We start from the raw sequence: 144,179 nt of genomic DNA, 5'->3' as shown, positions 1-144,179 counted from the left end.
AGTTGTTATCTTTCAGTTACAGTAACACCAGTATCATAATATATTAACTGGCTTTGCATTATCTAATTAAATTACAATTAATAGGTCTCTTAATCAAAGTAGTTGTACTTATGGTCTTTCTGTGCACAATATTTATTCTGTGTCACTTATTTAAAAACCATACCCCTCCACTGTCAGGAACGAGAGGAATAAAGAGAATTGATTTTACATGTTTTACGTAGCTGCAAAAAAGAAGTGTGAATGAGGCTTTAGGAATCAATATTCCTTATTTTCCACTCAAAAACCCTTTAAAACACCAAAAAACTCTTTAGTGAGTTCTGTGTTTCGCAATTCTGAAATCTCCCGTGAAAGGGAGAGTCTGATTTGGGAAATTGTATGCAAATTCAAATTTACCTTGCTAATCACTAATTTAAAGTGATCCAATATTTTTCCAAGAATAAGCTTTTTTCTGATTTCAATGAAGTTCATTCTGTGTAGCCAAACTCATTCAAACCCTTTATTAAAACTGGAAAAACATTTTGCTCGGTCACCACAAATGCTTTCAGTCTGTTATCTGTGAAAAGCCATCAAGGAAAACAGACCGTTTTTTAATACTTGAAGTGACTATATAAGCATTCGTCTCTGCACACAGTTTTTGCCAGTATTGTTTATGTACTACTTAGGTTTGAACTTTCTCCATTACCAGAGTCATGTAAAGTCAGAAAAATTATCTCCTCAACTTGGTAGGCAGGGACCACACAGAATTAAAGCTCTGAGTTTGAAAGTTGTCAATGTTTTGTTTTGGAAATGATACAGATCTGTTGGATTTGGCTCTAAATATCTGAGGTTTTGGTTGAAATCACGGATATGTTAGCTTGTTTGTTACTGAGTTCATTCTCATATGTGGAAAATATGGATGCTCCCTACTGAGAGGTGGGTGAGTTTTTGTCATCTGTGGCCATTCCATGCTGAGGGGTAGACAAGTTTTCATTGTTGTAGTGTTGCGCTGATCTTTGCCCACGTTTGCATCGGTTATTAGCCTTGTCGGAATCTACTCCAGATGAAGTGGGTTTGAAAGATGGAAGGATGAATGGAATCTGCTTGCTTAAGCTCAACTTTGCCCTCATTGTTTAACTGGGTTTGATGTGACAAAGCCACTTTGTAGCAGGTTCTCCATTTTCTTCGTCTCTCCTTGCTTGTATTTTGCAGAGCCTGATTTGGAATATTTGCTCATTTTTCACTAGACAAAATTATAAGTAGTTCTAACACACTGAGGGAGAGTCCATTTGAGAGAGAGAGAATGGGGGAGGTTGAAACAATGCTACAGTATAATGGAAGCAATGAAATATTGGGAATCAAGGAATTTACACAGAAAATGTCTACAGTGGTGTGAAAAACTATTTGCCCCCTTCCTGATTTCTTATTCTTTTGCATGTTTGTCACACAAAATGTTTCTGATCATCAAACACATTTAACCATTAGTCAAATATAACACAAGTAAACACAAAATGCAGTTTGTAAATGGTGGTTTTTATTATTTAGGGAGAAAAAAAATCCAAACCTACATGGCCCTGTGTGAAAAAGTAATTGCCCCCTTGTTAAAAAATAACCTAACTGTGGTGTATCACACCTGAGTTCAATTTCCGTAGCCACCCCCAGGCCTGATTACTGCCACACCTGTTTCAATCAAGAAATCACTTAAATAGGAGCTGCCTGACACAGAGAAGTAGACCAAAAGCACCTCAAAAGCTAGACATCATGCCAAGATCCAAAGAAATTCAGGAACAAATGAGAACAGAAGTAATTGAGATCTATCAGTCTGGTTAAGGTTATAAAGCCATTTCTAAAGCTTTGGGACTCCAGCGAACCACAGTGAGAGCCATTATCCACAAATGGCAAAAACATGGAACAGTGGTGAACCTTCCCAGGAGTGGCCGGCCGACCAAAATTACCCCAAGAGCGCAGAGACAACTCATCCGAGAGGTCACAAAAGACCCCAGGACAACGTCTAAAGAACTGCAGGCCTCACTTGCCTCAATTAAGGTCAGTGTTCATGACTCCACCATAAGAAAGAGACTGGGCAAAAACGGCCTGCATGGCAGATTTCCAAGACGCAAACCACTGTTAAGCAAAAAGAACATTAGGGCTCGTCTCAATTTTGCTAAGAAACATCTCAATGATTGCCAAGACTTTTGGGAAAATACCTTGTAGACTGATGAGACAAAAGTTGAACTTTTTGGAAGGCAAATGTCCCGTTACATCTGGCGTAAAAGGAACACAGCATTTCAGAAAAAGAACATCATACCAACAGTAAAATATGGTGGTGGTAGTGTGATGGTCTGGGGTTGTTTTGCTGCTTCAGGACCTGGAAGGCTTGCTGTGATAGATGGAACCATGAATTCTACTGTCTACCAAAAAATCCTGAAGGAGAATGTCCGGCCATCTGTTCGTCAACTCAAGCTGAAGCGATCTTGGGTGCTGCAACAGGACAATGACCCAAAACACACCAGCAAATCCACCTCTGAATGGCTGAAGAAAAACAAAATGAAGACTTTGGAGTGGCCTAGTCAAAGTCCTGACCTGAATCCAATTGAGATGCTATGGCATGACCTTAAAAAGGCAGTTCATGCTAGAAAACCCTCAAATAAAGCTGAATTACAACAATTTTGCAAAGATGAGTGGGCCAAAATTCCTCCAGAGCGCTGTAAAAGACTCATTGCAAGTTATCGCAAACGCTTGATTGCAGTTATTGCTGCTAAGGGTGGCCCAACCAGTTATTAGGTTCAGGGGGCAATTACTTTTTCACACAGGGCCATGTAGGTTTGGATTTTTTTTTCTCCCTAAATAATAAAAACCACCATTTACAAACTGCATTTTGTGTTTACTTGTGTTATATTTGACTAATGGTTAAATGTGTTTGATGATCAGAAACATTTTGTGTGACAAACATGCAAAAGAATAAGAAATCAGGAAGGGGGCAAATAGTTTTTCACACCACTGTATACTAAGTTGAAATTTCTGTTATCATTTATCACTTTTTTTGTTTCATTTATTTTTATGAAAATAGGTATTCTCCTCATTGTAAATTTTCAAATGTGGGTCTTAAAACCCATTCCTCTAGAGCATTTTATGTTACTAGACTGGATGAATGATTGTTGCAGTTTTTAATTAAACAGCTAAATTACAATGAAGAGCTTGTTCAAGGAGATCATCTTGTGTGAGGAACTTTGGTGTTGCTTTAAAAATTGAAAATGTAACAATTTTGATAGATAAATTGAAGGGACCTTTTGTTTAACAGTTATAAGCAAGCATGTGTGTGTCTCCTTGAAATTTTGAATGCAACCACTATATTGTTTACCATTTATTCATTAAGAAAATCAAATATTATGACTTTGCTGGTGAAATTACCTAGTAACCCTTGGCAATCTTCATGGATGACCCACAGGCCTACAGCTTTGATCAAAGATGTCAAGTAATTGAGTTAAATTACTGCAACATCAACCTTCCAAGTTCCAATGAGTATAATTAGTGATCTTGGCATTAATAAAGCAAAATGCAAAAAAAAGGAAAGTTGCCCTTTAATCTTGGTACTTTAGTTTCTTGACATGTTGAGCCAAAAGAGGCACACTGTCTGCATTGAACGGTTTCTGTAATGTAGATTACTCTGCTTTAAAAAGTAAAGTTTTTCCAGTGATATGTGGTAAACGTAATTGAGCACAATATATGAATTGCTGTTAAAAATGTAAAAAGAACAAGGCTAATCTGATTTCTGCAAAGCAGAGCACTTTGAAAAAATTATAATAAATGTGTTGCACACGAAAGGCCACCTGCAACAAAATAAGAAACGATAAAATCTACAGCAGTTGCCCAGTTGATGCAATCTTCTTGGATATCATCCAGTGCCAAAAACAATGGACTGCAGTCTGACCACATGAGGAGTGTTGTTGTAGAGGGAAAAACTAAAAAAAAATTATAAAAATAAAAATGTATGTTAAAGTTTTTGACTGGATATTTAGATAAACGACTAATGAGGGAGGCTTTTGCAGTTCACATTTTCTGACATGCATGACACATTATGACACATTTTCATCTTTTCAAAGTATGTATTTTATTTTCATCCCCATGATCCTAAATTGAAATAAGCAGATTTTATAAAGTTGCACTATAGATGGTATGTCAGAAGGCAGTCATTGGTCATATTTGTAAGTTTATTTGTAATATTCAAATCCCAAATTTTAATTACTAGTGAATATATTTAGTGGCCATTTCCTCAGTATTGTAAAATCCTCAATGATATCTGCTGTGTAAGTACAGTTTTCTTTTTTGAGCAGGTGATTAAAAGAACTTTTTTATATTTTCAAGATGAAGACGATAGGATTGGAGAGATTTTTTATGCAATTATTTTGGACAAGGAAATTCAAATAGGAAGAACCTGTGATTGAGTCAAGTAGAGGGTTTAGCACCCATACAGGACATTTGTGGTAAAATGTTCTACAGTCTCAGATAGCCACATCCCAGAGTCAAACTGTCTGTCTGCCACTAGGAAATAATTTGATAAACTCAGTGCCATAATGGCTGCCTCTAAAACAGATTTTACTTCTGGGCCATTAAGATGTTAGCCCACGTGATGTTGCTGTTTTACCAAGTGAAGAAGACTCCACTGTGTAAGCACTTAAAATACCAATAAGTCTGCATGATTGATTCAGTCTGTAGCTCAGGTACTTATGTTACCTCATTGTTACTTATTCTTTCAAATTTTTGTACAGTAATTCTCTGTTTGGTCCTACATATTTGTAAGTCTTACCTATTAATATTGCTTTTTTAGTCATTTGTGTTTGCTACACAATGTCATTGTAACACAACTACCTGTTCCATTGGGATTACCATAAAATACTTTTCATTGTGCTAGTTCTTACTCAAGTTTATTTCCATGTATATACAGTGTGATTTGCATATCTCCTACAAACTAGTGACAGTAGTATAAATATATGAAATATATATAGTTTATAAATACAGTATACACAATATGTTGCAAGGCAATAAAAAAGAAAGAGGACAATTGAGAATGTGGGCTAAAAAGATGGAATATTCTTACAAATTTTTAAAAACCTGTTGCGCCAGAGTGTCCCTCTGAGTGTTAGTTGGTCAAATGTTGACCACTTCCTGTTGCGGCCCTGCTTTTATAGTTCGTCACCAGAAAGGGTTGGGTTAGAAGTAGGGCAGAACTTGACTGTGTGAAAGAAAACTTAATTGCTTGCAAGCTACTAAGGATTAAAAGCTGTTTTATTATAATGGCAGGTTATTCATACAGGCGTCTGTCATAAGACAAGGTGAAGTAAGCTGAACTTTGGTAACTTCCTTTTTTAGGAACCCATCTGTTAGACACAGGAAAGATGACCTTTCCTTCATTGGGGCCCCTCTTGACACGTACACAAAAAAGAAACAGTTGGCCGAATTGATGAAATGCTTAGATGCTGTTTTATAAGTAAGGGGGTGGGAAGAAAATGAATGTTAAAAGCCGATTGAAACCGGAAAACTTGGCTCTTCTGCTTTGCAAAGCATGAATCCATGTACTCATCTGTGACTGAATAAAGCCTGATTGATTGAACTATTCCTGTCTTCCTCGGGGGTTACTTCCACAACCATCAGCTGAACAGCACCAGGTGGTAAAGAACTTTCCTCAGTGGAGTCCCTCAGAGGTCTGTTCTGGGGCCATTATCTTTTCTAATTTATATTAGTAACATTGATTCTGGTGTAGTTAGTAATCTTGTGATGATACCAAAATCGGAGGAATGGCAGACACTGAGGATGAATGAAAACTATTCAAAAAGACCTGGAGAAGCTTCAGAATTAGGCAAACACTTGGAAAATGCAGTTTTAATGTAGAAAGTATTACAATTGGGCAAAAAGTACACCAGTTATAAATAGAAGTGGGAATACACAGTCCTACTGGAAGCAACCTCTGAAAAGGATTTAAGGATTTGTGTTAACATGACATTTTCATCATCTAAGTAATGTGCAGAAACGAAAAGGCAAAATAATGTCCAATTATATCACAAAGATTGTTGAATGTATATCAAGTGACATTGTTCTTAGACTATATAATGCATTCATGAGACCACATCTGGAATATTGTGTGCAGTTTTGGTTTCCACCAAACAAGAAGGACATAGCAGCACTTGAAGCGGAGAGCAACCAGGCGTATCTCAGGATCTATGGGCACTCTGAGAGACCTGTTTAGTCTTGAGGAGAGGAGACTGTGTGGGGACCTAATCCAGGTTATCAAAATTACCAAAGGAATTGATAAAGTAGATTCAGCAGAATTCTTTGCATCAAATCTGCCCCCTGATTCACAGTATTTCCTTTTCTTTCATTATGGCTGTACTTGCCTCTCTTCTTAAATGACCAAGTATCTTTGCACCTGAAATGAAATCGACCAGTTCTGAATATCCTGTTTTTATTTGCAATTGTCCATCATTCTAGAATATATCTCTACTTGCAGGTGGTATAACTCAAACCATTAACAATAAGGATGCTTCCTCAATTTCTGATTCATATTCCAAACAAGCAATTAATTTACCACATATGTGCTTGATAGATAGATAGATAGATAGATAGATAGATAGATAGATAGATAGATAGATAGATAGATAGATAGATAGATAGATAGATAGATAGATAGATAGATAGATAGATAGATAGATAGATAGATACTTTATTAATCCCCAAGGGGAAATTCACATACTCCAGCAGCAGCATAATGATAAAAACAATATTAATTAAAGAGCAATAAAAGCACAGTGCAAGTTAAAAAGTTGGAGAGTGTGAGGCAGGTATAACAGTCAATAATCTTGTATAGTGTTACCGTTTTAACCCCATCCCCCCCCCCCCCCCCCCCCACCTGGTGGAATTGAAGAGTCACATAGTGTGGGGGAGGAGCAATCTCCTCAGTCTGTCAGTGGAGCAGGACATTGACAGCAGTCTGTCGCTGAAGCTGCTCCTCTGTCTGGAGATGACACTGTTCAGTGGATACAGTGGATTCTTCCTTAATTGACAGGAGCCTGCTCAGCGCCCGTCACTCTGCCACAGATGTCAAACTGTCCAGCTCCGTGCCTACAATAGAGCCTGCCTTCCTCACCAGTTTGTCCAGGCGTGAGGCATCCCTCTTCTTTGTGCTGCCTCCCCAGCACACCACCGCGTAGAAGAGGGCACTCGCCACAACCGTCTGATAGAACATCTGCAGCATCTTATTGCAGATGTTGAAAGACGCCAGCCTTCTAAGGAAGTATAGTCGGCTCTGTCCTCTCTTGCACAGAGCATCAGTATTGGCAGTCCAGTCCAGTTTTTCATCCAGCTGCACTCCCAGGTATTTATAGGTCTGTACCCTCTGCACACAGTCACCTCTGAAAATCACGGGGTCCGTGAGGGGCCTGGGGCTCCTAAAATCCACCACTAGCTCTTTGGTTTGTAAAAATATTTATAACCAATTGTAATTGTAATAATCTTGAGAGCCTCCTTACATAAAGATGTCTGAAAAATACTATATAAATCATATTGCATCTTATAAGGATTTTGAAGAACTTTTTCATTTTGGATTAGGAGCAGCTCATTATACAGTACAAGGACCAGAGAGTTGCAGTGGTTAACAAACGTTAAGAGAGTAAGTGTGATTGAGAGAGAGACACTACAAAAGTTTTGACAAACTCATGTAGGTCTGACCAGAGGAGCGTCCTTAAAGCTTTCAGAAAACGTCAGCTACTGCTATTAATTGATTGAGTGCCTTTGTTTAATCTTTTATAGTCTGTAACTCTGAAAAACATCAAGAGTAGTGTGCTTATGCATACAATTCATACAGACTGTCACAATGTGACAACATTACAACACTCCAAATTATCATACAGTCTATTATAAAGAATTTATATCAATGATCTACAGTGCAGTGTTCAGCAATTCCAGGATATTTGACAGTGTATGTGATACATCTTCTGAGATCTCTTTTATCTAATTAGGCAAATGTCTTCCTGTCATCTATTCCAGAGCAGTATGATTATTGGTTTTGCATTTATTTTCTTAATATATCTTATTTTCATAATATATCTAAATAAATATTTATAGATTTTCTTAATATATCTATATATATTAAGGCATTTTCTAAATATGAAATTAAATCATACATTTATTCCTAGTAGGATTGACTACTGCAATGCGGTTTTAGCTGGCTGTTCAAATCATTCATTTAGATAGATAGATAGATAGATAGATAGATAGATAGATAGATAGATAGATAGATAGATAGATAGATAGATAGATAGATAGATAGATAGATAGATAGATACTTTATTAATCCCAATGGGAAATTCACATTCTCCAGCAGCAGATATACTGATACAATAAACAATATTAAATTAAAGAATGATAATAATGCAGGTAAAAAACAGACAATAACTTTGTATAATGTTAAATGTTAACGTTTACCCCCCGGGTGGAATTGAAGAGTCGCATAGTTTGGGGGAGGAACGATCTCCTCAATCTGTCAGTGGAGCAGGACAGTGACAGCAGTCTGTCGCTGAAGCTGCTCTTCTGTCTGGAGATGATACTATTTAGTGGATGCAGTGGATTCTCCATAATTGATAGGAGCCTACTGAGCGCCCTTCGCTCCGCCACAGATGTTAAACTGTTCAGCTCCATGCCAACAATAATTTACAGCTTCTAGTTAATCCAAAATGCTGCTGCAAGAATTATTACAAGAACAAAAAAATACAAGCACATAACTCCAGTTCTTAAATCCTTACACTGACTCCCGGTAAAGTTTAGGGCAGATTTCAAAATCCTACTTTTAAAATATAAAGCCTTAAATGTTCAAGATCCGGCTTACTTGTCTCAACTTATCATTACTCACAAACCAGAGCGCACATGATAAGATCTCAAGATGCTGGTCTGTTTATGATTCCAAGGGTTAATAAAATATGTGGGAGGTCGTGTTTTTACTTACAGGGTCCCTAAACTGTGGAATGGTCTGCCTGCTACTGTAAGAGGTGCCACTTCGGTCTCAGCTTCCAAATCCCAACTGAAGACTCACTACTTCAGTTTAGCACACCCTGACTAGAGCTTCTGATTAACTGTACAGACTGCATCTCTGTTGTTAGTCATTAGCACATAAGTAATATGATTGTTATAAGTTGTTACTAACCCTCACCTGTTCTGTTTCTCTCCTCGGTACCCAAATGTGGCACTTAGTGCCACTGATCTACTGCCAAGTTGTCTGCCTGCCTAAGAAAAAGTCATCTCTGACATAGGAGCACTGGAATCCTTGGGTAGAAAGGTCCTTTCATCATATTGGCCAGTCCACCACTGACTCAGCAATGGAAAGGCCAGTGGGCAGCTTGATGGCCAAGGTCTCCAGAACTCTGAACAAATCTGAATTGTATTATGTGATATTATCTGTTAAGGCTCTTGTGGCACTCCTTGTGTGATTTAAGGCTATGCAAAAATAAATTGTATTGTATTGTATTGTATATTTGAGTATATTTGTTTCATTATGACACTGATGTTGTCTCCCACTATTTTTTACAGTTTTTATAAATATGGTCATATTGTTTATAACATCTGCGTTCATTACCAGGCATTTATTTAAGAGAAGCGTATGCCACACTTGACATCTTTGCACTGGAATATCCTTTTTTAAAAATACATCTTCATTAGTGTTAATTAGGGCATTTTAAAACAAATGATGTGTAAGGACTATTTAGTATTGTTACTTTGATTTTGTTTCTGGTTTCTAGTATCGATATTTCTGCAAGTCAAAGTAAGGCTTGTTGCTCAAATGGTACAATTTTTGTACAGGAATGAGCAAACACTGCAACACAAAAATGTGTCTCTGGGCAATCGTGTTTCTGAGTGTGCCTAAAATTTACCTGGCTCTGAACAAATTTTGTAGGCCTCATGTAAGCAATGCTGCAACAAATTTCTGCTCTGTTCCATGGAATTAAATCATTGACATACTGGTGACCACATATTTCTTGATGTATTCCCCACCACAAGAACCTAAAGGGATCTTGCAAATTTTTTTTCTTCAACAAATAGCTAACATCAGGTTGAATGAGGGGCAATTTCGCTCAAATTTATATAGCGGCCCCTTGCCTCCCTTGGCTTTTACTGAGGGTGCAGACTTGAGTTCCTTTGAATATACTTAGTGTAACTAGTTCTCAGCACTTTATTTTAATCCTTCTTTCCCTTAGACTTGATATACAAAGACTTTGTAATCTAAATACATTTGCTGACACCTTAGAAAAACACTACATGCCCTATTCATCTTTATATCTATATCCAATGTAGAAGGAGAACAGCAAGGAGGATGGTTTCTTACCTGGGTTGGAGGACAAAGTGGAATGACAGATGGCGGTGGGATGGAAATTTAACTTTGTGACCGGCAAGTATAATATATTAGATTGACCAGTGGAAGCCGAGAGTTGGGAGGTGTTCAATCCCCCATACGCCAGGCGACAGTGGTCCTCATATGGCAGCATAGTTGGGACACCCGCAGGGGTGCTTGGGAGTTGAAGTCTGGAAATGCAGCCCTTAAGGGGTGCCTGGGTGCCGATAGAGGGTGCTGTTGTCGGAGGACCTCTCTACTTTCTTGATGGCTCTGAAGTGCTTCCAGGGAGACACGGCATAGCACCGGAAGCATCCCTAGGTTTGGCTTTAAAGGCGGCCCGTTGCCTCACATTAGTGAGTCAGAGTCAAGAGCCAGCAAGCAACACTCAACAGGAGAACGAGAGGAGGAAGAATTGGTTTATTTTGTGTATTTCATGAATCGTCTTTGGAAAAGTGAGTTGGAATGTCAAAGGATAAATAAATATCTGTTATTTTATCCTAAAAGTGTGTTGGGTATTACTTTGTCTTGGGTTTGGGGCTCAGTGGCGCCCCTGGTGGTTACATCAGTTAATATCAAAAACTCACAATAGCTCAGAACTATTATTCACAAATGTATAAACATATATCAATAATACCTACATTAAATATATATATATATATATACATACAGTATACACACACACCCCCACACACATACAGTATATATATTGTCACATACATGCACATAGGAGGCAGCTAAAGGGCTCGAATAATGACAATTCCATGTCTAACCAGTGGGTGGCGAGGTGCACTGAGTTTTTCTCTCAAATATCTGCAGACCATTCACAGGAAATTCCACAGGGTTCCAGCACCCGTGATGAAGTCTCTTCCTGCCCAGATGACGTAATTTCTGACTCCGGTGCCCGTGATGATATCACTTCCTGTCCAGACCTTTAAAGCCACCATCTTTGCTACATGTCATCAGTTCTGTTTTGCACTTTGAACCAGACACAACTCCACAAAATCCAACCCTTTTCCAGCCAGGGTATAATATGGGTGGATGCCCCAAACCTTTTTATGTCTCCTGTCCATTCTTGTGACAATATTTATATATTTATGTATCACCTAAGATAAAATAGTTTTTTATTCCAATGCTTTCGACAACCTACCAGGTGTCATCATCAGAGGAAAATAATTAGACATACAGGAATCAAAGGCAATATATAGCAAATAAGGAAGGAGGAGGGATAGGTGGGTGTAAGGGGGGAGTGGATTAAAAAGGTAGGGTTTCAGGTGTCCCAGTTAAACGTTTGAGCATGAACCCAGCATTTTTCCACGAGAATGTGGGAGCAGTCTCTGATGAACACAGGAAGATGATTTTCCAGGATATGACTGAAACTGAGAGACAGTATAGTAGAAAGTGGAGTGAGTCTATGTTAACAGACATTTGTAGATCATTACACAATGAGTCACATTCAAAGGATTATAATAGGAAAAAACCTAAAAAGTCAGTAATAATTATATTTAAAACAATTCTGTTTGTTATTTACAATCTTTTCAAGTCTAAATAATATATTTTAAAAATATATTAATTTTTTTCTCGAAAATAGCATTCTTTCAGTTTAAACCTTCATCTATCAAAAAATGGACATGATAAAGCAATTCTGTCACCAGGTTTGGATTCATCACCCTCAAAAGAACACTGAAAATTTCTTAAGGTGTTTTTTTTTATTAATATTTCTCCCTGCATGAAATTTGCATGTTCCCCCCCTTTCCAGTTTCCTCCCACTGTTTAAAGACTTGCAGGTTAGGTTAACAAGTGATGTGTTTGGTGTGTGTGTGTATTGGCTCTGTGATGGACTGCCACCCCATCACAGTTTTGTTCCTGCCTTGCACCCTGTGCTAGCTGGAATAGGCTGCAGCCCCTCCACAACTGTGGACTGGATTAAGTGGGTTGGAAAATCGTTTGACATGACAGGCTATTAATGATGCACTGTATAATCCCTCAGATCTATTGTATGTATAATTATTTGCATCGTAAATCATCTTCCAAATTAACAATAATAATCCCAGAGACACAGCAATAAACATTCCTTGTTTCTCACGCTGGTGAAAATTCTATCCTGGGTGGCTAATTGGAGAAGCTTTATAGAGACAGATGAAATGAATAATTGCCAACTGTGAGGCACGAAAGGCTTATCTGCAACCAGGAGATTAGGCGAAGAAGGAGAAAACAGTAATATTGTCAACAAATTTAAGGCACGTGCACATAGAATTTTCTTTCTAATTAAAGCATTTGATCCACCTGATTGACTGTCAGGTGAAACAAAAAACTTCTGAGATGACAAGGGGGATCTAATGACAAGTTTTATTTAGTTTTGGAAGCCCTAAATGGAAGTCAGTTGACATTATTAATACTGTTTTTCTTGGGATCCGTTAAGCCATCATCTGTATGCCGTAAGAGAAGTAGATGTAGGGAGCATGGGCTTTCCTCTTGTTAGTGAGTGCTTAAGAACAGACATCAGTGCGGCTGATGCAGCCATTCAAGTGTACAGTGTAAATCTATATATATTTATAGTGTAAATCCCTAGATCTCAAAGCACTTTACAAAAAATCAAGATTAGCTCTCAGCATCAGCAGTGTGGCAGTAAAAAGCCTCGACTCTTTAGACATGCATACCACCACAAGGATGAGAGATTTGCTGAAGGTCACATTCTGAGATAAGGCCGGAGTGTCAGCTGAGATTTGACTGACTTCAAGCTCTGTTAGACTTAGTGAAGTGCCTCTTGGCTTTCATTTTCCTTCCAATACAGGGCATGCCTGTGCTTGGCATATGATTGTAATGTTTTCTCAATTCAAAGAAGGAAGGCGTCCATTATTGGTCTTAGTGCAAGCAGTTTTGCCAGAGACATTTTCCTAACATAGTATTTTCTAACTTGCTGAATCCAGTTCAGGTTTGAGGGTTTGGGAAGACTGTGTGCTGGAACTTATCAGATCTAAGGGAGAAACCATCCTGAACAGGGCCCCAATACACCCAGTACTCAGACTGCACCAAATTAGAATAGGCCATCTTAGAAAATCGGCAATGTGGGAGAGAAACATGATTACCGAGCAAAGAGCAATGCAGACATAGAGAAAATATACAAAGTCCACACAGTCAGTCCGCATCACAAGATTCAAGCCCAAGATGCTAAATCCATAGGGCAGCAGTGCTCTAATGTGCCATGCTACTTTCCTGGTGTTATTAATTTGAACATACAGTAACATTTTCTGCCTTATATGAACTGAGAGGGAAGTTTCGGGTTGAGGGATTTTTGTGAAGTGTAACTACAGCCTGACGGCATTACTGTGTTTTTACAGAAGAATGTAAACCTCAGTAAACTGATGGGCAAAATGTACCTACTATATATGGAAGCCACCCCTATGGTTTACCTTTGAAGCATTAGCTGGGAACATGCGAGTGGGTTAATGGAGCTGATAAGTGGAAAGAAGGACAATCATCATAGGAGCAACTCCAAAAGATCATTCTTTTGAATGAAGTATTCAAGGATATGACTACTGACCATTGGAAAAAAAGGTGACTGAGATAAAGAATGTCCGCTCTGCACAAGAGATCTTTGGGTGTTAGGTGGGAGGACAAGGATACATCTAATGACAGTTTACAGAGAGTCGTGAGTAAGGATGAGAGAAAGAAACAAGCAGAAGTGGGAAGGAGAGATTTATAAAGAAATTAGGCAATCCCATTCCCTGTGGTGAGGCTTAAAGTCTGTGGGAGTTGCTTTTCACTCAAATATCCCAACAATTCTTTGTGGTCTGGTGGCTTTCTCCACCCAGTCCAGGTGGCACCAAACAGTGCACCTATCATAACAGCTTTTTAAATATTACCTGTACATTCTTGACATTAATGCAAAATGAAAGATGAAAACAAACAAAAAACATCTCCATTAAAAAGGGAAAACACAGAAATTAATTTCCACAAAAGTGCTTTATGAAGTATTTGTGGTAACATTAGCACATCATTGTCCATATCTGAGAGGGAAATTCGTCTTCACTAATGCATCTAACTTCCTAATTGAATGAAGCAACATACAAGCACCAGCGTGAATAGCATGAAAACTGTTTTGGGTTTTACATATGTGTACAACAATTTACATCAGACTACTACAACTAATGAATGATAATCTGCCCATCTCTATATGTTTGGTATATTTGTGTACCGGGTTGGGAGAGCCAAAGCCCATCCTCACAACATCAGACTGATGGAACTGAACAAACCCTCGGAGAGACTGCAGTCCATCACATGACAGACTTTACCATTTTACCTAAATGTTGCATCTTTAGGATGTGGGTGGACACTAGTGTGACTAGAGAAACCTCATATAAATAATAAGTCATCTTACTAAATATACTCCATACTGACTGTGATCAGTGCACAACCAACCACTGCTAGTGTACTCCACGATTATTAATACAGGTGCCTGTAAAAAAAGTGTTCTGTGTTAACATTGACAGTAAAGAGTCTTTTACTGCTGATCAATATCAAAAAAGACAAATTAAAACCACCGTGTGCTATGCTGGACTGGTAACATCACTTCAAGAAAGGTCCGCTGAATTAACAAGCTATTTTAAAGGGCAGGCTCAGTTGTAGGATGCACTCTAGACCCCCTGGAGGTCGTAGCAAAGGAAATAATTAAAACAAAACTGAGTGCCATTATGGCCGATGCTGTACATCCTCTCTGTGACACACTAACACTGAGGACTTTCAGTCAACAAATTATTCAGCAGAAGTGTGAAAAGAAACACTACAGGGGCTCCAATAAGCCAACAGCAATACGCCTGTATAGTGCATCACTGCACTTTTAAAGTTTTCTTCCTTTTTTGCTATTTTGGTGTGTGTTTTGTCACAAAACGAGTCTGAGACAGAAAAAGGTTTGGGGCAGCCACCCATATAATCTCAAAATCCTCGGCTGCAAAGTCGTTGAAAGCCAATGAATAGCACTGATGTGCATACAATTGAGTCCAGGATAAGACTGAGGAATTAGGAAAGAGGGCAGGGTTTTAAAGTGGAAGACAGGAAGTGAGGTCATAAGGATCAGGGATGTGTTCGTTCTCCATTAGGCCGAGTCCGGACATGACGTCAGAGGGGCCGGAGCCAGTCAGGTCTCCTTCCATTGGCTCGGTCCTGGAAATGATGTCACGAGAGCCAGGTGGAATCCCCCGGGAATGGTCTGCAGGCAAGAGAGAAAAAGGGTCAGTGCACTCTGCCACCTCCCGGCATGTATCAGAACTGCCGTCCCTCAAGCCCTTTAGCTGCCTCCCATGCGCACGTGTGTGACAGTTTGTATATATATATGTATTCATCTATCTATCTATCTATTTATGTATGTATTTATTTATTTATTTAAACAGCTTCTCTGAAAAGACCTGGTAATAAATAAAGTTCATTCTATCTATGTGAAAACTACCCGGTGGGTAAATACTTTGCACAGGCACTGCATACAGCACAATATTACTTAGATCTTGAGGCAGCATGGTGCTTGAGTGTTGTCTCATGGATCCAGTATCCTGAGATGAATCCAGTGCCTGCTTATCGTCTGTGTGGAGTTTCTCATAATGTTTGTGTCTTTGGCTGCTTCTGTTGTCTTCCCACATTCCCAGAGACATTCATGTTAGGAAGAATAGCAATTCAAACTTGGATCCAGGTAGGCTTGTTTGTGGGGTAGGATTTGTAATAGACTTGCACTTTGGCCAATTTTAGTCCCTGCCTTGTGCCCGCCAGAATGGGATCCTTTCTGACTCTGAATAGGGTTAAGTAGGTTGACAAATGAATGGATTAGCCTTTAGAATTTATATGCTGTCATTTCTAAGTTGCATACTTAGCTGGGGAATGTTTGGAAAATACCTTACAGTTAATAAAAACAACACATAAAAAAAGAGACACAACCTTTAATTATTATTTTGTTCTCCTAGTATAAAGGTAACAAAAGTAACAGAGTGCAAGTAAGTAAAAAAAAATCACATTCCTCTTAACATTTGCTTAACCCGATGAACCTTTTATTCTGCCCCTTCAGGCAAAATGATGTGTTTCCAAATATTCACCCCCCTTCTCCAGCCTCCATTCTGAATAAAGTTTTCAACTCTGCCCTGGCTAAGGCCCATTTCCCCCTCTGGTTTAAATTCTTGCCTTAGATCTAAATATAGAACATCAGAAATGATCTTAATTTGTGAAAGCCATAAAGTCCAAAAACTACAAATTATCGAATGCTCCCAGGACGGGTGCATCATTAAGCTCTGATTAGTCAGCATCTCCCTCCGGCATCTTCAGGAATGTTTAATGAAAGGGGTGCTACTAACACAGTAAAGTATTCCAACAATTTTTTTAGTCTCATTTAGCAAAGTTAAGTGTCAAAGTAAGAGAAACGAAATAAAGTATTTCTTGGAAATCATAAAAAACTATTTAATGGCCATTCACTTTCTGTTTCAATTAATCATGCAATCATTCTTTTTTTACTTAAAATCCCAAATCATTTAACATTATAGTATCGGTAAAACCACATCTCATTTGTGTAAAATTGGCAATATATTTAGGAAGAAAGGTACTGAAGGGAAAAATTGAGTTAGAACTTAATATAGAACCAACCTTGTCTGAATGTGTGCAAGTGTAATATGATTTTACGTATATATTATACATATACCTTATATTTGTATATAAAATGACACACGTGCACATGGGAGGCAGTCAATGGGCTTGACTAAATGTGTTGTTATGCCAGATCAAGGGCTGAAGCCATCATACCCTTTGTATTCCTTTCAGTCCCATTACAGAGTCCATTGTGTTTGTCTACTGTATTTTCCAAGTACACGGGGTGGATCCCCCAAAGTTTTTCTTGCCTTTGTTCTTATCTTTTTATATAACACTAGCTGTGTAAGCCTGTGCTGTAAAAAGCACAGGGTCCTAGAAACTATTGAAATCATCAGAAAACAAATTGAAATTTAGAGATGTCAGGTAATTGAAAAGAACTATTCTGGGCGTCTCTCTCTCCTAGGAGATTTTGTTTTAGATAGATAGATAGATAGATAGATAGATAGATAGATAGATAGATAGATAGATAGATAGATAGATAGATAGATAGATAGATAGATAGATAGATAGATAGATAGATAGATAGATAGATAGATAGATAGATAGATAGATAGATACTTTATTAATCCCAATGGGAAATTCACATTTGCCAACGTGTTTGCATTGTTTGTGCATTAGTGGCAAAGCGACTGTCTTTCTTCAGAGGTTTTGTTTTGCCGACGTGCTCGCCTCGCTTGTGTATTAGCGGCGGGAGGAAAAGTAAAAGGGATACTGTTTTGCCGATGTGCTCACCTCGCTTCTGTATTAGCAGTTAAGTAAGTTACTCTTTCTTCGGAGGTTTCGCTTTGCCAACGTGTATCCTCAGAGGTGGAGCCCTTACCCCAACTCCACCACTCACTTCCGGGCCAGACAGACACACACATTTACACACGTAGACATTTCTTATACTCTCCATGTGTGGCACCAGGTTGAAAAACATTTGGCATATCTTTGAAGTGGCATCGTCCATTATTTCACAAAACTGTTTTTAATATAGAAGGCCATCCAATCTCATTTCCTCCATGGGCTTTGCAGGATATTCACACACTCTGTGATGTGTTCAGTGATTTAGGAATCGAGACATGGTAATCCCACAAGTACAGATATTTGATTTCTTCCAATTCCTTCTTCTTTCTCCCCCAGCTACTACAAGCAGAGTTTCTGGACATGTGGGTGCCCTTAATCTTACCTCTTTCCACCCACCACCTTTTCTCTTTTGCTTTGTTCCTCTTGTTTAAATCCAAACCAGATATCCTTCCATATGCACTTATTATTAAAGCTTTTCTCAATGAAAATAAAAAAAAAAAAAAAAAAACATTATGTGAGCACACTCACACAAAAACACACTCTTGGGTCAATTTAGCATTGCTAGTCCACCTAAACCTGCATGTATTTGGACTGTGGGAGTAAACCTGAACATCTGAGGGAAACCTATGAAGACACAGGGAGAACATGCAAACTCCACATAGGGAGGACTCAAGATGTGAACCCTGGACACTTTACTGCAAGGCAGCAGCACCCAAGATCAGAAGTAATATAGAAATAAAAACCAATATTATAAATTAAAACTAGAGTAACCACTGTGTGTACTTCTGTCTGAGGTACTCTATTTATTTATTTTTCATAAATACTTTGGTGTTTATTTCATTAGCTACTGTCTTCTAATTTTCAGTGTGGAGGAATACAAGAAAAAAATGTTTGCTGTTTGTTACTTGTTGGCTTTGCCTTTTTTCAGTTTCTCTTTTGACCTTTTGAATCCATTTTAGGATCCTTTGCTGTACTTTTTGGTGTTCCTCTAAGTCTTCATTATCTGGCTGTTTTCAATTTGCTTCAGTGTGTTTTTTTTCAGTGTTATCTATTAATGATGTATTTATGTATCCATTTCCAACTTTTCTTTAGTGCTTTTTGTTATAATTGGTTTTTGGAATGTATTTATTTTGAGTCTCTGAAGTGACACCATCTATTATTTTTAGTTGTAGTGTTTTGATTTTCTCATTCTGTATTTTCTGGATGTTTCTTAATCCCTATAAGGTCGATTTTCTGCAAGTTATAAGTCTTTGTTTTAGCACGCATGCTTGTGTTTCCAAAGATGATTTCAAATGTGACTGTGTTGTGATCACTGCTACTTAAAGTACCAATAATTTTGTTTTTTATTTTATCTTAATTGTGTATGTAGTGAGAATTCAAGCAGAATGGCACCTTGTATTGGCTAACTAAACAGATTACAATCTTTTGAGGCAACTCAGGCCTCTTCTTCAGGCAAGATGCAATCATCATGATTATATGTCTTGTGTGCTCAGCTCATTTCAAACCCCCCCCCCCCCCCCCCACCCCCCAGATCATCTCAAAGGGATTCAGATCCAGGCTTTGACTCAGCAATCACTGAACCCTCTACTTCTTCCTTTTCGACCATTCCTTGGTGGATTTAAGGGTATGTTTAGGGTGCCATGCTGCAAAGTCGGTTGGCCTTCAATGTTCTGACAGATGATCTCACATTATCCTTAAGTATCCTCTGTAACAATGAAGAAGTCATAGTGGGTTCTATGATGGTGAGTTTCCGAAGCCCTGAAGGAACAACACAACCCAAACCATAACATTTCCACCACCATGATTTACAGTTAGTATCAAGTTCTTATGGTCAAAGGCTGTCTGTTTGGTTTTTACCAAACATGTCTTCTGGTATTGTGGTGAAATAACTCTATCTTTGCCACATCTGTCCAGAGCGTATTGTTTCAGAAGTACTGGTCTTTGCCTAGTTATTCAAGGACAAATTTAGCCTTGCCTTGATGTTCTTTCTGGACAAAAAATGTTTTCTTCTAGTACACCCACCATGTAACTCTAGTATGTGCAGCCTCTGTCTAACAATAGACTTGTGCACTTTCATGTGAATGGTTACAAGGCTACCTGTACGTCCTGTGATGAACTTCTGGGGTTCTTAGAGACTTCTTTCAGCATCTTGCATTCTGCTCTCAGGCTGAACTTGCTGAGGCGGCCTGGCCTGGACAAGTTGGCAGTTCTTCTGGACAGTGAAATGGCTGATTTCTATTTGTTTGGAGATCTCTTTAAATCCCTTCCAAGACTCACAAGCATCTATAACCTTTTCTCTGAGGGTGACAAAGAGCTGTTTCAATGTCAGCATGGTGATAAGAGACACTTCACCAACCAAGAGCAAACCAAACTAACTGTCTGAGGTTTAAATAAGAGCGGTTCTTTAATGACACTGTTTTCACAAGCACTTGATTCTAATTGTAGGTATTTGTGGTGGCAATAATTGTAGGGGCGTACTTACTTTTTCCATATTTATTTAAGTTATAGAATGGACTACAAAATGTACATTTGGCATGATGTTTGTAATCGCACCTTTATCTATAGACACTGTTTAAATGAAAATCAAATCATGATATGTGCATATATGTTAAAAAAAGAAAATAACATTAATTTGGTGTACTTACTTTTTCATATGAATGTAAATTATTTCAATGCTGATATTATTTTTATTATTGATATTATATAATTATTATTATTAGTTCCATTTCTACACATTTCAATATGTTTAGCCATTTTTTTCTGTCATTTTTGTGGCTTTGATATTACCCTCCTAATTAAGAACATTTTCTAGAATACTTATTTTATAAAAATACCAATTTCTAGTATTTTCAAGATTTAACAACACTGTTAAAGTCAATATTTTTCAATTATCACTCCTGTTATCTCATCTGTTCCCGTCTGGCAACTGAGACTACCATTCATCAGAATCAGAATTCACTTTATTGGACAAGTACACTAATGTGTTCTAGGAATTTGTCTCGATAGTATTGGTGCAACAAACAAGGACAACACAGAATACAAAAGATAAATATAAGAAGATAAACTATTAAATGATATAACATGATGTGACACACAAGGGCAATACAAAAAATAAATAGAATTAAGATGTCCAAGCAGTCTAGTGTGCAGGTATACATAGATACTGAGTAGATACCGATTAGTAAGAATAACTGCACATGGAAAAAACTATTTAGGTGACTTGTTGTTTTATCTTTCACTGTATGAAGACATTTGCTGGAGGGTAGCCTTTGGAACAGGTGATGCTCTGGGTGAGTCGGATAAGCAATGATCTTTGTGGCTCTCTTCCTTACCCTGGACTTGTATAGAACTTCAAAAGTGCGGCAAGTTACAGCGTATGATCCTTTCACAGGCTTTCATGATGTGCCACAGACTGGCCTTAGTCTGAACAGACGCAGCACCAAACCAGACAGTTATAGAAGAGGTCAGAATGGACTTGATGATGGCTGTGTAGAACTGGACTGATATTACTTGACGGAGATTGAATTTCCTCAGCTGATGCAAAAAGAACATTTTCTGTTGGTCTTCCTTAATAATAAATGTGATGTTATGTGATGTCATGAAGTAGGCCAAGATATGGGACTTCTGTCCTTATATCAAATTAGATCTAAATTTGATCAATTTTATCAAGTGCTAATTACAAACACATTTCCGAGAAGCAATATTCAGAGTATTTTTAATTCATTAGCATATGTGCATTGTTACAATTAAATTTCATTTACAGTATGTGCAGCTTTAGTTGAGCCAAAGTGAGTTTTCCATAGGCAGATGATGTAGCAATAAAGATGTGCATATTTTTGTGAACATCTGATGGCTAAAGCATAAAAAAATGTAGCCTTCCATGAAGTTTAAAAAAGGAAAAGGTGCAGTCTAATAAGCGATTACTATAAATGTCATTTTGCCTTTACTAGCTATTAATTTTGGGACCCTTTTTAATTTACAAATGTGGAGGGCAAACGGAATAATATGATGATGACATATTCTTTCTACATTTGGAAGAATTAGATTATCTAACTACTCTGGTGGCGTCTCTTACATTAAAAATACTTCTTATGTGAACATCCGCCAAGAATATGCCACACAATATGCCAAACAGTAATTGCTTGGATTGTATTGAAATGAAGCAAATCTACACAAATTATTAAGGCTTTCTAACTTGAGTGAACCTAAAATTTAGGAAAATACCAGGAAATTTTGCTCCCTTTTCTTTACATGATGCTTCAAAATCAAACTGCTATATCATATACATAAATTACACTAAATTATCTAAACAGTTCCCAAATACTATAGATAAAATCTGCTGCTATTTTAAAGGAAAACTCTTTGAACTCTTTGAAAAGCTCTCTCCCTCAACAGTCAATTCAGCAGCTTTATCCCGTGTGAATGTGCTTCACTTTAATGCACTGCTCTGATTTAAGATATTTTAACAATATCACATCAGTGAGCATATGAAGGGATAACTGACATGTGACACAATTATGTGACACAAGTAACTTAAGCTTTTTTTATGGGCATTTTCATATTATTTGCTGCTCTTCAATATTGGTTCCCCGCTGGCCCCTTTCAAGCAACATTAAACATTTGTGATCTTAGTTCTCCATGAAAACACAAGATTGAAAATTTTCTCAGCCTATATTAGATTGGACACCTTCCCTTTTATTATTGCAGATCAGTTGAAATACCTAGGGGTAAATATCACAAGTAAACAAAACAAAATTTCGCCGTCTATATGGAAAAAATTAAGCAAGATTCAAGGTTGCATAGATGGTCAACCCTTCATCTCACTCTAGCTGGAAGAATTAACGTTGTTAAGATGAGTAGCTTCTCTTTTTATTTCAAAACATTCCAATATACATCAATAAATCATTCTTTAAGCAATTAGATTCAACCATAACCTCATTTATTTGGAACTTAAAACATCCACGTATCCAAAGAGCGACTCTACGAAGACCTAAGACAGAAGGTGGCATGGCTCTACCTAACTTTCAGTTTTGCTACTGGGCAGCAAACATACAAGCTATAAAAACCTGGACACAAATAGATGAACATACACAGGCTTGGTCCACAATAGAAATAAAATCCTGCAGTACTTCTTTATATTCCCTGCTTTGTGCCCCAATAAATGCAAGTTATCGCCAATATACTAATAACACAATTGTACTTCACTCACTCAGAATTTGGAACCAATGTAGAAAGCATTTTAAGATGGAGAATCTTTTATCTGTGGCACCTCTGCATGAGAACCACCTTTTTCAACCCTCGCAAACATATGCAGTCTATAATATCTGGAAAACATTTGGGATTAAATTATTTAGAGATCTTTATATAGACAACATCTTTGCATCCTACTAACAATTACATTCCAAATTTAATTTTCCAGCAACACATTTCTTTCACTATCTTCAAATTAAAAAACTTTGTTAAACAGAACCTGCCCGATTTTCCCCATCTCCCACCTTCCTCTATGCTGGAAAAAATATTGCTCAGTTTCGAGGACTTAGACAGCATTTCTGCAATATATAAAATTATTTTACAGTCCCTCCCTTTCAAAGATCCAAGAGGACAATGGGAGAAGGATCTCTCACTCAACATATCAGAAAAGGAGTGGAAGGGAGCAATGCAGAGAATTCATTTGAATGAATATTTGCATATCTGGACGCTGCAGTTTTTCTTGATTCTTCATTGCAAAACTGCTCAAGCTCCGCTGGGTCACATGGGAATCGTAAACAGGGCCAATACTCACAGGTACTCTATACTTGTACTTCTCACATGGCAAACCCTGCTACCAAAACATATGTAGTGTGGATGCTAGAGGCACTGTTGCCCTGCTAAACCCACCAGACAGACATCCAGGACACACGTGTAAAAGCACCAAGAAGATTTCTTTAATAAATTCTTCAATACAGTGCACAAAGCACCACACACTCCATAATTCTCCAATACTTATAATAATAAACAATAATCGATACAATAATCAATCCTCCACTCCTCCCATCAGCTCCGTCACTCTACCACCCAACTCCGGCTCTCTTTGCTGGGATTCCCAAAGTCATTTAAATAGTCCATGACCCGGAAGTTTTCCTTCTCCGGGTCAAACACCACATCATCGTTTTCAAGTACTGCGGGCTTCCGTCCTCGTGACTCCAAAGTACTTCCGGTTGTTGTAAGAGTAATAGTACCCAGGTTCTTTATGAGCTCCCCCTGGCGGCACCCAACAGGGCTGAGGAAACGGACTCCACGTCTCAGGATGCTTTGAGGGAATCCGGGGAACCGTTGCCGTCCAGGGGAGCTGCCACCTAGCGTGCAGTATCCTGAAAAGGCTGCTTTCCTCCACTCTTTTCTTTCAGGGACATCCTGGCTGGACTGAACCGCCGGCTGTCCATCACAGTAGACTAGTAGATGTAGAATATCTTTCCTTTATGTGAGATTTTGGACATCCAAGAGAGAAGGTCCACTGAAGATCTGTAAAATCAGCATTTGCGTCTTGAACATTATATATGTAGGAGGAGAATGAAGAAGATGAAATGACAGGGAATACCACCAGTTCTTTCATTCCACTTCAGCCACTGATTGTGAGTGAACAGCCTTCTTCAAGTGCTGCCACAAATTCTTTATTGGAGTGGAATCTGGACTCTGACTTGGCCATTCCAGGACAGTGACATTGTTGTTTTGAAGCCATTCCTGTACAGCTTTAGCTTCTATGCTTGTAGTCTTTCTCTTGAAGGAGAACAAATCTTCTACCAAGGTTCCACTTTCTTGTAGGCAACATCAGGATCCCCTCTAGGATTTCCCTGTATTTTTCAGTATTCATTTTTCCCCTACCCTCACGATTCTTGCAGAGCCTGCTGTAGAGAAGCTTTCCTACAGTATGGTTCTGCCACCACAATACTGCAGTGTGGAAAATGTGTGTTTTTGATAATATGCAGTGTTCAAACAAGGCAATTTAGTCTGATGTCCAAAAATTAGAACCTTCTTCCAGCTGACCTCAGGGTAGTCTCCCATGTGTCTCCTGGCAAACTCTAGTAGCTAATTTGTCACATGCTTTTCTTCTCTTTGCCCCTCACCTATAAAGCTGTGACTGGTGAAACATACTGGTGTCTGCACAGCCTCCCCAATTCCCAGTCAGTGTAGCATTTAACCCTTTTCAGAGTTCTCATAGGTATCTTGGTGACCTCCCTCACTAGTCTTCTTCTTCTTTGACAATCAGTTTGTGTGGACCACCTTCTCTAGGCAAATTTACAACTGTGCCATACAGTTTCCATTTCTTAATGAATGATTTAACTGGACTCCAAGGGATATTCAGTAACTTGGATATTTTCTTGTTTCCATCTTTTGACTTGTGTTTTTCTGTCACCTTTTCATGGAGTTGCTTGGAGTGTTCCTTTGTCTTCATTGTGTAGATTAGGCCACCATACTGACTCACCGCAAGTTGGACCTTCTTATACTACAATCAATGGAAACCCCAGACAAATGATCACCATTGCACTAATTCCAAAACCAACTGATTGAACCAGTGATGATTTAAGAGCATCATATTAAAGGAGGTGAACACTTATGTTACAAGTTATTTTGAGTTTTATATTTGTAATTATTTTAGACCACTTTGCACAGATCTGGATTCACTTTGACATCAAAGAGTCTTGTTCTGTTGACTACTGTCGAAAAAGCCAAATTAAATTCATTGTGATATAATGTTGCATAACAATAAACTGTGAAAACTTCCAAGTGGGTGAATACTTTTCATAATCACTGCATCTAGTATGATTTTTGAAAGAAGTAATTGAATTAACTGAACAAGTATGGTATTTTAAAACTATAAACCTACCAACGAAGAATCAAAGACAAAGGAACTTTACCAGCTATTACATATACTGTATTTTGAAAATGGATAGTACAGTGGCGCAGTAGTCAGCAGTGCTGCCTCATAGATCTAGAAGACTGAATTGGAATCTTCACCCATTTTGTATCTGTGCGAAGATTTATGTTCTCGCCATGCCTGCATACTTTGGCATTCCTTACATGTGTCTTGGATTTAAACTGGTCCCAGTATAACTGAACATACTAATAGTTGTATTGATGTGTGTATAGAGTATAGTGAAATCCTTATGGCACACTCCAGCTCCATACAAATCAAGAATGTGTAAAGGTGGGTATGTGCATGAGAACACCATGTGATGGGCTGGTTCTTAACTTGAACGGTCACTCCACAACCTGGAAATGGATTACTTTAATAGGCTCAAAGGGATGTGTGGGTATATAGAAGCCATTATAAAATACCCTGTAAAGCAATTAAGCCTAAGGCTGTATTTAAAAAGATTGTCACACACAAGCGCTTAAGAGGCAGTCAACAAGTCCTGAGGTGAATGAAATATCACAAGACGAAGGGTTGATATCAAGCATTAAGGCCTCTCTCCTTCTTTTACCAGAGTTACAGAAGAAAAATAATGAATTAGCTCACTCACCTCCATCATTTCCGGCTTCCCAAAATGGCATTTCGACCACAACATCAGTTCCGCTTCCGACTCCCGAAGATGACGTCACTTTCTGGACCTATCCTGATGACATTACTTTCTGGTCCCATTCTGATGACATCACTTCTGGGTCCATCCTGATGACATTACTTTCTGGTCCCATTCTGATGACATCACTTCTGGGTCCATCCTGATGACATTACTTCCGGTCCCGTCCTGATGATGTCACTTCCGTCTTTCCGTTATAACGTCACTTCTATACTTCCTCCCGGTCGCCATTTTGTATAAAAAGCCACAACCAGCCTCTGTATTTTGTCAAATGCATGTGTTTTTAATCAGATTTCAACATTTATTTTTTCGCAAGTCCACTGGACATTATAAAGGGACAATTTCCCAATTCTTCTTGAGTTTCTTTGTTGATTCCTTTTACCATAAGATATATTTTTCTTGTTCTTGTATGGCAATTGTGGGAGAGTGGGTGATTGTGTGAGTGTACCCAGTGATGAACTGGCACTTCGTTCCAGCTCAGCCTTGCACCCAGTACTGCTGGGACAGGCTCAAAGACCGTGAAATTTCTGACTGTAATACACTTTTCTGAAAATAAAAGTCATGTGAGGAAATCTCAGGGATTTCATACATTTTACTCTGGCTGTGACGTCTTCTGGCATGCTTACCAAGATACACAAGTGAACTGAGAGCCTGTGCAAACATCTTTAATTTCTTTTTAAGTTTTTGTTTGTATTTTTGTTAAATAAAATGTGTGAAAGTTCCTTATACAATGTAACCTTTATACATGAGAACAACCAAAAATCAAATTCAACCTCAACTATTTCAACCTGGCAAATCCTTCTCCACAGCCATTTGCATTTCCTGAAATGCCTGTTCCAGACCCATCAGTGATTCTGTAGCAGCCACTTGGACACAGTCGGGGTCCGAGAACCTTGGCCAATAGGTTTTTCTGCCAAAAGACTGAACCACCCCTTCCACATTAAACAGCACAGTAAGAGGGTTGTCTGAACTACTGAAATTCATATGGCTTGTGATGAAAATGCAGTAAGAATATTAACTTTCTTTCACATTACAGACAATGAAGCAAAGCGTTTCTCTGTACTGCTGGTTTTATTCATAGAACTTGCTTCCTCTGTTATTTTAATTCATTGACTTTTCTCAACCTGTTCAGGCAACATTTTGTGCAAGAGAGAAACCAAACCTAGAGGGGCTGCCGGCCCATTATTGGACACCCCCATGCACACACTTACTCATTCCTGGCTGCTTTAAAGAAATACCAGGTAATTTAACATGCATGTCTTTCTGAAGAAACCTTAGATGAACCCCATACACACCCAATGAGAACCTGTAAAGTATGACTGCACAAACCAATGTATTCTTAATCTGATGTCACCCCGCTGACTGACTTTGACTTGTTAAGATTATGTAAGTGAAGTCAATGAAGTCAATGAAGTAAAAAGTCATCTAATGTGACACGACATTTATATAAATTACAATAAACTCCTGCAGAGTTTGAAGGAACACTGAAGCCAAAATATGTTACAGAAGGTCTTGACCTGATAATAACTAACATTCGGTTCCAGCTTTTCTGCTAATTCACCTAAGGTGTGGCTCAGTCAAAAAGAAGGGCTAAATTCCATCCTCTAAGTTTCATAGTTCATTTACTAAAATAATATTCTCCAAAACTAGGACTAAGCAGTGCTGTAAACTGAAAATACTTCTGAAAACACAAAGATATTAACATATCTGTCCACATGCTGAAATGGCTACAATAGCATCTTATACTAGGCAATGAGTGCCTTGATCATAGATTCGACAAATAGAAGAATCATATTCTATTGTAGTTAATAAAAACGTTTTACCATGTTCATCCTCTTTGACTTCTTGTTGCTCTGCCTGCAGCTTCTGTGGAAAATTTGAACACCATTAGTTGTCAGCCACAGTTTGAAATGGTCCATCATCTTGATACATTTAGATAAAAGCACACAGCTTGGTTTTTATTCATTCTCATTCATTCATTTCATGTGTTTAGTAAGTTCAGCATTGTTTGGTCTGTTTATGTTACATGTCATTTTGCATTTAAACTGTACTATGGCTGTATTCCTAAAAATGTCCAGTGTACCAGAATTAAATGTGGAAATGCGGTTTTGTAATAAATTAAGTTGAAGCTCCTCTGCATCGAGAGGAGTCAGATGAGGTGGCTCGGGCATCTGATCAGGATGCCTCCTGGACGCCTCCCTGGTGAGGTGTTCCGGGCACGTCTAAACGGAAGGAGGCCCCTGGGAAGATCCAGGACACGCTGGAGGGACTAAGTCTCTCGGCTGACCTGGGAACGCCTTGGGATTCTCCCAGAAGAGCTAGAAGAAGTGGCTGGGGAGAGGGAAGTCTCTGCTCAAGCTGCTACCCCCCGACCCGACCTCGGATAAGCGGAAGAGGATGGATGGATGGATGGATGGATGGAAGTTGAATTGAATTATTCATTCATTCAGTAGTGATCTGGGGACCTGGGTTCGCTTCCCGGGTCCTCCCTGCGTGGAGTTTGTATGTTCTCCCCGTGTCTGCGTGGGTTTCCTCCGGGTGCTCCGGTTTCCTCCCACAGTCCAAAGACATGCAGGTTAGGTGGATTGGCGTTTCTAAATTGGCCCTAGTGTGTGCTTGGTGTGTGGGTGTGTTTGTGTGTGTCCTGCGGTGGGTTGGCACCCTGCCCAGGATTGTTTCCTGCCTTGTGCCCTGTGTTGGCTGGGATTGGCTCCAGCAGACCCCCGTGACCCTGTGTTCGGATTCAGCGGGTTGGAGAATGGATGGATGGATTCATTCAGTAATTCACTTTCTGAATCCACGCCTCAGGCAGACGGTAGGGGTGAGCATGACCTAGAAAGTAGTTCATTGCACAACATAGTCAGAATCAAAAGTTAAAAGTGATTATACAAAATAAGCACTACATGTTATGCCATTCATTCATCCCTTATCAAACCTACTTGATCCTAGTCAAATTCAGGAAAGCTACCCCAGCTAGCACAGGACACAAGACAGAGGTATATTTGGATGGGACTCTAGTTAATGGCAGTTCTATTTAGAGTCGCCAGTTAAGGTAACAATGCCTGTCTTTAGGATGTAAGTGGGGAATTAGAGTACCTGGTAAAAAAACTTGCAGGGGCAAGGAGAATGTGTAAATTTCACACAGATGGCCACTAGGCCCAGGTCCACTTGTGAGCTAGATTAAGGGTGAAAATCAATTAAGTGAAATGATAATCATTTTTTGTTTGATTACAGAGTCAAGCAAAAACTTGACAGTACCTTGTGATGGTGCGGGTCCTGCTCCACACTTCCTCTTCTAGATTTGGGAGCCCTTGAACCCAACACCATCGGTAATGTAACTGGATGAACTGGCAAAAGGAGAGAAACCAAACTGAGCAAGGGGAGGTGCAAGTGCTTTTATCAAAAACTAAAACAAATTCAAAAGTGTCCAAATACATAGTGCAGTGACTCAAAAACAGTACATAAATAAATAATCCATAAAAATGATGAAAGGTGGAGGTTGAAATCCCAAATAAATAATTCCTTTAAAACTATGTTAAAAACAACAGGCTAGATGCAGTCTCTTTTAAAAGCCCAGGGCCTTCACTTTTCATCTGACGGCTCCTCTGTTTATCCCTTTCTGGCCTGGCAGTAGAGGAGTCGCCCCTTTCAGCAGGTGCAGCTGCCTTAAAAACTGGTCCGGTAGCCTTCCATCCCCTGGCTGCGTACAGCTGTAACACTGGACCGAGACTCAGGTTCCCCCCCAACAGCCAGGGAGCTCACATTGGGGCTCACTCTTCCAAGCCTTCCTGACTGCCGCTTCCTTCCACGGCGAGTTGTCCACTCTGCCAGCCACTCCAGCTCCTTAAAACTGCTAAGCTGAAGCGACCGCTTCTTTCTGCACTCGAGTGTCGGCCAAACGCTCCTTCCGGGCTCTCCTACTAACTGCCTGCATCCACCAGCTAGCCTGCTCTTTCTCTTGCTTGCTCCCACACTGACTCTTGTGGCTTCCAGCCTTCCTCTTCTCTCCACTAACCTCCGTTCCCTTTCCTTTCTTTTTTTCCCTTCTGCATTCACGCTTCTCCTATTTATAATGGGGACGTGGCACAAGTGTGGCGATTAGCAGCCCCGGCATCAATTATGGACACGGGCGATCATGTACCTGTGCACTTCACTGCGGAAATGCCCAAGCCCACATCGCACCCATTTGTTTAAAATGGCAAACAGCCTTGGACCTCAGTTACCACATACCTGTAGAGAACTATTGTGATAAATTAGTTGTTAGCTAAGAAAATGAGCACAACAGACTTAATGGTCTCCTTCCATTTGTCAGACTTCTTATGTTCTTAAATATCCACATTGTCTTTGCATGTAAAGTACTTGAAAACACAAAATTCATGGTGAAAAATTGTTAAAATGGTCTAGGATTTTTCAAGTACTTTTGAATATTGTGTCACATATGTATGCTTAGGGGACACCTTCAGGCTCTTGATAGGTAAGCAGTTCCATCGCAGGATGAAAGAAGGGGCTATAGTGAACTTTTTTTCCTTTTTCATCCAGAGCTCCAAGGAGCAAAGCCAAGATGGCTCCTGACCTCCCTTTCCAAGCAGATACTCCTGGGAGAATCTTTATATATTTAGACTACTCACAGGAGGTGGCCATTCATTCTGGGACCTGTATCTGAGAGAGACAGAGCTACTGTACTCTAGTGAATGAGGCAGGACTCTCTAGACAACACAAATGGCCGTTTATTTGTGTTCACTTTGACATTTTGAACTTCCATCCTTCCAGTCAATTAGAATTGTTACAAATGAATAGATAATAGGATAAATATATAAGAAAATAGCCCAATATAGCTCATTAATAACTATTATTAGCAGTCTGGCAAAATATGGTCAAGTTGAGATTAGAAGGTTCCCAAAGTAGTTTGATCTACTGTACTACACTACTTGGTAACGTTCATGTATCCATATGTATCTAAGTGAAAGTGAATACTTGCTAACGTTTTTGTAAAGTAACAGCTGGAATCTACCACGTCATAATGGTAAACACTTCCTTGATGTCACTTTTATTTGGTTAGATTGAAACGACTTCTCCTTGTAGTTCACACCTTGGAGGCCAAGCAGTTAGTCTCTGGACTTTTCATTAGTACTGCTATGTAATTTTTGTAATAAAGTGATGTAGCGTGAGGCAGGAGCCCTTGCCCGGCTGGGACACCACCACGCTTGGAGGACTGGGGGAGCAGGCATGGCCACAGCGTTACCTCCCCTGGAACACTAGATGGCAACCCCACACACCCAGAAGTGCTGCCGGAAATGAGTCATCAAGCACCTGGAGCACTTCCGGGTGTCTTATAAAAGGAGCCAGCAGCCACTACTCAGTGAGTCAGAGTCAGGAGGAGGAGGACGAAGCTTGACCCGAAGAGTAGAAAGAAGAAGAGAGAGAGGAAAAGAAAGTTTTGTGTATGTGCTGTGCCTGTGGGAAACAGGGAAGGTGTTTTCCATGACGAAAAAGAGAAAAAATGAAATGTGTGTGCCTTGAACTTGTGTCCCATGCTAATATATGTCGGGTTCAGCTGGCAGTGCAAGCCTGGGTGGTCCACAGTGACCAAAACTGCACACAATATTCTAGATAAATCCTCATAATTAAAGTGCAAGGATTTTCCCCCTTTACTTGAACTGAGCATGGTATGTTATGTAGCCCAGAATCTTGTTAGCCTACTGTACACTGCATGGTTGTAAATAGTGGCAAGTTCACCAGAACTCTTAAGGCCTTCTCATAAAATGACTTCTAGGAATTCCCCATTCTTTCTTATAATGGCAAAGAAGAGCAAAGAGTAATGGTTGGCACACAATCTCCTGGTGGCACACATGTGTGAGAGAGCTCATGTAATGATTAAACTGCACAAGATATGCTTAACACTGAAGAGGAATTATGCCATTGTATTGTACAAATTACCTTTTCTTAGCCTGCTGCTGTTGAGCCTGGCCATCACTTACCCTCCATTTGTCTTCTGTATCTTTGTATCTGGTTCTAGATTCTGTGACGAGTAAGTCACAAGAACAACTTCAAAGAGTTGAGGATTGGCCCCGTATATTGCTTTGGAGCAATGAAGAATGGTCAATGTGCAAAATAATTCAGGCATTTGACAAAATACAGAGGGTTGAGGGTTGCTTTTATACAGAAAATGGCTGCCGGAATTGATGTCATCAGTGGAGGACCGGAAGTGACGGCATCATTGGAAGCCGGAAGTGACATCATCATTGGAAGCCTGACGTGACGAGGAGGATGAGGAAGTGGATGGAACGCCATTTTCTGGAATACGGACTGTTGTCGGTGAGTGATTATTTGTTTTCTTTGGTTCTGGAAAATTAGAGAGAGAGGCATCAATACCATCAAACAACCCCTCATCTGTTATTAAATCGCTCACCTCTGGGCTTGTTGACTGTCTCCTAAGCGCTCGTGTGCGACAATTGATATCACATTCATTGCTATAAGTGACAATATAAGTTGTTGGATGATCGCATTTTTAGTTTGTTACATCGATCTAATATTTTTTATAGATTTAACAGTTTACAAAAAGCTGTAATTATGTTGACTAGCAACACTAAAGTGACGGGAAAAAATTAATATAATTTTAAATTATTTGAACATGACACTTATTTCTTTTAATTTACTGTATATACTCGCGTATAAGTTGGGTCTTGAAACCTGAAAAATCGATCATAAAATCAGACCCCGACTTATACGCCTGTTCAAAAATACGACACTTACATTTTTTTTTACATCTTTTTGCCTCCTCCAATCTGGCACCAGTTTCTCAGACACATCGAATTTTGTTGCAGCAGTGCAGTTACCAATTTCTTTCACCACTTCAACAACTTTTAATTCAAAACCAGCTTCATATTTTCTCCATTGTAGATAAGGGATGATCTTACAATAAAGGTTATGAGGGTGCAAGATACAAAAAACACAAAAAAGTGCAAATGTTGTTTCGGAATAGTTTCTGTAATAATGTGTGGTCACGTAGGTACAATACACAGTAAAAAAGGCCTTGTGCTCTGTGGTTACTCTCTCAGGTGGGCGTTAGCATATCATAATCTCTTGGACCAATAACGTTGAGTTTTCCGCATTTGACTTATATGACCAACATTATAAAATACCGGAAATTATATGGTAAAATACAGTTATACGGTACATGAAACTACCCACTAATCAGCTTTTGCCTATGACACTACTAAATAATAGAAGGTGCACAGAAAATTACTCTACAAATCATGATGTACACACTGGACGTAACGTTCAGGACAAACCAGACTATTGTGATAATCGCTATGTCAACTTATGAGGACTTCTTTCCATTTCATCTGCAATGTCAGGGACAATGTTCGGTGTAGAAGTGCAAGGGTCTCTTGGTTTTGGTGCTTTGCACCATTTTTTCACCATTTGTGTCTTTTGCAATAACACTCACAACATGGAGTAGTTCCATTAATCCCTCACAGTGTCACCTTGAAAAAGACTGTATGAACAAACAACTCCACAATCAAAATATGCTTTTGCAATGAACACAACATGGCATGTCTTCGGTCCAGCACAAACAAAGGTAACAGAACTAACTAAGTGAAACCAAACGTACAGATGGACTTCCTGCTACCCTCACATAAGTAAGTTTGCTGTTCCCACTGTCAGAGATGGTCCAAGTTAAGACCTCTGCAGCTCTGTGATTCAGTACCTCTGCCTGACAGCCAATTGGACTGCAGGTTTTTGTCACTTGGTTTACTTGACATGAGTCAGAAAACCTTCTCCCAACCCTAATCTTAACCATAGTGTAACTAGGTGTTACCACTGACGTATAATGTGAAGCGACAACTTCCTCAAAGCAATGGAGCGCTGGAGGCCTGCAGCTAGAGTCTGTTGGCTGCTATTACCAGGACAGAGTTTCTTTCCATTTAAGGGGTGACTTTTTCTTGTGCTACCTTGTCCCTTCATTCATTCATTCATTCTTAGTCCTGGCTAATCCAGCTCATTATTACAGGGGGTCGATGCCTATCTTAGCAGCATCAGCCATGGACAGCAACCATCAATGGGAAGCACACTTGTGCATCTCATGGCCCTCTGTACTAAATGTAATATTGTATAATGTATTCTCACTGTAAGTAACTTTAGGACTATGTCCTTAGATAACCTCCATAGTGCATTCAGCTAAATCACAGCAGAGAACACAGGCTTGTTTTCAAAGTGATCTTTTGAAATTGGCAGCAAAGAACTGCCTGATGATAAATTCCGATATAAGATTTAAAACAGCAAACAAGTAAAAGACAGAAGCTGGCCTCCGTCACTCGCCAATAGCTGCAGACTATTGAAAACAAATAAAAAATAAATACCTACTGCAGGATGCTTTCTTTAGTCACATTTTTTTTGTTTGCCTTAGTTCTGGCTAGATCTGTAACTCTGCTCACAAAGATTGTTCCTTTAATTTTTTGATGAAAACAAAATTGAAAAACCTTTACGACAGTTCACCATCTACATTGGTTATCAAAATTAGATATGTGAGTAAACAGTAAGGCAGCCTTTGTAGCCTTTAAATGTGTCATACAGTTTGTCCACAGATTGCCTCCACCTCTCAGAGAACCTAACTAAGTTAAGCTGTTAAAAAAATAATCACATTAAAATACTATATTGAGGATAACTTTAAAAATACATGTATCCGAGTAAATAAATGAATAATAAGATGAATAAAGACAATGTAGTCCATGCATAAGTGTCTAAATACAACTTAAAAGTTTGACTCTCAATTAGCCCAGTGCACAGTAAGTAGGGTATGTGCACCCCATCAAGTGTTTGGTTCTTGTGGCATAACCAGAAATTAATTTCGGGTTGAGAAAGTATATAATAATAATTCCAATTTGTGTGTTCAATTGAACTGTCATAGGATATATTTTGGGGGAATGAGGGGAACTCAGACTAGAATTGCCTGTGATTCCTGCCAAGCACACAGTGCTGCCCGTATAGGCTCTGGCTCCCCTGTGACCATATAACTGGTTTAAAATAACTAGACAAGAAGGTGCAAATTAAAGGTTGGGGGAGGCTGACACCCTGTTTAATGCAAAAGAAAAAAGAAAAAGTTCCGACAGTATATTATTAAGATGTTTCTTCTTAGGGTAGGTGATTTTCTTCTTCACATTGGAGCTCTGTACTCTTTGGTCTCAGGTGCAGTCTGAATGCTGACTTTTGTCAGTCCTGTTCTTTAAATACCCCATGGGGCAGAAGAGGAGGCAGCTTTGGGATCAAAATGGAAGTGACATCATAGGGTCGTGTCCTTCAGACTGCAGACAAAAGAAACAAATTTGTTAGAGACCGTGTTTCCCCAGACGCTGATGTCAGTGTTCTATCTGCAACAGTGTCATGGGGATGCTCCCAATTCAAAAGTGTGCAACACTGTGATGAAAACTGAATGAAAGAATGAGTTTAGGATAAGGATTAGTGGTTAGTGTCTTGTTTTATAGCTCTAGAGTTTAAATTCAGCCCAGTTGTTTCAATTATGGCAATTCTACATTCTTACAAGGTGTGCATAGGCTCATCCCCAATCACACTAATTTTGCACATATTTACCAAACATGGGCACCTTAAGTTGATTAGTATCGTCAAAATTGGCTCAGGGTGAGTGAGTGTGGGTGTTTGCATGAGTGTGCCCTGAACTGACTCCCACCCTCGCTCTTAAAAATATTGGTACTTTAATAGCACTTTACTAGGTTGTGCGGTTCCTAGTAGAACCATTGCTTGAGAAAGCAATTTTATTCTAGGAAGAAATAGAAATCTTTAATGTTAGGTTACCTAACAGATTTGAAAAACCAGGTCTTAGCCTATGGTATTGTATGCAGTGAGTTTTTGAGTGCATTCACATATAATGTGCGCATTACCTATTGCAACTGCCATGTCTGTCGGTCAGTCTGTCTGTCTGTCTGCATGAAATAACTTGGCCTCTCGTGGGCCATTTTTGTTAAAATGTGTCACACTTATTCTTTAATGAAAGTTGTTGAGAACAATCCAGCTCTAGACACCAAAAAGTTAGCAATATCAGAAAGTCAAATTCACTGCAGTGATCCGTTTATTTTTATTTTTTGTTCAGACTCACTGCCAAAATGGAAGATTAAGACTTTTAAAACTAAAAGAAAATAAGGAGGACTTTTACAAGAAAGTGACAGAGATTTTCCTGGAGAAGGATAGGCGCATGGACTTAATTTACAAATAAAGGTAAGACCATAAACGATTTTCAAAATTATAAAAAAAAATGGGATCAGACTAAGAAAAAAAACAATCAAATATTTAAAAACTAAATTTTGACCATAAATAAAATATTATTTTGTTTTTCTTGTTATCCCTTTATTGGACAGTCTGTATTAAAATTGATTAAAGCATTGGAATTAAAATCTTTTAAAAACAACTGAATATTTCAATTAAGGTCAAAATTTAAATCCGTTTTTCTTGTACACCACTCTTTACTTTCATTTGTATTGAATGAGTATGAATTGTGGAATTGCGATGGAAAATTTAGAACACATGGACGGTGCAGAGCAAATGTGCTCTCTCTCGCCGCTATAAATGTAACGTTCCTTCTTGGCCAAATATGAACCTTACCTATGTGTGTGTAAAGAATGCTGATGAGATTTGAAACATAAACAGTAGTCAATGTGCATGCTGCCAACCGCGTAGTGAATAAGCTACTCTTTTAGGTTCATATATTTGTAAATCTCACTCTGAAGGTGTCAGTGCCTCACCAGCCATGAACCTCACCGCACGTCACTCCTTGAATTGAAATCTCCTGTCTATGAAAGCTACTGGACTACGTTTTTTAATAAATGATATGAAAAGAATGCATTTAATGTAATCTGCTAACTCATTCTATTATTGCTGACTATGTTACAAAAATATTTATTAAACACAAATGTGATACGTGACTCCTGGATGAAGTAAATAAAAAGTGAAATGCTCCAATTATCACTTATAATCATGTCAGTTAACGTAGTCACTGAATGCACGTGAATGTTATGCCATGTGTACATTTTCTAATTTGTTTAAAATCATGAATGTATTGGTATTTTCCAAATCTGTCACTGTTAATTCATGGTTTTATCTGGAACCTGTTATGGGTCTAAGTAAATAATTGTTTTTTTACTTTATATGGTGTAATTCAGGACAAACACTTTGGAATCTTTAATTTAAAGAGTGCTGAGTTACCTTTGCATTTCACTCATGCTGGTGGGACATGCTTTGGTTCTCCACATCCCTGTTTTTGAAAAGCCTGTTCATAGAATGGATGAAATTATTGATAAATTTGAAAAAGATTATGTGGAACAGTGGCACAGTAGGTAAGTTGTGTTGGTCCAGTGCTGTTTGGATTCAGGTTCAGCTTCTGGCCTGGCTACTGTGTGTGCATTCTAATTTTTTTAGTTTTAGCAGATATTCCACCTTCTCCTACCTCTTAAAGATGCCTATCTTTTTATGATTATGTTTTTTGCTCGTGTGTTTCATCCTGGGTAGTGACTTATCCTGCTTTAGTGACTTATCCCTCCAGGAGAGACACTGGTTACCCCACCACAAGATGAAAGTTCTTTTTCCACTCACATTTTTCTTCTGCTTAACATAAAACTTTGCATAGTATTGAAAAATTCTGGTTTCAGGTCACATTTATATAGCTCTTTTGTCCAAGAAGAATTATGCATATAATATACCTGCGAATGGCAAATATATTTCACCTGTTAATGAAAAATGACCGCCCTAGGCATTGGTGTAACTCCAGAATCTTCTTCTCAATGCATACACTCAACACACTTACTACACTTTGTGCTGGTGCTTTGATGCTGCACAGAACACTAAATATTGAAAACGTGAGCTGATTTGTCAGTAAGGTGACACCACGGTACATTAAAAAGACACTCTTTATTTCTTGTACTGTCATCCATCAGCATTAGCTAAAAGGACAGGGTCATGTTGTAATGAATTAATCAGTGTAATGTGCCTTTATCTTGTACTGTTGGACTAAAACATCTCCATTCTTATTATTTTTCACCTACATGCAACACTATTTTTTTCTTGGGTGACGGAGACTTAAAAACACTAACTAAAAAGTCATACTCTTGAGAAAAATGAGTTGTTGAATTGGAAAACCAGAAATCATAGTCTTGAATGTTTGGTTGCATACCTATAATTTTTAAAGAAGAAAGCATTAGAATTGTTTCTCCTTTTTTAGGTACAGGAAAACCCTACATTTTATAGATTCCAACTGACACATGCATATTGACACCTTGCAAGGGGAAAGCATAGTTGGAGACAAAACATGACATGAAAGCACATCGAGGTGGTAACAAACAAAACAATGGAAACAATGTATGAAAATAGATTTTTAAACAAGTAAAATGTCCAAAAGTTTACCAAAGCAGTAACAAGATACCTTTGCCTAGCTGGAGATACTGAGAATAAATGTGTCAGCAATGTGAACCTTTACTTATCACTGAGCAACATTTGACAACGTATCGAACTGAGTAAGGAGAAAATACTGTATGAAAGTCTGCTTCCTGGCTCTTAGACAGCTGATTTGAGATTTGTAACACAAGCAAGTAGGAGAGAAGATAAAAGGTGATGGTTTGTGAGAGACCGAATTCTATCAAAAATTTAGGATATTCATTTTTTTAATTTATTTTGCATCCAAGTGTGTATCTGTAGACTTTTTTATAGGATATATTTTGGCATCTTCCTTCATGGCAGGTGACATCTGATACAAAAATTAATGTATATATATTTGTATAGGTGTATATGTATGTGGATACAGTATGTATATGTTAATGTAATCACGCATGCATGTCAGAGGATCACCCTTCAGGTTTTTTGCCAGTTATGTAATACTGCCCCAGGCCAATAAGGGGCACTGCTGCTAACTCTCTTGTGTTTTTCTTCATTCACAGTACAGAGAATCCACCCAGTGAGGACAACTGATTCCACCCTTTCTGGTTCGTGGGCTATAAGTACGCACCCACCCAGAAATAGGTGTCACTTCTATCCAGAGCAGCCAGTGCTAAGGAGTTCCATAACCATCAGACTGCAGCTAAGAAAGCCTTAACAATACCAGAAACATTAGTCTGGTGGCCATAGGTTTTCGTTTCCTTTTACGCCATCGAGTGTTGTTTTTCTTCAGACTTATAAGTAAATGGGGATGGCTGGGTTGGCACCCCAAAATTAATTTTTGTTTGAGACTGATATTCCTTGGACAACCACAACGTCTATATCCTGTATACTTTCAATAAGTCTCATGCATGCAGCATGAGTGTAGGTGCTTATAATTCATTTTTATTAAGACAAGATTTTCCATTCTCCATCATTTTGATTTCAAATCTCATTTTGGTTTTGTGTGGATCATGGACTGTGATGACTCTACAGACAGCTCACAGATTGCTCGCTAAAACAGCAAGAGATTTAAAAATAACTTTTTTTGTGCATCAGATCTTTTAGCATTACAAACAGTGTAATGTGCAGTAAAATACAAGAGTAATAAAGGCAATCAAAATCTTTTCTATGCAGCACTATAATTCATCCATTTTCTGAACCTTTCCCATCAGACTATCAAAGCAAGCAGATTGCCACTGGTGTAAAGTAGCTCCAGTTGCGTTTCTTGACACACTTCTGCTAAATAATAAAGCTCTCAGAGTTAGAATGTCAGTCTTGTCTTCATCCTCTTCATTGCTACTGGTAATCTTTAAGATATTTATAAATTATCAGACACTGGTAATTAAATTAAATTTGTTCAAAAGTCCCTGCGTGGAGTTTGCATGTTCTCCCCGTGTCTGCGTGGGTTTCCTCCAGGAGCTCCGGTTTCCTCCCACAGTCCAAAGACATGCAGGTTAGGTGGATTGACAATTCTAAATTGGCCCTAGTGTGTGCTTGGTGTGTGGGTGTGTTTGTGTGTGTCCTGTGGTGGGTTGGCACCCTGCCTAGGATTGGTTCCTGCCTTGTGCCCTGTGTTGGCTGGGATTGGCTCCAGCAGACCCCCGTGACCCTGTGTTCGGATTCAGCGCTGTGACACTGTGTCTGGTTCAGTCATTCCAGCCATCATTTTTCCCGTATAAATAACCTTTTGTTTATCAAATGTTTTGATCCCTTAGACGAACATCTAATTATTTTGTTTGTGTCTGGACAACAGTATATGGGACTACCACCCCAAAACCTTTTTGAGTAGTTGGTCTACTTATTACAGTCTTTAAATTGTGCACACCATATCAACTGGCCCCAAGGGTTCACCCTGTAATGGGATACGAATGGTTACTTTTACCTCTTTTTATAAAACCTCATGGATATCTGTAATACAGGCATTTGGAGTGTTTGTGATATTTGATTCTTTACCAGTGGTCCTAGCCCACTAACCATCCCTCCCAGCAGGTTAAAAATGACAGATTTCATTCATAAGCATGTGTGGTATTGTTTTAAAGTATTTCAAGGGCAGTGATTACAAATATGATGTTATTTTTAATTTTTGAGCCTTTACTTGGGATCTAGCCCACCATAGACCTTATTTCAGAGGGTGAAACATGAGATATTTCTATTACAACTGAGAATATGTAAACTTAAACTTAAATTGAAGCACACATTTTAATATTTCAAATATCTGACATGACTATTCTTGTTTATTATGTATTTCCACCTCATGAAGTATATCATTACATTTCTTATGAACATGCTGAATTACGGTGGCTTATGCTAGTTCACACTTTTTTTACAAAAAATTGCTATATGGTATGTAGTGTACTGCTTCACCATTTCCTAAACTGCTTAGAACGTTCTGCGTTGTAGGGAGCTGGTATCTATCTGAGTAACACCAGGTACGTGTTGCCAGTCTACTGCCCAACATCTCACACACACAAACACATACTAACACATGGCCAATTTAGAGTCACTAATTATCGTAACCTGCAGAGTCTGGAGTCTGGAGCTATGAGGTAGCAATGCTGACAACAGGAGTATCAGAGAGAGGAAATTTGTAAAGGCATTCTTAATAATACAGAATATTAGCCACTTTTGCATTGCCTTCCCTCCTAATTATTCCCCACATTAAAAACATTGATGAATTTTGTTGATATTAAAATGTTGCAGTCTGAACATTCATAACACAACTAATTTCCAGCTCCTTCACTTTACATCATGTCAGGAAATGTGGTGTTTGGTGGTAGAACACAGAAACAGCACTAAAGAGAAAGAGGCTATAAATTTTAGGAACCAAAAGGGTCATTAAAAAAGTTGTGTTGATCTATATTCATCTGGATTTAAAAGGTTTATCAGAAAAAGTTCCCTTTCTATCAGTGCAACAGAATGTAAGAGGTGAAGACAGTCTAGCCTGAACAACTCCCTGAAATCCAGAACATGAAGAGAGAAGAATCAAACCCAACTCAAACAGAGGTGGCTTCTCTGAAAAGCAGAAGCTCTATTTAGAGTACGGCACACATTACTGAATATATTAAATCTTAACTATGAATTAAATGTAAGAACGTTTTTATTAAACTTTAAGAAGAGTATTTATTGATTCTTTTTGTCAGAATCACTGGCAAAAGAGCAATTCTGGCGAGAATCCTGGAAACTTTTACTGAAGTACCAGAGCGTTTACAGCATATTTTCTTTAAATATGCCTGAAGAACTAGGCAAAGAGAGTTTAGTATAAATTTTGCACATATTGAAACTTGAATCTTGAATTGAATCTTTTGGACAGACTGCAACAAATGTTTACGTTTTTTTAATCAATGCCATTTCTCACCAAGTCACTGACCCTTTCTATGTAGCTTTTTTATAGCTCAACTTAACGTAATTATTTGTCTCTGAAATGTCACCAAATGTGATTATGTTGTGTTGGATTCTTTGCCAGGGTGTTCCTTTCTGCATTCCAAAGCGCACGTGATATAGTTTGTTGCCTAACTATCATTTACAAAAAGCAATTCACCGCCTTCCACAAGTGGTGTTTAAGTATCAGTTTGCTTGAAAAGATCAACTGCTATTGCATTTCACTGAAGCCCATCCATCTATTTTGTGCTTTGTCTGCGGGCAGCGAACAATACGCAGCAGGTGTCCTAAGCCTGTTGACAGCAACGGGATCTTGAATGGGATTCCATATAGATGTCAATCTTGACTAATTTTTGGAAAACATTCAAAGCAATATGAATATTTTGCAAGAGGCTTAATTAAAGAAGGGCCAGTGTGCACTTGACTGTCACCCTACAATGTTGGGATTACCAAGGCACTGCAGTCTGCTACACAGGAGCCTTATATCTACTCTGCATGTCTGTGATTAAGAGTGCTTTACTTTATGTTGATGCTATAATTAAGGTTTTTTTTTTCTTTTTTCCTTTTTTTTCCCTTCTTTTTTGGAAAGTCCCTCTCTTCGGGAGCTATGAGGTTGAGGCACGCCACATGCAGCTGTGTGACCACATTAGAGGGTCGGTGAAGAAAAGAGGCAGATAATGAGAACTTCAGCACTGTCAGCCCCTGCCAGCTGCTACATTGAGATTAAAGACTTGTGTTTATTACTGCTTTTACTGATCTGCACAGGGGATGATTAGTGCGGCTGCCGAGTGTCCAGGACTCAATATACATACACCCACACTATAGTCACTTTTTAAAAAATTGAGCTAATCAATCACAATCTTAACAGCTTTACATATACTGCATGCATATGGTGGACGGTATCACAATTTCACTTGTAAATGCCTATCACCTTACTTAAAAAACAGCCTCAGCTATTCTACTTGATTCATTCTATGACATCTCATTAACCTTTCATCCTGAATGTTCTTCTTATGTTGCATCAGCAAGGTATGCTGCTAATGAAAGTTCAGTTGCTGAGTGTTAGATGGTATAATATTACAGAAAACTACAAAATGTTATGAATGCATCAAACAATTATTTGCTAGGAGCTTTGAAGCAAACCTCTTCTTTTCTCTGTTCATCAAACAGATATTCTAATGAGATTTATTTTACTTTAACCCAGTTCAATTAAATTCTGGGTTGCAGGGGGCTGAAGCCTGTCCTGGCAGTATTGAGCACAAGGCAGGAACAAGCCCTGAAAAGACTGCTGATCTATCGGAGGCTCCTTTAACACTCATAAAATGCAATTTACTAGAGACAATGGAGATGATTTAAGGTTCAAAATTGTGATAGAAAATACTAGGTAGTGATACACATCTGACTTGCCAGTGATAGTGACATTGTCATTAAGACCTAATCATGCCGATAATTTAAAAACAAAAAAGAGGCATAAAGTATTATTGCATAATTTATTGTATACCTGTCTGATACCTTTAGCGAAAATTGCCTAAAAGACTGTGATACAGTAAAATTACTTACTTCCATTTGATGCAATTGGAGCCAAGGCACTTACTAAAGGACACACAAAGATTCAAAGGTGTGAACATAATTAGCAATTTTATTGTTTAACTTCTAATGCCTTAGCCATAGTGCTGGATATCTTATATAAATTCTCAAAATGGGTAAAACTAAGTCTCAGCAATCGATCATTTTATATATATATATATATATATATATATATATATATATATATATATATATATATATATATATATATATATATATATATATATATATATATATATCAGTATCTTCATTTCCTGGAAAGCAGTAACCCCAAGCATTTTACAAAGCAATAAACTTCACAAGGTAATTCAGACAGAGAGAACATAGACATCAAAGAAGAACATTAAATGACACCGCTTAAAGCTTGTCAAATTTACAGAAGGGGGCTGAATAAAAGATTAAGTATCAGATGACTGACTGATGGTTAAGAAAAAAATAAAAAACGAGTTTCATTTGGACACAAGGGAAAGACTCACTGCAACTTAGGATGTTTCTGCATCAGCATGCATCTGCAAAGGAAAAAATGTTTAAGGTTATTTCCACATGGCAAGGCAAGCCAACATTATGGCAGTATAGCCTTCATCGGGCTCAGAAAATACAGTATATACTGAGGTCTAGTATTGAATAGTGAATATATATTGATTGTTAGGCATATAAACATTTAGTTGATTTTAGAGACAGAGTAAGGGGTACCTTCCACAGACTAGATGTTGCCAATGCAGAGGAAGAGCAATGGTCTTAGATAGACTCTGCTCACTAGCTTCCTTCGGTCTTTTTCTAATTTCTCTTTCTTTTTCTACTTCTATGAGAAGTCAATATATCTGGTCAACCTTCTCCAGCTCAATCCTGCATCCCATCCCCACTCAAACCCTTTTCCTTCAAAGCATTTTTTATTTTTTACTTTATTCAGCTACCTCTGCTTTGGCCCTGTACTTTTGTCCCCATCACTCTTTTGCCCACATTTTCACTGTCTCTGCTCATCACATGTCCAAACCACTTCAGTCTGCTTTCCTGTATTTTCTTAAATATCTCTCCCACATTTGTTGTAGCTCTGATTGTCTCATTTCTTATTCTGTCCTTTCTTGTAACTCCACGCATCCATCTTACCATTCTCATTTCTGGCACACCTAACTTCTTCTCCTGTGCTCACTTTACTGCACATGTCTCATCACTGCTGGTCTTACCAATATCTTAAAAACCTCAGCACTAACCTTCACATTAATTCTTCGATCCCACAATACTCCTGATACCTTCTTCCAGTTGTTCCATCCACACTGCACTCTACGGGTTATCTCAGCATCTACTTCTCTATCTTGGGCTACCACTGATTCTAGATATTTAAATTTATCTACTCTTTTAAATATCTCTCCCTGCAGGTGTTCTCCTGTATCCTGTTAATTATTAATCCTCAGATATTCTGTCTTCTTCATATGTATCTTCAGTCCTCTATCTTTTAAAGCTCTTCTTTCTTCTTGGACCACATCTTGGACAATCCTCACAAACATCTCTGGTACTCCTTTCTCTGTTGGCACTATTTTGTAAGCCTTCTCCAAATCCTTCTGACAGTATAATATTTCCAGGCAATGTATCTGACAGTAAAGTAACATCCTTTTGCAGATTTTGTGCAACAGTCATCACTTGAGATATGCTGTTTAGCACATCCAGCACCTTGTGACATCCCACAGATAAAATAGGTGATTAGGTGTTCCTAATTTCACCAACCATTCTCACTATTCTGTAAACATGCTTTAATTGAATATATATATATATATATATATATATATATACAATGTATATATACATTGTATATATAAAGACAAAGGTCAAGAAAAGAAGAGTTAGGGCACTGTCTGGACACCTTGTTTATTGTGGCGAATTAAAGGGATAAAGAGAAAGTAGTTAATTATAATGAAAATCATTCTGTTGACGAATTTTCACCCTGATGTTGACACTTAAGATATTTTAGATGTGGAACTCTACCCTCTTCTTAATCAGTTATGTTCTATTAGAGAATCCTTACTTCCAGTTGTGAAGGAGACCGGAAGGGACAAGGCATGCGGTGATCATACCAGAAGGGTATTTGACTAGCATTCCAGCTGCTTCTCTTCCACCCTAGAGGATATGGAAACCATGGTTATTTTGTTACATCACTTCTTTAACCCCACCTCCAACCCAAAAAACCTAAGACATTATCCCAGAGGCACTTCCCTGACTTGTGAATATGACAATATACAGTATATTGGAGATATTTTAATGTTTTCACCTGACAGATTTCAGGTGAGAAGCTGAAGCCTGAAAGTCTTGTCATGCTGAACATTAAGCGAACTGCATTCTGGGAAAGCTAAAAGGCAAAGAACGATTTCGACTTTTTCTCTTACTGAGAAAGTGCAGCTTTTGATTCCCATGGTGGTTGACCTTGACTTGGTGATAATGCATTCATACAAGTTTATTCTGTATTTTGAGAAAACTTCATGCTCTTCTAGCAGAAAGAAAGCCATGTGTGTGAATTTAATTTGAGCACAAAGGGACTTTTTCAGAAAGAGTTATTTTAGTTTTACTTCAGTTGCCACATTGTTGCCAAAATAGAGGATTTTAATATACTTTTCTGACACTGTCTAAAGAGACCAAAAATGGACACTTGTAAGGAGGCTTTCTCTATCGACTAGCAACTGAAAATGAACATGGCTCACTCTCCGACAAGAAGCCTTTCTTCTTATTTATCGATTCATAATATATAATCTGTAATTAAAGAACTGGACGGTCTGGGAAATGTCATCAGAGAGTGAATGAAGACTGCATGAGGTTATTATACAAATAAATACAATTTTTAAGTGTAAGCTTAAATTAATGTCCTAACAACACTCCTACAGATGACATTCTGTTCAGGGTTCTTAATATTGGATCTTTGATATTAATTATTTTTTCCCTCTTTTATTATTTTCCTTGTTGTCCTAGAAAATAGGAGGACATCCACTTTAGAAGAACGTCCACTTAACAGTAGGGATTCTGTTGTTTTAAATGTCCTCCCTTTACATACTGTTTGTCTAAGTGTAAATTTAAGGAGTCCTAATCTGTTTTGGAACTACTTTCTAAACCTGTCCAAACTAATAAGAATCCAGATCTTTTTATTTTGGGTCTGAGAAAGCTTCCTTAGTTCCTTTGTTCCTTAAAGACATGATGATAGACTAATATAAAGGTTAACTGACCTGCTTTCGGGCAATTTATTATGTTTGCTTATCACTAACACATCATTTCATATCTTCAGTTTCATTGGTTAGCTTAGTTAATTGGTTTTTATTTACCTTGATGTAAGTCATAGACTAAGGGTTCACTTATTTTCTCACTAGCACAACTACAGCATACTGTGTATTTTGCTCCAACACTCACACTGATAAATACTTATCAATTATTAAGAGACAAATTCTGATTAAATATGCATTTTATGATTAAAAAATCTCACATTTTTAATGTATTTCAAGCATGACTGTTGTGAGGGATGGCCGGCCATTTACCCCAGCCAATACCCCCAGGCCGCTAGATGGAGCCCTCCCTGTAGCATGGAAGTGCCCCGAAGACCAGCAGGGAATTATGGACAATGGAGTTTTTATTCCCAACCCTGCTGGACACCGTGGGGCCCACCAGAGGATGCTGCAGGGAGGCTCAAGGATTTATACGTGCCCTATAACCCGGAAGCACTTCATAATCATATGACCAGAGGGAACGTCGTGTTTCCGGGTTGAAAAGAAGGACTTTTTATCTGACCCGGAGGTGATAAGAAATCATATGGACTATAAGATGGGAAACATTTCCGGGTCAGGGAATATAAAAGGACGATGGGAAATCCCAGACGTTGAGCTGAGCTGGGTGGAAGGGTGGCAACGCGTCTGGGAGTGGAGGATTGTGATTATTGTGTATTGATTATTGATTTATTATTGAGTATTGTGGAGAGGAGGGTGCTTTGTGCACATTTATTACTATTATTATTAATAATAAACTATTATTTGGACTTTTGTCTGGTGTCTGACGTGTAGTCTGAGGGTTCAACGGGTCACGGAGACCTTAAACTGTCACACTGTATATACAGTACATGAGACGTGAAAATACACCAAAAATGTTAAAATAAGAGGAATTTGTTGCCATGAAGGTTGGGGGTTGTGAACCATTTCTGGGGTCCCAGACACTGTAACAGACACTGAGGGCACAAGTCCAGGTGCTTGTAAATGTCCATGCCATAAATAGGGCTAGAGAGAGTCAGACTGGTTGTTATTGCCAGTGGCTCATGGAGCCAGACATACTGCATTTTGACTCCACTCTGTTCCCTATCATCTTGAGGTACTTCTGACATACTGAGTTCCTTCAGGCCCTATTTCATTAAAAGCAGAATTTATACTGTACTAGGACAACCAGCCAAAATGGGTGAACCCAGAGGAATGCTGTTGTTCACGAAATCTTTATAGTTTTATCATAAATGCCACAAGGCCACATGACAGAGAATATGAATATCTATAATATTGTTGGCACCATTTTCAAGGACAGGAATATTATACTGTATGTTAGATGACAAATATAGCCATAAACATTTCTGAATCTGCAAGCCTCTCGGTATGTCTTATTTTCATAAAATAATGGTGGCAATAAAAAGTAGATTTGTGATGTTTAACACTCAGAAATTCTCCTAAATTCCAAAATGTCATTAATTTTTTTGTGGAACTGTTTGATCTGTTACAGAACTAACATTTTCAGCTTTTAGTTTAGGAACTTTTGCAAGAAGATATGTGTGTTAATCTTCTAGCACAGAAACAACAATTATGTAAAAAACTCTTTTAATTACCTGTAAGGTTACTTGCTTAGCACATTACAAATTCAGGTTGTATATAACATTTGCAGGAATCACTTAAAAACAGTATTAAATAAACAGGTGTATACAACATTGCTTTCTCCAATTCTACATGAAGGGGAGTCAGTGTCTATCTGGCAGCATCAGGTGCAACACTCCATGATGCCAGTCTTTCATAGGGCACCCACAACGCAATCATTCATGTTAAGTTGAGGACAGATTTCAAAATCATCCTTTTAATGTATATAGACTTAAATGGCCAAGGCTCTACTTACTAATTTGAACTTATCATTACTTACAAACCTGAGCACACATTCTGATCTGAAGATGTTAGCCTATGCTTATGATTCCAAAGGTTTACAAAAAATAGTGGGAGGTTGAGCATTTACAGGGCCCAGAAACTGTGGAATGATCTGCCTGCTACTATAAGAGGTGATCCTTCAGTATCGGCTTTTAAATTCAGGCTGAAGACTCAACACTTTGATTTAGCATACCCTGACAAGAGCTGCTGATTAGCTGTGGATACTTCATCTCTGTTGTTAGTCATTAGTATTGAAATTTAAGTAATACAATATCATAAACTGTTACTAACTCTCCCCTATTCTGTTTCTCTTCTTGGTATCCCCATGTGGCACTTTGTTCCGCTGCTCTACAGCCAAGTTGTTGGCCTGCCCATTGAAAAGTCGTCTCAGAGAATGGAGCACTGGAATCTTGGGTAGAAGGGTCCTTCCAACAGATTAGCTGGCCCAGCACTGACTCCGCCATAAAATGGCCAGTAAGGAGGAGGCGGCTTGTTGGCCGAGGTCTCCAGGACTCTCTGACTCTGGCTTGTCTGACTCCTTTTCTACAATCTCACCATGGTTCTTCACTTAAATAATGGACAGATATTATTGTTTTCACTTATATTAATTAATTTCTACTTTGTTTTTGATGTATTTGAACAAATCTGTTTCATTATTGTGATAATTCTGTATTTAGTGACTGGTATAATTTGTTCTTGCGTTTTCCCATGAGAGTTGTTGCGATGCTCTGCACCTGCACTTGGCGAGGCGCTGTGCAAGAACAAAGTAGTTTCTATTATTATAATGTATTTCTGAAGTAGTAATGATAGATTGGCCATCTAGCTATATGAAGAGAATTACTTGTGTTCTGTGTTGTTTTTACCCCATTTTTTGATAAATATTGCACACCCTACATACCTGGAAGGTGGGTCTCTCTCTCTGAACTGCCATTCCCAAGATTTCTTTTATTGGCTAACTAAAAAGATTACAATATGCAAGCTTTCGAGGTAACTCAGGTACATCTTGCCTGAAGAAGGGGCCTGAGTTGCCTCGAAAGCTTGCATATTGTAATCTTTTTAGTTAGTCAATAAAAGGTGTCATTTTGCTTGGCTTTTTTCTACATTCATAATGGCTAACACGGTACAACAACCTAGTACTACCAATATTTCTTCAGATTTTCTTTTAACTAAATTTTTTTTTTGTTTTTGGAGTTTTTTCTTGTCTTCTTTGAGAGATACATTTACAGAGCTGTCAAAAACCAGGGACTGTTAAAGCCCACTGGGGCATTCTTTTTGAGATTTTTGGACTATGTAAGAAATAAATTGTTGTTGTTTTTGTTGTCATGTCCAGTCAATTTAGAGTCTTCAAGAAACCCACCACACTTGCCTTTGGTACATGGGAGGAAACTAAAATGGAAATAAAACAGATACATATCCATATTACTAACCGAGAATGCTAAACCGGATGATGGACGCAGGCACATCCGGCCATGGGCCGTAGCTGCAAAAAGATGTACTGCGCAGGCGCAAGAAAGGGCCGCGAGAGGCGGATGAGGGGCCACGAGAGGCGGACAAGACCACAGAAAAAAGGAGTGAGCAAAGAAACAAGAGGACAAAGAAATGAGACGCCGCAAGCACAGAAAAAGGGAAAAGGCAAAGAAAAATGTAGTCAAAGGCAGGCACCGCACGAAACCCATTGCACACGAAACTAGCACACAAAAAAAAAGAAGACGCTCGCGCACAACGGCAAGGCTCCCCCCCCTACAGGCACCGGACGGGATACACACCAAGAGGGGGATTTAACAAGCCCCTGGAACACAAAAAAAAAGAACACAAAACCACCCCACACACCCTACAAGCAAAGGACGGGACACACACAAAAAGGGGTATTCAACAAGCCCCTGGAACACAAAACGAAAGAAGACGCGCGCGCAACAACAATCCCCCCCCCCCCCCAACTCAATAAGAAGTGACACCCAAAGCCACATTTCTAAAGGAAACGTCCATATTAAACATACGTCATCTCAAAACCTTCACACTAGGCAGCATAGGTGGATCTCATTAAAATAAAGCACTATTAACCGTTCAACTGGAGAAAAGGCTCCATATTAACAGTGAGTGCGATCCTCCTTAATACTTATCCATATTTCGCACGCTGAGGAACAAACAAGTCATGCATACACGGTCACGGTTACAAAACGATTCGGATCGGATAACGGGACCAAACATACGAACACGAATGAAACCAAAACAATACACGGCGGCGCATACAACGCGCTTCGGAAAATACGTGAGAAAAAATGTCTTGGATCAAAAAATTCAAAGCTCGAGTAACCCCGTTACAGAGACGTGCCCAAATGAACAGACACATTGAACGTAGATGCATACAGCGCGCGTCTCAAAGTGCTGCATCGAAACAAGCACGATTTCAAAAGAAAGAGCTCGCGAGTCAGACATACAAAAAAGGGAGCAAAGCAACGCGCATATGACCGGCCAGAAAACAAGCAAGTGGGACTCAAAAAGCAGAAAGCTCAACTGACCGACATACAAAACCGGACAAGGCTCGATACAAACAATGCACGACGTAGAGTGAAACGGACTTTGCGCAAAGCGGAGGCGAATCAATTAAAAATCAAAAATAGCGCGTCACAAATAATGGACATGCAACAACGCGGCACTCAAACGCCACAAGCAAAACATGCCCGTCGCAGACATCAACGCCAGATGTCTGATAAACGCTTACGCCAGTTGGCTGACAACGCTTTCAATAATGAGTCCACTATTGAGGAAAATTCATTGGGATTAATGAATGTCATTTGCAATCATTGTCATTCACTTAACTTCACAGAAGAAACAACTGGCAATACAAATAATGAATTTACACGTTGTTGTCAAAAGGGGCAGATTAGAAAGCCTCCTTTACATTCATATCCTGAATATCTACACAAGCTTCTAACTAACGATGTGCCTGAAAGTGAAAAATTTATGAACTGCATTAGATCCTACAATAGTTCATTTGCTTTTGCATCTACCGGAGAACATAACAGGACACCAAAAGGCAATGGCCCATACTGCTTTCGCATATGTGGTTAACACAACGCACTATATTATTATGTCCAAAAAATATTAATGTTAATCACATTAATAACCAGGTCATTTCATTACTTCCTGGAGAGACACGGCTCTTTCTACTTCCTGGAGAGACACGGCTCTTTCTAAGCTCTGACAAAGTTGACTCTGATGACGACAATGAACATCTGAATTTCCCCTTAGAATATTTGAACACTATTAACCCGGACGGATGACCACAACACAACCTTACCCTTAAAAACGGAACAATAATCATGCTATTAGGAAACCTTAACACTAAACAGGGTTTATGCAATGGCACACGTTTAGTCGTCAACACCATAACCCACGATGTTATTCAAGCAACAGTTCTTTCAGATTCACATGCTAACAATACTGTTCTCATTCTTGGAATTGACCTTATGAGTTCTGACCTGAACCCGTTTTTGGACATGGACATCTTTATGTTGCCTTCTCATGTGTTCGACGTTCATCTCACATTAAACTTAAAGTTATAAATGATCCATGCCAAGGAAGACTCATTCAAAGACAAGACACCATCTTTACTACTAATGTTGTATACAGAGAAATATTCCAATAAAACATTACTCTATGCCAAACACTCTATTTTGTATTTATATAGGCATCATCCAAACCTGCACACTATTCTATATCTAATTCATACATCTCACTCTTTGTCATGCCCCAACGCCAGGGGTTGGCAAGCGAAGCGAGCAGGGGGCAGAGCCCCCTAGTGTTAGGAGAATACATGAAGCAGACAGTGACCGAGACATTATAAGCAAGACTTGGCCTCATGTCTGAGGTAAAATGATTTTTTCTGTCTATTTCTTTTCAGGATATATTGAGCTTCATTGTCAGAATATCTTTATTGCCATTGTAACAAATACATCGAAATTAGGTGCAGATAAATCTGAATACACTGTGCCATTTGGACTATTTCAATCCATGCATTGTCTTTAACAAATAATCTGATTGTGTGATCGTTCTCTTTATGTAAAAAAAAAACAGGTTATTGATAACCAAGGTTGATTGTAGATCATCAGCAGAGACAGCAGAAAATAAAAGTGAGTAGTGTTTTATAAAACTTTACATCCTGTAATTTGCAAGGTTAAATCAAAATTATTGTGAGTTTTTTTTCTGTTTCTGAGATTTGGTATAGCTGAATGTGATATTTAGTAAAATGCTAAAATATGCAGCAAAAAATCTTATACCTTAATAACATTGTAATATGATAATTGTTTAAATCATAATAAAAACAAAATTACACACAAACACTTATTACTGTTTATGCATAATAGAAATAAAAGAAGGAGTCATTACAATATGGCAAATTGAACTCAGTGTTGACATCAATGGACAACTGTGGATGCACAGTACAGCCCTGTTAATCCACATTCAGCATGGAGTAGTAAAAGATCAGATATTGAAATTAATTTTTATATTAAAATAATTAAACAGTATTTTAAAGTAAACTTTATAAAAAGAATATGGTAAATAAACAAAATACTCTTAAAAGCAGTAAAGTTTTAATGTAGAACATTATGTGAAGTAGATTGAACTCCATATAAAAAAACTAAATCACACTAACAGAACAAAAGACAACTATTTTCAAAAAGTGTACTTTTTTTTGCTTTTATTTTGAATTCATTTTGAATTTTGAGCAGCACAATCTTGCAGAGGGTTCAAGGGCAGAAGCTCTCCGGCTGATGTATCATCCTATGTCAATAGTAATTTCTTCAGCATTCCAGTTGTTTCAGTCTTACCTCACACATTTCATCATCAGAGTTATTGTCTTCATTAGCTTACAACAATGATGATGAGCTTGTTTGCACAATGTCTTTGTCAGTGAACATCTTATGGCCTGAATCATTATCAGACATTATCAATGCCTTTATTGGTGAAGTCTGAACAACTCTCTAAGGTTTAAAATAGCGGAGCAAAATCATTAGCACCTTTGCCATCATCAGAAACTATTTATTTCCTACTGAGATCTTTCCACTGAAACATCAGGCAGATGTTTTTTTTCCAGCATTTTGTAAAATTAGTCTTCTCTATGTTGACCTAAGCTACCACAGAAAAATAAATGACTGTCTTTATGCTGACATTTTAAGAAGATCTATAAAATTGGATTTTTCTCAAAGAGCATCTTAATAGTAAGATTGTCAACTTTTTTCTGTATTGCTGCTCCTCAACATCTGTAGTGTAATTCCTTGATTCCTTACAAAGATGTTGCCATCAAAGATGTTGTTTTTCTGCTGGGTAGATTGGAGCATGAGCGATGAATACATTTGCTTTGTCATCCCATGCATTGATCCCTTAAATATGTTTTAACTAAAGGAAGAAATGAGAAATGAGTTGAAAAACCAATCTTTAAGAAGATCTGGTATAACCAGTTTAGCAAACTCCACAGGGTTTGCTCATCACTAGTTGTACCACTTACACCACATTCAGATGCAATGGAAAATAATAATATATGATGTCCCATTTCCCCATTTCATTCTGTTCACAAGCAGTTTATGGGAAATCTGCCATATGTTGCAGTATCTTGGTGAATTTACCAGTAATTGCAACGACTATCCTTTAAATCTGTTTTAAAGTGTCCCTGACCCCAACCCAAGTCCACTTGCCTTAGCCTAGTAATTCAAAAAAGCTTACTTCCAGTGTTTCAGTTTCAGGCAATTACTTAGGAGACATGCCTTTACAAGTCAATCCTAGCCTTTGGTAGGGTGTTCTTTTTCTTGACCTATAGCCACATTATGCCCTCTGGTTTGCCATTTTGTGCTCTGGCAATCTGGATATCCAAAAATTGACAAACCTCTTTTTTCAAGCCATTTTAACTGGAAACTTTAAACTATTTGAATGGACATTGTACTGTACAATACAATACAATACAATACAATTTATTTTTGTATAGCCCAAAATCACACATCGGTTTTAACAAGCCCTGCCTTTTGACAGCCCCCCAGCTGTGACTCTCTAAGAAGACAAGGAAAAACTCCCAAAAAAACCCTTGTAGGGAAAAAATGGAAGAATCCTTGGGAAAGGCAATTCAAAGAGAGACCCCTTTCTAGGTAAGTTGGGCATGCACTGGGTGTCAAAAAAAGGGGGTAAATACAAAACAATACTCAGAACAGAACACAAGTAATCCTCAATGCAATATAATAGTGCAACAGAAATATTTTCAAGTACAGAGCAGAATTTAACAGTAGATGATATCACAAAATACATTTTGGATTCATTCAGAATCCTGGAGACCTCGGTCATCAAGCTGCCTCCCCCTATTGGCCATTCCACAGCTGAATCAGTGCTTTTGCAAGCCAATCCAATGAAAAGATCCCTCTACCCGATGATTCCTGCAATCCATCATCAGAGATGACTTTTTCTTAGGCAGGCAGACAACTTGGCAGGTGGGCCGTGGCACCAAGTGCCACATTTGAGTACCGAGAAGAGAAACCGAATAGGTGATGGTTAGTAGCACATTATAACTATCATATTACTTATGTTTTAGTGCTAATGACCAACAACAGAGTTGCAGTATGTGCAGTTAATCAGCAGCTCTAGTCAGGGTGTGCTAAACTGAAGTAGTGAGCCTTCAGCCGGAATATGAAAGTTGAAAACAAAGGAGCATCTCTTATAGTAGCAGGCAGACTATTCCACAGTTTAAGGGCCCTGTAACTAAAACCTTGACCTCCCACTGTTATTTTATTAATTCTTGGAATCATAAGCAGACTGGCATCTTGAGATTTTAATGTGCGTTCTGGTTTGTAAGTCATGATAAGTTCAGACAAGTAAGCTGGACCTTGGCCATTTAAGACTTTAAATATTAAAAGGAGGATTTTTGAAATCTCTTTAGAGAAAAGCCAAGCAAAATGACACCTTTTATTGGCTAACTAGAAAGATTACAATATGCAAGCTTTCGAGGCAACTCAGGCCCCTTCTTCAGGCAAGATGTAATGTAATGAAATCTCTTTGAAATACTGTGCATGTCAAGTTTTATTTTTCAAATTCAGTTTACTATTTATTTTGAAAATCTTCACAAAAGTATCTTGTATGAACATGCTCCATCTTAAAAACAAATGTAATTCAGTTTGATTTTCAGTCCATCTCCCAAATGGACAACATCATCTGTTTCTTCCAAGCCAGAAGTGTGGGGCAAGTTGTGTTTAAAACACTCTTTTTCTTTCTTTTTCATTGTTTGCAGAACCACCATTGGCCAGTTCTGTACACAATTCAGGTTGAAAACACATTCCTGACTTGCCGTGATAAATTACATATAGATATTTTTTCAGCTAAAGTACAGTACACTTGTCTATAATTTGTCTCACAGTTTTGGTCAACTGTTTATGACCTTTGGAAAGAGTATAATTTTAAAATGTGGAATTAAAAAAAAAGCTAAGTCTAACCAGTTGCTAACAATTTTTGTTATTTTCATCTTGCACCAAATACATACTGTTGTGTGCAAAGTATAATGATTTTAGCCTCTGAATTAACAGACTTAGACAGCCAAACCACTGTGTGTGCAGGAAAAATCCACAAGTTCATTTATGAGTTACTAGCTGCAGGGGTTAAATGAAAAAAATAGGAATTTGGTATATAAAAAATACTGTTTTTTGGATTTCTTCAGGAACTTCCACTTAATGTGCGGAAGGCATAGACTTTTTATGCAAAGCCCATAATTATCAATTTCAAATGTGATTTGGTACTTATATATAAAAATAAAAACAAATAAGTAAATTAAAAAAACACATTCCCTGTACTCCATCATCGCAAAAAATGACAAGTCATCCACTTTTGATCCAGTTTAACCAAATCACCTGGAATATTTAAGGTTAACATCCTGATTCCAGCAGTAGGAGATGAAATTTACCTTTGGGGTTGATAAAGTTTATTTAATCTTAACTAATCTAATCCAAATCTTTGGATGAGTACAGTCCAATTTACCTTCTCATTCTGTTTTCCGTCAAACACCCATAAAATATGATTAGCCATTTGGGGATCCATAAGGTGCTACACTTAAATACATTGATTAATGAGTTTCATGTGTCCTCTGCCCTCTGAGTGATGAAATATTTTCTAATATTAATATGTAATTTACCAAACTCATTGTGTGTTGATGTGCTATTGAAAGTTTAGGAAACGCAAGATGCCCAATGGGAAATTTCAAATGAATATTCTACTGATAGACACTAGTGGAATTATTAGAGATAACTATGTTACCCTGACTTCTCAGTTTATTTCTCCACTAATTTCTAATTTGTGGTTTTTTAAGATAAATTGGTTCAACTCATGCAGTTCTCATTTTTTACTATTTTAAACCTAGTTAAAAGAAGAAAACCTCTGAGTTGAGTAAACATAAGGGAGCCTTCACAGTGAGGTATTATAAAGGCATTTTACCGTTGGTATGAATTAGCCCCACTAATATTTCTTGACACACTTTAGCTAAATAATTTGGTTGCTGACACCATTCAACAGGTCAGAGAGAGGATATGCAGTATTGTTCATATTTGCACTCAGTTTTGTCTTCATTCTCTCCTTCACTATTACCTCAAGCGGGTTCGAGAGTGTATTACGTAAGTGGGCCTGCCTACTTAATCACCTTTTTAATTTGGTGGAACTCTCTTGAAGTGCTCTTACCAGCTCAGCACGCCACAGTTTAGAAAATCACATTGGCCATAAGAGAGTTGTAGAACATGTAAAGGACATCACTACTTGCATTATAGGAATGCAGTTTCCTAAGGAAAAATAAATCTACTCTACCCTTTCATGCAATATATAGTTCCTTTGTGTTATGAGGCAAGTCCAGCATGTCATTGATATGGACCCCCAAGTGCTTGCAGGAGTGCATCACCTCTACATCCACTCCCTGAATAGTGACCAGACATAGAGGCTGTTTGGTGTGGTAAAAGACAATATCCAGTTCCTTGGTTCTGTTGATGTCAAGTTGCAGCCAATTCTCTGCACCAAGAAACAAAGTTCTTCACCTGACGTCTATACTCTGTCAAATCATCAGATGATTTCTGAAAGTGCCATGACCTGATGTTATATTTATAGTTTCAGCTGTACCGAGTGAAGATAAAAGGAGACAGGACTGTACCTTGTGGTGTTCCAGTGTTGCTCACACAGTCCTTAAGTCTCACAAACTGTGGTCGGTCAGACTGACAGTCCCTTGTCCAGGACATTCTAGGCTTATTCACCTCCATATTTCTCTGTCCAAACTACTTTTAACATGGAAGTAGAAGCTGAGATTGAAAGGTGCTGCAGGTGCTTTAGGGAATTCAACTTGTGTTGCTAGTAACCTTCAGCAAGCTCCATGTGGGAGAGAAGGTAGTGTAGTGCCTGCAGATGAAATCCTCCGAACTACTGAAGAAGTGAAGGCAGAATGACATGATGATCCTAGCTACTCATCTTGGTGAGCTAGTTTTCATCGTCGTCTGTTTTTTCCAATGTTTGTGGGTGCTGCCTGTTTGCCCATTGTATCTTTAGGGAGAGGAGAAAGAGGGAAAATGCAGTAATTGCTTTTCTGTCATCTTCAATTTGGCACTCTTACTTTTTCCTTAATATTGGTCTATGTCCCTCAGTCCTGCCACTCTGGTCTCCCTGCTGTGTGGGGCATCACAATATTACACTGGTAACATTAAATACGTCTCAGTTCGGCTTCACAGGATCAGAGACAGAACTGGTCCTGCTCAGAAGAAGCTCCAGTTTCGTGTGTCTGCGTTGTTGACCTATCAGCCTCTGGCATTTGGTATTAGTGACTCATTATCCAGCTTCATTTTAGATTTTCTTTTCCCTTTTTAAACATTTGGTTTCAAACAAGTATTGTACCCCACTTGCACAAAGTTTAGAATTGATAAGTCTTAAATTTATGATGTTTCTTGTAATAATTTTGAAAAATGTCATATATGAAGTGCATCATATTAGATTATTTAAATGAAAAGCTTTCCAAAATGCCATTTATGGCATAGCGCTATTGCTTTGCAGTTTCATCATTTTCTAATTTAGAACTTAATGAAACTTATTTAAGACTTTCATTCAGCTCCTGCAGTTTTGGTAGTGGCATGTATATTTATGTATTTACTTGTTTTATGTAACTTTCCAGAAGAACAAAGCCATCACAAGGCATTCAGCATGGCCAGCTTGCAGAGAGTCCTACAGTACATCTGTAACCAATCGTGTTTTTTTGCGTAGGGGCCTGAGTCAAGCCACATGAAACGTACTGAAGGAATTACTGTCAAGGAGACTTTTTTCAATTAATGACAAGCACCATTTTGTTCCTTCTGCATGAATGAATAGTTAATCTATATTACATATACAGTATATAAAATGCACTTGCACTCAGAAATTAAATAACTTTGATTCATTTCACTACTGTTTGTGAGTGGTTTAAATTAATTCATAAAAAGTGGATTCCGTCGCATACTGTTTCACAAACCCTTTACAAGTTTTAGCCACAAACTTGCTGTGGAGTTATTACTTATATGGAACATGAATTAATCTGTTGCATGGTCTCTGTAACACAGACCAGACCTATTTTCAACATTTATCATTTATGTGCACCAGCCCCATTAATTATCTAAGGCTGCAAAATCCCCTCGGGGATATCTGAGGAAACCTTGATGCTGAACCTCTAAAGTGAACACTGAGAATGAAAGGATTTAACCCATTAGTATATTTCTGTTAATATGATACCACGATGATCTTCTGTGCTTTGTATATCCTATAATAATCATATATTGGCAAATCCATTTCTTTTGCATGGTTCCTGAAACGTGACTCCTCCTCCTCCTCCTCTTCCAGCGTTGATTCTTGCCTGTTGCCAGATGCTGCCCGGCTAAGCTCTGTCCCAAAGTGACCCTGAACTGGATTATTGAAAATCAGTGGACAAAGTGGATATGAAACATTTCTGGGAAGATTTCTGATTCATTTATCTGATTTGCTTTTCTTAAAGACACAAAATAGTAAAGATGACAGAAGCAATTTATTAATTTTTCCAGTTCTGTTCATGCAGCTTGGATCTTTAGAAGGTATACAGATCAACAAAAAGGCACAATCTGCAAATATTTGCATTTACATATATGTGTAGTTAATTTGAATTAGTATATTTAGTGCATAATTGTATAGTTTAATATTTCCATGACGGGGTAATGCTTTTTGTTTTTGACAGCTCCCTATTTTTTTTTTTTCATGTTACAGCAGTTTTTTGCCCATTGCTAGTATTAATCATGCCTGCATTATTATGACGATGATGACATTGCACCATCACTTTAAATCAAATTTTCACCACAGGGACCACCATTTGTCATTTATTTTTCATGACTTTGGTCATGTTTTGTAAGGTAGTGACATCCATTGCTTCCCAATGTATGACAACACTTAATAAGATGGCAGCCCAGTAATGTACTGTATTTATCCAAGCTTTTGGATATTGTAAAATACTTCTTGCACTTTATTTTCAAAGATTTCTGGTAAGGGCTTTAAGATTATTGTTTGGATTTTGACTTCTGATTTGCCTTTTATTTATTGGTGTTGTTTGGTGAAATTTCTCATGTTACTTTTCCCAGCAAATATGCTATGTTTGCTTGTCACCATGATAGAATATTTTCCTAGAAGTTCGCTGTGTGGGCAGCTTAGACAGAGCTTTTATGTTTCAGCACCCCATGATGCTTTGCAAGGCTAATGTGACATCACAGAGCTGCTGCAGGCAATGCTGAATTGGACAGCCGTACTATTACATAGCACTGATCATAGTAGTGGGCAAAAACTTAGTAGTTTAAATACAAAATACTTTGTGTCAATACTTTATTTGTGTCTTAAGGGTAATGTCTTTTTATACGGACTTGCATGTCACTTGTGTGTGATTCATGAGCCTACCCCTTTAATAGCAGTACCCAGAGTGCTGTGCAGTTGATGCAAACAGGAAGGACTGAAGAATCCATGTTCTTTACTGTTGGCCTAATTTGGTAGCAGCGGCAGTGAATAAGTGAAGATGTCAGTGAAAAAAAACCAAACTGCACTTCCCTGTTCACCTCACTAGGGTCATCTCACTAAATTCATGCTTCTTGTCTCCAAGAAATGTTACTGCTCTGATATTTAATTTTATTCACTTTATCTCAGGGAGGCACAGTGGTTAGCACTGTTGCTGCAAAGCTAAGGTCAACATTTTTGGCCACAATAGTCGATCCAGCATTATTGACAGAAATTTTCCTAGCTGTCAGTAACACTTAAAAGACCATTGTGCCAATTCAGCAGAGTTTGCTCTTCACTATTAGTGACTAAAGCTTTTTGGGTTAAGTTATGGGGTTTGGTGTTAGCTATTTTTGATATTCTGTATTTTCAATTGTTACCTGTCTTGCCTGCTGCATTTTGTTTGTCATCTTCTGCTCAATTAATCCTTAAAAATATTCAACTCAGGAACCTTTACCTTTTGCTTTTATAAAATTAAACCTAACAGATGCTCCCTTAAATAATAAATTCAGGATTTTTCAAGTCAAAGTTATTTTTTCACAATCATGGTTTATGTTAATTAGCTATGGAAAATTGTGTTCTAAAACGAATCATATTTTATAAATTTTAAGAAATAAACTGCTAATGTAGTGCAGTTTAAAATGTGGTCCATGTGTAGAAGTGGGAGGATAGCTATTGAGCATTCAACTGAGGAAAGCAGGAAACATTTGGTGCTTGGCATGCCATACAGATACGTGGGTAAGTGAGCAGGCCATTCCAAAGAGTGTCAGGAACAGCAGTCTAAGGAAGACCAGAGGTGCTCCACTTGTTTATTGTATTCCATCTGTTACTTTGCCCTTTATTGATCTTTACCAGTAATACTGTACATCTTTCTCTTTCTCTAATTATCTTCATCGTCCACTCTAAAAGTGGGTTTATCTTAATTTTCTTCCTTTTCTTTCTCTTAGTCCCTAAAGATTAACTCTGTTTAGATACTTTACCCTATAATACCGTTATTTACTTGGCTGGAGCCTAAATTATTATTTACTTACTTGGCTGGACGCCTTTATCCAAGGCAGCTTACAAAATGTGTGATATAATTGGTTACATATTTTTTTTGTTTGTCCAATTAAATCCTAGGCAGGTAAAGTGACTTGCTCATGGCCACACAGTGTCAGTAGTGGGATTTGAAGTACAAAGCCTTAGCCACCACTCCACACTGCCTGCATTTCCAGTTAGTTACAGTCTCAGCTGCTCATAAGTATCCACAAGCATTTCTTATTTTAGTCTATGGCATGAACTCACTCTGTCAATTTTTCAGCCATGGAATCAACATTTTTGTCCGTAATTATACACAATATTTGACATCCATTTACAAGACTTCAGTTTAATTCACAGTACTACCACTAATACACAGTATAAAACAACAACATGGTCACAGGTGCACTTGAATTGATAACATGCACAAAGATGCAAAAATTAGAAGATGATTGATTGCATAAAAGTTAAAAGGGAAGGAGCAGAGTGAAGTTCCATAAGGCCCATCCTGTGTATACAAATGGTCTATTACAGGGGTAGGCAACGTCGGTCCTGGAGTGCCACAGTATGTGCAGGTTTTTGTTCCAACCCAGTTCCTTAACGAGAACTCAATTATTGCTGATGAAGCACATATTGCTTAAGTGACATTTTAATGCTTCATTTTAGTGGTCTCGCTTGTTAAGGTTCTCCAACTTGAATTGCTTATTTCAATCTTAAACTGCTGCATTCAGTGTTGTAATTGCTCCTTATTAGCAATAAGATGTAAAACAGGGGTAGGCAATGTCGGTCCTGGTGAGCCGCAGTGGCTACAGGTTTTCATTCAACCCAATTGCTTAATTAGAAACCAATCATTGCCAATCTCAGACCTTATTTAATTTTATGGTTTGTTAGTCTGTGCAATGTAAGGCTTTTATATCGTAGATTTTTTTCCTTTCCAAGGATATCATCCAAATGATTTGAAGCCTAAAACAGATCATTTTCAGTCTGTCACATTTTTCTATTAAGTGTTTTATTAAATCAAACCGTGCATGATGAACACACACAGATGTAATTGGAAAAAAGCTAGCTGGAGAACTGCTGGCTGCTTTGTCTTTTACATCTTATTGCTAATAAGGAGCAATTAAAACACTGAATGCAGCAGTTTAAGATTGAAATAAGCAATTAAGGTTGGAGAACCTTAACAAGCGAGACCACTAAAATGAAGCATTAAAATGTCACTTAAGCAATATGTGCTTCATCAGCAATAATTGAGTTCTCGTTAAGGAACTGGGTTGGAACAAAAACCTGCACATACTGTGGCACTCCAGGACCGACGTTGCCTACCCCTGGTCTATTAGATTAGATTAGATTAGATTAGATTAGATTAGATTAGATTAGATTAGATTAGATTAGATTAGATTAGATTAGATAACACTAGATCTGAACAAATCCAAATTGTATTATGTAATACTATCTACTGTTGAATTCTGCTCTGTACTTGTATATTTCTATTGCACTATTATATTTTATTGAGGATTACTTGTGTTCTGTTCTGTGTATTTTATTTACCCTTCTTTTTTGACACCCACTGCACACCCAACCTACCTGGAAAGGGGTCTCTCTTTGAACTGCCTTTCCCAAGGTTTCTTCCATTTTTTCCCCTAAAAGGGTTTCTTTTGGAGTTTTTCCTTGTCTTTTTAGAGAGTCAAAGCTGGGGGGCTGTCAAAAGGCAAGGCCTGTTAAAACCCATTGCGGCACTCCATGTGTGATTTTGGGCTATACAAAATTAAATTGTATTCTATTGTATTGTATTACATTACATTAAATTAGATTCAACTTTATTGTCATTGTAGAGGTAATGAAATGCAGTTTAGCATCTAACCAGAAAGTGCAAACAGTAGAGTTGTAAGTTTCAATAGGCAGTGGGTGCAAATAGTACATTAAAGTGAAGAAGACAGTAATGTGCAATAAGGCAGCATTCAGATGAGAGAATATATACCTATATTATATCTGAATTTACAGTTAGTATTATATACAAGGTAGACTAAATAGATACCGTATGAATACTGATCAGTAAGTACAGATACAAGATAGAAATAAATATAGATATATGAAATATTTACTGTATGTACAGACTAGATATATCTAAACAGGTGAAAAAATACATAGAGAATAGTCAGAAATTATTGATATTTACAAGGGTCAGCTATTGATTGGTAAGGGTTGAGAGTTCAGAATGGTGATGGTGTTATGAAAGAAACTGTTCCTGAGCCTGCTGGTGCGGGACTGAAGGCTCCTGTAGCACCACCAGTTTCAGGGCCATCCTGTCATCTAGGGAGTAGTTGCCATACCGTAGAGTAATGCTGTTAGTCAATATGTTCTCAGCAGTGCAGCGGTAAAAGTTCAACAGAATCTGAGCAGGCAGACAGGCTTTCTTTAGTCTCCACAGAAAACAAAGTCACTGCTGTGCCTTCTTAACCAGACTGGATGTGTTTATTGTCCAAGAAAAGTCCTCAGAGATGTAAAACGCCCAGAAATGTGAAGCTGGAAACAAACTCCACCTCAGCCCCATTTATCTGGATGGGAGCATGTCTGCTGCCTTTAGTTTTCCAGTAATCCAAAATGAGCTCCTTGGTCTTCTTGATGTTGAAGGTGAGGTTATTGTCAGCACATCATGAAGTGCTGAGCTATTGGAGTATGAGAGCTCTCTTCATTGAATGTAGACTACTGGCTAATTTTTGAAAAAGAGACAATGAAATGAGCTAATCGTTTAGCTCTAACTTTTGAAATCATCTTTTCCTTTCTTCGCCTTATGTATTTCAATTACTAATAATTAAAGTGTGGATGCTGGTGGTATTGCTGCTGCCTTGCAGTGAGGAGACCAGAGTTCATGTCCAGGGTCCTCCCTGAGTGGAGTTTGCATATTCTTCCCATGTCTGTGTGAGTTTCCCCCTACTGTCCAAAGGCATGCAGGTTAGTTGAATTGGTGATATTATTATATGCCCTAGTGTGTGATTGGCATGTGGGTGTGTGTGTGTTTACACTGCGATGGACTGCTGCCCTGTCCAGGGTTTGTTCCTGCCTTGTACCCTATGCTAGCCTGGATAGGTTCTAGCACCCCCTGCAACTCTGGTCTGGATTAAGAGGGTTGGAGAATGATATGACAGCATTTAAGAAGCAGTTTTTTATTTTTTATTTTTAATGGTTAGTAAAATTAGGAACGTGTCTTTGCGTATTTTATATATAGTAACTAAAGTCAGATTGGCAATTAATATACATAAGCTTCTTTCCTTGCCTAAATTACAGCAGTTAATCTCATAATCACAGACCAGACTAGACATACAACCAAACTCAAAAGATTGGCAAAAATTCATACTTCAACCCTGACACTCATGGCCTTGCTGTAGGCCGGTTAGGTTCCTTATGTTTCTATTCAGGGCAAGACTCTGAGTGCATTGACTCCACATTGGGGAAGAGCCGCAGCAGGTGCTAAAAGTGACCCTTATCTTATTACACTGCTGTCGGAAGCAGGGAAGATTTCACTAAGGATGGATATTTAAGTGTGGGAAAGTGTAACTGCCATCCCCCCACATTGCAGTTATGGCAAAACCAAAACTACTACTACTATAAATCTTCTTTAGCACAATAGACTGGATCAATTGAATATGACTAAAAACTGTGACAAAAAACATAGCATGAAAAAAATAAAATGAGAAACATCATACAATATATACAAAGAACTATACTTTAAATATACACTGTTCAACAGAAAAAGACTCTTTAATGTCAAAATGACAATAGTTCTCTGCAAAGGGGTCTAAATGAATTACGAAAGTAAAACACAAAATAACTGATTGTATAATTATTTACGCCCATCATGTCAGTATATAGTAGATGCACCTTTGTAAGCCATGACTCTCATTATTTTGTCAATATTGCATTATTCTGCAAATGTAATGCATTATTATTTCACAAAGATATTGCCTGCTGCCTCTTGTAATAATCTGCAAATGTGTTCTTCAGTGGCCTAGTGACAGGAAGGGAGCGATTAAGCATGCCCATACTGTGCAATCAAGTGACAAGAAGTGAATAAAGTTATAGGTAAACATTTAGTTTTAATCAGATTAAAGTTTACAAAGTTTTGTACGGACATTTTACCATAGGCAAAGTGGTAGTGCAGAGCTGTCATTCCCCTCTCATAGCACCAAGGTCTATACAGTGCTTGCATGTTTCCCTCGTGTATTTGTGGATTGACTGATTGCAGTGAGTGTGGTTAACTGTAGATGATTACTTTTTAACAATGAACACTGGAAATGTGTCAGTAATACTTGGTAACCCTTAAACCGCCACAACAGGCTATAGTCGGTTCCCAGTGCAATTTGCCAGCACTCCAGGGCTGATCAGTCAGTGCCGTACATTCATTGAGCAGCCAGCTCATGACCACTGCCTCTCTGTCCCTGGGATTCTACTGCTGCACTAGACTAGCCTGCAAGCATCAGCGTTGGCCTCTGTGTGCTTGCGTGCAGCCAGTTCAAGCACAGTTGGCTTGGTGATTTACCGAATTTCATGAATGGCATCAGTTGCACCTTGTACATATAATAATAGATTGTTGCAGTAGTTTTTAATAGTTTTTGCAGTTCATTGGCAGTGTGTAAAATGATTAGTGTTGCAGTAATTATGATGCTTTTTGCATGAAAAAAATGTGTTCCATTAAAATTTCACTTTTTCTTGGTGAACTGTGACATTTCCTTAAAATGTTCAGCAAAAAAGTATTTGGCCAAGTATGTGGTGGTTTAAAGGTTAAAACACATTTATTTCATGTGCTGCCAAGCAAATAACATCCCCCAAATCTGAGCCCCTGAAGGTTCAAGGTATGAACACTGAAAAGTATATCACACTGTTTCAAATAACTGGATTAAAACTTAACCAAAACTCTATTTATGTTTTTTTGTTGCTGGACTACATGCAGCACATTTTTTGGTGATTGTGCCCTGCAAAGGACCGGCGTACCGTTCAACACATTTGCTTCTTGCCTTACACCAAGTGCTGCTGGGATAATAACTGTCTCTCTGTGACCCTAAACTGGGCAAACTTACAGTAACTTACCCTTCAGCACACATAGGAATACATATACGGCATATGTCTGTAATGTCTGTTCATTTCTTCTCGTTTTATTGCAGGCCATGCACGTGGTTACTAGCTGTCGCTAGAGAACCAGAGTTCAATGCACAATGTTACCGACCACAGCAGGCAATACTGTATCTTAGCAAAGAAACACAAAATGTTTGCAAAATAACATAATAATGATTGCAAAATGATGGAATACTTTTAGAAATAACACAAGAATTTATTTTTTTGAGTCGCAGGATGAAGCTTTTGGAATTTTCTTTATAATTTTTAAAAAAAGTGTTACATTTCCTTAGTGAATAGAACAAAACTAAATTTGAAAATATTTTAATACACAAGTAATAAGTATTACCACGACTATTATGTATTTTCATGTGGGTGCTTTGTTACGGTTGACCAGCTGAACAATGTAGTTGGCTCCCACATGCAGCACATCTCTTGATCTCTTGAAATTGTGAAGCAGATATGCATCTTTATAGTAAGACTGTGACAAAAGAGTTTGCAACATTTATTTCTATAGCATATTTTCATACAAGACATTTACTTTGCAAAAAGTTAAGAAACAATTACCATTACAAAGGAAAAAAAATAAAATAAAATAGTAATAATAATCCAGTAGCATGTAAAGACAAGGGATAATCAATATTACTCAAAACCATAATGTAGCCCTATCCACACACATTCCCCAAAGACATCTTAAAAGCAGTCCATCCCCATCCCCTCTTGCTACTTGCCAAAGTAGAATTGCCCTATTAGAAACTTATGTGGTTTGGAATTTTCCCATTTAGACCATTAGGTCTGATTCATATTTTTCCCAGCACTGAGGGGATCATAGTCACTTAGCCAGGCTCTCCTTGTGACTTTTAAGCTTTAGATTTGTGTTTCTTGCTTATTTGTCAGGGATTTTTTCATATTTTCAAGGTGACACTTCCTTTGTTACATTCACCTATGGGATCTTTATGATATTAAACACTTGTGCACTCGCCCAACAGCTGCTCTGCCGCCTGTGTTTCCTCCTTCAATCTCCAAATCTTTCATTGCACACCATTAGGACGCGCCATACGATTTTCCTGTAAAGCCTATTATCCCAGTCTGGGGGCATTCAGTCCCATAACTTCTCATCATCAAAATTTATTTGCTGCATGTGTTTCCAGATCCAGAAAAGGACATCTAACTCTGCCATACCTCTGCATTGTCCTGTCTCAGGTATATATACAGTATTTCATTCTCCCTGCTTCATGTTGGGACCTCAGTTCTGTATTATATGGCCACTGCAGACGGCAGTTTGGGAGCACTTTCTACTTCACTGATCAAGCAATGCCAGCAATAAATGAGGTGTTCCCTGCCTGACATCTCCAAATTCCTTTATCTTTTTTTTTTACTCTACTTCCATATTATGTTTTATCTTATTGTTTTGTGTCATTTTCAGTTTTATTTCAGCTATACTGCATTTATAATTAGCACAGAGAACTCTTACTCTACAAGTGTCAGTGTTCTTTAAAAGAATGAACTGAACTAAATTGTTTTTCTGTATCATTGAGGATTTTGTCCCTGGAAGGCTTTTTTGTGGGAGCGTTTCTATAAATACCCCCATGAACAGTTTGGACAGACCCTGAAATCAGATGCTTCAGCCCACAAGATGCATGAAAGGTTCAATTTTTCAAACTTCATCACTGCCATATTTCAAAGGCGGAAAAGCTGCAGTTCCACATTTTTTATGCCATTTACTATTTTCAATTGGTGGTATTCCAAATGAACAGGTTAATTTTTCTTTATTGTTGATAAAATGAAGGAAGCCCAGAGGCTTTTATCTAGTACCCCCCTGAGCCTTGTTAGTGGATGTTGAATTCTTACAGCTTTCAAGGTGACTGTGGTTAAAACACAAACAGAAGCACCTGATGACAACTTCTGCCATCACACGAGTCAGAATGCTTGGAGTTTCTTTTCCTCTAACCTTCTGTGATTTCTGTAATTTACTTGCTCAAAGCACCTTGTTACTTTAAACATTTTCAGGTTAGCTGAGTAGCCACAAAAACATTCAAGCAGTTTTTCACTTAAGATACATTCTTTTGATGCCATCTAAGATTTCTCAGAGTGTATTTTTTTTCTAAATGTACAAAAAAGCTACAGTAATTAAACTTTGTTGCACTTCATTTGTGTCTTCACTCAGATTTCCTCCAGGGGTCCTATTAATAGACACGACACCAATACAAAAACAATGCAAAGGTTGCTTTAAGTGATGAATGCATACAGCTGTTAGCAACTTATATAAATGAAATTGTAATACCCTCTGTTTATCTTTTGAATTTTTCAGCTTCGTTCGATATTAGTTATTCATTTTGCATGCTAAGGACCTCATTCACCTCTCAGATCACATCTTGTCTGTTTATTCACCAATCATACCAAAATGGCTGGACCAATTTTCATAAAATTTTATAAGCTGCCATCGGTCAGACTTAAAATATTGGTTATATAAAGTTTCACTAAATTTTTGGGGGAGGAGGGTTGTAATGGCGGAATAGGCCAGTCCAAAAACTGCATATTACTGTAAAACCTGATCCGCATGAAATTTTGCATGCATACTAAACAAAGTTTCACAAAAGTCATTGAGAAGGGTGGTTGTCAAGGGAGCGGTAGGTCGAAAAATGCATCCCTTCAAAACAGCAAATTGAAGTTACCGTATATACTCACATATAAGTTGGGTCTTGAAACCCGAAAAATTGACCATAAAATCAGACCCCGACTTGTACGACCATTCAAAAATGCAACACTTTGTTTGTTTCTTTTTTACATTTTCTTGCCTCTTCTCAGATGCATCGAATTTTGTTGCAGCAGCACAGTTACCAATTTCTTTTGCTACTTCAATGACATTTAATTTAAAACCCGCTTCATATTTTCTTCTGATCGAATGCTCCATTGTAGATAAGGCATGCTCTTATGATTAAGGTGTATGAAGGTGTGAGATACAAAAAACACAAAACAGTGCAAATGTCGCTTCAGAATAGTTCGGGTATTACCATGTGGTCACGTAGGCACAATAGAGAGAGAGGTTAGGAGCACCCGCTGATACAGCGCATTGCCACACCCACATAGAAATAAAAGGCAGTGTGCTCCGTGATTAGTCCCTCATGTGGGCGTTAGCATATCATAACCCCTTGTACCAACAGTGTGAGTTTTTTCCATTCAACTTATATGAGCAACATTATAAAGTACCAGAAATTATGCTGTAAAGTCAAGTCCCGACTTATCTGTGGGAGAACTTATCTGTGAGTATATATGGTAATGAAATTTTGCGTGTAAATTGCAGATGATGAAACTTAACATCAGGACTTTAAGGCCTTTCAAAAGTTCCATCAAGATAATTGTTTTTTAATTGGAGGGGCAAAAAAAGAAAAAAACAGTATTATCCTGCCAAAACTGTTATATTGGAATATTGTTTAGATTTGTAAAGGCTGCATTCCAGATCAGTGACTGAAAGAAAATGATGGTGGGGAGGGTGGGGGACCAACACAAAAATCACACATCACTCAGAAACTGCTATGTCTACTTCTATAAAATTTTGTATTTATTGAAAATAACGACTACATGGAGATTCAAGAATTTTATTGGATAGTTGTACAGTAATTGGAGGGCCAACACCACAAAAACCAGACATTACTCCAAAACAGCAGAGTGGATGTTCATGACATTTATATTTCAATTAACCCAATTTCACATGGTGTATAGAGTTTGTGGAGTTTCAAAAGTTCCGTCATGAATAGGGGTATAATAGAGGGAACATCAAAAAAAATGGAAGTATTGCCCTGCTTACATGCCATTACGATGATTCAGTTACTCAACAAGCCATCTAGTTTACTATTATGGGATTACACGTCTGCTTGTGAAACCACAGTAAACCAGGAATCAGAAAAAAATAGCGTTCATGGTTCAAACCCAGCAAGGAGTTACCACACTTATGGAATCCCATTACACATAAAAAGAACAGATTTTCGACTTGTGAGAACAGAAACGTTTTAAGTTATCAGAGATGTGTGAGATTTGGGCTAGCAATGATAAAAGGGACACCATTTTAAAAACATATAAATATTGCCTTCCTTACATTAACCCATTATACAAATATTCAAGACCTGATCATTAGCTAGAAAGCATTCTTTACTTTATTGGTAAAGTGTGAATTTTTAATTATATTAAACATAAAGCTGTCTTGAGTTACTCTCTTGTTCAGAACACAGAATGCATGACGAAAGCCGTCAGTTCTTTACTTATGGTTCTTTAACAATAAGATAATGGTATGTTAATAATGTCCAATATTTTTCTGGACCAGTCTGTAGCTCTGAAGTATTCTCACATAATTAAAAAATTTGACTTTAATGGCTCATACATTCATTTTTTTACATATTGAAGCAACGGGGTGCCAAAGCCAAAGTATGCGGTACAAAGGGTATAAACTACTCTATTTTTGTTCAAACCCTTACTGTGCAGACACAAAGTCATCTTTCATCCTCTCTATCAATCTGCACACTTTTAAACTAAAATTCCTTGAGGACACCCATGTCAGTCTGACATACACAGTGACAGGAATCAAACCCAGAATGCCAGAGCTTTAAGTATTGCTAACTGCTGCTCCTCCTTGAAGGTCTTCCTATTGTCTGCTAGTTATTCTTATATATCAATGTATCTGTTTTTGTGAAACTAAACATTTGTAGTGTGCATATCACATTAGAACATGATTAGAACAATCATGCAGACTCCTACAGTCACTCCAAAAGGGAAATCTGGTCAAAATTAAATCCACTTGGGCACGGGGAGAATATGCAAACACCTCACAATCAACAGCAATTAGGAATTGTGTGGATTCCTGAAGTGGAATAAGTGAGGATTCCTGAAACAGGAATTTATTCAGCATTTTGTAAAGCAACTCTGACCACTTCAGGTTTGTAGGGTGCCTAAGCTTAGTGGCAAGGCCATGATGGCACCACGCCAGGACGGAATGCCAATTTGTCACAAAGGAAACTCGCACACACATTCAGACCAACTTAGAGTCTATTGTTAGGATAAAGGAGAAAACTGAACTACCAAGACAAACTCACACAAGCAAAGGAAGAACTCTACGCAGACCATGACAGGACAGAGAATCAAAGCTAGGACTGGGTGGTCATGAAGAGGCAGCACTACCCATTGTGCCATGCTTCTCATTTTCTATGAGCCTTGAATAACATTGAAACGGGAAAGTGGTTTAAGAATGCTTTGCCTTCACTTTTCAGTTTTAACTTATCCTCACTGGTGCTAATGAAAATTATGATTCCACTTCAGTCTCTTTTAGATCTGTATTTACTTATTTTGATTTGAGTTCAGTATTACTTCACTCTATAGTCCACACTTACTACTACATAGGTACGCAATGTTTAATTAATTAAAGTTTTGATGGCAGGCAGTGTGGTGTAAGAGTGGTGGTTAAGGTTTTGGACTTTAAACCTTGTGGTTGTGGGTTCAAATCCCACTACCGACACTGTATGACCATGAGCAAGTCACTTCATGTGTCTGGGCTCCAATTGCAAAAACTAAAGAAATGTAACTAATTGTATCCCAATTGTATATTGCCTTGAATAAAGGCATCAGTTGAATAAGTAAATAATAAATTACGTTGTTAATCACCAATTATTTTTTGCGTTGATTGATTGGTTCATTAATACAGATAAACCTTCTAATTTTAAGTGGTAAAAAATAAACTTAAAAGAAAAGTAAAATTGCAATGTGCTAGTTTTTACTTTACATTTAAATTGTTTCATTATCTTTCATGGTCATGTTCATAAATACAAGCAACCCAGCATTCACGGTTCAGTCGATGTTTACAGTAATGAAAATAACCTGCAAAACAATATCAAGAAGAAAGTTTTTAAGTCATTCTTCAATCCAACCTTTTTCAGAAAACAAAGAAATTAGCTGATCTGAAGCAAATCATTATTCAGACTGAAAAGAAGAAAGTAAGTACTAAGAGCAAACAACATAAACCTGAAAGAAAGGTCATAAAGAATGTAAAGGAAATGAGAGCGTCCTGTGAGTCAGAGGTGTTAACTTTCCCTGTCATGACTGTCTGAAGCACCTGCGTAAAAATGTTTTACAATTGCACATGCTTTCGATTCACATCCGTGTGTCAGATAATTGGTGGAAGTGAAAACATGTAAATGATACAGTGCCAGGACTTTGATTTTTGACTTCGTTCTGAATTGTAATCAAATTGGTCGCAACAAAAGAGTTGCTTGTTGTGTCCTTCAGACTCATGCAGGTGTGAAGAATGACTAGCCAGGGTGCCCGAGAGCAGACAACACAAATGTGTTAAGACAAGACAATCGTTTCGTCCTATGGCCATTATATCTGGAGCAGTTTTCACACAGAGTTCTGTCAGATACAGCTTCAGAAAGCAAAGCACACATTGCAAGGCTTTTTTAATAGATATCAGATATGCAAACAGAAACAGTGTGGAGCACTATTTATTAATAAAAAATATTTTCACATTCATTAAAGAAATAATAGATAAAATAAGAATAAAAAAGAATAAATACAAATAAAATAACAACAGATACAATAGGAATAGCTAGACACAGGGAGAAAGAAATAAAAAAGCAACAGGGATCGAAATGAGTGATCAGTCCTAAACTGTGTTGTGTAATAAAATAGGCAGCAGACAGAAAAAGGTTTGAGGATGACCACCCTGTATACTTGAAAAAGACAGGCAAAAATCAAAAATACATCTTCACAGACATACTGTAAGCTCAAGACAGAACTGACTAACAGGATAGATCTGGGCTGTAAACATTCTGGATGAGAGGAAGAGGTGAAATCAAGGAAGCTGGAACAGGAACTGATGTGGCAGGTAGATGGGTTCTGAGTATCGGAAGTGATGTCATCAAAGGGTGGATCGGTGCTGATGTCACTGAGCGGCATGGTCTTTGGCTGGTCTGCAGAGGAACAAGAGGAGAAAGATTCACATGATAGTGGCAACCCCTGGTCTGGCTAAGAAATAAAACAATATTTAAGCGTGTAAACCATCTCCCACGTGTGCGTGTGTGACTTCAGAAGTGCTTACTATATTTAAAATAGCCAGTGGTGTTCTATGCTGCAGTATCCTGGAGAAGCAACCTGAGCTCCAAAGAAACACAATATCTGAACAAACTTATCAGGAAAGCCTGCTCCGTTACAGGACGAGCCCTGGGTACGCTGGAAGTTGTTGTGGAAAAAATGGTGGCAAAATTGGATGTCATCATGAAAAATCCCCTCCATCCTCTCCAGGAGGCAATCTCTTGGAGCACTTTTAGCCATAGGCTCATTCCACCACAGAAGCACTGTCTGGGGTCTTTTCTTCCCACTGCTATCAGGCAATTCAATGCTTCCTCCCAATGTACTTGTTAAGTTTATTTTTATTTACTGTAACAAAATAAAAAGAGATAGAAAGCGAAGATCAAGGTTTGGGAGAATTCCTTGTATAATGTCTGGTGGCCTAAGTAGTCTTTGAGACTGCGGACAAAGTGGATTAAACCATACATTTGACAAAGAGACAAAGATTCGTGGGGTATTTATGGAGTTATGGAAGGAAATTAAGTCAACAGAGGAAATGTAATGACAATAATGATGAGGGATGGAGATGACGACACAATCACGGGCCGGAAGTGAGGCCATCTGTAATGGACTGGACATGAAGTCATTGATTGGAGACGGAAGCACCAGAAGTTGGAAAGGACCCGGGAGTGGTGTCATCTTTGAGATACGGAATGGATGTTACTCTGGTGGACCTCCAAAAGGTACATTCTTTAACCTTCGGTTTTTCTGCTGAAGAAAGGAGAAAGGCGTTAGTACTTTGTTCCAAACCCTTGGGTTTCATTCTTTCACGCTCCGTCAGGCCCGTTGGCTGGCCCCTGTTCATGTGTGTGTGACATTACTTAAAAATGTATCGATTGATTGACTGTATTATTTGTCCTGTAAGTCTTGTTTTTATGTTTTTGCTACTGTATGCAACTAAACTTACCAATTGGATTAATAAAGTTTATCTAACCTAATCTAATATCTTGCTATGGAAAAGTAATACAACAAAACTGTAAAGTACCTCCTCCAATCCATGTAAAATGAATTTAATTTTGTCCTAATTTTAAGTTATTAAGACATCTTTTTTCCATTGGGTTATAGTAAATGGATTCAAATTCTTCCAGTTGTCTAGGTTATGTCGGTGTGCCAGCACTGATTACAAGTTATCACAACAAATTGTTCAACGTTTTACATAATAATTAGCACTTGGAAGTATAATTTTTACTATACTCTGTACAAGTAGCAATAACAATCTGGTAGCGTAAAACATGGGGCCGATGCTATTTTCAAACTATATAAATGATCTGGATAGAAATACAAATAACAATCTTTTTTAAGTTTTCAGATGATATCAAACTAGGTGGAACAGCAGGTAAACTACAATCAGCCAAAGCATTACAGAGGGACTTAGCCAGCATATAGGCTTAGACAGATTTGTGTCACAAAAAATTTAAGGTAAGTAAATTTAAAGTATTACAGGAAGGAAATTAAATGTTAGATTTGAATACACAACAGGAGGTATGAAACTTGAACGTTCACCTTGTAAGAAGAACCTAGGCATCATAGTGGACTCATCACTGTCAACATCTAGACAGTGTATAGAAGCCATGAACGGAGTGTTAGGTTATATAGGACAATGTGTAGAGTACAAGTCTACGGATGTCTTGCTAAAGCTCTATAATGCACCAGTGAGGCCTCAAAATTACTCAAAATATCATGATTAAGGGGTTGCATGAAGTTTTGGACTCTGGGCTACAAAAAAGACATAGCAGCAAAAGAAAAAGTCTTGAGAAGAGTAACTAGGCTTATTCCAGGACTGAGCTGTATGAGCCATTAAGAAAGGAGCTGAACCTTCTCAGTTTAAGAAGGCAGAGATTAAGGAACTGCTTAACTCATAACAAAACCTTCTTCCCCTTCCCACATCAGAGAACTTTACAGAAAAAAGCAATTCCTCATATATATTAAAACAACAGAAAACACCTGCAAGGTACTTTATGATAATGTTAATAAATCCTTGTCAGGTTATAAAAAAATTCTTGAACTGTTCCTCAGAGACATCATTTCATTTCTTTTCAACTAAAGATAATGCAAGACATCATGTTTTCATTGAGTTAGGAGAAGTGGTTTAGGAGTCTTCCAATTTAGCAATGTATTATAGGATACCACAATAGCTTTCCCCTTAGGTAATGTCATCCCATCTGGTATTACTCAAAATATCATGGTTAAGGGGTTGGGAATGATTTTTAGATCTGAGGTAATCTAAAAGATATGCAAGGAACTCCCAAAAAAATAGCCTAGCAAGGCAGATACCTGTTGAAACTGTTCACAGTTCAGATCTTTGCTACTTTGTAGACAATTTAAAATGAGACACATGTGCAAGATGTACAGTTATATGTGCATCATCAAATCCTTGAAACTCACTGAAGAGGAATGTATTTTCTGAATTGTTTGAGGTTCATTCTATATCTGAAAGTCTAACAGGAAGACCCTATTTCCATCATTCGCTAAGGTCTTCCAGGGGTGAATTCCTAAACATTTGTTGTTAAGAACAGGAATACTGTCAGTATCTTCATCAAAACTAGTCAGTTATGGTTCAGGGATAGAGATTGGTAGAAGGAGAGTATGGTGATGTGAAAATCAAAGGCAATGCAGACTGACCTGTTGCTTTGCAAGAAGCCTGATTTGATGATTGATAAAATGCACAACAAGCAGAGAGGTCACACAGGACAACAAGGCGATAAGAGGGCACAGCTTGTTTACCTGATGACCTTTAACCCTCTGTCACCCTTTGTCAAGGAAAAAAAACAGATGAAGAACTAATGTAAGTAAGAATATTCAGAGCATGATCTAATCAATTATTGATTGATGTATTTCAGCTTCTTCGATTTGATGAAAACAAGAACAGTTTAGCATAAATTAGTGTGACTGAGAGGATATTAGGGTCTGACGTGGGCACCCAATTGTGGAGACTTTACTACAATAAGAGAAACAGAGAAAGGCAGCCTTTTCTTCAGCTAAAATCAGATAAGAGCTCCCTGCAGCTTAAAAAAGCCGCAAGCCACAACCTGAACCAGAGGAGCTGAAAAGCAGAATGTCACCCAAGTTCTTGGGTGTCTGTGTCTCCTTTGGCTGGTCATGAATGTCAGCAGTGTGATTTTTTTTCTTGGTTTAATATATGTAATATATATTTTTAATTAATTTTTGTTTCATTCATTTTTATGGGATTTTAATTCAGAAAACTTTTCTTTTTGTTTGTTTTGTTTTTGTTATTTTATTTTTTATTGTTATGATTTAAAATTATTGTAACACCATCTGGTTTTTAGCAGCTGCCAGCCAGTTTGGGCATTCATTGCTATGACACCATAAGGACTATTGCCCTGGAAGTAATGCATTGTAATGTTATTTAAGCCAGTGTCACGTATATGCTTTGTTCAAATGCCTTTTTTAAATGATTACTTGATTCAACAATTTTGCAGACTTGTAGTCTTTACCCTTGAGACTCTTAGTTTTGATGAATGATCGCTCTGATTTACAGCTCTTGCTTGTGTCTCGGTCTTACATTTTCATTTCCTGGTCCTTCTCTGTCACCCTAGTGCTCACCAGTTTTCATCATGTGACAGTACATGGTTATTGAATATCTTCTTGGAATGTATCTTTGAATATCTATCTGTATCTTAGTAAGAAAGTTACAACGTTACATGATGTGAGGTCTATATTTTCTAATGCTAACCACTAGATTATATTTTAGTCAGGTTCTACATGGATCTTCATCTGTCATTGCTCCATCCTGGGCACTGTGATAAGTGTATATTAAAGAATTAGCATCTAAAAGTAAGCACACAAACATGAATATACAGAAAAGATGTACAATTGTGAATTTCCCATTGGGATTAATAAAGTATCTATCTATCTATCTATCTATCTATCTATCTATCTATCTATCTATCTATCTATCTATCTATCTATCTATCTATCTATCTATCTATCTATCTATCTATCTATCTATCTATCTATCTATCAATTCAGAGTCTGCTTACTGGGGTGCAGGCCACGCGGACAATTCCTGGCAATCCACTTTCTGTGAGCTTTGCTGTCAACTAGCAACCTGTAAGACAGAACAAGAGGGAGAGTCACAGCATGATTGGTCCATACTGATTCCTCAGTGCTCCACATCCCTGGTCTTCTTCCCCCCAGCACTTCCAGGTGTGGCGGAAGTGCTGAGGGCCAGGGCTCTTCAGGCATCTGGGTGTCCCCTGACGGTAACCACGGGCCCCTATAGGGTTGAGCTTCCATGCTCCTTTCCCGTGGTCCCCAAAGCCTCCAGGGCGGTCGCCCCCTCATGGTCTGGAGGAGGCGTAATCCCTCCTCTGGTCCTTCTGGGCATCCCGGCTGGGTACCACCCCCAGCCGCTTGCCACACCAGCCAGGAAAGAAAGTACTGGGGCCGAGTTTCTGGGCAGAGAGTGCGTTCGATGGTCAGGGAAGACTCGGCGCAGGCTCTGCTCCTAAAGTACAGTTCTGGGCTTAGTACTTCACAAGGGGAGAATGCAGAGGGAGCTCACGGATGTGGGCTGGTCTCTGGGGTTGAAGCGAAAACGGCTTACTATGTTCTCTCAGACAAGAGAGCTGAGCCGCCCACCAGGACCAAGGTCCCAGATAGGAGTGGGCTAACCCCAGTCTTGCAGGTGAGGAAAATAAAATACTGGAAATACAATCCAGAGGGGTCGTTCCTGGAGCAGGCTATGGCTCTCTGGATGCAGGTGGTGCTGTGGCTGCAGCCATGTGAACTAACCACCTACCAAACTGTACAGCGGGTTGCCTGCTATTTCTTTTTGCAGCATCTCCCCGACAACAGCCGGACTGGGGAGACTTTCACTCCATAGACGAGCTTATATAGCTTATAAAAAGACCGATGCCAGCCTCAAAATCTGAGAGAGCAGAACTGTCCTCTAGTGGATTCCCTAGAGAGTACGTCCCACATGCTAAGCCTCTTCTGCATAAACTGGAGCCTGTCCCGAAATCCCCAGTCCTCTTGGCATGCAACCTTTCCAGGAATGAGGCGGGATGGAGGTGGACGGGGGAGAGCGTTGGTGTGCCCTTTCTAACCCCCTGTTGGTTACGAATACAGGAGTAGTGCTTCTAAATGGACATTAACATATGGCACTGTTTGATTCCGGCAGTAACGTTACCGTTGTTGCTCGCCGGTATGCCTTACCGCGACAACTAACTAAGCAAAAGACCAGTATTAAATGCATATATGGAGAAGTATGCTACATCTGCCTGGATGGATCGCTGAGAAAGCTCCCCGTGGCGGCCCACCCCAACCCATCTTTTCCTGTAGTTCTAGGGCTCGTCTCAAGCTGCCTCCACGGCGTGTAGTATGTCGGCCGAGAGCAAGACGGAGGGCCAAGAGGGGGTCGGAGAAACTCCCGGCACGTCACAGGCAGCTACGTCATCCACCCACACCCTGGCGGGTCGGGAGGAATCTCCGCCCCTTGAGGTCAGACCGGATCCTCTCTCTGAAATGCAGGTTCAATTTAAAATGATGCCGGCTTCCTTCAAGAGACAGCAGTGGAATGACGACTCTCTGAAGCATGTCAAGAATGCAGTGGTTCTTGTAAATGGCCAACGCACACACTGGCCCATGCCACAGTGACCCCTCTTCATTATCGAGAATGGTCTGTTATATCGGGTCGCGGAACATGGAGGGGAGCTCCGGAAGTTGCTTTTAATCCCTCGAACCTACCGGCAGCACATTTGTGAGTTAGCGCATGCCCACCTCCTTGGAGGCCATTTAGGCTACGTAAAGCCTGTGGAGTGAATCAAGCTCAGATTTTACTGGCCGAGAATACAACGAGGAGGTTCGCCATTTTTGCATATCTTGCCCAGAGTGCCAACTGCGGCAAATTCCCAAGAGGGACCGTGCTCCTCTTGTTCCCCTTTCCCTCACTGACGTACCCTTCGAGAGAATCTGAGTCGATATAGTGGGACCCTTAGAGCCCTCCGCCCGAGGACACAAGTATATATTAATCCTTGTGGATTATGTAACCCGATATCCAGAAGCTGTTCCTTTGTGTTTGGCTACAACAAAAGCAGTTGCACAGGAACTAGTAGGGGTCTTTGCACGTGATGGCATCCCTAAAGAAGTCCTTACGGACCAAGGGATGCCGTTCACCTCGGAAACGTTCAAGGAAGCGGTCAAGTTGCTTAAAATAAGCATTTAAAGACCGCAGTGTACCATCCTCAAACCAATGGGTTAATGGAGAGGTTTAATCAGACTCTCAAACAAATGCTCCGCAAGGTGGTCAGCAGGGACAGGAGGAATTGGGGCCAACTCCTCCCCCTCGTTCTCTTTGCCTATTGGGAAGTCCCACAAGTCTCTACGGGGTTCTTACAGTTTGAATTGTTGTACGGACAAAAACCCCGGGGTATTTTGGACATTTTAAAGGAAGGCTGGGAAGGAGAGGCCCTTTCCTCGACAAATGTACTAGAGTATATCGCAGAGTTACGCGATAGATTTGGAAAAATCAGACCCATTCTAAAAAGTCATATAGCGGAAGCGCAAGCAGTACAGGCCTGCTATTATGACCGTGGCATGACTCTCCGAGAGTTCCAACCGGGGGATCGCATCATGGTATTGGTCCCCACCTCTCATTCTAAATTGCTCGCCCATTAGCTAGGCCATTATGAAAATAAGGAGAGGAAAGGATTGGTTGACTATTTGGTGAAACAACCTAATCGTCGACCAAGCAAGAGGGTCTATCATGTGAACTTGCTGAACCCGTGGAAGGAAAGGGACCCAACCCCTCCTCTGGTCAGCCCTGCTCATTCTTTGCTCAGACAGACACCCTTAATTTCGGTGAGGAATTAACTCTCGGACAGATACAGGAGCTGGAAACAGCTATCCGGTCCATCCCAGAGGTGGTGAGTGTAAAACCGGGTTGGACCTCTCTGATTGTGCATGACATACTGACTGAGCAGGGGACTGTAGTCCGAGAGCACCCCTATAGACTCCCGGAGGCAAAGAAATCTGAAGTTGAACTGGAAATCAAGTGAATGCTGGAACTAGGAGTGATCGAGGAGAGCTTTAGTTCCCTGGTCCAGCCCCATCGTCTTGGTCTCTAAGCTGGGGGTTTTGTAATGACTCCCATCGGCTTAACCAGGTTTCCCAGTTCGATGCTTATTCCATACCACGTGTGGATGACCTCCTCAAGAGGTTGGGCCAAGCAAAGTTTCTGACCACACTTGACATGACCAAGAGGTACTGGCAGATTCCTTTAACTGATTCCATGAAGGTCAAGATTGCGTTTAGCACCCCTAGAATACACTGGCAGTATCGTGTCCTTCCATTCAGGTTACACTGGGCTCCTGCGACTTTCCAGCGTCTGGTGGACAAAGTGCTCCGGCCGCATGATGTGTATAGTACTGCCTATCTGGATGACATCATCATCCATTCCAGCACATGGAAGGAACATGTACAGCAGGCCGACGGGTCTGAGTTGAGGGTTGGGGTTGGGGCCTTGTCACACACGTGCGAGTGGGAGGCAGCTGAAGGGCTTATATAATCGTATCAACTTATCCGACCAGGGTGCAGTGGGGTGCACTGACTCTCTTTCTCAGTTCCCTACAGACTGCTCCTGGGAAATCCTGCCAGGTGCCGAAGCCCAGAAGAAATCACTTCCAGTCCCCGCCCTGAGGGCGACATCACTTCCGGTCAACTCTCCATAAAAGCTGCTCCCCTTCTTTTGGTCATCAGTTCTATCTTGGACTTGGTAGTGTAAACTACCCTGTGCTATTCTGACAAACTACCCATTTGCAGCCTGGATTACAATATACAGGTGGCTGCCCCAAACCTTCTTGCGATGTCTGGAGTCTCTTTTTGTGACACATGGTACTTCATCAGAGTTGGAGTATTTGCTTGTTAAAACATATTAATCTATTGTAAAAAAGGCACATGGTAATGGTATAAAAACACCTTAATGAATATTTACGTTGCCCCTAGAATTTTAAATACAGATTTCTATATATTTGTAGTGTGCAGCAAATACAATTAAGAATTAGTCACTGTGACTTATGCTTTAATTAGTTATGCACACATACAGTGGCATGCAAAAGTATTCATTCCCCTTGAAAGTCATCATAATTTTGTGCATGACAAAAGACTTGTACACTTATTTTTTTTTCGGAAAAGTTAGTGTTTAAACCTTGGTGTTCTGTGCACACCACTGTATATTTATGTGTAATGGTTATATACTTTACATATACATTTAATGTGCATTTAGACACACATATACAATATTCTACTTTTCTCTGCTTTTTTTCCAGATTTCTGTGGTGCCATTTTGCATCACCATCACCTAATCAAAGTAGCATGCAACCAGACTACTGTGATGTTCAAATGAAAGCACACACTCCAACTATCAACAAGACCCACTGCATTGTACCTCCCAGGATGAAGCTTAAAAAATTGTCAGAACTTCTTCAGTACACTTATGCTAGGTAGAATACCCAGTGGGAGGTCTTTTGCCCTTGGAACCCTTGCAGATTTTGTTTTCTCTGGCATCGCACCTCAATCTGACCATAACATCAGACTCATCATTAGAGACTTAAAACATCTCCAAATAAGGACTCTACTTTATGACTCGTATATCTGTGTTGTGTAAATGCATAGCGATTTATTATTTCCTAATTTTGGTATGCCATTTATTCATTCCTATTCTTATCTATTTTAAACATGTCTTCTTTTCTTTAAAATTTTTTCTTGATATCTTGTAAAGCTATGTCTTTGTATGAAAACATGCTATAGAAATACGTGTTTTTGTTTACTATGTGACACTAAATGAGATTCAGGACATGGCCTTTAAAATGTAAGTATTAGGAGAGAAAATAGGAGACACTATCACCTCTGCAGGCCAAGAAATCGCCACAAATTCTGATTACAGTGGATAGTGGAGCTTATACGGAGATGTAGATCACTTATTGGGCAAATGTAGTGAACAATTTTTGAGTAAAATGATGAAAGGGGGAAGATACTAGATGATGCTGCTGCTATCTACTGTGTCTTCAATGGTTTAGCATCCAAGTCATGGAGGTCATTAAGCCTTTAGAATTTGGACCATTTCTCTAAAGCAAGCGGCATAGACACAGCTGGAGAGGGAGATTTTGAGCCTCACACCAGAAACTCCCCGTGTCCCTACTGTAGCAGAGACTCCTGTTTGATGATATTGATGTGGTGCCTTCACAGCTGTTTGTTTAAAGAAGTTCAATCAGCATTCAAAGCTAGGCTTACTTTTTTCTGTAATGTTTCAGTGTTTTGTACTCTGCCGTCTGTTTTGAGGTGTGTGTTGGGACTGGGGGGGGTCTTTGTTTTGGTCTAGCATTAGGCCTGCAATAAAAGAACACAGTTTTGAAGAAGTGTGTTCCACTTTCAACATACAATATTTTAAATATGAAATGTTGTAATCTTAACTATTGTTTTATAGCCCTGCTACAAACATATGAACTTTTCTCACAATGACTGAGCCCATAGCTAAATTTTGTCATATTACTGACGTGTGTGTTCTGTGTGCACTAACTTCATCACAGGACAGTCCCAGTCTTACTGTGGAGATATTTAAAAAAAAACTGGAATGTGAAATGGTCCATACAGTACTTTCATATAACTTACACTTTAGAGATACCACAGGAAATGGGAAGATATTACAATATAATACAACTGGTTGCACTGTGCAATAATATAGAGTCAAATACAATAGTTTATATCATATTTATTACGTACACAAAATGAACCAAGTAAAATGAACAGCAAACAGAACCAAGTGAGCAACTTGAATAATATTTAATATGGAATTAAATAAATTGGGTCAAATGAAGTAAACATAGACAGTCAGATTGGTAGAGAGGTGGCTTAATACCTTTGTGCGCGTCGATCTTCACAGATCTAAGTGTGTGTGTGTGTGTGTGTGCGTGTGTGTGTGTGTGTGTGTGTCTTCATCATCCAGAATATGCTCTGCTAGGACAAACAAGCTGTCAGCCATCTTCACCTATAAATGTCTTTGAGTGTGCGTGTGTGTGTCTGTCAATACATATAGATATTTCAATAAATGATGTATCTTAAAAACTACTCCTGAAAATATTTTGTGAATTAGTAGGCCAGGTTTTATGACAAAACAGACTAGACTGCAAAAATCCTGGTTAAACGAAACAATCTCTACTTCAGTTATCATTGGACACAGGCCATACCATTTTTGAAGGATAAGGGAACAAGTGCTCAACCAAATTGGACTTAAAACATTTAGCCTGGAGACTGGAACAAAGTAAAATAGTTTTCAACAAATTATCATCGTACATTGGTCTCAGCATTCAAGGCGGATATCTCAGAAATCGCTTGCTCTTAAATGTTCCATCTTTGCTGGGATGTAGTCATCCAGGAGATTTACGCAACACAAAAGAAAAACGCATCATTTTCCAATGAAAATTATCTTTTTAAGATTTGATTTTTCACAGACACACACACATGCAGACACCATCCTAAAAAAATCAACGTTTCTCAACATTTTGAACATTGTGGAAACAGAATCTGAGCTTAATGCAATACCAAATTTTTGACCCTATCACCAAACTACATGGATTAAAAATGCAATTAAATGTCTCAAGAATCTTTTATGTGGTAGTTATAAGAGATTACAATATTGTGGTTTATAGGAATATGAATTCAACTCTAACTTCACTTAAAAAATATGGTGTGTTACAGAAGTGAATCACAAATACAGGTATCCCTTGATTAACGCGATTAATTAATCCATTGATATTACCGCGTTATGCAAAACCACGCTAATTAATTATAAATACTAATGGGAAAAAATATAATTGATTCATCATTTAAAATGTGGAAAATCTACATGGAAAAATTACTCATATTTGTGTGTATAAAATAAAAGTCAAAATGCAAACAAAATCTTTATTAATTAAAACTAACATCATGTTATAGAAAAGAATGTATGGAGGGTCGTTTGGACTGTTTGTTCTTTCTTCTGGCTCTCGTTGATCCGTCTGTAGCAAGCAATTTGACTTTCTGAGTTGCGGCAGTTGCACTTCTGCCAACATCAGGATCCATTTCAGTAATTTGATGTTTAAGGGTTTCACACATAGAGAACACTGCATCAGATTGTTTCAATGTTAAGAGATCTTCCATTTCAATCATAATCTGAGTTCTATTACGCAATGATTGTATGCTTGCACTCTTTGATATCAATTTTTCTTGGTCATGTAGGTATCTGCATTTGCTAAAATTGTCCTGATAGTCGATTCATTGAAGCTGAGTTCCCTGCCAATGTTTGCTTTTGTTTCGGCACGATCGCATCTTTTAGTTATCTCAAGCTTCACATCTAAAGTAATAAGCTTTCTTCTCTTCTTTTCACTTTCCAATGAGGACTCACGCTTTTGCTTGTTCATGTTTGGAAAGGTAAGCACTTAAAAGAAAGGATAAAAAAGTGAACAACTGGTGAAAATATGCAAAGAAAACATCCACTCTCTATGGTGACTGTTGGCAACTGAATTGGTGACTCATGACTCCGTGAGAGTTCGAATGCCCATTATGGCCGCTGAGCTGGGTGTAGGGGGGGATGGTGACACCTGCATGTTCAGTCACGACCTCTCGTTTCCACTTGCGCTCAATTTTTAAAAACTGTGCTAATCAAATTTATAGCTGCAGTATTCAAGGGGCTTTCGCATTCAAAATATGAGTGTTAATTAAAAACCCGCGCTTAATAAAACCGTGTTAAACAAGGGATACCTGTACATAATATTTTAAAACACAAAAAAAATCACAATACTATTGTGACAATTCTCACTCTAGCATACATTATGATTTCAAGAGGCAAACAGATTAAAATTACAGTGGTATATCAGCCCATCACAGGAGGCAGACTCTAAAGTTCTAGGGTTCAAACTTTGGAATATTAGGGTAGTATCAAAACATTAAAATTAAGCACTGCAGGCTCATTATTTTTATATTGGTGCTTACTTGCTAGGGCTGCTGCCAAGGCTGTTTATATAGCTTATTTATCATTCATTGTCAGACTTTTTCTGTTCCTGGTGTCTTGTATAGTGGCACTTGCCATTACTACCCTTATAATTAGGTTTATTCTTGGGGCACAGCCATAGAACGTTAAAAAGGATGTATCATTACAATGATGGATGGAAATGTTAACAGTGTTTTGCCAGCTTTATCACTGTCAGTCTGCACATTGTTGTAGTGGACAAGTAAGTCTGGATGACAAGCTGCCTAAAGTAAATTGGAACATGTATAGAGTAAATAGTGTCAAGTGTACGTTCCTACAGCTGAGACCATACAAGCTAAGTTAGGGGGTTGATGGAAGTGAATATGAAGAGAAACCACAGGAATCACATATCTGTCCACTTCTTCCACAGCTCATGTTATGAATCACCTGGCAGGGAGCAGGTGTTCAGGGAAAAACAGACAAGGAGATGGAAGGAACAAACAGCAATAGAGAACATTATAGTCAAAATACGGATGGTGTGTGTAACCTAAAGAAACATACTCAATCAATCATTAAAGCCAAAACACAATACCAAAAATCAAAGTCAAACAAACTGTAACAGGTGGCATCTATACCCATTACGAGAGGATTTTTTTTTTTTTAATTTTATTTATTAATTTTATTGTAATCATTCCATACAAATAGATCAATTTATAACAAAAAAAAAAATTGAAGACAAATCAAACCCCACCCCAGAGAAGGAGAACTTAGCCAAAGGAGAATTGCTTAGGGCTTTTTAATAAGGCAACAATAAACAAAAGAAAGGAAGAAATATATATAGGTAAATAAAAAATGGAGAAGGAAAATAAATGCTGTAATAGTTATTTCTCTTATTCTAAAATAATATTGATTAGATCCTGCCAGGTTTTGAAAAAATTCTGTCCACATCCTCTAACTGAGAATTTGATTTTTTCCAGTTTCAAATAATATAAAACATCGGTTTCCCACTGACTTATCAGAGGAGAGTTAGGATTCTTCCAATTTAACAAAATAAGTCTGCGTGCCAAAAGTGTAGTGAATGCAATCACCGTTTGCTTGTCCTTTTCCACTTCAAGTCTGTCTGGAAGAACACCGAACACAGCTGTTAATGGGTTAGGAGGGATTGTGACCCCAAGGCTGTCAGAAAGGCACTTAAAAATATTGGTCCAAAATGATGTTAGTTTGGTGCAGGCCCAAAACATGTGACCCAGTGGGGCAGGAGCTTGGTTGCAGCATTCACAGGTTGGATCTTGCCCTGGAAACATTTTGGGCAGTTTTAAGCGAGACAGATGAGCTCGATATATAATTTTTAGTTGAATAATTGTATGCTTTGTGCATATGGAGCTATATTGATATATTGATTAAGTGATCTTCTTCCCAATGTCCTCTTGGGTCTTTGAAAGGTAGGGGCTCTAATAAGATTTTATATAATGCGGAAATTGCGGTGTTTAATTCCTCGAAATTGAGCAGTATTTTTTCCAGCATGGTGGAGGGTACAAGGTGAGGAAAATCGGGCAGGTTCTGTTTAACAAAATTTCTAATTTGAAGATAGTGAAAGAAATGTGTAGCTGGGAGGTTGAATTTGGAATGTAATTGTTCAAAAGATGCAAATATGTTATCTATATATAGATCTCTGAGCATTTTAATCCCATAACTTTTCCATGTATTAAAAACTGGATATGTTTGCGAGGGTTGAAAGAGGTAGTTCTCTTGCAGAGGTGCCGCGGATAAAAGATTTTCCATCTTAAAATGCTTTCTAAGTTGGTTCCATATTCTGAGTGAGTAAAGCACAATTGGGTTATTAGTATATTTGCGATAACTTGCATTTATTGGAGCGTAGAGCAGGGAGTATAAAGAAGTACTACAGGATTTTACTTCTATTGCGAGCCAAGCCTGTGTATGTTCATTTTTTTGTGTCCAGGTTTTTATGGCTTGTATGTTTGCTGCCCAGTAATAAAACTGAGAGGATAAAAAGGAGAGAGAAGTAGAGCACGATCTGCTGCGCAGGAAAGCTGTATCACTAGCTAATTTCCCAAATGTACCACTGGTTGGCAGAAATTGTATGTACCTGACTAGTAAAATTGGTGTCTCTGATTCTGACGTCCCGAGTTCACTTCTCACCTCTCAGGAGAAAGAGACATTGGGATTAAGATTCATTGTAGAGTGAAAATGTGGATGTGATTGGATTAGACATAATTTAGTAGTCTGTAAGCATCTAGAAACTCTTACAAAGTGTGCATGAATCATTACAACTGCTATACTCAGTCTCCACTTTATACCTGTGTTGACGTTTAGCCACTTTAATTTCATTTTTGAGCTTTTACACTGCATTTTATTAAGCCTCATGCAAGGAAAGGATGTCTGACTAGAGGGAATAACCAGGAGAGGAAACATTAAACCAACTCAAAATCAAAACCAGTAATTTGCTCGGAATCATAGTGCGAAAAAAAAAAGTCAGAAACTGGAAACATCTAAAGTACTTAAACACACATGCATAAAAGAAAGTTGCTCTCAGATTTTCCATGCATTTCAAAGGTGATAGGTCTAATGTGTCGATTTTTGTAGCATTGCATCGATGACATTAATTGCATTACTTCCAGAGGTGAGCATGGCAACTCAAAATGGCTGTGCCCAGAGAAAATTAAAATGACAACAGAAACAGCATAAAAATGTGGGGGAGTCAAGCTAAAGTTAGAACATTGGATTTATTAGAAAGTGGAACATGCCTTAACAAAACTGACAATGTCATTTCTCAATGTGGTCTCCACCCTTCTCAATGCACTTGCACCACCTGCCTGGAAGTGCCTGGATTCCAGCAGAATAAAAGGTTCTGTCTTGTCCTTGCAATCACTCGTGCACCCGGATTATTGTCAAATGGTACATGTCGAGGGATACTACAAACACTAGTGCAAGTTACTGTGACTTGTTTATGGTTTATAAAGCCTTAAATAATCTCGCTCCATCTTATATATCGGAATATCTGACATCTTATATTCCAAATCATAACCTTAGATCTTCAAATGAGTGCCTGCTTAGAATTCCAAGAGCTAAACTTAAAAGAAGTGGTGAGGCGGCCTTCTGCTGTTAGGCACCTAAAATCTGGAATTGCCTGGCAATAGGAATTCGCCAGGCTGATATGGTGGAGCACTTTAGAAAACTGCTAAAAACACATTACTTTAACATGGCTTTCTCATAACTTCATTTTAATTTAATCCTGATGCTCTTCATATTCAATTCATTATCATTACTATTCAGGGTGGGTCTCTTCTGTTCTTCTTCCAGTTTTCTGTGGTTGCGACCTGCGTCACCACCACCTGATCAAAGCACCGTGATGTCCTTACATTGATGGATTAAAGGCCAGAAGTCCATGTGACCGTCATCATCAAGTCCTTCCATGAGAACCCTGAATACAATGAGGACTGATCATTTATGTTAGCTAGAATGCCTAGAGGGGGCTTGGCAGTCTCGTGGCCTGGAACCCCTGCAGATTTTATTTTTTCTCCAGCCGTCTGGAGTTTTTTTTGTTTTTTCTGTCCTCCCTGGCCATTGGACCTTACTTTTATTCTATGTTAATTAGTGTTCTCTTATTTTAATTCTTACTTTGTCTTTTTTCTCTTTCTTCATCATGTAAAGCACTTTGAGCTACATTATTTGTATGAAAGTGTGCTATATAAATAAATGTTGTTGTTGTTGTTGTTGCTGGAGACCAATGTGAAGCCTGCTATTCGATCCAAGTGGCGGGGACTGCTGTCTGAAGGAGTTCTTTTGCTACAAGACAATGCCACACTGCTAAGAACACCAAGGGTTGTCTGGAGAAACTGAAGTTTGAGGTATTGCCACGTCCTCCTTGTTCACCAGATTTGGCACCATGTGATTTACATCTTTTTGGACCACTAAAAAAAATCTGAGTGGTCATCACTTTAAGTTAGATGACAATGTGATGAAAGCGGTGCATGAGTGGTTGTGAGGACAAGACAAAACCTTTTATTCTGCTGGAATCCAGACACTTCCTGGCAGGTGGCGCAAGAGCATTGAGAAGGCAGAGACGACATTGAGAAATGACGTTATCAGTTTTGTTAAGGTCCATTCCATTTTCTAATAAATACCAACTTTAGCTTGACCCCCATCCTAACTTTTAAGAAACAAATGCAAAATATGATTCAGCACTTCAAGACAAAAGCATATTTGAAAATAACCGTATAAAAAGATGCCAAAACAAACACTCAGTATTTTTTGAAACACACATAAACATAACATTTTTCTTGTATGTTTCCATATCATAGTGACAAAATATATTGCTGCCTTCCTTCAGTAAACTGCTGATAACACAGATGATCCATGTTTTTTTTTTATTAGGCACATATTCACCCACACATTTTATGGCAAATCCTCTTATGGTGTTTACATACTCATCCAGCTCCGAGAGGCACTGCTCTAGTGACGACTGGCAGCAGGTCTGTTTGTTTCTCTGATTGTCTACGGTTTGAAGTCATTTTTATTTGTTGTGATTGAGTGTCAATCACAGTTTATGTTCAAAACGAAGATAAATGACGATCATTGCCACTAAAGGTGTTATGGAATTGCTACTTTTATATATATCCCAGAAATCAGTGGTGCAGGGATAGTGCTGCTGCCTCACAGTAAGGAGACCAGGGTTCACATCTCAGGTCTTCCATACGTGGAGTCTGCATGATCTCCCCGTGTCTCCATAGGTTTCCTTCCACTGTACAAAGACATGCAGATTAGGTAAGTTGGCAGTGTTAAATTGGCCCTTATGTGTGTTTGGTGTTGGTCCAGGGTTTGTTCCTGCCTTGCTCCCTATGCTAGCTGTGTGATAAACGTCCAGCTTCCCCCATCATCCTGTTCTAGATTAAGTAGGTTAGAAAATGACATGACATATCCCAGAGATGTGAGTGTTAGATGAATTGGTGAATATAAATTAGCCTTATAAGCATAAGCATAGTGTGCCCTGTGTGGACTGGTACCCCAGTCAGGATCTGCTCCTACAATGTACTTGTTCTGCTAATAAAGACTCGATCCTCCAGGACCTGGATTGGGATTAACAGATTTGATCATGGAAAGAAGGATAGATTTGAGTGCAAAATACTGCATATTCTTTGACATTTTATGTTCAGTGTTTAATGCTTAATTTTATTCATGCAGTATTTTAAACTGTGCACTGTCTAAATTGTATTGGATTGATTTCTACAAATTCTAAACTTTCATTTTTTTAAATCTAATTTTATTGTACAGTATGTCTAGTAGACAAAAGACTTTTCATGGCAACTCTGCACTATTGAAATGTAAGTGAATGTGCCTCCATGTACTGGGCATTTCATCCACATTTATCAACGATGATCACTCTAGGGTTCAACAGGATTAAAACACTCATATGCGTAGGATGAAATCTGAGTCCTCCAAAGTACAATCTCCATCCATCCATCCATTATCCAACCCGCTATATCCTAACTACAGGGTCACGGAGGTCTGCTGGAGCCAATCCCAGCCAACACAGGGCGCTAGGCAGGAACAAACCTCAGGCAGGGCGCCAGCCCACACACACACACCAAGCACAATTTAGGATCGCCAATGCACCTAACCTGCATGTCTTTGGACTGTGGGAAGAAACCAGAGCACCCAGAGGAAACCCACGCAGGCACGGGGAGAACATGCAAACTCCACGCAGGGAGGACCCGGGAAGCGAATCCAGGTCTCCTAACTGCGAGGCATCAGCGCCACCATGCCGCCCAAGTACAATATTATCAACCATTTTCCTTTTTTATGGCACTGAATCCAAAACATGGCACTGTATGAACTCCATAATACAGTACAGTCTTATATTAGCAACCACAGTTCCACAACATGTTCCAGCTAATCAAGAGAGCAAAACCACTTCAGCATGGAAGTCTGCCTTTAAACTAACAGAACACACGGGTAATTTACTTGGATCTATCTTGTAATAGTGTGTATATCCTCAAATATGACATGGCATGGCAATAGAAAAAAATGAACATAACACCTTTTACAATTTAACATAAAATAATTAGTACCTCAAAAATGTCTTAACATTACAGTGACACAGAAGAGGTGAGTGCTTGTTCACATTATAAATGAGGACTCTCCCTGCATCAACTAAATTGGTCATAAAGCTGCTAGCATTGCAGATTTAACACTTTCATTTGTGAAGTCATATTTTGTGGTAGGTGATGAGGCAGAAGTGACAACAGTTGTACACTACAGCAGGCTGCCTATCCAGAGAGATACCAGTCAACACTAGAAAAGAGACAGTTCTTCCATATTCCATTGTGGAAATAAAATGGGAGAAGGTCCCGTCATTTCAATGTATGTCCAGTAAGATCATTCACGGAATATCCATTCCCAGAATAGAGTGGGTGTAGTGGCCCAAAAATAAACCTCTAATATTCCCCAGGAAATTTAACAAATGCTAAGGGTGTGTGCATCTTAAATTGAGAATGAGCTGATGGAGTAGTGCTACAAAGCCAAAAGTCCATCTCCAGAGAACAAGTCACAGCAGATAGAATCTCCAAAGGACAGATGTATTCCTAAAGGAGACATTCAAACCTGACCCCTCTAAAGACCTCTCAGAGGTAGATGCTGATGTGAGATAATAGCCCTGGAATTATACACTGCACTCTTGACCTCAGAAGGCCATCCCTTGTCAATGGTTAAACCAGCTTCGAAAGTCATGATAGGAACTGAAACAGTTTCTTTGTAATGATTGGAATTCCCCATTCCTCTGTGAATGTATTCCTTTGGGCTTAATCCTTGTTCTTTACCAGGACTCCCCTCCTCAAGCACAACAACCTTAAATGATAAACTGAACACTATAACAATTATATTACAAGTAAAAGATGTTCCAGACACTATGCCTAATGATTTTCTCTCAGCTAAAAAGATATCACAAACTTAATGGCAGATTATTGGCACCTAAATAAGACAGCAGGGGTCTCATTTATAAAGCTTGCATACACACCAAAAGGGGCTCTAAATGTTCATTCACGTGTTTGTGTTTACCCTTTTTTTTCTGTGGCAGCATAACACAGGTAATACATAACCCAATAGTAACATTTATTCTACATGTCTATGTCTCTCATTCACATCCCCACAGAGCAGCATGTGCATATCTTAAAGATGTGACATGCTGACTATTTTTCACACAAAGACACACCGAAACGCACCATCATGCACATTATTGTGTTTTCTCCACTGGAAAATTCACCATATGGAAAGTCGTCCTCCACTCTTTTCTATTTCATGATGTGACAGCAAATAAATTTGGTGTTTTTTTTTTTACTAGAGATACAGTATATATTTAAATACTAAAGGGTAGGAAGACATATAAGGATTAATGAATGAAAATGTTTCCTGGCAGGAACTCAATGCCTTTCTTCTTGTGCCAATGGCATGAATTTATCTGGAAACAAAACACAATTTGTTTTGCAATTTTTTTGCAAAACAAAATATTTAATTTTGCTGAAAATTCACTTTTCTGCCTATAATTTGGCTCATAACAAGTCCTTAGAGAGAATACTGTTAAATGTAATCCTATGAGAATACATAAGTAGTTTACTGTAGAATAAAGAAAGACAGACAAGGAACATAAGAAAAGCTTTTATGAGAAACAGGCCATTTGGCCCAACTCAGGTTAAACATTTTGATTCATCACAATTTTTTCACAAACCATCAAGTCAATATGGAAAGGTTCCCAATATGCTGCTGTTTACCACACTCATTAATATCTTGCATTTTGTTTCTATTGTTTCCTCTGTTAAGAAATACTTTCCTATGTTTGTGCTTCCGTCTGTGCTTCTTCTTTACAGTGAACCACACTATTATAACAAAAAAACTAAGCTAATATTTAAGAAAAATCCAAATTGTCAACTATTTCATTTAAACTGATGAACATTTTCAAAGTTTTTAGTTGATCTAATTGTGTCCAAGCATGGATCAGTGCATGCAATAGCAAAATAACAGATTTCCAAAGCTTTTTGGCTACTACTTTTTTTACATCAGTATTACGATGGGTACAGAATAGGACTGCTGTATTGTACAGTATATGTGCTGTTTTTCTAGACATAGTGTATATTCTGGTTTGTCTAGGCATCAAATCAAATATTCATTTCAAATTCTGCCATCGGCGGCACGGTGGTGCAGTGGGTAGCGCTGCTGCCTCGCAGTTGGGAGATCTGGGGACCTGGGTTCGCTTCCCGGGTCCTCCCTGCGTGGAGTTTGCATGTTCTCCCCGTGTCTGCGTGGGTTTCCTCCGGGCGCTCCGGTTTCCTCCCACAGTCCAAAGACATGCTGGTTAGGTGGATTGGCGATTCTAAATTGGCCCTAGTGTGTGCTTGGTGTGTGGGTGTGTTTGTGTGTGTCCTGCGGTGGGTTGGCACCCTGCCCGGGATTGGTTCCTGCCTTGTGCCCTGTGTTGGCTGGGATTGGCTCCAGCAGACCCCCGTGACCCTGTGTTCGGATTCAGCGGGTTGGAAAATGGATGGATGGAATTCTGCCATCAGGCTTCTACTATGTGTTTCTAAACTTTAACAAATAAAAGTAGCCCATTAGCAAATTTAGCACACACCTTGTGTTGTGTGAGGACTGAAAGAAGCCATCCAAATTTTTCATTTTTATTTGTTAAGGAAGATGAACAAACATTTCAATGATTATTGTGCTATTCTTGACAGAGTTCAAGTCCAAACGCAAACCCCCTCCAGTATCAGTTTCCCAAATCTGTAAAGTCTACAGTATGTGGTTCGGAGAGAAAAATCCATACAGATACAAATAGAATAGGCATCATTCACAAAGTCTGCCACGCGCCATTTACAAAAACGTAACAATAAAAGCTTTGAAATAGATACTTTAAATACGACTGAAACTCTAGAAAATATAAACAAAGCTACAGCCAGGAGTAGGGGGCAACTACAAGGCTAAGAAGGGTAAAACCATTCCCGAGTGTGACAGAACGCTGTCAGTAACACATTCTCCTCTTTTGCCTTGTGAAATAAAGAGCCCCAACACACAAAAGATGGCTTGGGGCAGCCACCCATATATTGTCCCTGGCTGCAAAAGGGTTTGTGAATAGCACTCAAGTGCATGGTTTGGAGTTCTGAATTGAACTGACTTCAGTTGGGAAATAGGGCGGTTTTAAAAGCCATAAATAGAAGTGATGTTATCAATGGCCGGAACCGGAAGTGACATCATCCTTGGCACCGGAAGTTGCATCTTCAAAGATGTATCTGGTAGGATTTCTCGTTTTTGGCCTGCAGAGACAACAGAAGCAGGTTTAGTGCACCCTGCCACCCGGCAGGTAATTACCTCCACTTGGTCCATTCAGCTTCCTCCTAATTGCACGTGTATGACAGCCTCCAGGACAGATTTGCTTCAAGACTACACATCCTCTGTCATTGAACCATAAGTGTTGCCCCTTCTGACCCAGAGGGAATATAAGAAAAATCAACGGTGGACGTCAACATTTATTGTGGAACCCGCGACTGAGTATGCATCATCTCTGCACTAGCAGTAAATTAATTCTGAGAGAATCTGATATATCTCCATTTGCATGGCCACCATTCATTTTTGTCATTTTGTTACTTTGTTGTTTCCCTCATTATACAGGCTAGTCCAACAGTCCCTTGGTTTATTATATATATATATATATATATATATATATATATATATATATATATATATATATATATATATATATATATATATATATATATAAAGTATATATATTGTCAAGCTTGGGTTGTAGAGTTGCACAGAAGACAGGAAGATGGGACCAGGTTTCCAATGATGATTAACTTTATTTCTGAAAAGGCAGGAACAGACACAAGAGTTCATTCAACAGGAGTTTATCTTCAGCACACAAGTACACAGGTAGCAACAGGCAAACGTCCAGCTCCACCTTCCAGCTTAAAAGAACACAAAGTCTTGTTCGTCAAGCAGGGTCAGTGGCTCGGAAGCAGAGGTTGGGGCAAACGTGGTCTGGGGGAGAGAGGACAGAAGAGTAAGCAATTGGGCTGGTAGGGCTCTGTCTTTTAAGTATTCTAAATAATGTGTGAGATGAATGTTAACACAGTAAGAGAGCAAAGCTGCAACTGATCCTACAAAAGGTCGGTTAAGAGTGTGTTTGTTTCCCATGGAAATACTGTTTAGGAGGGGCAGCTGTGTTTCTTTGCCTTCGGTTTACTGTTTAACAGACAGTCAAGCTCGCAGCTAAGAGATTATCAGCGTACATCAGCTGGCATTACGAGGTAAGAATATGGAGTAAAGGAGCAACTGAACCGTCTTTTAGCGACCGCTGACACCATCAAGGATGGTGAATCAGACGACACCAGTCACAATATATATTAGGGTGCTAATAAAAAAAATAACTTTTTACAGTCTCACACCTGAATCCTTCCCCTTTTAGAATAAAATGATTATATACTGTAGAAAGTTTTACTGCAGAACAATATCTTTTACTTAGAGCTGAATCAAAACTGTGTCAATTGAATAGACGTAAATTAAAGTACTGTAGATGAAAGTCCCAGCAGCAGTGACAACACATTAACTATAGTTTCCATTTTTTTACTATGAAAGTTTTATTGTGACTTTAAAAGTCCTGACTATGTTTTCCTACACCCTGAAAAATAAATTGTTTCTGTTCTTGTTTTTTGCTCGGTCTTCTTCCTCTTCTTTTGGTTGCTCCCATTAGGGGTCGCCACAGTGGATCATACATATCTTCCTGTCCTTTGCATCTTGCTCCATTACACCCACCACCTTCATGTCCTCACTCACCATATCCATAAACCTTCTCATAGGCTTTTCTCATTTCCTCTTACCTGGCAGCTCTGTCCTTAACTTCTTTCCCAAATAAACCCAGCCTCTCTCCTCTGCACATGTCCAAACCAATGCAATCTTGCCTCTCTGACTTTGTCTCTCAACTTTTCAACCTGAGCTGACCCCCTGATGTACTGTATATGCTCACATATAAGTCGGGTCTTGAATCCCGAAAAATCAATCATAAAATCAGACCCCAACTTATACGCCCGTTCAAAAATGCGACACTTAATTTTTTTTTTTTTACATCTTCTTGCTTCCTCCAATCAGTTTCTCAGACGCATTGAATTTTGTTGCAGCAGCACAGTTACCAATTTCTTTCGCTACTTCAATGACGTTTAATTTAAAACCAGCTTCATATTTTCTTCTGACCAAACGCTCCATCATACATAAGGGATGCTCTTACGATAAAGGTGTATGAGGGTATGAGTTATAAAAAACTCAAATCAGTGCAAATGTCACTTCGGAATAGTTCGGGTATCACCGTGTGGTCACATAGGCACAATAGAGACAGAGAGAGGTTAGGAGCACCTGCTGATACAGCGCATTGCCTCACCCACATAGAAAAAAAAGGCAGTGTGCTCCGTGGTTACTCTCTCAGGTGGGCGTTAGCATATCATAATCCCTTTTACCAATAGTGTGAGTTTTCCACATTCGACTTATATGGCCGACATTATAAAATACCAGAAATTATACTGTAAAATCAAGTCCTGACTAATCCGCCGGAGAACTTATCCGCGAGTATATATGGTACACATTTCTAATCCTGTCAATCTTTGTCCCACTCAATGCAAACCTTATCATCTTTAACGCTGCCACCTCCAGCTCTGTCTCCAGTTTTTTGGTCAGTGCCACTGTCTCTAGCCCATATAACATAGCTGGTCTCACTACAGTCTTGTAGACCTTCCCTTTCACACTTGTTGGTACTCGTCTGTCACAAATCACTCCTAACACTCTTCTCCACTCATTTCACCCTACTTGCACTCTCTTCTTCACCCCTCTGCCACACTCCCCATTACTCTGTACATCTTGTTTGCTCAGTACTGCATTGAATATCTTCATAAGCACAAATACCTCATTCTGCAAAGTTGTTCACTACCTTCAGTCCAGTGACTGTCCATGTTGCTTCCATGTCATCATTTGTTTGCCACATAATATGTCTAGAAGAAGTAAGTCTTGGTTTACCTAGAACAGCACAGATTTTTTTATGTGTTTGATGATACAAACTGGTGCACTTGCTTTTACAGCATATGTTCCTCAGCCAGTTTTATGAAAGTTGTCAGTCATCATCGCCTTTTCTCCACAAAGCCAGCACCATCCATCTCAGTCTTCTCTGCTGTTGATCTGCATTGTCAACCAATAACGTTTCAGTGCATGAGCATCGGTATTGTCGATTGCCTTGTATGTCTCAAGATCATAGAGAAGTTCAAGGTCATCTCACATGTTCAGTCGAACTACAAAAACATTGAAATGCCAGAAGTTTTTTAGCTCTGCTGCACTGAGGTGGAACTGATAACAAAAGAGATAGATCTTTAGGCTGTAGATCATTTTTCCCATCGCGGTGGCAGGTCCCTGTTGCATTGATGTGTACTTCAGTATCTCTCTGAATCAAGAACAGCAATACCATGATGAACAGCTCTCTATAAATTAAGCAGTGCTGGAATTTTTCAAGTTGCTTAGTAAAGAACTCAACCGGGAACTCCTGTAGTTGCTGCAAGTCTACTGAAACAATCTCTTCTTCCATTCTGCTGGAATACTTGCTTTTATCAGGATTAACTTGGACAGATGTAAACTGCTCAAAAATTTTGATATTTGAAACTGATGACACTGGCATGAGCTTGTCAGACACTTTTCACACAATTAACTCATGAATATGATTCTTGCATTGCAAGCTCAGGAACTTTTTATTCCGATTCTATGGCAGCAAAACACTTTCTTCTTGTATTGCTAGGAGTTGTGTCAAAAGACTTGAACAACAACTGCTGAATTATTCCTGGCATAAGTAAGTAAACTACTGTTAGTCATATCAAAAGTCTTTTTCCAACAGATATAAACTGATGAGAATAAAGTAACATTAAGCCAACTTTTAGACAAGAGATATTGTGAGGTGAAATCTGGTGTCAGACCTTGAAATATGGAACAGTCTGTGGGAATGAGACCTGGGAAATAAGCATTTGTAATTTTTTCCATATATCTCACTGGTACCCTAAAATATATTGTGACATGTTTTGGGCCTAACAGCACCCCAACCCCAGAGAGAATTGCCAACACACAAGTCCCTGGTTCAAAATGAATATTTTTATTAATCACAAAACTTTACAGAATTTTGTCTTCATGGTTTCACAATATCGATCCAAATAATTATTCCTTTCTTCATTTCTCTTCCTCCTCCATTTCTCTCAGGCAAACTTTGTCCATCCTCCACACCCAATTGCATCTCAACTGGGTGACATGGAACAGCCTTTATACCAAACCCAGTAGTACCTCCTGTGCCACCACAGTGCAACCTGGAGTCTCTCTACAAGGAGGTACATTTCTTCCTGCAGTTCCCTCTGGTAGTTCCCAAGAAACCTAGCAGGGCCACCCATTTGGACTGCAACTCACACGCAAATCTGTAGGTGTGCACATGGGAGATCCACCAGAGGGATTCTGCCAACTAGCCTATTGGGGGAGCACATGGCCCAGGAGGCTTCTTCCATCCATCAATCCATTAAAAAAGCTCTCCAAACTGGATAAGGAAGCATCCATACTGACAATATACATGTATATATATTATATTTATATATATACTGTATACTAGCTGTCCCCCGCGGCTCCGCTAACGTAGTCGTGAAACAGGACAAACTTTAAAAATCAATTAAAAAAAATGTAATTTGTATTGAGAAGAATTTATATTGATAGCTTTTGTTTCTGAGGGCATCTTTGATATACAATATTTTTGGCTTTGTTATCAGGGCTGAGGACATATAGGTTTCTTGTGGAACTAACCCAGGAGAAAGCGACATAAAGCTAACTGTGCGAGAAGCATGGTTGACATTGCAAAGCAAAGCTTCATCGGGAACTGTAATCTCTTGAATTAAAAGGGCATGTCCGTCACAATTAGAGGAATGGAAGGGATTAAAACCCATTCGCCAATGCCACAAACGGAGGCTGATGCGTGAGTGAGGAGGGCCCCGCCCACTTCCCCCTCCCCTCAACCCACAGCCTCTCTCTTGGATTTGTGTGAATAAATCGCTGCCGCAAGCGAACTGTGACATTTAGTGCGATGAGAGAAGTTGCAAAATCAACCAGAATGTTCAAGCAAATTATAGAAAAAAACCCGATCTAAATCCATTAAATAGTTCTCTCATGAAAAGTGGACATACATACATAATGATAATAATAATAATTCTTAATTCTTTGCATTTATATAGCGCTTTTCTCACTACTCAAAGCGCTCAGCAATTGCAGGTTAAGGGCTTTACTTAAGGGCCCACAGACAGATAGATAGACAGGCATTGGATTTTTTATATATATAAATAAATATAGATTAATGTTTGGTCTGCCATATAAATTAAAAAAAATAATAATTTAAATTCACAATGCCAATATTCATTTCTACCATCAGCTTTATGGACTACAGGAACATATGAGATGTTAAAAAATGATTGTATATACAAATTGTACATTCAAAATATAAGCATTAAAATGGTAAAGTATGTGAATTTATTGATAAGAAAGGGTACTTTTCATTAATTAAATAACGTTTTGTAATGTATATCTTTGATAGTGATCATGCTTATTTATTATAAACTTCATTTGTGCTAGCTTGCTGCTACATTACACTACACGTACATACAGAGTAAGTTCCAATTATCAATTTTACGATTAACAAACCATCCTAATAAAGTTCAGTGTCACGGGGCCCCATCACGGACATAAAAAGTAATTTAATGCAAGATAGTTTATAAAAGGTATTTTCAGAACTTGATTTATTTTACCTTATTAGAAAGAAGCATTACTGAATAAAATAGGGCTAGTAATACTATTGAATCAGAAAAAGAAAATAATGAATTAGTCACTGTAGTCTTTCTTTCCTATTGTTGGTTTCCAATTAGACAGCAAACATCTGGAACTTTAAAATTAAATATGACCACCCTGATCAAGAATAAAAAACCTATTATAAGCATTACGTTACATTGAAACACTTGAGTGCTAATCAGGCTTCTATTTGAAAGTATATTTTGTTGTTTAATGTCACATAAAGACAAAGTCAAGAAATACCGTACTACCACAACTATATTTTCAGATCTTGTAAATTTTATTTTAGGCAGTCATTCACAGCCTGTTTTGAAGCAAAGTCAACTCAGTGGAAAACTTGTAAGATCAATGCTACCGAGCACACACTTTAAAACCAACAAATTAAAAAGTTGACGCTAGCAGAGCAGATAAAATAATTGTTATTATTTTGCATACATGTGGCAGACAAACTTTGGAGAGGAAGATAAAAGGAAAATAAATCTCTTGTTCCTGTTTGACTTGACAGCCTTTTAAATCAGCCTTAGAGAAGCCGCAAAGTCATATGAGAGTTGACACTCAAAGGGAAGCTACCGCCACCCAAACCACAACAGTGGAAGATGCCATTTCAAAGGAGTTCAAAAGAAAATGAAAGATGGAAAAAGGCTGACTTAATAGGACAGTCCATTTATTCACAAGGTGAACCATGCATGTCCACCGCATAACAAAGTTAGGAAAATGATTCTCTGGGGCAGTGTACAACACAAGACAGTTCATGCTATGGTGATCCAACAGGATGATAGGCTGCAGTCATTTAATAAAACCGTCTCATTTATTAGATTTTAAATCCAATAAAATAAGCATTCCTGCTGGCAACATATTTAAAACCTCAAGTTATATTCACATTGAAAATGTTCTAATTTATATACTTGAAAAAAATGACAAAACATGATTTGATTTCAGGGTGCAATTAATTACATCCAAATTTCAAAATTTAAAAACATAATCATTTGGCAGAACTGATTTGAAAAGCCCAAACGCACTTTATTTATTTTTATTCTATTGCTAGGCATGTGATATAATTGGCTAAAATGGCTTGTTGCAGATGCCAGTTGGGTTTCCAGTAAGAATGTTAACAATATTTAAAAGCCGCAGGCATTTTTCCTAGGTCAGTCATACAATAACAACCTAACTCAGACATGATATTATATTGCACTAATTTGTAATATTTTATATTATATTTTAAAACATCTACTATACTTAACAGAAATCTGATATATTAACCGGGAAAGGTCTTTTTTAATAGTAAAATAAACATTATTTAAACTACTTCCCATATTAAAGATGTTTCCTAACAACTCTCGCTATTAAGCGGAGAAATACAGTAACATGAATTGTTGCAGCCACACGCTGAAACCCCTTGTCCCACATAGTTGTGGTGGTGCCATGGTGCCTTGGCTTCTATTGTACATTTGTAATCCCTCCAAAACCCCAAAACTGTCAAGTGAGTCTCCATAAAATGTTCGTCCAGAATTTAACAATACATTTTGATTCCTTTACTTAGTAGAATTAATTACATTTTGATTTATGTAATAGGCTGTTATAAGAAACTATGCACTAGTCATTTCCACATTTCTCTTCAAGCACCCGTGTCAATCTTTTTCTCACTTTGTCTGAATCTTCTCAGTGACAGGGGTCCGCATTTCATGCCCTTCATTTTATAGATTTATATGGTCAGCGTGCATGTAAAATGTACCTCAGCGCATACAAAGTTCTAAACCATCTCCCATATCTGCCACATTTCATTAAGTTGTGAATGTACTGTATCCTGAGTGTTAAGTCAGGGATCATCCAGTCACTTCTTATCAAGTCAATCCATGTTGAAAATACATTTTTTTCTAACCCTCAGCATTTAAATTATTTTCATCATAACTTGCATTTTGTGTTCATCCATGAGCTGGAAGAAATTTGCTAGATTTCCTTAGTTAATGTTAAACATCTGGATTACAGTAGATCTGCACAATGAGTTCTGTGCCCAAGACTGATTATGTTTTCTGACTCTGCCAGAGAGGAACCTGCACTTCACTGCATGACTTCTGCTTTGATTATGGAGAAGATAAAGTGCATCTGTGTTGTCACATGGCAAACAGAATTCCTTCTACTCCTGCTGTAACACCGTATGCCACTTGTATTTTAGCCACACCACAATTCCTGCTAGGTGTTTATTAATCAAACTAGCCAAGGTTCCTGTTGAAGACAGAATGATTGAAAAATATTTGGTATTTCATGTACTTTCAGCACCTTTCCAGTTATATTTGGTGTGTCTGAACCTCTCTTCACCGATGCTCCCTTTTCTCGAGTACTTTCCTGTAAGGACTGCTTCTCAGACTCTATCATTATTTTCGAGGCGCCTTTCGTACCTTCTGTCTGGTTTTATACTTTCCATCTTTGAATGCGACTCTCTCAGCGTGTCTCCTTGTGAATTTCACACTCGCACTTCCTCTTCACTAAAGCCAAACTGACCAATGAGAAGGCTCTGAGGGACTGAGCACACAAACCTTAGAGTTTTATTATATAGTAGAAGCAGATGATTCACTAATGCCTACAACAAAAGAATATAAAAAAGTTTTAACAAGATAAATACATGTTATCCAATATGTCTTGTGAATGTTAGCAAAACACCATTAGTTTGAGGCTTATAGATCCTGAAAATGCTGTATTTAATGGCAATATATGGTGTAAGACGCTAGGGGTCGCTGTTGCCCCTTTAAACCCCACAGACAGACACTCAGGACACAGAGTAAAAGCACTAAGAAGTACTTTTTCTTCTTATTAATAGTGCCCTAAGCACCACAGCCACCAATAAACAGGCAAGCAATCACTAAATACAATGATAAGCACAATACTCTTACTCCTCCACACCTCCCAGCAAGCTGTGTCCACCTCCTCCCGTCTCTGGCTCACTTGCTGGGTCTCCAGCAGTCCTTTATATAGTCCTTGACCTGGAAATGCTTCTGTCCTACCAACCATGTGACTTGCTAGCACTTCTGGGTCAAATGAAGAACTGGCTTCTTTCTTCAGCCCGAAAGTACTTCAGGGCTTCCGTCCTTGTGACCTGGGAGTACTTCCGGGCTATGGATGAGGCATGGCTCCTCTGGTCCTCTCACAGCTCCTCCTGGCAGCACTCACGGTACCCAATAGGGCTGAGAAACTGAACTCCAAGTCCCAGGATGCCCTGCAGGAATCCGGGTCACCGTTACACTCCTTCTAGCATTTTAGCTGCCTTCCCCCATCCTTTTATTCTTTGGGCATCCCAGCCTTGTTGAGCTGCCGCCCGTCCATCACAATGGTAACTTGTTCCATACACACAGAGTCCATTTTATGTTGAGAAATATTTTACATTTACACATATTTGTCAGCTGCTATCTGTGCAGATGAGTTCTTGTTTGTTGATGTATTTTAAATTACATCTTTCCTGAAGAAGGGGCCTGAGTTGCCTCGAAAGCTTGCATATTGTAATCTTTCTAGTTAGCCAATAAAAGGTGTCATTTTGCTTGGCTTTTCTCTAAATTAACTCCATTCATAACTTTAAATGCTTCATGATGTCACCACTCAGTCATTTCCAATGACTCAAACATCAGAGTCTAGTAGCTCTAATCTGGACGTCCTCAAGCTCTGTTGTTATTTTGTCATATGGAAACTAAACCTGAGCTATTCCAGAAATGTCCCCACCAGTGAGTGACACAATTTACCATTGTTCATTGTAGTGTTAGGGTGTTGTACCGTGTTAGCCATTATGAATGTAGGGAAAAGCCAAGCAAAATGACACCTTTTATTGGCTAACTAAAAAGATTACAATATGCAAGCTTTCGAGGCAACTCAGGCCCCTTCTTCAGGCAAGATGTAATGATTGTAATGAATGTAATTGATTACATCTTGCCTGAAGAAGGGGCCTGAGTTGCCTCGAAAGCTTGCATATTGTAATCTTTTTAGTTATCCAATAAAAGGTGTCACTTTCCATTGTTCATTGTAAAAAATAGCTGTTCATTTTACAGCGAAAAACTGTTAAGTATTGAAGGTAAACAACTGTAAAATGTAAAACGGTAAAGCACTGTTTCAATAGCACCGAAACAGTGGAATTAAATGGACAGACCAATATAATATTTTTTATATTATTAATCCATAAAAAATATTTTCCTTTTCTGGGAGAAAACACTAACCATTGTATGAAAAATGTGATAATGCTGTCAGAAAGGAAATCACATTACACCGTAACTTTTGTTTTGCTACACCAAGCTATTTAAAGAGAAGTTGCTGTTTGTTTGTTGGCTGTGTCTGGTTTGCTCCAATACATTGTCACATGGTGACCAAGAAAATATATTTTTGTAACTCTGGAACAGTTACCTTACATGAATTTAACTCTTTGCAGTCGTATTTAATTTTCAACGTCACGCTACATTAGTCGTAATTAATTATTGAAAAAACGCCAATAATTACAGCAGTTATTTTTTTCAAGCACGTAGGAATAACACAGGCCACTTTCTCGACCAGGCGACTGTGCAAATCGGTCAGAAACTTGCAGGGCCACCAGCGGTGGCCTGACGACCTATAGCGCACTTTTTACTAAGGCCAGTTTTCTGGCCTAACGACCGCAAAGGGTTAATGCACAACGATCATATGTACTGGCTTTACGGAACTGTTTCTTCAGTATTGCTTTTAATGAATGTGTGTGCACCCAAAGTAAAATAAGTTTGCATGGTTGCCATATAGAGGAGGATGCAACTTTTCAGAACTTCAGCATTTTCTTTTTTTGTTTTGCTTGACACCAATTTGTAAATTTGCCTACAGTTATGATATTTGCATAAGGGAATGCCCCCTTTAACCATATTGTTCCTAGTGAAACCTCACACCTTTGCCCAGAGGAGGGAAAAAAAACTTAAACAGAGTTAGCAGACACAAGGTTAAGAGGTTATGGAAGCTGATTTACGGTGGGGTGTTTTTGATAAGATGGCAAACCTGTAACACACCATACACCACAAAAGCAAAGTTCTCTTCTCCTCCAGGTAACACGCCCTAACTTTATGAAACATTGAAGTTTTTTCAATGTATGAAATGAAATGGCCTGACATATTTTTTACTGAATGCTGCTATTTTACTGATGCTACCTATTTATTGGTCTGTGCTTCTGGCAGAATTTTTGATGGTTCAACCACAGCTGCCAGTTTTTATGGTAAGTTTTATATTTCAATTTTTAGTGTTGTCTGGTAGTCAGTACAGCTTAGTCTCTACAAGTCTGAACACCATTTTAACTTCTTTTGACCACTAATGGAAATGGAAATCATCCAAAGATAAAATACACTATTTCTCAATCTGTTCATGACACAGACTAGTCAGTCAGTCAGTCATTTTCCAACCCGCTATATCCTAACACAGGGTCATGGGGGTCTGCTGGAGCCAATCCCAGCCAACACAGGGCGCAAGGCAGGAACAAACCCCAGGCAGGGTGTCAGCCCACCGCAGGGCACACACACACACACACCAAGGACAATTTAACCTGCATGTCATTGGACTGTGGGAGGAAACCAGAGCGCCCGGAGGAAACCCACACAGACAAGGGGAGAACAGGCAAACTCCACGCAGGGAGGACCCGGGAAGTGAACCCGGGTCTCCTAACTGCGAGGCAGCAGCGCTACCACTGTGCCACCGTGCTGCCCTGACACAGACTAATTTAGCTCAAAGTTGTAAATTGCTTACGCTTTTTCCAACTTGGACTTTCCATAATATATTCAGGATTGGAGCCCTACTTATGACTGATATCTTCACACACTTAATGCTTAATGCTTTGCTCAGGAAATTTATTTTTGTGAACGCTTCCACCATTTTCTACCCATGGATGCTGTATAACTAGTTGAACAGAGTTGTTTTTGTGGAAGATGGATGTCCTAAAAGCAATAACATTAATAACACATCAATTATCACTTATTTAGGGCTGGGATGTGGGACAGTTAATAATAATAATCATAACAATGTAACAGTGCAGATAAACTGTTAATGTCTAGATATGAACAATTGTTAATTGATCATTTCAGTGTAAGAGGCCAATGTACTTAAAGTATCAGACTGAGCATTCTCAATAAATAATGTGCTTTGTTTGTGACTAGTGAAGAGCAAACCGCACTGAATTTGCTTTGCCTCAAGTTCAGAGAAATAATAGAAATTTTCACAAACTTTGCCAAACTCTGTAAAAGTCATTGAAGTCAATGGAGAAGGAGAAACAGCACTAGTTTTGAGTAGATTTTAAAGGTCAATGGTCTTTTAAGTGCCCCTGAAGGCTACAGATGATTATTGTGGCCAAATATGTGATCTGGGCTATGAAGCAGCAGCACTACCCACTGTGCACCTGTGCCTGAAACAACAGACCATGTTTTGGTGGTCAGTTTCAGTGCAGCTTAGTGGCTGAAATGACTTTTTTTTTCATGTGCTTATTTGTGACCCAGCTATGGTCACGTCTGCAATGTTAGTATGCCTGCATGAAAGTTGTATGCAACAGCTCTGTGATGTCATGCTGGCCTCACAAATTTTCATATACAGATTCTATTTGTAATTGAAATTTACACTTGCAATTCAAATGCTTCCCTAGTGGTCCTCATATTTATACACAGCACAACACACCACAGCCAAAATAACCTGTAGTTTGAATAAAACAGATGACAAGAAAATGTGAAAAGAAGGTGAAATGCTACACTGCTATAAATACACTTTAGAGCTTTAACAAGATGCAAAATACATGATCATCTCATGAAGGAAATGCTGTCTTGATTTCACACATACCAGTGCACTCACTTCTCAAAGTTACACAGGATTTAGTGCTGACTACCGGTCCTTTAGCTGCTTACCTGACTGCTGCCACCACCGTGCACAATTCTTTTGTCTTTTCCTTTACACGAGTGTTATATATGGATAGAGAATGCATTTGCATTTCCACTTGTGTTAAATGTGATCGTAATCTGCTTCTGACCAACAACGAATGTGGATTTGTACTCCATCACCAGCACGTTTACAGTACATCCATTTTTAAACAAGGTCAGGTGCCATCGATTGTGATGCACAGAATAATGTTGGTGTAAACAAATGTATTTTGCTTTAGCAACACATTTTTGCCACTCTCTCTTGACTTTATGCCTGAGAAAAGCACCCTATTATAGGTGCAGTGTACCAGGCTTCATTGAGGCGCTCTTTAGCCAAATGTCTTTCTTTCTTTGCTTTCTCCAGGTGCAAGTTCATGGTATCATTTTTGCTTTACTGCTATGTCCTTTTTTTGCAAGTGTGCCCTTTATCTTGTTTTCCACCCTTATTTCATCATTAGCTTGAAGCTGATTTTGGATACATACTCTTACAGTACCTGGATTTTTCTTTCTGTTTCCTCCTTTATTTTTAAGGACAGTGGACTGTCATTAGGAGTAGTTTTAGGATCACGTGTACATCCTCAAATGTCCCAGGTCCTCCCTGCATAGAGTTTTTCACGTTCCCCCAATTTCTGCATGGGTTTGCTCCAATTTACTCCCACAGTCCAAAGACATGCAGGTTAGGTGAATTGGCGAAGTTAAATTGGTCCATGTGTGTGTGTTCATATATGTATATTATGCATGTTTTATATTATAGTTATTATTATGATTCTGCCTTAGTATTAATGCAAACAATTTGTGGAATTAGTAAAAATTATACACAAATTCCAATCATACAACATAGCCATCATATGTGCCCTTTTTAATTTAAACATATTATTATATACTTTTTAAATCTGATATTCTGTTTGTAAAATGTAACTACCATCAATCAGTTAATCTACCCATTATGTTATCTATATACTGTATATAAAATTCTTTTCGCGTTTGAAACGGAAATTACGTATGACCACAGAAGAACAGGAAAACATTCTTAATAAACCTGATTCTTGCCGAGAGAGTGAACGGTGACATAGCTCTGGCTGTAGTGTCATTGGGAATCGCTTTTACATTATCAGATGGAGGCCGTGCAGCACATTCGGCATTGCAATTACCATTAAACCTCACTCACGACGAAAATCCAATTTGCAAAATACGCAAGGGCTCTGGAAAGGCAAAAGTCTTGCAGCATTCAAAGATAATAGTTTGGGATGAGTGCACCATGGAACATAAAAGAGCTTATGAAGCCTTGAACCGAACAATGCAAGATCTCAGAGATCCTACCAAAATAATGGGAGATACTGTCGTTTTACTCGCAGGAGATTTTCGTCAAATGTTACCAGCTATTCCACGAGGGGCACCAGCAGATGAACTCAACGCGTGTTTAAAATCCATGCTTCTCCCACGGTCAGTTACAGTATATGTCGCGTGTTCTCGGGTAGGTACACCAAAAAATTTATACATTTATGTACGTAATGGGCAAACAAAAAATGTAGTATACCTGAAAGCACTGCAGTAGTACTCTGTATCTTTACTTCTTAAATGTTAATATTTTACTGTTTAATAATTTATACGCTTCTTATATGTTGTTCAAATTCTTTTATCAAAATACCAGTAATGGCGCACTGCGCGATAACATGCAGTGAATACACTTGACTTGAGCATTCATAGTATTCATCCTCTTTCTCTGTACGTTTACCATTCATTTGCTCAGAGATTGATGCGCTTGCTGCTTCCTGAGCAGCTCTTCTTTACTCCACCCTAACGGCCCGCTGCTTCTCTTTCGTCAGCATCTTTTTGCGTTAAAACTGATTAAGTTAGTTTTTGTGTTGCAATTACTTAGTACGTTTTCTTTAACATTTCACTTAATCTGGCACTTAAGTTTTCAATCTGCCTCAAGAATGATTAGCGAAGGTGGTAGGGAATTAGAACGGCACCCGTACGCATACGTGCACGACTGCCCTGCTGCGCGCTGCTGAGAGTTGATTCTACAATAAAATAAAATAAAAATAAAAATAGTGAAAAACTCATCACCCCGAAAGTGGATAGTAGACATCACGTAGTATATGTGTACCAAATTTCAAGTCAATACGTGAAACGGTTTGCGAGATACAGGTGATTTAAAATCCTGAACAGACAAACTAACAGCCACAGTAGTGTATTATAGAAGAAGATTTTACTGTTTAATAATTTTTTTTTATTTGCAATGTGGTTCTTATATATTACTTCATATTCTCATATAATAAAGATGTTAATAATGTTGTTTATATTGATTTCTGTGTTATTATAAATGCTCTTTATTTGTTGAAAAATAAAATTGGCAATTAACAAACTTATTTTATAAATACTACATTTTATTTTTTTCCCTTGCACTCAGTGAGCGAAGCCACTGGGTAATCAGCTAGTCTTTATATATAATACGCTACCGTGGCTGTTTGTTTGTGTGTCCCGGATTTTAAATCACCTGTAGCTCACAAACTGTTTGACCTACTGACCTGAAATTTGGTACACATATACTACGTGACGTCCACTATCCGCTTTCAGGTTAATGATCGACCTCCAAGGATATTCCTCTTTTTATTTTTATTTTATTTTATTGTAGAATCAACTCTCGGCAGCGGCAAGCAGGGCGGCCGTGTGGTGCATGCGTATGGGTGCCGTTCTCATCCCTACCACCTTTGCCATCACTTACTTCTTCATATCTTAAATCATTCTTGAGGCAGATTGAAGATTTAAGTGCCAGCTTAAGTGAAAAATTAAGTAAAACATACTAAGTAATTGCAACACATACACTGACTTAATCAGTTTTAACATGAAAAGATAGCAACGAAAGAAGAGAAGAAGTGGGCCGCTAGGGTGGAGAAAAGAAGAACTGCTCAGGAAGCAGCAAGCGCATCAACCACTGAGCAAACAAATGCTAAACGTACAGAGAAAGAAGATGAAAACTAGGAATGCTCAAGTCAAGTGTATTCACTGTATGTTGTCGTGCAGTGCACCATTACTGGTATTGCTATACAGTATTTACATTGTCACAGATGGCTTGGGTTCTTACCCAGCCGGGACGCCTGGAAGGACCGGAAGGTGGCATTTATAACTTCCAGGTCATGAGGGGGCAACCGCCCTGGGTTAGGAGAGGACCACGGGAGAGAAGCAAGGAGGTTCCAACCCGGTGGGACCCGTGGCCCCTGCCAGGGGGCGCCTCAAGCCTCATGGAACCCGGGAAATGTTTACTTCCGCCACACCCGGGAAGATGGAGGAAGAGCCTTCCAGGGACACCCGGAGTGCTTCCGGTGCAAAGGGCACCACTCCCGCCACACCAGGAAGTGCTGCCGGAAAAATGTCATAAGACACCTGGAGCACATCCAGGGAGAAATAAAAGGGGCCGCCTCACTACAGTCTGCGAGCTGGAGTCGGGAGTGGGAGCAGGACAAAGCTCCCGTGAGGAGAGTAAAGGCGGCCACGGACATTGAAAGAAGCCCGGAATGGGGTGATTTGGTGCTGGGAGCACTGTGTGCTGTGTGGGACTGTGTATTTGTACTTAATAAACGTGTGCATGTTATAAAGATGTGGTTTCCGACTTGTGGTGTCCGGGCAAGTCTCACAATATATTATTTGCATTTTCACATTTTGTAACTAAAGTATACTCATTTCCTAAAACGCTAAGTCAAATTTAGATGCATTTATCAAATGTCTGTGGCAAACTACTAGTTTTCTCTGAATTTATTAATTAAAATTGGTGCTTGAAAAAAGGACAGGACTGGGTTTCATTTACAGGTTCACCCAGGACAGCATAAACGCTAGTGATGGCCCTGGAGCGAATGTCATTTTTTCCACGCAGTGTTGATTTTGGTTCCATGGCCGTTAGTATCTTTCCTAACCCACTGTAATATCCATAAAAAAAGAAAAGCTGATAAAGAGAGAAAGCAGTTTCAAGACGGACATGAAGCAGAGTACACTATTGTGATGAACAGAGAGTTACTTGTGTGTCTTGTTTGTAAAGAAAATGTGCCAGGAGTTTTTTGTTGCTATATTTTGGCCTGCATTGGGTATATAAAGTGTTATCTTTTGACCCCAATAAAATTGTTCTATACAAAGTGTCAAACTGCCTGTGTAACAGTTTAACAATGGACAGATCTGCTGTTATCTATTCCTTTCTTGTTGCTACTGCTCAATATGTTCAAATATTCAGGATGACATAACTGACCACAGACATGGGCAGGCAAACAGAATGCAATGGGCAGACTATGAAACTGCAACCTGCCTACGGGTTTACATGAACACGTAATTGGGTTACTAGCGGAGAGATCTACGTGTTTTTCTTAGTAACCATTATCTTGGTTTCTCTAAATGGAATAAGGGTATACATGACATTTTTGAAACTGGATTATTGAAGCACATGTAAATGCACTGACTAATATAATATTCTAAAAAAAGTCAGCAGTTTAAAATGTGGAATATTTATGTGGAACGCCTGGAGGTGAAAAAGGCAGTAGGACACATAACAAATAAACTAATTCAGTTAAATGCGGTTACAAATTTTTGGTGCATCGTTTCCAAAGTCAGAATCTTAAAATGATTCTTGAATATTTGAAGTATGCTTGGCAGTGAAAGGAGTGCTTTGAAAAAGCTGGCACCATACTTCTAAAGCATTGTTGAAGTTTCTTTTTTGTTCCTACCAGTGATTCACTTTTTCTGCAGATTTTCTATTAGACACCAGTAGTCTGCAAATATTACTGTATTGTAAATATTCACTGAATAGTAACCCTATAAGACAGAAAAATGCATTAGGTTACAGATATGCATATACTATCCACAAAATAAGCAGTTTAGATGTTTGTACAAACTCACACTCTGAGATCTTCAAAAACCAGGTCACTATCAGCTTTGCACATCTGGACACTGCCATTGTTCCTCATTCTTCTTTGCAAGATTGCTCAAGCTCTATCAGGTTGCATTTAGATCGTGAGTGAACAGCCTTTTTCAAGTTCAGCCATAAATTCTCAACTGGATTGAGATCTGGACTCTGACTTGTTCACTCCAGGACATTAGCATTGCCATTTTTTAAGCCATTCCACTGGGTCCTTGCCTTGCTGGAAAACAAATTTTCTCCCAAGGCTCAGGTTTCATCAAGTATTCCACCAGGACTATACTGTATGTTGCTGCATTCATTTTAAACTCTACCTAAGGAAGTCTTTCAAGGCCAGCAGCAAAGAAGCATCCCCACAGCATGAAACCTAAACCACCATGTTTCAGGTGGGAGATGGTGTGTTTTTGATAATGTGTTGTCTGTTGGCCAAAAAGCTCAATTTTGGTCTCATCAGACCATAGATCTTTCTTCCAGCTAACTTCTCCCATATTCCTTCTGCCAGACTTGTAGTTGAAGTGTTGTGTGCCCTTCTTTTTGGTAAAGCTCTTTCAGAGTTTTCACAGGTCTCTCGGTGACCTCTCTCACTAGTCGTCATCTTGCATGATCACAGTTTATATGGACGGTCTGTTCTAGCAGATTTACAAGCTTTGTCATACTCTTTCTGTTTCTTAATGATTGATTTAACAGGGGTCCAAGGATTTACTCAGTGACTTAGATAATTTCTTCTCCTGACTTGGGCTCTCCAAGTCTGCAGGCTTTCACTGAGTTGCATGGAGTGTTATTCATTGTGTCCACCATACTGACCCACCACAAGTTGGATCCTCCAGATATGGTGCATTTATACCACAGTCAACTGAAACCCCAGATAGATTAAAACTTACAGATGGCATTCTAAAATGTTTACATCATTTGAAAAACAGCTAATCAAAGAAGCTTGGTGGACTGAATGGTCACCTCTCATTTGTGAAAATTATTTTTGTCGTATCTACTGTGAAACAATTCTAAAAATTATTTGTGTTTTTACAGACTAAATGTGGAAGGAGGGTACTTTCAAAATCTCTTATACTGGAATGGTATACATTACTTTGAAAGTCAAAACATTAAAAACAAAAAATAAGTTATAATATAAACAATATTGCACATAAATGTTTACCGCATTGCTTTTGTTTAATGATTGGTTATATGCTGACAGAATGTACACTTTGACTTAATAACAGACTGCCTAGACTGGTAACTGCAGAAGTTAAGACAAATGGCCTGCAATTTCTTGGGTCAGGATGATCTTCAAAGGTGCCTTAAAGTTTAGTCACAATGCCTTCTGAAGTTCAAAAGTAACTTCAGAAACAAGACGTAAAAGATTTTCAAAATACAGCTAATCATCATTGACAGTCTATGGAATATTTTTCTATATGGTTGTTGTTCTCATATTAAGCAGTTTGCTCTGTAAACCCCTACAGTATTTAAAATGAAACTCTTCACTGTCTGTTGGATATGTTTTCAACTTTACTATATTTTATTTTCTAACTATTTCTTAAATTGCTTTATCTCACTTTTTTTAGCTCATTTTATGATATGAAGAAACAATCCCACATTATCTCTTTGTTATTAAAGTCTGTGGTCAGTACAGTTTTTCACCAAATGCTAGTATCAACATGTATCCACTTTCAAAACCACTTAATTCAATTATGGAGTTTCATAACCCATTCTGGCAGAAAAAGGAACAAAACACAAATAAACCCTGAATGGGGTGCCAGTCCATTAAATACATTGTTATTCACACTGCCATAGTCTCCTACACTGGACCAGTTTAGATTCATCAGTTAACAAAACTTGAAAGTCCTTTGCAAACGGGAGAAAAACTGGACTACCTCAGCATCTTAAACATGAAGAGAATTGTCCAGGCCCAGTGTCCAGGAGTTAGGAGGCAGCAATGCTGACAACTGCCTCACTGTGTCACCACAGCAGTATTTGCTGAGCATGATAATCAGAAATGGTTCCTAAAAGCTAGAATACTATCCATTTTCAGAACCTGGGTAAACGGATTTTAGAGTTTAGGGAAGCAGGAGCCTATCCCAGCAGTACTGAGCACTCATCAGGAGCAAATCTGGTTAGGATGCCAATATATTCCATGACATGCTGGAATTTCTGAAAGACATTTTATAACTTGTTTCTACAGGAGACTTACCCAATGGTTTTCAAAGTTTAGCTCTCAAGTAATGTCAAGATATGTCAAGTAATATCTTGTTTATTCTAGTACTAGCAATGCAATTGTTGACCTTCTTTATGGAGAGTTTTTCTTTCTAGGAAATATTTATACTTTTCCCATATGGCTAAACAACTTATTCACACAAACCCAGTTCTGAGGACATCACTTACAAACTTGCTCATTTTTGCATTCCTCGGGACATTCTTCGTCTGGGTTTTCTTCCTGTGACGTCCCATAGCGTTTCTGGGGAGTGCCCAGGGTGACAGACTGCAGAAAGTAGATTGATTTCACCTGTTTGTCCTGGAAGACCTGAAAGGGGAAGGTGGAGTGAGCAGTCACTATGCATTGTGCAAGAAATATAATCTAGAATGAGTGTATCACCGTGAACAATGTATTAAATTGTTACACACATATACTATATGTGCTATTTTGCTATATTTACATAGGTATACATGTTAGTTTTTTTAGCATTTTTCACACATATATACAATATTGCATCTTCTATTTAAAATATTACATGACATATGAGCTGTGTTATAAAGCCCATATGGCAGGAACAAAACAGAGCTGACCATGAAGCCCAAATGACTCAAAGGACTTGTCCGAATATTTTGTTAACAAACAGAAAGAGCAATAGGAAAGGGCACCTGTGATAAATAAATTATACATTTGAGAAAAGTTTTACATCAGAGCAATAGAGTGGTAGCCCACCATTCTATGACAAACCTAACATGCAGGTTTTTGGAATGTAGGTGCAATATAGGAGAACCTGGACTCAAATAGACACAAGGAGAGCACACAAATCCAGGACACTAGGCTATGTGGCAGCAGTGCTAGGTAGTGTAGGTGGTCCTAGCACATAATTACACATTTCACTGCCCACCTCTGAATTAACAACATACTCTTCCCTTTATCACGAAGAAGCATACAGATGAATAGCACCATATAAAATAAAGACTAACTGACTTTAGAAAGGTGGGATCATATTATAGTGGTCACTGCTGCAGAGTTCTGCCATGCCCTGTGTGAATTTGTACATTTCCCATATCTGCATGGCTTTTCCTTAATACTACAGCATCCTAAAATTATAGGTGGAGTCCGTGGAATAGCCACAGGGCCTAGTCCTCCCCAACCGTCATAATATGTTACTAAATTTTGTTTAAGGTTACAAATAACATAAATTTGTGAATATTCGACGAATCAATGAATATCAGGCATGTTGACACAGTGCTAGCGCTGCTCCCTCGCGGTTCAGGGTTTGCGTTCTGGGTGCTCCCTATGTTAAATTTACACGTGGGCTTACATGAACTTGCTCCAGTTTACTCCAACAGCCCAAAGATATACGGGTTTGGTGAAACAGTGATTCTAAATTGGCTGGTAAGTGCGTGTTGACCCTGTGATAGGCCTTGTTCCTTCCTGCCTACATTGCTTGCTGGAACAGGCTCCAGATGCCTCTAGATCCTGCCATGGACATGCAGTGGATGAACGAGTACTAAAATCCATCCTGCCCAAAGCAACTCTCTCACTTACATGTCATCAATCATTAATGCAATTAGAGAAATATTCTCTACGTATTTTTTTTTTCCTTATAGGTGCTTGTTTTGGAGTAGTTTAGAGCCCGACAGATTCAAGAAGTTCAAAAGAATTGGTGGTCTGGTTGTGGTGGGTGATGATATTCCCTGCCCACTTCATGATTCTGGAATAGTGGAAGTCCTGTAAGGTGGGAAGACTGGTAACATTTGACGTTTTCAGCAGTCCCGACTATACGTTTTAGATAGATTGATAGATAGATACTTTATTAATCCCAAGGGGAAATTCACAAATTCACATTTTAGCCTGTTCTTGTCTTGTTTAGTTGCAGATCCAAACCACACTATGATGGATGAACTGAGAACTGACTCAATGATTTCTGTGTAGAACTCAGTCAGCGACTCCTGTGTGTAGATTGAACTCACACAGCTGTCGCGGGAAGTACATCCGCTTCGGTGTCTTTTTTATTATGGAGTCTATGTTGGTCTGTCAAGTACCGGTTGATTACAGAGGCCAGAAACATGAAGGTTTCAAAAACTGACAACTTATTGTTAAGTATGGAGAGGAAAGGTGATATTGGGGTGCCCTTCTTGAAGTCCACTGTCACCACATTTTCAAGCGTGTTTAGCTCAAGATTGTTCTCAGCACATCAAATGGCCAGCTGCTCAACCTCCCTTCAGTATGTAGATTCGTCAACAGTCCTTATGAGTCCATTAATGGTTGTGTTGTCTGCATATATAAGGAGCATGACAGAGGTAAAGTCATTATATAGAAGGAAAGGAGCAGTGGGGTGAGCACACATCTCTGGGGAGCACCAGTGCTGATTGTATGAGAGTTTCTTTAGTTTCACCACTACTCCCTGGCAACCTGGTATGTCTGTACAACCCCCATCAATAAAAGGGACTCTGGCCTAAATTGGCCAACACCTGTCCAAGAGAAAGTCTAATGTCTGAGGCAGTGCACCGAGTAAAGGTAAGACACCAGGCACCAAAACGGGAGAGAAGACCACCCCACCAATTTGCGAGTCTCAAGATCCGGGAAGTGGCCACTGGGGACTGCAACTTTGAAGGGAGGGCACGCCAGACAAGTTGCATCAGCCAGGGATGAATCACCAGAAGTATGATCCGGCGTTACATTCTATTTGTGAGAAAATTGGTACTCCACTGACAAGTGGAGGCATCGGTCCCTGGGTTGTCAAGATGTTGCAGGATATAGTGCAGACCTGTATTGACTGCAACATCCACTGACCTGTACGCAAACTGAAGAGGGTCCAACAGGGGAACTGTGATGATCTTCAAGTGAGGTAACACCAGCCTCTCAAAGGTTTTCATGACCACAGATGTTAAAGCAACAGGCCAATAGTCATTCACTCCAGTTATACAGAATGTGTGTATTTTTTCATAATTTTGAAGTTTTAAATGTGTTTTGTAAGTGAGAGTTTTTAATAGTATAGGGACCTAATCAATGACTTTGTTAAATGGTGCGACTCAAACCACCTACACCTGAACACCAGCAAAACCAAGGAGCTGGTGGTGGATTTTAGGAGGCCCAGACCCCTCATAGACCCAGTGATCATCAAAGGTGACTGTGTGCAGATGGTGCAGACCTATAAATATCTGGGAGTGCAGCTGGATGATAAATTAGACTGGACTGCCAATACTGATGCGCTGTGCAAGAAAGGACAAAGGCGGTTATACTTCCTTAGAAGGTTGGCGTCCTTCAACATCTGCAATAAGATGCTGCAGATGTTCTATCAGACAGTTGTGGCGAGCGCCCTCTTCTACGCAGTGGTGTGCTGGGGAGGCAGCATTAAGAGGAAAGACGCCTCACGCCTGGACAAACTGGTGAGGAAGGCAGGCTCTATTGTTGGCATGGAGCTGGACAGTTTAACATCTGTGGCAGAGCGAAGGGCGCTCAGCAGGCTCCTATCAATTATGGAGAATCCACTGCATCCACTAAATAGTATCATCTCCAGACAGAAGAGCAGCTTCAGCTCCACTGACAGATTGAGGAGATCGTTCCTCCCCCAAACTATGCGACTCTTTAATTCCACCCGGGGGGGTAAACGTTAACATTTAACATTATACATAGTTATTGTCTGTTTTTCACCTGCATTATTATCATTCTTTAATTTAATATTATTTATTGTATCAGTATGCTGCTGCTGAAGAATGTGAATTTCCCATTGGGATTAATAAAGTATCTATCTATCTATCTATCTATCTATCTATCTATCTATCTATCTATCTATCTATCTATCTATCTATCTATCTATCTATCTATCTATCTATCTAATATTGTAACTTCATATTAACATGAATATTCAAAATTTGACATGATATGTTATATTAATATGTAGCAATAAGATCGTGACTCCAAAAAATGCAATCATCTTTTACGGTTCATCTGGTACCCCAAGCCTGAATGTCAGACCTATAGTATCCTAAATGATTGAGGCTAAGTAAATAGATGAGCTTCATTTGACCTATGAATGAATGAGGGTGGGGATGTTTGTGTTACTGATGGACTGGCATCTCATCTTGGGCTAATTTCTACCTTGTACCTTTTGTTGCCAGGACAGGCACTGGCTCTAAAACCTTGAAGTGATCTACTGGGTTAGAAATCAGTGTGTGATTTTAGACAAGGGTGCTGGAGAAAGAAACAGCCATTGTTCAGATATACTGAGTGAATACATTAGAACTCTTGAAATACTGCAGGACAGTATCAGCTTAATGCCTGTTAGAGAACAAGACCTCCTCTCAGTCATATGTAGGCACTTAAAAGAAAGTCATAATGTTTTCCAAAACAGAATGTAACTATCCATTTAATGTAACATGGTACCCTAGTTATTTAGTGCTACTAAAATAAAACCATCCCTTGGAAACATGTTTAAAAATATAGTCAAAAGATGGCTCTTTTAATGAATTCTAAAATTAGTATTTTAAAACTAAGAGTTGGCTGCTGTTTCCAGAATGAGTTTAACTTATTTTGCTTAAAGAAACCTTTTCCATTTAAATACAAGTGAAGGGGTAACAGTAAATGGAATGCCATGCCACAGTTAATGATTTCCTGTAGTAGTAAAACGCATTGCGTACAGCAGGTTTTAGCTCTTTTTTGAGTTTATTCAATAACAGTTGAGTTTACTCCATCTGGCTGGATTACGCTGCGTTCCTGCTGTAGACAGTAAATACCAGAAAAAGGCACTATATAAAACTAGAGGGACATTCGTTTATGGGTGGCAGTGAAATGTGAAATATTATGTTGCTGCCTCCTGGGACTTGCATTTTGGTGCTTTTGTGCTTTATGTCTTAAGGTTACAGGAAAGTTACAGGTAGCTTGAATTGGGTGCATACATCTTATGAAAAAAAAAGTTTTTGCTGTCATGATTACAAAGTGCATCTAAACATCTGTCATTTTTTTTAGTGTTCATCCCAGCAACATTAAATAAAAAGCAGCAACCAACACAGACAGGGTGCCAGTCCATTGCAGAGCCCACTTACTCACACTCCCATTCTCACAGTGAGTGGCACAGCAATTGGTACTACAGGGGCATGGTTTCAGTTCTAGGCCCAGCCACTGTTTGTAGGCTTATGCATTCTTTCTGTGCTCATTAGTGTAACTTAAATGGCATTAGTGAAAGAGTGTGGGTGTGTGCCCCAAAATACCCTGCAATGAACTGGCACTACAAGCAGCACTGCTTTCTGCCTCCTGTCCAAAGGTCCCCACAACTGTGTCATGAATAAAAAAAGGTTTATAAAACTGATGAATGCATGGAACAAAATAAAGTGAATAAATCAGTTGCATAAGCATTTCTAACTGTATTGTCTAAACAGTGGAAGTATTTATGTCTGAATAAAGTTTTCATTTTTACACAGTACTCATTTGTTTAATAGGTCTTGCACAATATTCACATACAGTATCTCACAAAAGTTAGTACACCCCTCACATTTTTGTAAATATTTTATTATGTCTTTTCATGAGACAACACTGAAGATTTGACACTTTGATACAATGTAAAGTAGTCAGTGTGCAGCTTGTAAAACTGTGTAAATTTGATGTCCCCTCAAAATAACTCAACACACAGCCATTAATGTTTAAACTGCTGGCAACAAAAGTGAGTACACCCCTAAGTGAAAAATGTCCAAATTGTGCCCAAACTGTCAATATTTTGTGTGGCCACCATTATTTTCCAGCACTGCCTTAACTCTCTTGGGCATGGAGCTCACTAGAGCTTCACAGGTTGCCACTGGAATCCTCTTCCACTCCTCCATGACGACATCACGGAGCTGGTGGGTGTTAGAGACCTTGCGCTCCTCCACCTTCTATTTGAAGATGCCCCACAGACACTAAATAGGGTTTAGGTCTGGAGACATGCTTGGCCAGTCCAGCACCTTTATCCTCAGTTTCTTTAGCAAGGCAGTGGTCGTCTAGGAGGTGTGGTTGGTGTCCTTATCATGTTGGAATACTGCCCTGCGGCCCAGTTTCCGAAGGGAGGGGATCATGCTCTGCTTCAGTATATCACAGTACATGTTGGCATTCATGGTTCCCTCAATGAACTGTAGCTCCCTAGTGCCAGCAGCATTCATGCAGCCCCAAACCATGACACTCCCACCACCATGCTCGACTGTAGGCAAGACACACTTGTCTTTGTACTTCTCACCTGGTTGCCGTCACACACGCTTGACACCATCTGAACCAAATAAGTTTACCTTGGTCTCATCGGACCACAGGACATGGTTCCAGTAATCCATGTCCTTAGTCTGCTTGTCTTCAGCAAGCTAATTGCGGGCTTTCTTGTGCATCATCTTTAGAAGAGGCTTCCTTCTGGGACAACAGCCATGCAGACCAATTTGATGCAGTGTGCGATGTATGGTCTAAGCACTGACAGGCTGACCCCCCACCTCTTCAACCTCTGCAGCAATTCTGGCGGCACTCATACGTCAATCTTCAAAAGTCAACCTCTGGATATGACGCTAAGCACGTGCACTCAACTTCTTTGGTCGACCATGGCGAGGCCTGTTCTGAGTGGAACCTGTCCTGTTAAACCACTGGATGGTCTTGGGCACCATGCTGCAGCTCAGTTTCAGGGTGTAGGCAATCTTCTCATAGCCGAGGCCATCTTTATGTAGAGCAACAATTTTTTTTTCAGTTCCTCAGAGAGTTCTTTGCCATGAGGTGCCATGTTGAACTTTCAGTGACCAGTATGAGAGCGTGTGAGAGCGATAACACCAAATTTAACACACCTGCTCCCCATTCACACCTGAGATCTTGTAACACTAGCGAGTCACATGACACCGGGGAGGGAAAATGGGCACAATTTGGACATTTTTCACTTAGGGGTGTACTCACTTTTGTTGCCAGCGGTTTAGACATTAATGGCTGTGTGTTGAGTTATTTTGAGGGGACAGCAAATTTACACTGTTATACAAGCTGTACACGGACTACTTTACATTGTATCAGTGTCATATCTTCAGTGTTGTCCCATGAAAAGATATAATCAAATATTTACAAAAATGTGAAGGGTGTACTCACTTTTGTGAGATACTGTATTATACATTTCATATCTAGCCATCAATTTATACAGATTACAATGTATAAATATATTGTCAGAAGCATGAGCATCAGGAGCATCTTTTTAGTTGTGTTCCGTCTGTTTCCTTAGTTTGGAGTTACAGAAAAGTCTGTTGAGGTCACAGTCAGTACGTGTGAATTTTGATTTCTCCAGTGCTTTCAGTACCTTCCAGCCATCCCTGTTAACGGGTAAGCTCAGAGATGTGCGGATGGATGAGCTAATAGTGTCCAGGATAATGGACTACAGTATCTATTGGGCAGACTGAAGTTTGAGAGACTCGAGGACTGTGTTTCTGAAATGGTTGTGAGGAACAGTGGATCACCACAAGGGACAGGCCTGTCTCCTCTTCTCTTCACTCTGTACACTTCACACAATAAATATACAGTAACATCAGGCCATGTCATTTGCACAAATCTTCTGATGATTCTGCACTTATGAGGATCAGAGACAGAGTGTAGGAGTCAGGTGGAGAACTTTGTTTCTTGGTGCAAAGAGAATTGTTTGCATCTTAACATCAGCAAAAACAAGGAACTGGTTAAAGACTCTTGCCACATCAAAGAGCCCCTATGTCTGGTCAGTATTCAGAGAGTGGATGTAGAGGTGGTCCATTCCTACAATTACTTGGGGGTCCACATCAATGCCAGGTTGTACACAGAGGAACTATATAAGAAAGGGCAGAGCAAGATCTTCTTACTTAGGAGACTGTGTTCAAAAAATTCGGGAAGTAACATTGTTCACATCTTCTATAACTCTGTGATGGCCAGTGCAGTTTTCTACACTGTTGTGAACTGGATTGGTAACATCACTTCAAGAGAGGCCCACCGAATCAACAAGCTAATCAAAAGAGCAAACTCAGTTATGGGACACACTGCAGACCACTTGGAGGTAGAAACACAGGAGAGAATTAAAACAAAACTGAGTGCCATTATTAACAATGCTGCACATCCTCTCTCTGACACACTAACAGTGAGAACTTTCAGCTAATGAATTATTCAGTAGAAGTATATCAAGAAACGCTACCTGGGCTCCTTTATACCAACAGCAATATGCCTGTATAATGTCTCACTGTGACTGGTACTGCCAGGTCAGAAGTTTTCTTTTCTTTCTTTTTTAATTTTCTTCTGTTTTAATCATTCTGGTATGTGGTCAGACCAAAGTGTGTGTATTTATATATATTTATGTATTTATTTATTTAAAGAGCTTCTGTAAAAAGCCAAATTTCACCCAGGGACAAATAAAGTTTTATCTACATTTATTTGACTGACACCTTTATCCAAAGCAATATTTGAGATACAATTGGTTACATTTCTTTTTTCTAATTGGAGCATAGGTGGGCGAAGTGAGTTTCTCAGGGTCACACAGTGATCTGTCTATCTATCTATCTATCTATCTATCTATCTATCTATCTATCTATCTATCTATCTATCTATCTATCTACTCAAATTCAGAACACATGTATATTTTATATATATAGTAAAAGGAAAGCACAGAGAATTGTTAAGGTTCCCAGTTGGAAAAAAAACCCATGTAATGCTGAGAAGCATGTCTAGTTGAGTTATGTGCATTAATATACTGGTGGTGGACTCTGTTGTATCTTGCTTTGAGCAAACAGATTCTGCTTCCATCTGTCCAAGGACACATGGGGAGTGTGAAAGGAGCCTTTTATATAGGTGGTTTAGAGCGGGTGGCAGTAGATGAAGAAGTGGCCGAAGTATGATTGTGGTCGTTGTTTTTCCTCTAGGACAGTGACTTCTGAACTGATGAGGAAACAGAAGAACATGTGACTTCTCATTACTTCCCTCTTGCACTTCCTTCCATTTAGTCCCACTAGACACAGTGGATTATCACAGTCCTCACTAGTGATAAGTGAAATGGCCAAGATTTCACTTATACTGTACGTATATAGTTTTTTTTTTTTAAAGTTTCATCACACTACTGTGTCCACTTGTGTTTTATTTGTATCTCTTTAGTCAATTGTAGCTAATTACAGTAAACGTTTTCTTTCTATAGGCTATTTTTCCCAACTGGGAATCCTAACCGGGATTTAGCTTGTAGCGCACCTCAAGCTACTTTATTTTCCTAGGCGTTCTTTTGAAATCTTTCCCACCAAAAGTTAGATTTTATTAAAGAGAGGGCGGCCAAACATGGGGCTCTGATGACAGAACCTCTTGACAGCAGTAAGTAGGAACAGATAAGCACCCTGCTGGTATTCTGTCATAACGGCCCCACTTACTTTGGGTTTACTGAATTGAGTTTACAAGATTATTCACAGCAGGGGAAATTATGGCTCCAAGATGTGATAAATGGTCTTTTGATTTGTGGATGTCTTAAAACTGGGGCTGTGGTAAACAGCGGTTTTATTGATTGGAACATGTTGTTGGTGTTTTTAGTCTGATATAATTTTTTTTTTACTTTTTCTAATAAGAGAGATGATATGAGTGATGAATGAACTTAAATCCTTCATGAATCTCCTGTAGTCATTTGCAAATCCTATAAACTCTTGGACTTGCTTGATGTCACCAAGGATCTAGCTTAGTGAAAACCAATCAACCAGTAATCTGATATAACAAGGAAGAAATCAGAAGTAGAGGGTAATTTATTTTCTTTGTTATTTGAAGACGTTTGCGAAAATCAATACATGGTCACTACCCCTGCCTTTCTTTTCAATAAAAAAAGCTTCTCCCTATTGGGCTGTTTGATGGCTTAATAAATCAATTTTTAAGATTTTCATTTACTGTATATATTCTGCCATGCTGGGTGCTACTTATGGATGGATGGCAGTACAACAGGGGATGTCAGGCATCAAAGGAGTGTTTTTCTACAATAGCTTTGATTTAATTTTGAACTGTTTTCATTACTAATAATATATTCATTACGGTTCCACTAACAATTATAGCTTTTCTCAATTCCTTGTATACAAATATTTTAAATATCTACATTTCTTGTCAAATTCTATGACACATAAGCAAATATTATTTCCCCCTAATTGTTACAGAGAAAAAAACAGCTTTTTTAAAGGGGTCACTTGGAAATGAGAATACAAGAGCTGATTATATATTCTGATAAATCCTCTGAAATGTGTTTTGTTAGGTCCACTAAAGAGTAATCTATTATGCACAGCAGGCATGACATCTCAGAGGGCAACTGGAAGAGAAGTACATAGTCAAAAACCAAAGTAAGGGTCAAAACCAGGAGAAAAACTAGATAGAAAATGAAGCCAAGAATCACAAAATAAAATCAATGAGGGTTGCTGAAAGTTCAAAAGCGAGATAAATTAAGCAAAGTATAGAGCTCTAAGATTTGAGGGGTTTTGGAATCTGTGTAGTTGGATAAGGCAGTACTCCATTTGATGACCTTTAATCCCATTGCTTTGTGATTGACAGAGCCATGACCTCTAAGGACACGCCCACTCCAGGACAATCCTGGCAACAGGAATTAAAATGGCGCAGTGGGAAGGAACAAAATAGCAGTGATAAAATGCTTCATAATCAGAAGTATTTGCCAAATGGCACAGTCGGACGGAACAAAATAGTGGGGATAAAATACTTCATAATCAGAATTATTTGACCAGAATAAATGAAGCCAATGGAATCCTTGAAGTAATAAACCCCACAAAGAGACAAAAAGTATCACAGGCAAGTTGCAAAAAATGTTCAAAATAGGTGACCCTGACAAAGATATTTCTCTCTCAGGTGTTCTTCATGGTCTCAAGCCACCCTTTGTCGTGCCATTGTTGTTCTGGATTTGTATATGGTCATGATGATAACATCCCACGATACAACTTCCTGTGCCACATCCTAGTAACGGGATGTTGCTACAAGGCGACGGTTCAGCAAAATAGCAGCACCCACAGAAAAACAAAATTGCATTTGGGAAAATACACACATATTTAAACTAAAAACTAAGAGAAAGTCAGAATCAGCACTCTATGAACCTCTAATGAGATTCAGAAAAGCTAGAACAAACATAATGAACATGAAAAAAATGAAATCAGATCATAACATAATATAGACTATATGCCATCTTGATGCTTTGGTAGCAAGGACCTCATGAATCTGAAATTGATGAGTTACTTTTGTCCAGCATTAAGTCCATCCTTTATGATGGTTGATACTAACTTTAATGCTGATTGGATGAAGATGACTAACAGTTCAACTGGGGTGAATTAGGGGCATAACAAGTGGCCACAATTTTAATTGGTTGTAATAAAGAAGAATCTGTATTTATAACACTAATTCTTCTCATATACAGTAGTTGTCCAACCATTCATCAATAGTCAACTAGATTCTTTCACAGGCTACTGTACGTAGTTTGCAAGTATAAAGTCAAATTTACAGTGGTATCTTTGCTATATTACCTGCTTTTTAATTCTCATCTACCAAACAAAGTACCTGAACGGTAACTGAAAACTAGCTTACAATTGAAAAGACCAAAGTGACTCGTACAAGACTACCTTAACCCAGTGTTGGTGTACTGGGGTCTGAGGTAAGTGTGCCTTGTGATTAGTTGCCATTTCAGATCTAATCTTATTCCTACCTTCATAGGTGCTGGAAGGAGGGTACTGAGTTGGCATCTACAGCAGTGCTTAATTCCAGTTTGTCAAATGCCATCAATCTGTGCCTATCCTTTGTAATAGAAAATTTTGAGAGATGGCATCAGGGTGTTGGTGTGCTAAAAAAGAAAACCCTATTTAACAAAGAAAGAAGCATAAGAAAACGGCGATGCCAAAAGTTGACTGATGGTCTGTTATATTGCCTTTAACTTAGACGATCTGCCCTCTGCAGGATCAGGGTCCAAAGTGAATGGCAACTTCTGGTGGCTTTGCTGGTTATATAGGGACCTGTGTGCAAGGGGAACTCTCTTTGGGGTGGAAGTGACATCAGAGTTTGCTCGAATAGTTCACCATCATAGAAGCCTTTAATAACGATGTTTCACCATTATCGTTTGCCATTTCTACCTGCACACAGTCAGGAAGCTTCTCCCCCAGCTTGTGAGTGTGATATCCTGTAATCCTGGGCTGAGAACCGTACAGAATGTTGTTTCACTCTCATACTGGTGGCTGTGCCTTGCTTCTGTGCCTGCAATGTTTTGGTAACCTATTAAACATTGCTGCTAATGATAGACTGTTTTAGGGAAGACAATCCCAGGGCTGTGGTAAACTAACATAAACATGAAAAATGTTCCATGCTGATTTTAAAATTGGGTATTTCTCTTTACATGGTTGTATAAGAGGCTTGTGGTTGTAACTGAATTGTGTAAAACTACACTATAAATGGGTATCGCATTTCAGCTGCCTCCCAGCATCAGAGTTCTTTGCTCAAATTTCACTTTCCCGAAGGAGTTTGCATCTTCTCCCAACATCTACTGTATGTGGGTTTTGTCAAGACACTCGAATCCCTAAGACCGAATTGTCAGGTTCTTCAGTGACTCTAAACAGGAATGGTGTGTGGATGTGTACTTCAAACTGGCACCTAGGGTTAGCTCACAAGTTCAGATTTATCGTCAAGTGTACATTTGCTTTTCCAGAGAAGGGTGTGATATATACAGTATGTCCCATGCAGAAGGGAGCTGTGTGACAGTCATTTGTTTTGTTGGCTTCACTAGCCTCTGCAGCATTTGTTCTGGGGCTGAGCTGAGCAGACATCATTCCAAGAGGTAACCAGATTGTGCTTTGTTACTTTTGGAATGGAGATGGCACACCCTTCCCATGTTTATGGGGGTGCTTTACAGTCAGGTGCCATTCCATGTTGTTATAGCCATTTAGGATGGACTCCATTGTGCACCTGTAGAAAATGGCAAGCATACTGTAGATGGAGGCACTGAGGTTTTACTCAAACATTTGAGGAGGTAAAGGTAATGATGATGGCAGTGATGTATTGGCTTAGTATGGGTTGTCAATTTCAAGTTTTCATCCCCCGTTACGCTGACTTGAATTAAATGGATTGAAAATGAACAGATAGACAGTTTTTTTTGACGCCATCATTGGCTACAATGCATTTTGCTCTCTCTCATTCACCATCTCCTCCCACAAGCTTGATGAAGAACATTTAACAAAACAATGAAAGAGACAAACAGGGGGCAAATATTGTAAAATCTGTGTGGCTGAGACTTTCAAATATGTACAAATGTAATTTATATTGCTGTAAAGTCATGTGAATAATACTGAACAATTGCAGCAGTGTTTCTTTTGGAAGTGAGCGACATTAGAATCACAGGAATGTGGAGCTGCCTGAACGAGTTGTTTTCCTTGGAGCCATCATGCAGGTTTAGTGGCTGGCGAAAGGACAACGCAGAAACAGTCAGTAGTCAACAGTTTATGAAACCGCAGGGCCACCCGCTTCTTGATATAACTGGCGGCTCTCTAAACCTTCTTGGTCATCTGATGGAGTTAACGTCCATTGCTGCAATATCCCAGGAGTTGTTCTTCCAATAAAATTGTTTTACGCTGATGACTTTGCTGCCAGATTGAATTTTCATGGAAACCAGGAAGACCACTGCTTCAGTAGAGAGATGGTTCCAGGACTGGCATTTCAAATGCAAAAAGCAGCTTAAGCTTTCTAAGATTATGTAGGGAAATCTTCAAATTCTTAAGATGACTTACCTGTGGTAATATTTCCTCTAACTCAGTCTAGGAAATCCGCCAGCTACTGTTTTTTCAGTTTTACCAGTTTAAAAGTCTGTATTTAATAGAAATCAGTATTTATTCAGATATCTTATTTCTATTTTCAGTAAGAGTCAAAATGTCAAAAAGGCAGCAGAACAGCACAGCAGGAAGCTTTTCCAGTTCATAGTTTATGAACCCATCTATGTGGTTACTTTTGGGTGGCATTTGCATGTTCTGCCTTGGTGCTTGCAGTATTTCTCACCATAATCTTATTTCATTCCACTTTTTAGGGACATTCATTTTTCTAAGCAATTATTGATCTGACAGGCAAGAGTATCATGTGATGGAAGAAAATCCAGCCTTGTAACTAATGCAACTGTGATAGTAGCTATAAAGAAAAATGCAGGTGCAGAAAATAGACAGTTTATTGGGTGTAAGCTGTGCTGCCCCAAGAGCGTGACAAATAGCATTGCCACCTATGAGTGCTTGGGCCTTGGCATGATTTCAGCTGTGATAATTTCCATGCAGGGTTTGAATGTTTTTCTTTATGTGTCAGGTTAACTGGTACTTGTTAACTGGCCTAGTATGATGTAGATGGATCCCTGAGTAAGCCTGTCATGTTCAGGCCCAGGGGTCCAAAGGTCAGGTTATCCTCATGAAACTTAAACCAGTTGAATGTTGGAAGGTGCCCTGGTAAAGATTTTGAGCCCCAGTTTTTCAGTAAGACAGAAGCCTCTGTAAAGTAGGACAACTCTTTGTTAGTTATTATTCTACAAGGTTAAGTCAGTAATTATCTGCACTTCTGAGATCATTTCATTTGGGATGGCTGTACAACTTTCCCCACTCACATGTGGAAACATGGTGTGTTTGTGGTCGCAGTTGTAAAGTTTCGACCTTGATCAGTCAGTTTCTCCTGTTGTTTTGTGGGAGTGAACATGGCTACTCCACTCTCCGTTTACACCAGAGGAGAGCAGCGAACAGCTGTACAGCCATCCATAACCAAATTACGTCAGAAGTGTGGATGATTACTACCATACCCTGGTAGGTTTCTTCTCTAGTTGTGTTTTCTACTGAATTTAGACCTGGTGATAGGTGCTGGTAAGGTAGGATATTTCATACAGATAATGTTAATGGCTATAATGATATTGTTTGTTCTTTAATTATTTTTATTAATTATAAGGAATTTTAGAAAGCTTTGCCCAAACATACAAACAAAAGAGAACCAAACCAATGAAAAAAATTACAAAAATGGAGAATCTATATTAATTACAAACAGTGTTAACAAATTAGACATTTATGTAACCAAATTATATTTTTTCTTTGCTTCTGCATTTTTCAAATGTATTATTATTATGAAATTGGTTATAGATTTTAAATAATATTTTAGGACCATTTTGATTTATGAATATGAACTCAAGATAATTAATAAATTTACAATACATTTTTTTCATGTTTTCTCTTACAAAATACAATAAAATGTCAAAATTCTTAAACTTAAAATACACCGTTAATTCCTTAAATGAGTTTGTTATTTTTCAAGTCGAAGTTATTTCTTCACAATCATGGTATATATGCATTTGCCATGCAAAATTGTGTTCTAAAGTTAAGCATTTTCTATAAATTAAAAAAAACAATTGTAGCCAATACTGGCATTTTATAAAATAACATTATGGGACATGAGCTGCCTGGAAAACAAAAGTCTAAAAATATACCAAATACATACATTCGAAAGTTGTCAAGCATTGATCCCCCCACCTTGAGATTGCACACACATTGTAAAATAGCTTTTATATGTCATTTTCAAACTAAAAAACAACAACAGTTTTATGAGACTGAGCCCTTTTACAAGAACAGCTGAATGAGCTAGCTTAGCATTTGTCTTCTTCCACAATAACCTTTCCCCACCAAGGGTATATGTTCCTCTCTACAGACAAAATCACAGTAAACTGCTCATGCCACATGCTTAGTAATGTGTTGATTTACTTCCATATTTATGTGAGAACTCCTCCTAGAAAGGCCACTGGTACACACTGTGGCCTTTGGATAATAATTATGAACAATTTTAAATGATATGTTTTGACTGTATTCTAATTTATATTAAAAAAATTTACATTCCAAAAAAAACCAGTACTGCAAACACAATAAAGTCGATTAATTGACATATGGATATAGCAGGTTGGATAATGGATGGATGGATGGATATTCACTATGTACAGTATATAAACAATAAATAAATAGAGATTAAATCATATAGAAAACTGAATGATAAAAAATGACTTAAATAATATTTAATTTGAAACTAAACATATTGGTTCAAATGAAGTAAACAAGCTGCATAGATGACAGACTGGCACAGGGGCAGCTTGATGTCTCTGTCCATGACGACTGTTAAAGATTACTGACCATGTTTATCAAGTGTCTCAGGGTAGGAAAATGGAACTAACTGACTCAAAAATCTCACAGTAATGCAAACAAGGTTGTACTCTAATAATTTAGGAAACTACTTCTAAGTTCACCAGGATTTAGGAGAGCTCATGAGCTGTCATAACTCGCTAGGAACTGCCAGAAGATGACATTCGGACAGAGATTAGAATGCACATCCTGGAAAAGGTGGAATGTTTTGGAAATGCTGGACAACAATGAACTTATAGAAAGATATTGATTTTTACCGAGAGAGAATATTCAGTACAAATCTTGTACATTACGTGATCGCTCCATCTAATCAGAGAAGCCATGCACAATGAAAGAATTGGTAACATTAGAAGTAAAATGCAGCTTTGCAGTAATAATGATGTGTGTGTGTCACAACCAATCTTTTTTCAAATTTTATACCAAACTTTAAATGCCCTTACAACGCATGAGGTAATACACAGATGTATAATGTTAAAGCAATCTGCATTCATGCAAATTAGCACCCACATAAAGATTATTGCCACCAGTGTGGATGAGTACACATATGTGAAAAACACAAGTGAAATTACCATGAAGAGATGAGAGTGCAATACCTTTAATGTATGTAAAACTGGATTGGTGACTGACAGCGAAATGTCACACTGAGCTTTGCATTCCGTGAATTCCTGGAATATTTGCATTACAGTTTATAAGTCCATTAAGGTTCAAGAAGGCAGGCACAGGCTCACAGGACATTGGATATTCCCATTATTGGACTTTACTCTCAATCGGTGCATGTGTGTCTCAGTCTTTCCATCTCTGAGTTTGTGACAGTAGTATTTATGATGTTGTTGCAATGTGGATACAGTTATATGCAGTTTAGCACAATATCCTATCATATTATGTTTTCCTTCTTCATCATCGCTTATCTATTTTAGCAGATAAGCCCCTCGTCCACCTCTCGGACCCTCAGGTACCACTCCAAACACAGGGTAAAAGTGTAATTATTATTTATTAAATAATAATACTGTGCCCCAAGCACTCTACACACCACACTATTCATAAACAATAAACTCTCTCAACAATACTCTTTCCTCCTCGCCCAGACACTTCGCCACCCTACCTCCCAGCTCAGCTCACTGTACTGGGCTTCCCAGAGTTCTTTTATACACCCTGACCCGGAGGTGTTCCTGCCCAATCAGTCCACAGTTCCTTATTCCTTCCGGGTCAGGGTAAACAGTTCTTTTCTTCAACCCGGGAGCACGTCGTTTCTTCCTGTCACGTGACCATGACGTACTCCCGGGTTATAGGGCACATAAGAGCCTCCGAGTCCTCCTACAGCGACTCCTGGTGGCCCCCAAGGTATCCAGCAGGGCTGTGTATAAAAACTACATAGTCCATGAGTCCCTGCTGGAACTCGGGGCATGTCCACACTGTCTGGAGAGCTCCTCCTGGCGGCCTGGGGGTGATGGCCATAGTAAGAAGCCGGCAATCCACCACACTATATTGTTAGCATTATTGTTGTACTGGGAAAAGGATGTTAAGGATAGAGCTGCCAGGTAAGAGGAAAAGAGGAAGTCCTAAGAGGAGGTTTATGGATGTGGTGAGAGAGGACATGCAGGTGATGGGTGTAACAGAGCAAGATATAGAGGACAGGAAGATATGGAAGAAGATGATCCTCTGTGGCGACCCCAAACAGCAGCAGCCGAAAGAAGAAGAAGATTAGTATTATTGTTGTTTGAAAAGGGCAGGTTACTTTTTTTGAAAGTTATCAAGATTTGTGTATCAGTGCTAGAATGGAGTCAACCAGGAGCTTAACACAATAAAAAAAAAAACAATTCCTAAAAAAATTATAATTTTAAGACATGAAAATCAATTTGTATTTTCCACAGACACTCAGACTGACATCATGCTGAATTCAATTTTTCTCCCAGCTGTCCTGTTAGGCCTAAGGGCCTGTGGACTTAGGATCTGTGCCTTGTAACAAACTGGAATCCCATTTGAGGTTTGCTCCTGCCTTTTGTTCATTATTACTTGGCTGTAGATCAACTTCTTATGGCCTTTTATTTGAACAAGAAAAAATAAGAACATTTCAAGTTTTGACAAACAAGAAGATATTAAGTCCATCAAACTCATCTGTTTACCTGATAATGAAATTGTCCAGATGCATTTTGAAAGATGTCAAGGTATCCACTTCACTTGCATGACTAGATATATTCATCCAATTTCCAATGACTCTTCGATGGAGAAGCACTTTTTGCTTTCTATCTTAATTCTCTTTAAGTGCCTTAGAATATGCCTTTCATATAATGTAAATAGATACAGTATCTATCTTTTCAGATCTAAAAAGCATTGTTAAACATGTTTAACCTAAAGCTGACAAAAAAGAGCAGAACAACTGCCAGCAACCCAGAACAGAGAGTCTAAATAGGCAGCAGATGCTAGGATTATTATCAGTTGTGAAGTGGACTTGTTCTGAATGACGTCCCGGCTTTAAGCGTGCGGTATTAAATGACAAGTGCTCCTATTTAAGTCATGTTAGTCTCATAACAGGTCACTCTATATAAGCCTGATTTGTGAAGCACTGCTGTCTTGGACCAGGACTGATTTTTTAACTTGCACTCGATGCTGTGGGTATAAACTCCAGCTCCCAATGAATCTATAATGGAAAAAACAATACAAGAGATGGATGGGATTTAGTTTATAGAAAATCTTCTATTAATCTTAGAAAGTTCTACACATTCTGTTGAGAATTTAGAAAGTGTAGACATCTTAATTTGTTCAATTCAATTCATTTTATTTTCATATAGCTCTCTTCGCTGAGCGCAGGCTCAGGTCACTCTGACAAATTCACAGGTAGATAACAAACACAAAGTATACATACTGAGTACACATAAAGACAGAGATTTGTTTAAACAGACAGGAAAGAAAAGTGAATTTGAAACTGATTAATTTAAATGGAACCTGTCCATTAACATTATCATTGACCTACCAATGAGGAGAAGAAAACAAAAATTCCAGTCGTCAGTATCCCTGAAGGAAATGAATCTCTGAGGAGTCCATGATCAGTTATAACATACAAAGTCAGACACAATCAGAGTCCTGGGGATCTCAGCCAACTGAAGGTCCACCCGTTCCTGGGCATTTTGCAGTACAGTCTGAAGTGGGCCCTATAACATGACAACAGAACCTTTCTATTCAAGTTAGAGACAAACCTTCTTGCATCAGTGCATCGATTACCCCTTCATTTTCCTAGCCTACTTATTTTGGAGTCTATTTCAGCAATCATCGGGCGACTGGCAGGAACATTATCTGGATAGGGCACCAGTCTATCACAGGCTGAACTCACACTCACCCCCACACATACCTAACCTGCATGTCTCTGGACTGTGGGAGGAAACCAAAGTACTCAGAGGGAACCAACACTGGGAGAACATGCAAACTCCACGCAGGGAGCACATGATGCATGATCCTCCATTAAGTTATTGCACGACCATCATGCTGCCCTTCATCCATTATCAAACCCCACAAGTCAGAGTTGCAAGGCGCTGTTTGGACAACAAGACTATGAACAAGCTTAGACAGGTCACTCACATATACACGCAAAATCATTCCTTTAACCATCCATTTGAAAACTTGCTCATTGCAGGTACAATGTGCTTCCAAGAGTTAAACTTAAAAGAAGTGATGAGGCGGCCTTCTGCTGTTATGCACCTAAAATCTGGAATAGCTTCCTGATAGAAATTTGCCAGGCTAATACGGTGGAGCACTTTAAAAAAGTGCTAAAAAACCATTATTTTAATATGGCTTTCTCATAGCTTCATTTTAGTATAACCCTGATATTCTGTATATGCGTTTAATTATCATTTTTTTTTGTGGCTCCGCAATCCATACTAACCTCTACTTTATCTACTGTTCTTTTTCTGGTTTTCTGTGGTGGCAATTTGCACCAGCACCACCTGATAGAAGCACCGTGCTGTCCCTACATTAATGGATTAAAGGCCAGATGTCTACATGACCATCACCATATAATTCTTCCATGTGAAGCCTGAAAACCATGAGGACTGATTGTGGTCATTTATGTTAGGTAGAATGCCTAGAGGGGGCCGAGTGGTCTTGTGGCCTTGGAACCCCTGCAGATTTTGTTTTTTGATTACAAGCCCTCTGGTTTTTTTTTGTTTGTTTTTTCTGTCCTCCCAGGCCATAGGACCTTACTTATATTCTATGTTAATTAGCATTGCCTAATTTTATTTTTACATTTTTTCTTTTTTTTTTTTCTTCATCCTGTAAAGCACTTTGAGCTACATCATTTGTATGAAAACATGCTATATAAATAAATGTTGTTGGAAGGTAGTAACCAGCACTGGACAGAACTTCAGTTCATCACAAGGTACTGTTACTCACTCAGCATGCCGTTCACCCATTTTTACATAAGTTTTCTCCACTTTCTGTTAAAGGGGAATGGAAAGCATCTCATGGAAGGTAGGAGCCAACCCCAGACTTAAAACCAGTCCATCACAGGTACACACATCCACATATGTTCAGAGATCAATTCATTCATTTGAATAACCAATTAATGTAATATGCATATATTCTGGGATTTGGGAGGAAAACTGTAGTACCAGGGAAATTGTTTTATCCAACCAACAATAGATGATGTTATCAAACATCATTATGTGGTCTTCTAAATGGTCTTCTCTAGATAGTGTTTTATCTTTATTGGAAAATACTTCTTCTTGATGCTTTTCTATTCCAAATGGCGATTAAAGATTGGTGCATGATCAAAATCTGACCACAAATAAAAAGAAAACCTAATGTAAAAACATCTGTGCTGGCATTCTCTATTAGAATGTAAAAAGAGAAAGGACATACTGCATTTTTTCTGGTGAACGTTCAGCATGAAGTATTAAAAAAAATTCCTAATTTGTTGTGCTTTCAGCTTTTTCTCTTTCTTTTTTTTCTTATTTATTAAAGCTGCCAAACAAGAACGACTGCAGGATTGGTGTCTCGTTAGGAAAGAAAAAAGAAGCACCACTGGTTTTGCTAACCACTTTTCTTCTTTTTCTAGTGGTAGTAATTAAAATCTGCCATACCAGTCACAGATGCCTTAAGCAGGAGTGGGTTGAGAGATTTTCATGAAGATGAATCAGAACCCTTAAAAATCATTGTGGTCTCAAGCAGCTGTAGCACAGACCCTGATGATGTACAATAACCTAACAGGACATCTTTTTTTTTTTTGCTTTAATTTAACTGATGGCTAATTAAGCATATGGGCTACAAAGTGTACAACATTACACAACAGATTTAACTTCTGAAAAGACGGCATTTAATTATAACACAGTGCTACTTAACTTCTGTAAGCCAGTAGCAACTGACGTGCCAAGCAGTAATGTGCCGTGTTTAAAACACAAGCCGCACAGTGTATAAAACACCAATGGCATACATCTTGTAATGAAATGAAAAATTGCATTAGTATGAATTTTATAAAGCACATGATTTTGACAGATGACTTTTCTCCGCCATCCATATGTGGAGTTTAAAGCCTAATGTGAAGATGACGGGAAGAGGCACATCAGGCAGCATTTCAACAATTGAAGGGAAAACTTATTAGGCTGATGAGCAGAAGCTCCCCATCCAGCTACTGGTTTTCAGCTCAAGTGAGTACTGCATTGGTCTCTGATTCAAAGTAAAATCAATGTAAATCATTTAATCGTGATAATGATTATATGGTCTCAGTCGGCTGATGGTGTGAAAGTGGCATACGATCTCAGGTCTATGTCGCTTTTTTGATCCTTACTTGTGTCAAGTCATCTTCTCTTCTGGTTGGGTATTTCTTGCTTTTCCTCCATCAGCCCCAAGATTTGCCTATAAGGTTAAACGGTGACCAAAAATGTGAATGAGTATGCACTATATTGGACTGGCATCCTGTCCAGGGTAGGTTTCTGACTTGTGCCCAGAGGTAGCAGGACAGATTATGGCTCCTCACAACACTTTTATTCATTTTTATGTGTGTTAGTATACAGTATAATGAGAATAGGTGTCTGTTTATCCACATAAAACAATTCGGTTTCCATTGTATCAATTTTGTTATTTTCAAGGACATTTGTGGGGACAGTTCAATTTCTGTTGTGATATTGTATGATTTTTTAACTCTTTTGAGACCCTCCCCAATGGGGTGATACACCAAAACGCTGACTGATGCGTCTGTCGAGGGCTGCTTGTCTGTTGTTGAGGCAACTGCAGGTTTGCAGCACCTCGCAGATTCGCACAGCCACAGAGGCAAATGCAAGCTCACCGCCTCCTGGCACAACACATCTGTCACCCGATGGGTGATGCAGGGAACACTATAACTTGGCCACGGACCGTTTGCTGTGTCTGTGTGTAGTAGAGTGGTAGATCCCGCTGCAATAAATAACCTTGCTGTTCCTTTTTTGAGTTGAATAAAGCTGGTTTTCCTGAAGTCCCTAGACTCAGCCTCGTCTTTTGGTTGCAAGACAGTGACTCATGCGTAACAATGTCTATATATCATTATCACTATAATTTTAGAATCTCTCTTTGAAAATCATTGGCTAATGTTTGAAGTTTTAAAACAAAGTAACAGTCTGTGAGACTTCAACAATGTAGCTCACCTTGAGAGCAGTTACTTCAACTTGCATACATATTTTATTCTTTCCTTTTACTTGTTTGATAGCCACACCTGAACATTGAAACACCTTCAGCCATCTTTAATGAAGCAAGTACACTTTGCTGCAGGACACGTGATGGGGCAGAGTCAGATGTAACAAGGGCTGGATGACTGAATATTACCACAGAAGGAAGGTACAACAATAGATGTTGTGGTACCCGGCTGGGGTTCATGCCCAGCCGGGATGCCCAAGAGGATAGGAGGAGGGCTTGTGCCTCCTCCAGAACACGAGGGGGCGCCCGCCCTGGTTACTTTGGGGCCACAGGTACAGAGCTTGGAAGCTCAACCCTGTAGGGGCCCGTGCTTACCGCCAGGGGGCGCCCCGATGCCTTGGGAGCCCTGGACCTCAGCAATTCCGCCACACCCGGAAGTGCTGGGGGGAAGAGGATTGGGGACACCCGGAGGACTTCCGGATACACCGCCAGAGCTTCCGCCACACAGGGGTGTGGCTACAGAAGCTCCTCAGGATGCACCTGGAGTCCATCAGGGGTGTATAAAAGGGGCCGCCTCCCTCCAGTCATTGGCAAGAGTTGGGTGGAAGAAGGATGGAGCTCAGAGGAGAGGAGTGGAGGTGGACCAGAGACTAGAAGGCATTGTGTTGTGTGGCTAAGGACTTAAGGGGTGATTGGTGCTGCGGCACTGGGATTGTGCACTTGGACAATGTATATAGTGTATAATAAACGTGTGTGTGGTGAAACCAACAATGTGTATTAATTTAATTTGCTAGTGGTCATATTCTTTATTCTATACAGTATTATTTATGATATTGTTTACACATTAATCATCATACAAATGTAGTACCCTCCCTTACTGTACTAGAGTGCATGGTGTAACAAAGATAGTCAAGAGACATCAAAATTTTGGGGCAGCCACCCATATAATATGCCCTGGCCGCAATTGGGTGGTTTTTGAGTTATGTTCAAGTTGAAATCCAAAACAAAACTGACTTCAGTTTGAGAATATGGCAGCTTTAAAGGTCGTGACAGAAAGTGACGTCATCTGGACTGGAACCTGAAGTGATGTCATCGAAAACGGAAGTGACACCACCCATAGCTCCAGAACCAGAAGTGACATCATCCATGTCACCGGTGCCGGAAGTAACATCATCAATAGCTCCGGTACTGGAAATGACGTCATCAATAGTACCGGAACCTAATGGGATTTCCTGTGGATAGTACGAGTGTATAAAAGATGGCTGGGTGACACTTTATGCTGTAGTGAGTAAACATGTACAGAAGATTTCTGTTACACTTAAAACAACCTCATGGCTGCATTATGTAAAAACTAATTACAATATTTCAGTATTTTTCTGATACTGTTATTTATCATTAAAGCACTACAATGATTGTCTGTCTATTATGCTTGAATGAAGCCAATATTTTACAGATTTTAAATCTCCACTGGGTACTTATTTGAAAACTATTATGTTATTAAATTACAATTAGCCATAGACCCTCCACATCTAAAAATTAACAACAGCACATGAACCCTTTCATTACTTGAGTTGGAATCTGCTTTCTATGAAAGCAATTTCAGCCACGATATTTTAAAAAACAAATTTTAAATATTGTATTCTATTATCACTGTTCATTTTTCAAATATAGCTCACTTTTACATAAATATGTAATCAAGTAAATTGTGATAACAAATTCTTTGATAAAATAACTAGAAAATTTAAAAACATGTCAACTTACAAACCAGCTTACCAATCCTCCAAGAGAATGTTAAAATGAATCCTTGATGAGATGTCACTCACCTCTACTCACCCAAAATTACTCAGTCTGGACCAAATTACAGTTGCCATTTAATCTGACACATGGATTCCTAACCTTTTTGACCTCACACCTGCTCCAAAACTGAATCAAGTTGAACAATGAATCAATTGAAGACATAATTAAGATGATAGTTGTTTTTAGTCAACTCTTCACATACTCAAAAATATGAAGGTACATTAAAATTATGTGGCATCAAATGAATGTGAAAGATATTTCTGCTTTCAACCATAAAAAAACCCAGAGGGATCATCTTAGATGCTGCTAGGTACATATCATGCCTGGCATTCAAACAATTACTCAGATTTCTCTTCATACTGACCAGCATTTAAAATGCAGATTCACTGAGATAGGTGATAAAAGTGCTTTCTTAGTCAAATTTGGGTGTGCTTCTATTTGTGGGCATCAACATTCATCAAGATTTTGTTTGAAGAATCTTTGCTCCAACAGACTTTGCTCTGCAAATTGATGATGTCATCCTACTGCCTGTCAGCACATTAATCACGTCCAAATTAAAGGTAAAACATTTTTAAAACCACTGGTCATTATTCATCTCCAACAAAGTATTTATAAAAAGATCCTATGGGATTTTCCAGATGCCTCAAATATCACCTTAAATATGTAACAAGCCCTCTCCAGAGAGTAGACCATCTTTCATATTAGAGAAATTTACCCAGTGGTCTTCTGTCATGTCTTTCTTCTAAAGAGCCAGTTTTCCTCGGAAGGAAGCTGTCTTCTCATTTGCATCATTGTTACTTCTAATCAAATGTTGTAATTTGTATGACAGAATATATCTGCAAGATATGCCAATCACCAACTTAGGTTCCAAAACCTTCATATACTGTAGTCTGTTTCCTTTTTCTAGATGAAACATTTGATTCAATATATTTTTAGTTGTGTTTGTATGTAATATGAAAAGCATCTATATATATACTGTATATAAAATCCCTATGTGCATCCAGGTGTCCGTGTGTGGGTGTCTTCTGGCGAAGTGCGCATGCGCAGGGCATGGTGCGATGCGCGATATTACTGTCAGAAAAAGTTAGAGGCGTTTTACGGAAATAAAAGCCAGTATTACTGCGAGAGGAAATTAAAGGTACACAATACAGTGACGCATATTACAGCCACATACAAGCCAGTATTACTGTCAGAGGAGATTAAAGGCATATTACCGACGCGCACGCCTGTATTTCCGCCAGAGAAAATTAAAGGTATATTATGGACGTACAAGCCAGCGGACGTACAAGACGGTATCCTTCAATAAGGGCGCGCACAAAAAGGCGAGCCTCAAAAGGGCGCCCTCAATTGGGCGCACCGAATAAAGGCGCGCGTAAATAAAGATCTGCACCTTTGTTGCTCTTCACATATTCCAGAGCCATTTGAACTAAATTATCAATGAATGCCTTTATTCGCCGCGCTCAATTGAGGTCGCCCTTTTGAAGCTCGCCTTTTTGTGCGCGCCCTTATTGAATGGAGCCATAAAAGACAGTATTACTGTCACAGAAAATTAAAGACACACAATACACGGCGGCAGCCCACGAAGAACGGTCAGCGCAGCAAGTAAACATCAACAAAAGAAAGGCTGAACGAAAGAAAAATACGACCAGCAGAAAGAATGAGGTCAAAGTCCCTTGCCATTTAATATAGACTGTTCCTACTAATGTTTATGCACTACTGTTCTAGTGCCCGTTATTGTAACGGGCTAAATGACTAGTTAGCTAATAATAGCATTAGCTATTATTGTCATGTATGGCTGAGAAAGCCTGACCCATTGTGGACTGGTTGAAATTTGTGGTGAACGTCACTTTTTGTTGAGATTTCTTGAATTTTTGACAATATCAGTCATTGAATTATGAACTGTTTTAAATTTACATGAAAAACTTTTATAATTGTAGACATTTCTCTTTGCTTCTCCTCATAACCAAACAATTTGTAATGCAAGTTACTGAATATCCAGGACAGTAAGCACGTGTCACTGAAAAACTTGTTGTCATATCAGCACTTGTGTGAAACTCTTCTATAGCAACTCAGTTCCCCTGCTGCTTCATGTTGTGCTAGGTAAGTGAAAGGGTCTTTGTAAGCAGATAAATAAAAAATACAAATAAGGAATGCAAAAAGTCACTTAGACCTCAGTAACGGAACAGGATTTCCCCAAATCTTTCTTTCTGTGTCAGCCCGTTCCAGAAGGCAGTATTATTGAATTTTCCTCAACTGTACATCTACATATCATGTAATTCTAGCTTAATCTGTTCCAGAAACACAGGATTGACTAAGTCCAGGATTTTTGGAATGCAAGTAGCCCAGTTTCTGTGAATCCTAATTTACTTTAGCCAGATTTCATACTAATGAAGCTTTTTGCAACAGACCCTTGTTCATTTGCATCTTACTGCAAATAAGGAGTGAATATAAACAGAAGACATAGCTGTTTAACACTAAAAATAAACAACTAAGGGTGGGGAAATCTTAATAAGCGAGATGACTAAATTATGTTGCTTGAGCAATAAGTGATTCAACAACAATAATTAACTTCTCATAACAAATTAGGTTGGAACAAGAAACCTGCAGCCATTGTGGCTCTCCAGGACCAATTTTGCTGGCCCCTGATATAGAGTATGGGACCACCTGATAGTTGATTTCACTGGTATGCACCTAACCAGGGAAAGCTCAAATTAAAAAAAAAAAATACTTGAAACTAAAAACATTATGTTGTACTGATATGTGAGACGGAAGAGTGCTCCGGGTCCTTACATATGTTACAGCAGTTTAATGACGGGGACCAAAGTATATTTAACAGAAAACATTCTTAATGATGGATCACTTCAGATGCGTTCTTTTGCTCTTCAAAGGATATTCTTTACATCGTAAAATTCAAACTGTGCCCCACATTTGCAGGTGTTATTTTATATGTCAATGGCATGCTCCTCTAAAAAGGTAACAGCAGAGTGAGGGCAATTAGAGGCTAATGGCCTAATTAAATCAGGCAAGATATCTCATTTACAGTAATTATACCTACAATGATTACAAGAATGAAGTTGTTCCTCCACATTTCAGACCTTTGATTAAGTGCCAAATTGAAGTATTTTTCTCAAAGGAGAGCAAAGGTTTACCCTGTACAAGAATTATTCCTCACATCAAAGGAAATTATGCAATCCTATTTAGAAACTGTGCTATAAAACAAAAATTAATTTTAGACAAAAGTGGTGTTCACACATCAAGCTATGTATTTTCAGACATACTTGTCTATCAGAGGAGAGCTGCAGCTGATTCTAATGGAATTGTGCACAAAGCAGGAACCAAACTTTTATGGGGCACAGTAAGGCACAGACATGAACTAAACTAACAGGCATGTCTTTCAAATGTGGGAGAGAAAAAAAACACACAAATCCAGGGAGAACACAAAAACTAATTTGCGAAATAGGAGTGCAAACCATTGATCCACTGTTCTCTATTATTAATGGAAATCTGTGACAAAATGCATGTCAGATACAGTAATTAGTTTTATCCATTAATGCATCGTCTATCCATTTTGGGATTTCAGGGGCTGGAGTGTCTATTTTGGCAGAATTCCATTCAAAAAGTAAAACAGTTACATATACTTTTAGTAGGACAAAGACTGAACAGATGTGGCGAGGCATAAATAAAATAAATTAGGGTAAGGCAGTTGAGGAAATGTGGATCACATTTAAAAGCTTTAAACATATAACACAGGATGATTTTAAATCAAAATGTATAAGCATTAAGGACTTTAAGGATCTTTCTGGTTGATAAATTTGGAGCCATAAAGGAAGTTACTGTACAAAAGAAAAACAGCTTTATAAGGAGTACACGACCAATAACTCCATTGCAAACCATAGGGCATATAAGAGCATGAGAGCAACTGTTAAGAAAAATATTAGGGAAGCCAAAGGGCAATAGGAGAGAAATCTTTCAGAAAAGTCAAAAGATGACCCAAAGAGGTTCTTGAAATTAATAGTAGTTAAAGAACAGTCAAGGAGGAAGTGATGAGTATTACAAACAGTAAAGGTGAGATAGAATATACAGACAGTGAAGCAGTAAGCGCTCTAAACACTTAGTTTTCACATTTATAGAAGTGGATATCCTCCCATCAGTAACAGGAACTACTAAGGAGGTATTTAGTGAGTTGGAAACTTGTGGAGGGAGAAGTTTGTTCTTTTGTACCAATTTGTTCTTTTTTAATTAATGATATACCATAGATGCATATTTTATTATACCTACCTAACTTTTATCGACATTTATCTAACTCGAGATTTATTTTTCTAGTATCAGAATGTAGTTTAAGTTAATTTGTTTTGGTTTCAATAGATGTCCATCCATCCATCCATTTTCCAACCCGCTGAATCCGAACACAGGGTCACGGGGGTCTGCTGGAGCCAATCCCAGCCAACACAGGGCACAAGGCAGGAACCAATCCTGGGCAGGGTGCCAACCCACCACAGGACACACACAAACACACCCAGCACACACTAGGGCCAATTTAGAATCGCCAATCCACCTAACTTGCATGTCTTTGGACTGTGGGAGGAAACCGGAGCGCCCGGAGGAAACCCACGCAGACACGGGGAGAACATGCAAACTCCACGCAGGGAGGACCCGGGAAGTGAACCCGGGTCCCCAGGTCATCCAACTGCGAG

This window comes from Erpetoichthys calabaricus, chromosome 8 (genome assembly GCF_900747795.2).
Source record: "Erpetoichthys calabaricus chromosome 8, fErpCal1.3, whole genome shotgun sequence".
Classification (NCBI taxonomy): domain Eukaryota; kingdom Metazoa; phylum Chordata; class Cladistia; order Polypteriformes; family Polypteridae; genus Erpetoichthys; species Erpetoichthys calabaricus.
Note: the sequence above shows the minus strand (reverse complement) of the source record.